The sequence below is a fragment of the Corvus moneduloides genome, chromosome 17 (genome assembly GCF_009650955.1).
Source record: "Corvus moneduloides isolate bCorMon1 chromosome 17, bCorMon1.pri, whole genome shotgun sequence".
NCBI lineage: Eukaryota > Metazoa > Chordata > Aves > Passeriformes > Corvidae > Corvus > Corvus moneduloides.
In genome coordinates this window covers 13,827,932-13,951,721 of record NC_045492.1, presented here as the reverse complement: position 1 = coordinate 13,951,721, position 123,790 = coordinate 13,827,932, and the positions used below count along the sequence as shown (strand labels likewise).

The following is a 123,790-nucleotide window of genomic DNA, read 5'->3' as shown; positions in this document are numbered from 1 at the left end:
CCTTTTTTGTAACCCGCTCAGGTCTTGGGCCACAAAGGGAGGAACAGCAGCCGAGGCAAGGACATTCTTCTCAAGGCCAGATCCTGCAAGAGGCTCATCACCTCTAACTTCAGTTACAGCAGCAAAATTCCAGAGATCCACCACGTAGCCTAGAGAGCCCCACAGCATCCAGAGAGTTTTAAGGCCAGCAAATGCTCATGGCCTAAGGAAGCCACAGCATCAGCTTTGAAACTGCCCTTGAACAGGTGCTGGAGCAGCACTGGTGCTGTTGGTAAGTGCTGGCACACTCCAGGTTTCCCCTGATTTCCTGTGCAGTTGCAGTGGTGCCTTTCCTGCTGCTCCCACTCGGAGTCTCACAGCTCCCACTGGCTCCCACGTGTAACATTTATCACAGATGTGATTGGGATCTGCAGTTCCAGGTGGGAGACAGAAGAATCCACTGGAATGTTTGGATTGGGGTTTATCAACTCCCAATCGGAAGGACAGGTTTTTAAAGCCTGCAATCACACTCCTCATTTAAAACCAGACATCTGAATACTCTGTGGAAGAAGGAACTTTCCTGTAGGATTGACTCCCATGTTTAAGGTGCTGAAAAAGTCTAATCATCAAAACAAAAATATTTTTCTGCTTTCTGTGCTCTGCCTGCAGGGCCAGCCCAGACCACTGGTTCACTCTGGCCCCATCTCCTACCTGGGAAAGAGGAACGGGAGCAGTTCCCTCCCTCTAGTGAAGATTTAAGACAAAATTTAATGCCACAGCAGTGCAGGGGAGAAGAGGCAGTGCAGGTGTCGTGACTTGAGCCATCAGAAGGTGAAGACAGAGCAGGTCTCCGAGGTTTTCCTCTCTCCAATGGTTTATGGTGCAGGGAAGCCTCCATAGCTCCGTCAGGCTCAGGGCCAGAGCGAGACACCCAATTACAGCCAGCACCTCCTCTTTCTTCTCATAAAAAAGGAAAAACAAAGACACACCAGTGCATGATACAACCACAATTTGAAAAACAAGGCCACTGGCATTCCTTGGTAAAGCCTAGGCTGAAAACTTACCCCAGGATGCATGATCTTCCAAAAATCTGCCAGCCCCTGCAGTGTTCAAACTTCTTGCATGACCACAGCCACATGAAGAATGAAATGAAACCCCATGGAAATCTTTGACATTTCTACTATTATGCAATGTTTGGGTTAAAAAAAAATTACTGAAATTCTCCTTCCCTTCCAGAGTGAGTTTAAAAAACTATTTCTAGCTTTTTTTAATTACACATTTCACCATTAAAAAGAAACTGTCCATAAATTAAAGGAACCACTAACCAGGGCTTATGTAACTCATTTAGAGTGGGAAATTGGTAACACTTGGGAGCAAAGTCTGTTCCTGTGATTTCTGGAGTCTACACCATTCATTTGATGTGTGCAAACATCACAAAAATGCTTTATTTAATATTTGCATAGACTATGCCAAAAAGAAGTCAAGTCATTGAAAAGGGCATCCGTGTCCTATAGAATCCAAAAGAAACTCCCATAGATGTTCACTGATCCGAGGGATAGTTTATCTCTGCTTTCATTAAACAGTCTCCCAAGTCAGAGATTTGCTTTATCCAACTGCATGTCAAATTTTTTTTCTTTTAGGAGTGTTTATGGCTCTATTACATTTTTGGTAGAAAATTGCTGTACTGTGTTTGTACTCAACATGATTGACGTTTCCCCTGTGGAGAATGCTCAGTGTTAGACCCTGCCTCTCCCCCCGTTTCTGCCCCCTGGCCCTGGGACTGCTCTCATGCCGAGCCACTCACTGAATCAAATGTCCAAGGGATGAGAACATTCCCAAAATAGCTGTTCCTAATGCTGTTGCATCACTGCTCATCCCAGGGCAGGATATATCTGTGTTCCAATGAAAGATCCCCTCCTCACTGCCAGCAGTGGCTGCCAGCAGCAGTGACCATCCCCGTTAACACCAAAACTGCTTCTACAAAGAATTTAGGGAAGCAGCTCTGATCCTTCCTTGGATGTGCATTTCCCATGCACAGGCTAAGGACCCACAGTACAGCTTCCCCACATCCTGGCAATTCCCAGCCCAGCTGGGACTGATCGTGCCTGCACTAACCAGGTGCATCATACAGGGATGAAGTAAAGAAGTTGCATAAAATTTATTTTTTCCACCTTGTTTTACAACATTCCCTTTTCAGTTCTTACACATCTGCGACATGTAACTCCACAGAACAATAAATAATTGGCATTCATGTTTCTTTTGACTCAGGAGTATTTACAGGTTGTTTAGCTGGATGACAGGTACAAAACATCAGCATCACAGTAAATACCTTTTTGACACCAGAATCCATTTGCCCATTAAAAATTAAATTAACTTAACATTGATTTAAAAAACAATTTTAACAATTAAAAATGTTCTCAAAGGCATATCAGTACACAAGTTGTCGTAGGCAGTAGTAATGGACCATATTGGCAAAGCTGTGAACCACAGGATTTCATGCAAATCATAGAGTTTAACACTTATGAAATAACTAATAATAAATAAGGAGCCCCTCCAGTGGGCACTGGACTGGCCCCAGACGCTCTGAGATGAGCCCAATGCCACCGAACAGCTCGGGACACTGAGCTGCACATGGTAGGGGTTCACATCCCTGGGTCAGAGCCCTGCTTGTGCAAGCCAGGGGGTTGTGGTGCAGCAGAGGCTGCAGCAGCTTTCTTACATATAAACCCCAAAGGGAAGCTTTAGGGATTCCCCCTCTGACCTGGGGCTCCCTGCCAAACCCAGCTCAACTCCAGCACAACTTCCCTCGGCAGCTCCAGAGGCCGAGGCTGTCCCGGGGTTTGGCTGGGACAGCTCAGGGAGCACAGAAAACACCTCTGGTGCTGCCCAGCCACAACTGCAGCTCCCAGCACAGAGCTCTCACCCCGAGGGGACACCAGGGATGTCCCTGACCACCCCTCAGCCAGGTCTGACCAGACCCTGCACAGACTGAAGCTGCTGCTGTTGAACACAACGTTGGGTTTCCACTGCACCACGAGCTGAGCAAAACAATTGTGTGCACAGATGAACAGGAAAAGCTCTGTGGAGGGGGCACATCCAGAGTTAAGGAGATAGAGAGGGCTGTGACACAGCTGGAGTTCCTGCAGAGGTGCAAGAAGAGAACAGTGTGTGCCACAGAACCTCGCCCTGAAGCAGCTCAGCACGGAGTGTTGGCAGCCACAGGAAGCAGGAGCACAGTGGGACTCACACTGGGACCCAGGAGCAGCACCTGGGGAAGCAGGAGCACAGTGGGACTCACACTGGTGCCCAGGAGCAGCACCTGGGGAAGCAGGAGCACAGTGGGACTCACACTGGGACCCAGGAGCAGCACCTGGGGAAGCAGGAGCACAGTGGGACTCACACTGGGACCCAGGAGCAGCACCTGGGGAAGCAGGAGCACAGTGGGACTCACACTGGTGCCCAGGAGCAGCACCTGGAGCAGTCCCAAAGCACACAAGTCACGCATGAACTGCTACAGCACAGAACCCACACACATAAAGGAACAGGAGGAACACTAAGGCCACAAACAAGATACAACACAGAAGAAGAAAACAATGCTTCACTCCCCAAAAGTACAAATTATGAGCATACTAGAGGAAAAGATGAAATTTCCAGCAGATAATCCATTTATTTTAATGTACAGTAAATATGAACACATTAATTAAATTTTGCTTTTAAAAACATTTTTAAATAACTTAAGAGAAATGGATTGCAAACATAAAGTGCTAAACTTGAACAACAGAAGTATTCCTCTTTCCTGCTGTTTGTTAGATGGCAGTTTTTTAGTCTCTGACTGCTTTGAAAAAATGTAGTGTATATCCAGGCAGAAATTACTTCCTGGATTTACTACCTTGTGCAAAAACACGAGCTGCAAAGAACATAATCCACACCCCAAAACACAGCTACAGATCACTATCAACTCTACTCAATATGTTACTAAACTTATGATTCAATAAATATAAATGAAATCATAGTTCACTCCCTTTCTTGGTGTGTGCTAATAGTTTGCAAATATGGTCCACTCAGTGTAAACTGTATTGACTTGAGGAAACAGTGAATTCTACCATATATATGTCTCAAATATTTACACACAGTAGCTTGGCACTGTTGCAGGACATTGAACTACCAACACACAGGAGAGAGGGACAGGGCTGGGCACCAGAGCCCAGAGGGACTGGGGGGCTCAGTCACCACCGGGGGCCAAAAGAATTCTTGGTTCTTGTACTTAAACCTACTGAAAGCAGATTAGACTGGATATTGGGATGAAATTCCTCCCTGGGAGGGTGGGCAGGCCCTGGCACAGGGTGCCCAGAGCAGCTGGGGCTGCCCCTGGATCCCTGGCAGTGCCCAAGGCCAGGCTGGACACTGGGGCTGGGAGCAGCCTGGGACAGTGGGAGGTGTCCCTGCCATGGCAGGGGTGGCACTGGGTGGCCTTTGAGGTTCCTCCCAACCCAAATCATTCCATGATCCTATGAAATGCTGCCTGGGGACTCCAGAACAGTGGCATGGCCGACACTCCAGTCATGATGAAGACAATATTAAGGATCTTTCTGGCAAAACAGCATAATTCACAAAAGGCTATGAGCCCCAGACAGGCTGTTCAGGGACTGCTTTTCCTCCACAAGACAAATCTCTGGACTTTCACAGCCTTGTTCAACATGTCAAATAAGTAGAAATGTATATTAATACTACTTTTAGGGGAAAAAAAAAAAAACATAAGGAAAGAACCAGATTTTCAAACCATTATGACAAGGTGAATATTAAGAATTAGCTTCCCTTAGCCAGCAGGGTGTTTCTGTAGGCAGTTGCTCCATACCAGGGCTTCAAACCCAAGCCTATCAGAAAACTGGCACAAAATAAAACCCGTGAGTAAAAGAGTGTTTGCTGCCCTTATTCCTGAAGGATTTTGAAACCTTATTTTCTAAATCAAGAGGGTTTCCACCACATGAAACAACAAGGTCACATGGCCTTGCACCTTCCTCTCACCCCGAGCCACAGGTGGTACAAAGCACATCCAATTTTTCTCTAAACTTCTGGAACTTGCTCCCCCATCCCTTTGATATTTATTCACGGGAACTGAGAGCAAGGAAGGCAGGTCAGGTTGTGCAAAACATTCCCTGGAGCAACTGCCACACACTGACCACACGAGGCACAGCCACCTTAGAGGTGAAAATTCAGGACACAGCACTGTGGGCCAACACAGGCTCTTTTAAAACGACTCTCCCATTTTCCATGGATTTTCACATCAGACCTTCTGTGCTGTTTGCCACAGGAACTCCTGCAGCAATGGCAGCAGGAGCTGGCAGCCCTTTCAAGAGCTTCAGCGTGGCACAGAGATGACCCAGGAGCTTCTGCACCTTGCCAATGTGGTGGACCTGACCTGGAAGGGCTTCCTTGAGATTGGAGAAGGGAGCTCAGGCTCTGCTTGGGGACAGCAGAAGTGAGCTCAGGCTCTGCTTTGGGACAGGGGCTCGGGCTCTGGGCTCTTTTCCTCCTGTGCAGCCAAGGAACAACGGCGCCAAGCAGTGCCAGCTCCGCCTGTGGTTTCTCTGATGTGGGAAGAAGACAGCAAGCAACTAATTTAGCACAGACTAAAGAGCCTTTAGACAAGGATGGCTGCCACTAAAAGCTCATCCGTGTTTGATGCATCAACCCAACTCTAAAAGATCCCTGTAAGTCTCTGTCCTTCTGCTGAGAAGCCCAAGCACATGTTGCTCTCCTCATGATATTATAATGTGGACCAAAGTTTACTATAACAACAGAACTCATTGAGTTTAATTTCTGAAAATTCAAACCGCATAAATTTGCTCTGCACACGAGCCTAGTGCCTTTGTACGAACCCATTCCTGGGATTCAGGCTTGGTTTTTAGAGCAGAGCAAGTGCAAGGTTCCAAAAACTGCCTCTCTGCAGGGAGCATGTCATTAAAACATCCACCTAGGAGTGCCTCTGCTTATTTGCAGCTCATCCTCACAGTTTCACACTAACAGGAAACAGATTTCATGGAGCTGTGAGGAGTAGCAGCTCTGTGACCTCTCCTTTCAGTCTCCAAGGATTCAAGACACGTCTGCCACATTGTCTGCAGAACAGTACGAGTCTCTTCTCACGTTGTTGACACATTTCAAGGATGATCAACTGCAAAGTTCTGTTCCAAAGAGGATTTGCTTTAGTTTAGATAATTTTCTCCTACCCAAATAAATACAGAGTAAAACTATTGTATCACAGGCTCCTTTTAACAGGAAGCACAACAGCTAAACAAAACCGAATTCTCTCGTTTAGAACTACCACTTCTCTGTCTTTATCAATGGCTGGATACCTCCAAAATCACTGGGGTGACCACATTTCAACGGAAGGGAAATCTCAGACACGCTCAGATTCTCCAGTGTGTGTAGATCCGACAGGCTGGAGCCCCATTATGGAAACAACATGCCATAAATCAGGAATCAGCTGTCAGCAGTGTAGTGCATCACCTACATTAAGGGATTTCCAAGATGTAAAAAGAATGTAACTACTTGAATCAAAAAGACAAATAACACAAAAAAAGGTAACACAATGCAAAGAACAGTGCAGACACTTAAAAAATTCACTTTAAATTGTCAAATGTAAATCCCAAGGTCAGGTAGCAGCTTCCAGAGGCTTTGAACCATGCAAGAGAAACCCATTGCCATCGCAGTTCCATGCATTTGACCCCAGTTAGTGGAACAAAAGTGACAAGAACCGGATGAGCTAAGAGCCTCCACCCTCCAAACGCTCCCTTTTCGTGTTAGGTTCCTGCTCAGGGCAGTTTGGAAGTCTCTCACTACAGCAGCAGGTAACAGAGACACCACGGGGTCCTGGCGCAGGTACGGGACGTGCTCGTTGTGGGGACAGCTGGGGGTTTGTCTCTGGGCCGGGGGCAATGTCTGTCTCTGTGTGCAAGGAGCAGCCCTAGGACGTGAGCTTCGAGTAGCTGGGGGGAGAAAACCTCCGTCTCAGGTACTTGAGGACGTAGAGGGGCAGGCAGCTCACCAGGGTGATGACAGTGACCTTCCACAGGAACGACAGGGTGGCAATGAAGTAAACATCTGTGTGGAGAAACGAGCACAGAGTCAAAAACATGGGGAGGACCTTCTGGGAAGGGGTGCAGAAAAGCAGCTCAATCTACCAGCGCTTCCTTCTGCCCATGGCGCGGGGTTGGAACTGGATCATCTTTAAGGTCCCTTCCAACCCAGGCCATTCTATGATTTTACAATTCTTAGAACTGCCCCACCTCCATATTCAAGTTCAAAGCTCATATGATACCTGGCTCCTCACTCCTCTGCCCCTCTCTTCGCCAGAAGATGCAGATGTGCCGTGCAGGGGGGTGTAAGGAATGTGACTGTCACAGGTAACTGCCCTCCCAAACCCCAGCTGACACAGGGATATCCTCCTGGCACTGCCAAGCACCGCGTGTCCTCCCACTCTGGGAGCTGCCTCTGCTGCTTGGCTGAGCCCAGCAAACACAGCTCTTGACTCAGAACACCTCAGAATCTTTACAAAAAGAGTAGAAGCATCGTTCAAAATGGATCTGGTATAACCACATGCAAGACAGATCGATCCAGCCATGGGGAAGTTATCCCTGTTGTCTTCAGTTAGGAAAGAGCTTTATGGAAGAAGTAGTGACATCTTGTGGTTCCTGCACGAACACTGGAGCAAGCCCATGGGTCTGATATTTGCAACGTGACAGTTACTGGGGGAATCTGGAATTCCTCACCCTTTTCCCTCTAGCCAGGGAGTAGGATTAGTTCTGCAACTAAAATACCACCACCAACCAAACCCATAAGAGAATGGTCCCAATGAACAGATAAAATACGGGAAGTTTTCGGAGGCAGCTCCTTCACCCAGTTTAAAAACAGTTCGCTGTTTTCAATCCAACAGCAGAGACTTCAGTCTTTAATCTCAAATTCCCATACGGAAATAAAGGCCACTGCTACATAAGAGAGCTGACACGTGCTGGAGCTCAAAGCATGGATGAGATTCCCAGCACAGTCTGCTGACCACCTTGACCTTCTCTAGCATTTTGCTATGGGAAGGAACCATAAAGTATCTTCCAAGTGCCTTCGAATCACACAGAGCTTACTCTGGTACCACTGTCACTGTGCCTGTTGCTGGCTCTACCAGCTGTCTTTTGCTCAATTCAGCTCTTTGCAGTTAGCATCCAGGCCATGAACTGACTGAGGAGAGCATCCACCCTTACCAATAAACTCGTGCAAGAAGACCAGGGAAGCGATGTAGCAGGAGAGGCTGAGCAGCTCAGCCACGATCATGAGCCAGTGCCACGTCTGGATTGTCAGTGCCACCATCAGCAACTCGGTGAGAATCAGCGACGTGAAGGAAATGGCAACAATGTGCACAAATTCGGATTCAAAGAGGAGGAGTGCTCCATACATGATGATGCTACCTGCAAGGGAATGGAACTATTTGAGTCAAGCACCAGGCTCAGCTCTAAAACCCACACTTAGGTCTTGGAAAGGCTGAAACAATCCTGTCTTGAGGCTGTTTTTCATGAAACCTGATGAATGTAACAACAACGAATCAGTTACTATTTAGGAGACAGAACTGATGAGAAGACAGGGAAAAGTTACAACAGAGGTACCCAAGGTTTTCTAACAGTCTATCATATTCATGGACACATGCAGATAGGAAATTAATACATGCTGTTTTGGCAACTGGAGATCTCTAACATCATGAAACTCTATCCTCCCAGAAAAGCACTTGGTCACTAGTCAGAAGCTAAAAGATATCAAATTCTTCTATATCCTACTGCACTGCCTTGGTGCCAAGACGCAGCAAAGTGTTGAAAAGCTCAGTGGATGCAAGTGAGCCTCAGTTTGCACTGCCTGGGCTGAGATCTCTCCCCTTCACACCTCCCCCTAAGAGAATCCCATTAAAGCTCTGCTAACGAGGCATTGTTTGTGCTCCTATCCTGGCTGGCCAGGGCTCGCTCCAGGCCACCTGCACAAATAACTCATGTGAGCAGCATGAGTAATCCACACCAACATCCATCACCCAGGCTGCCTCCGGAAGGGAAAACCTGCGAGGGAACAGAGCTCGAGCCACAGAGTTCAAACCCAGCTGTGAACTTTCCAAACTTTGGGACTGCTCAAGTTTTGGTCGGGCTCATCTCTGCTAGCAACTGGCCCCGTTGTTTGGCCGCTGTTTGCTGGTTATTGAGCACATCACTGGTGAAGTCACTTTAACCAAACCCTGTAACCAGAGAGTGCTCTTAGCTCAGGGAGGAATCTTTCCCCCCATGCATCACCCTCTGGCTGCAGCTTTCCACCACTTGGGAGTGTTCTACCCGTGCCTTGGCTTTGCCATTGTGATACACGGCATCCCAAGCCCTTGATCCCTATTGTAGGACTCCTGTGATAGATTTCAGAAAATGAAGGTAACAGAGATTTGTTACCTTCATTTGTAACACTCCTAGATTCACTCCCTGCTGAGGATGGCAACATCAATTAAATCCATAAGAATTACCTGCTTATTTTGACCCATTATTCTAACTTGTGTAGATAAGGGAGTTTTGGAAAACAAGAAATATTGCCACTTCAGCTTTTAGCTCCACATTATTGACCTGTTTTCCACAATTCCCTGATTAACACTCAGAGAGAGTATTTGAGTTTGAGGGTACTTGATTAAAAAAACGACAAAATGAAAGAAAAGACCTTCTTAGATACATACCCAAATTACTACATCCACTGTTGAAAATGCATTGTAATTGAGGCATTTACTTAATTGCTGAGCAGCCTAATTAGAGTGTATGGGATATGATCAAGAACCTGAGCTCGACTCCGACCCTGCATTACAGATGGCTGTGAAGCAACCAGAACTATTGCCACTTCCATTTCTGGATAAAATACAGAAGGCTACAGATGCTGCATTTTCCATGTTGACAAAAACTTGCAAAATCTCTAGATTGGAGAACTTTTTCCAAAAGAAGGGGAGAGTCATGAGCTCTGCTCTACAGATGGGGCAACTACAGCACTGCAAGGAACTTGCACTAAATTACAGTGCATGGCTCTGATGGGAAGAGGCACAATGGTTTGAATTCTACATCACAGGGTTGACCAATTACTGCCAATATTTGGTTTCAGATAATTTTTTCCTTTGGTAATGCTACTGACATTTTCCCAGACAAAAAATATATATATTCATCACCACAAGGATACTTTGGGAAATTCATTTCATGCCTTACTTAGCTTCCTGCAATACAGAAACTTAGACAGTCACACACACACAAACATCTAAAGGCACAAGCAGAAGTTCATTTCTTACCTTGATAAATGCTTATCAAGACCCAGATTAAAAATGTTTTGTATGACAATGGTCGTCCCTGGGTGGGGGGAAAAAAAAGACAAAGGGTTTTCTTTTATGAAAATTCACTTACTGATCAACTTAGAAATTAATAAGAGAATTGGAAAGTGCTTTGGAAAAATAATTAAATAAAACAAATCAAACAACCCTGAGGCAGTGCCCCTTTATTCTCATTTTTCCGGGTGCTCGAAGGGACTGTGGAAGCTCAGGGCTCCCACAGCACAGCCTGGTCCTCACTGCACACACAATTAATTCAGTGCAAAGATGTCTCAGGAGTTTAGTCACCAAACTGTGAAATATAAGATGTGTGTACACACATATATGTGAATACATTAATATTGTATTTCTAGACACACACAAATCACCTTCATATTGAAGGCAGATAGATTTTAAAAAACCATCTCCAGCCAACACAGCCATACCAGCACAAAACCCCCTATGTTTAGACCAGGCCTAAGGATGGTTGAAGAATTAGTGGTTTATGACATAAGAGACAACATACAAGTGAAACCAGATGGAGGCTTATTGAGGCTCTGGAAAAACAGGCTGTGCTTCTGAGAGTATCTGTTAAACAGGAATCCTTGAGGGAAAGAATCTGGTGAAGACTCAGTCCACCCTTTCCTTCAATTAAGAAAGATGTTCCCAGGCTGCATACCCCAGTTACTCAAAACATTTTCCAGGGAGGAAGAAAAAAAATTAGAAAGGAACCTAAGACAAGATTTACCTTCCTGGTATTTCTATGGTAAACATAAAATAAAGTTCTCTTTGTCTAAGGAGAAGGACCTGACTTAGATGCTAAAGCTACAAAAATGGCACAGCAAGCAAACCTTTAGATCATGCTCAAGTCAAATTTCTACTGAAGAAACTCTGGGATAACCTCCTGCCTCCATCAAATGAGCATATCCCTTCTCCTCTTCCCTTTTCTGGCGTCAGGACAGTGCCAAATCCCCAACAGTTTCTCTTTTCCCTTTATTATGGAACAAATTGGTAATATTAAATCCCTAGAATTTCCCACAGAATGGAACTTCTACTTCCCCAGCCGTTTCTAATAAATTGCAGTTCATGTAGAATTCAATAAGCAGCTCTCAGGAATTCTGCTTCTATCTGTTAATTCACATTTGACTTTAACAGAATTTTGCTTGAAAATGCCTGATAAAGTTCTGGATCTCCTGACAATGTATGTGACTTTACACATTTACAGTTTCAGATCAAGATGAGGATCTTGCCTTAAACCAAAACACACAAACAAAAGTCTCCCACACCTTAAGAAGATCTTTGTAGAGCTCTGGGTACAACATTGCAACTTCAGATTTCACATCCTTGTCCAGGACAAGAGAAAACACGGGGAACATGGTGTAAATTGTGGAGTACCTGGAAGGAAGGCAGAAGACCAGTAAATTATTTCAGGTGGAGATGAACAAACAAATGCCAGGCTCCAGAAATTTACGTGCTAAATAATGCACACATTATAAAAACTTGCAAAGGGAACACAGCAGAGTTTTGCAGGTAGGATAAAACCATCAGGCTGGCTTTTTGAGTGACTTTTGATCAGGAACACTCAAACACAGGTGACTGGTTCAAGTATTGCAGTGGGTTATTAATGGAGCCAAGGACTGACCTGTGCCCATCCCAAAGTCTGCTCTAGAGCTCAGGTTTGATTCTGTTTGCATCAGAAGGGAATGGAGATGAATTTGCTGGTTTTTTTAAATTATGTACTCAAAAGTGTAAGAAGTCATAGAGGGATTACAGATGCAATGCCCTGTTTTAGACAGGTTTTGGACAGGAACTGACTCCTCCTATTGTAGAGGTTGGGTTGTCTCTCTCCCTGACACTGCCAGGAGCAGGGCACTGCCTCTCACTGCTGTGCAGACACCAGCCCAGCACAACTGTCCCTCTGCTTTTACTGGGATCAAAGGAACATTCCTGGAGGATGGGCTGCTTCACAAATGTGACAAACCATCCTGCTGGAAAGGTTTCTAGACGTGTCTGCACTGAGTGCTCAGAGCAGAGGAGCACGAAGGGGACAAGGCTCACACCCATCCCCTGAAGCAGCCGTAACAGAGTGGGGATGTGCATGGCTTGCATGTTAATCAGCCCAGAAGTGTTCATTGTGCAGAGGCTTTCCTCATTACCAGTAAAAAGTGACCTCTTACCCAATGATGAGGAAGCCTTGGTAGAGAGGAACCGAAGCAAAGTAAAATACTGATGAGAAAACAGCCTAGAAAAGAAATGAGCTTTTTAGGCACTAAGAAACCGCAGTAAAAGTACAGCTTAAAAATACACTCTGCTCAAACTGCAACATTCTTGCAGTGGGTTCTCCAAATTCCTGAAATGAAGACAGACTAATGGAATATCAACCCTTTCTATTCCTTTGGAGCAGCTGCTGGTATTTGTCCAATACCATGAACTTTCTCGTGTGTTTTCATATAGAAGTAACATCCTCAAGTCCCAACCCATGAAAATTCTCAGGACAAGAAATGATGGCATCCAAAATGAGACACAGGACCTTTCCTTTAGGATTTGGCTTCTCCACCTCTCTTTGGAAACCCCCTCCTGGCAGCCCCTTTACCTGCATGGTGCTGATGCAGAGGCTCCTGTGGATCACAAACTGGCTGAGGGCTGCAGACCTCTTGTAGCTGTTCCTTCCATGGACCATGAGCAAACGACCCAGGTGCTTGAACTGAGTGATGGAGAAATCGGCTGCCAGCGATGCCTGCTTCCCTTCCTGGGAACAAGAGCAAGGAAGAGCACAGTGAGATCACTTCAGTACTGGAAACAAAGAATATCATGTTATTATTGAGTTATCACTGACAGAATTTCCAGGAATATTTGCAATATGTTAGGTGAGGGAGAGTATTGCCTCAGCACTTCTCCTTCCACTGTGGATTTTAAGCAAAGAGCAAAAATAAGAGGAGAATTTCCATTTGAACCTTGGCCTCCAATTCTAAGCAACCTCTGGATTCTGATTCACCACACACGTTAACATGACACTCCTATCAAAGTGCTGAACACAAATTCTGTGTCTCAAAAGTTCACTCAATTTTGGCTCACTGCAAGCACAGTCTGTCTGCTGCTGCCAATCCAGCCCTGCAGCTCCACACAGCTCTATGTGCAGGAATCAGAGTTCCAAATTTTGTTTTGCAAACTAACATGAACAGTATTTAATTGTGCATGTAGGGTATATCTTATCAGTGTAATTGTAACTCCAGCATTTGGAGCATCTAAAACCCCCCAAACTAACATGAGGGTCCAAATTCAGGGATTCTGCCAAGAACCAAATAACGAATTTGAACTCCCTTTAACAGTAGTCTCCTTTATAGCCAAATTATTTCTCACGATAGGGCTACCGGTCTGATGATGATTCTTGTGGGAGCTTGTTCCCTTTCTTGCACAAATTTCTGAGGATTCATTTAAGAGTTGCTTGAAAACTGGCCACAGAAATTCTCATGAAACATGAGGTAATCTCACCTTTCCTTCAACTCCAACACCACAGTCAGCCTCCTGAATCATGCTAACATCATTCCCTCCATCACCTGCAGGGCAGAGCACAAACAAAACTGGGAGTTAAGCAACAGGGGCAATCTGCAACCCCACCAAAGTCATCTGCACCACACGGTAATATTACAAGAAATGCTTAACCCAATCAACAAGAGCAAGAGTTTAAATAGAAATCATGAATTTAAGTTCTTAAGTTTGTTTCAATAGACAGGTCAGTGATTGATTTATCTCGCTTGTAGGTGGTACCATTATATCTACAATGCTGAAACAAAGCTCTCAGATTAACAGTGGCACTTCACCTGGTCAGGTTCAAGCTCTGTTTTGCAAAGATGCCACCTGAAAGGGTTATGAGGAGTTTGGCACTGAATTTCCACGTGCAAAATTTCATCTTCGCAATCGTCCCAAAAAACCACCACTCCCTAAATCAGCATTTCCAGGTGCTATGAGATGATGTGAGACTGTTCCTCTAAAAGAAGAAATTGCAGGTGCCATCCTGCGTGGTCACCTCTCCCCAGCTGGTCACTTACCCACGGCACAGGTGAGTTTGCCCGTCCTCTCCTGGAGCAGCCTCACGATCTGGGCTTTCTGGGTGGGGGCGCAGCGGCAGCACACGACAGCGGGGCACTGGCACGCCAGCTCCATGAACTCGTACTCGTAGTACTTCAGGCACACCTGATTGACACACAGCACACACCTGATTGACAGCCTGCTCTCTGGGCAGGAGGGTTTCTCCAGCCCAGGCTCTGGGGCTGTCCCTACCTCCAGCGAGTCCCCCGAGATGACCAGGGCGCAGTCGTGCTTGCGGCGGAAGGCGTTCAGCTCCAGGTGGGCTTCTCCTCGGTTTGTCACCTGGGGGAGGATGGAAGTGAGCAAGGTGTGCTTCACTGGGGTGACAGAACAACAGAGAGTCCCGGGGGAGCAAAGGTAACACGGCCAGGAAACTGAGTTAGGGCATGCAGTCACAGAAACAAAAACTTGGGGTAGGGTAGAAAGCTGGGTCAAAAGAATAAAAATATCCTGCTGGAAAACAGCTGTGATCTCACACCCCTCCTGTCCCAGAGTGTGGGCCCCCTGAGAGAGGGGTCTGTGGGTGTTACTCACTAGTCTGAATATATGGATGTCCTGTGTCCGTGTCACCAGATGCGCGTTCTTGGCTGTACACGTGGCTGTCTCCAGCTTATCCCCTGTCAGCATCCACACCTAAAATCCAAACACTTCACGTATTAAATACAGCTTAACAGCCACGTCTGCAGGACCTCTGCAAGTACCACCTGCCACTTCAGGCTTATAAAAGGACTGTTAAAACACACATACAAATTATTCTTCTAAAAAACCCCTACTTTAAAACACACAAGGAAATTCTCACATGTGAAAGAAAGCAAAGCTCTTAAAGAGGCTGAGACACAAAGGAAGTTACAAACACCGTGTAACATTTTTCCCACCTGCAATATTTCAAGATTCTGCTGATAAACCCACAAAATGCAAGCTAAAAAAATGTGTATTTGCGTGTTAACGTGTCCCTCCCCAGCCATTTCTCAACCGGGCCCTGCTGCAGAAAGATCCCTCCTGGCCCAGCCAGAAATGTGGATGATGCAACTGGGGTTAGCTCAGTGCTGATGTGTACGTCTGGAACACACTAACTTGGTTGAGGGGTTTTTTTAGATATTTTTTTTTTTTAAACCTACACTGCTCCTTTTATTTAGTGCTGGTGAGGGGAGGGAGTTGGAAAGCAATGTCAGCAGCAATGGCTGGGAATTCCTTCTCCAGTGTAAATATATCACAGTGAGTTTGGTTTTTTCCACTGGTGATTTTATTCTTTCAAGACACTGCCCAAGAATATTTAATGAAAAATACAAAAACCTCAAGAAAAATCCCAAAACATCAACAAAAAAAAAAACAACACATAAAGACTCAATTATTTGTTTGATATTCTGAGGTTGGAAAGAGATTTGATCTTAACAAGATGGTCCCTGTCATGAATTGTGAGACCCTTTTCACTCTGGATTTACTGCTCATGTGCAGTGCCCTGATGAACACTGCAGTGCAAGGAGTGCTCAGCACATCCCACACCAGCTCCAGCCAAGGTGGGGAAAAAGGAAAGAAGGAAACCCCTTTGGAGTGCTGGGCCAGGACTACAACATCACTAAGGAACTCTGATTCCCCTGGTCTTACTTCTCTGCTGTAGCCTTCCCTGCTGTTTACAGGGATGGCTCCAAACAAAAAGCACTTTTGGAAGTTTGTCCCAAGCCTTGAATTCCACTTCCTACCTAACCCCCAAACACACAGCCCTGATTTGTATTGACAGCAGGGCTTCAGATTTTTGCTCACTTTGCGACTTAAAGCAGAGAAACCACAACCAGGACCTTTCACCTACTTTTCTTACCCAAATCTGAATGTTTAATCCATTTTTTCCCTTTTGCAAGGCTGACAAAGTTTTCAGAGAGAGAACCTATGCAGGCACCACAGCAGCTCCCTCACTGCTGAGCACAGCTAAGGCTGTAGGTGTGGAGTCAGAGATGCCGGAGCCCAGAAAGCTGGAAAAAACCCATCCAGTCCCTGATTCTCTTGGCTCAGACTCCCCTCTAGTGGCTACTGAAAACGTGGATATCCATAGCTCCAAGCCCAGCACGGGGTTCAGGCACCACAAAGCAAACACATCCAAACCTGCCTTGTTTCATGCCAACTCCCCGAAAGAAGAATTGCCCCAAAGGCTCCTGTCGCACCCCCCTTGTGCCCCCAGAGAAAGATTCCTTTCTCTGCAGGAGGAGCCAGGGTGTGTGAGGGGATGAAAAGCACAAGAGGTGACTCATGTGTTACCATTTACTCCTTGCAGCATGTTCTGTTCCCAAAGCAATGGTTAAAGGCCCAACAGGGCCCCCAGCCCCCCTAATTTCCTGCCCGTGCGACAGTGCCACGCACTCCAGAGGGTCTCAGGGTTGCTGCTGGAGCACCCCTGGGCTAGGCAGACCTTGATGCCAGCGTTCCTCAGCGTCTCCAGCGTGGGCCTGACGTCTGTCTGCAGCTGATCCTCCACCCCAGTGAGACACAGCAGCTCCATCTCCATCTCCAGGCTCTCGATGACCGTGGCCACCTTGAGGGAGCGGTCGTGCACGCTCAGCTTGGCCTGGACGTAGCGTGCCTGGGGACAGACAGCACGGTCAGCCTGCCTTTGGGGCACACAGGGCTGACCAGCTCCAGGGTGAAGCAGTTAACCTCCCTCTGTGGCCTTCCACCTGGTCTAGGGAAAGGTGGCCTCTGTGCACAGCCTGGAAACACAGAGTCTTTAAGGTCCCTGCCAACCCAGGCCACTCTGTGATCCCATGATTAGAGATGGAACCTGTAAGGGCTGGTGAACACCAGGTGCCTGTCACAGAGTAAGGTGGAAAGTGCTTCAGGGGGTTGTTGCTGCTGCTGGTGGGCAGGACAGGGCACAGCATGACCTTGGGTACACAAAGGCAGCTGCTGGAGTGGCACCTGCAGAGAGCCTGCAAGCAGCTCCCTCCCACCACGGGCAACACTTCTAGAAACAATGGCACCAGAGAATCCTGATCAGCTCCACTACCACATCTCTGCATCAACTGAACAGTTCCCCTTCCCATTCTGCCTGCCTGGCTAAGCCAGTCAGTGCCCTGGGGAGAGACCCAAACCCCACACGTGGAGCCCGTGTTTCCAGGGAGCTGTCTGGGTTGTATTCTGGTTGTTTGCAGCTTCCCTGGATGTCAGAATGCAACAATGGAAATTAAAAGCCAACACATTTCCCAAACTTGTCTAACAAATGATGAGAATTTGCAGAATTTATAACCACAAGAGATTATAAGGCAGGATTCAGGAACTGCTTGGGAGGGTCTTGGCTGGGATACCCACTTCATACCTATCACTTGAAAGGAACTGATTAAGAATATCAAGACATTTTAGAACAACAATTCTAGCAGACAGTTGGGAGACAAGAGGCAGCATTATCACAAGAGCTTTGTGAGAATCACTTCAGTGATTGTTTGTTTAAAAACAAAGGAAAAAACCCAAATAAAAACTTACTTCAAAGTCTTGATACTGCTCTTCCGTCAGAGACTTCTTGGCCACAACAAGAACCCTCAGGCCTTCCCGAGCCATGTTACCACACTGCAAGGAAGGATCACATTGTAAACCATCAACTCCATCTCCACTGAAATGGTTTATGCACAGCAGGGTGGAGATGGCACTGTAAGATAGCAAGTTAAGAAAATAATCATCCCATTTGAGCAACCCCAGTGAGTCTATAAGATCTGATAAAGTGCATGATAAACCTTAAAGAGGGGATCTGCAATGGTTTGTGACCTATCCCACTGATCAGGAAGAAAAATGCCCTCTCTGCTATACCAGAGTGACAGAAACAATCCCATTGATTAAATTTTCTCTAAGTAAAAAAGGGCACAAGCCTGTGATTTGTAGACTTCACATCTTTGGCTCTTTAATGTAAGACCAAGTTATAATTATTTCTCTGAAGACCAGAGAACCAGCAACTGAAGCTACTGCTGTGGCTGCCCCTGGATCCCTGGCAGTGCCCAAGGCCAGGCTGGACGGGGCTTGGAGCAATCTGGGACAGTGGGAGGTGTCCCTGCCCATGGCAGGGGTGGCACTGGATGGGCTTTAAGGTCCTTCTCAACCCAAACCATTCTGGTATTTCATGAACTCTGTGCCGCCATTAATGCTAACCTGACAAACACACCCCAGTACAAAGCTGCCAAATATACTTTTGAAATTAGACCTTACAGGCTAAAATAGAGCCAAGCACAGAATCAATCCCAGGACAAATTTGGTGAGTGTCAATCAGTTTTGAGCAAAACCCATTTTATGTATAGGACTTATCCCGCATTAAATATGCTGAACTGCCACTGACTTCCTTGTTACTGTGGATATATTTGGCTGAGGACTAATCCAATGAATTGCCAAGATCAGTGACCTTCTGGCTTGCAGGTATTTTAGCAGTTAGGTCCCCCCTGCTGCAGAGAGAAGCAGGAGCAGCCCTCCCGTACCTCCTCCTCCAGCCAGTCGTTGTACTGCACGATGCCAGCCATCACCACATCTGCCCCCTTCATGTAGAACGTGATCTCTCCTGTGGATTCATCCTGCAGAGCAAACACAGCAGCCTAAGCTGGGACAACATCAACAGATTTGGAGGGCCCTCAGCAAACTGAGTGACGAATTCTCAGCACAGCAGCCACAGAACTGGCTGCTCTGGGTCAGGTGAAGGGCCACCAGCTCCACTTCCTGTCTCAGGGCCAGAAGGAGATGCCTATTCAATTGCAACTCAGGTCCTTGCAGCAGGAATTAATGCTTTAGACAAGGAGGATCAGCTTTTTAATCAGTATCTCCACACAGACAGACCCCTCCCAGACCTGACTGCCTGTGAGTCCAGAACAGCCTCAAGCCCTCACCTTGAAACTTGATTTTCACTTACCTGAAACAACAAAACAGATGCACAAAGCTGAAGAGAGTCAAAATCACTCTAATTTACCTGCTCTGTTACACTGTATGGAATAAGCAGAATTAAAACTCATGCTTGCCACAGAAAGCTTAAGTTGCTGCCTGCCTTACCTGATTCAAGGAGTTTATAGGCTGCAAGCAAAGCATATTTGCATTACTACAAATTTAAAAGTCTCTTCTAAGCAGCTAGATACCTAAGGAGGCCACAGCTATGAGAATTACAAGCTAATGGAAACGCTGGCAATTTCCTCAAAGGAGACAAAACAATGAGTAAGGAACAAACTGCTGTGTAAACCAAGACAGCCACCAGGGATAGGAGGAAAACAAACTTGAAATGCAAAACCAAAAAGCCCAGGAAGGCCTGAAACAAACAGCTGTGAATGAAGGGGGCAAAGTACTTTAGGGAAAAAAAAGAAATGAAAGAGTGGACACTTGTTCATTCTCTCACTAATATGTGGGTCAGTCTGTTCCACCATGACAGAAATTAGCAGTGGAGGTTCTCACACAGGAATACGTTAAAAGCCCCATGTCCCATGGCACTGGCAAAACAGAGTTTAAACCCATAGCAAAAAAGGGGCAAAAAGTAGCACCTGAAGTGGATACTGAAACTGCAAAGGAGGAAGTCTCTTGGATAAGGAAATTAATAATTAGCCAAGGATAACAAAGCTCCTTTACTGAATATTATTGCCAAGCTCACAGAGATATTCACAAGGAAGATGCTCATGATTAAGCCTAAGTGTCCTGGAACATCCAGCCCTCACACACTGATACACATCCCAGAGGAAAACGGGTGTCACTCCTCCAAAACAACTAGAATCTGCTTAAATAAAACACACCACTTCTGGCAGCAGCCAAAGGTAAAGGTTTATCTATGAAATTATTTGATTAAAGAGTGTCTAACAACATCTCTGTAGGAAACTGAATAAAGACTGCACTTCCCGTGCTGCAGAGCTGGCTTAAGATAGCTGATACAGTATTTATATTGGACAAAAAGTCTAAACTATCTCCTTGCATTAGTCATTTCCTCTGCCCGAGTTCAGGAGGAGGTTAGTGCGTTCTCAGATCATGGCAAGATCACTCTATAAATCTACACACAGATTTGCCAGTTATACTGTTTTGGAGAAGCATCTTTTTCCACAATGGTCTGCCTCTGGCCACGGTTCAAAGGCTCCTTTCAATTCCAGATATGACAATAGCACTATCTCTGCTCTACAACAAAGATCATTCCACATGGGTAAGGGGAAAAAAAACACTAAGAAAACGAAGAATGGAAAATATTGTGGTCAAACAAACAGGCCTTCTTCAAAGGGCAAGATAAGTCAGTGCACACTATGGTGAGGAGGCTGCTTGGGTAGAACAGGATTTCTTAGAACTGAAATAATCAGGTACAGAAATAACAGCTGAGTGCAAGGAAACACTCAGATATTGCAAAAATATCCCAAACCAGGCAACATCTGCGACTTGTTTTCGCTATTAACTATTGCTTTATTTACTAGAAGTTACGTGTTGAAGGAGATCTTTTCCTAGGGGCCAGAGCAGCCAGGATGTGCTGTGGAGATGGTGCCTGAAGGGACAGCCCTGCTGGGCTGGACACAGGAAGCACTGCTCACACTCTGTCCCCAGGCTGTGCAGGAAGCCTGCAAAATTCTCACAAGGGCTCCCAGCAGCCAGAAAACTGCAGCTTCTAAGGACAGGCAGCACCTGCACAGGTGAGCAGAAAGGTTCCCCTTTGGGGTCTGCTCACTGCAGTGCTGAGTGCAGCTGCATCTCCCTCCCTGTGTATTTTCTTCTGGACACTTCATGCCGCTCACCCTCCCCTATTTCTATTTTTTAAACAAGCAGCACAGTTTAGGAGATGCACTGGAAAGGTCAACTCCCTTCAAGTTGTGGATCAAACCAAATGGAGTGCCTACACATGCACTCACATGTTTAATTAAAGCACATTCTACTTGATGACTACCTATTTATAATTTTTTTAAAAATGGAAATTATAACCCTGCTTGAAGATGTTATTTTGGAGTATACAGAAACATGGCAAAGCAACACCCAGGCAGTCAACCTTTGCTACTCAACCCTAATTCTGCACAGGGCACACAGGGAGATGATTTTAGTGGCTTAGAGAAGCTGAATGGCTACAAAATAAAGACAATCAACAGAGAGGGACCAATGCTTCTTTAAAGGTATTTACAGTCAGGATCTAGGCCTGATGTTACTCCCACTGACCACAAGTGGGAGTTTTGCTGGTTTTGCCTAAAATACAAACAGCAAAATCTAAATAGAGAAATACAAACTAGAAACCTTTTTGTTCCTAGTGGGGGAGAAGATAAATAATAGGAAATTTAAAAGGAATAAGCTTCAAATCAAAGAGAGCACTGTTACACTCATGATACGAAAATTTCAGGGCATTCCCTTCTGTTGAGCATATAAAGACAATTTAATGAAGCTCACCCTGGCTTTGATGGTCCACCTCTTAAACCTTTGATAGAACAGCATTTCATCAAAAGCTTGCACTTGCAGTAAAAGCACTGGGGAGAGAGGTTCTTTAGTCCTCCCTCTTCTACTGATAATATTTTTATTCTAGCTCTTGAAAAGATTGCCTGAAGTCTCCACATAATTTTCATTATAGAAGTAAATAATTTGAAGAATTTACACTTGCTGTACTGAACTGGGTACACACTGCACTTGTTGCAGGTATCCTCTGCAGCACAAGATATTTGTGGGAACACTCAAAGTGTACGTTCAATGCATTCCACAGATCTCTAAATCCCCAGATTTAACACAGTGATTACTTTGTACCAGCTCAGCCTCTCAGCCCACTTCCCCTGGCATCCCTGCTCTTGGGCATGTTTTCATACTCCAAAGTCTTCCAAGTGTTTCACTTTGTGTGGTGCCCAGGGAGGATGTGGATCTCGCTGACTGCTGATACCCCAGCCCCACCTGGATGCCCTCCTGTGCCGTGGGCTCTGGGTGACACCTCTGAGCAGGGAGGCCGGCCCAGGTGAGCCCTGGCTCACTGCCAGGCTGCCCGAGGTGTGACTGCCCCACCCGCAGCCCTTACCCGCACGATGATGCCCATGCGCTTGCTCTCGTAGGTGAAGGGGAAGATCTGCAGGATGGTGAAGTTGAGGATGTGCCCCCCCGGGCTCCTCAGCTGCGCTGAGGACTGGTCTCTGCCCACCAGAGTCAAACCCACGCTCTCTGTCCACTGCACCAGGGCCACCTGAGAGGAGAAGGATACGGTGAGGGGTCCTGCCACACCTCCCGAGGGAAGGGGTAGCAGGGGGCTGCAGAGAATTCATTGGTCGTTAATTCATTAGTCATTAATTCATTAGTCATTAATGGTGCTATCAAACAGATCCACTGATAAACACAGGTGCTCTGCCATGGCTCTCCCTAGAGGTTTTTTTCCCCCGATTCAGACACTTCCTGTCAGTATTTTCAGGGTTTGGGCAGCCCAGCTCATGTCTGATGCATCTGTGGCACTGTCCCACACCCTCAGCAGGAGGTGGTCACCTCCCTGCCTTCAACTGCCCCATTGCACTGGACACCAGGAATTTCTCCATGGAAAGGGCGCTCAGGCCTTGGCAGGGGCTGCCCAGGGAGGTTTGGAGTGCCCATCCCTGGAGGTGCCCAAGGAAGGGCTGGAGGTGGCACTCAGTGCTCTGGGCTGGGGACAAGATGGGCATCAGGCACAGCTGGGACTTGATGGGCTGGGAGGGCTTTTCCTAAATGATTCCATGATTTTGTTCCAAAGGACAACCCTCAGCAAGGGCAGGCACAGGAATCCTCCACCCAGCCCTGGGGTGCCCAAACCTCCTCGGGCACATCAGGGAAATCCCTTTACAAACAGTTACTTTCGGAAAGTGCCACTTCTCAGCTCGCTGTCTATGACATTAAGAATTCAAAACGATGCATTCACCCCAGATTTACAGTTTCAAAGCCAGAAACACTAATGCAGCACATTAAAAATTCGTTTAAAAAAAACCCAAACAAAATGAGCTCTGTGTTGTTCTCTATGTGTTCAGTAGTAACAGCTCAACAACAAACTTGAACAATTTTGCAGTGATCAGCAAGAAAGCTGAGGGCTGGCTCAGACACTTCTTAGCAGAGAACCCTTCTTCCTAAAGATTAAAAAACCCCAAAAACCAAAACCCCCAAAACAGCCCCTAGATTGTTCAAGGTTTAACTGAACTGAGGTGGGCATCGTTTTGATTGCAGCCTCTACTATTTAGAGACCTACAAAACTGAGTTCTCTACAAGCTCCCACTCGACTGCAAGCAGAGCCATGCCAGAAGACCAAAGTCTGTATTTTGCTTTCCTGAGAATGCCCCGGAGTGCCCAGCTCAGCTGACACATCCATCTCAGGCTGAGCTTGCTGGGATTTAACTGCAGAAGCTGTCTGGGCAGTAACAGATGGAGCAGCAGCTGACATGAGCCCATCTATCACTGGCCTCCAGAAAAGATCAAGGGATACTTTCCCTAAACAGATTTGAAATACTGGAAGTGTTTTACAGTGACATTTTCAATGGCACAAGAGTGCTGGGCACAGGGTTGCTGTCGACTTGGAAGGTTAATTATCCCTTCTGCCTTTCAGGTTCTGCCTCTACTGTCTCAAGCAACCACAAATACCTCCGTTAAAAATGAAATTTATTTTGGAAAAATCACAAATAAAATTAGAACCTGTAAATACATGCACTGAGTCTAGATTTTACTAATGAATTGATACAATTGGGACTAACTGGAGAATCTTTAGTGAACTCAGCTCCTTTTCATCCCAAAATCAGGCTTAAAAGAGAACCTAAACCAAACTTTTCCTTTCATAAAGTAGTCTTAAATTGTCAGATTAAAAAAAAAAGTAATTGAGTTGGCTTTGCCTTGAAAGACCTTTAAATCAATTTGAATCAATATTTGGCTTAATATTAATAAGTTTGTGCAGGCTTACTCACAAAGATTACGACAAATCAAAGGCTCTTTCAAGCTTATCTTTCTCGAAAGTTTCCTCAAGCCATCCTCAGTGCATTAAAGTGTGCAGTTAGATAATCCTCCTAGCAGCCTCCCAGAGCAGAGATGGAGCTTGGCTTTCTGATACTCTGGTTAATAAATAATTATTGGGAATTATTCCCAGCATGATGCTACGTGATGTTCAGTGAGTGCAGCCCTGGCTGTTCTTCTGCCCGTGTTGGTGAGCTCCAAAGGCCTGGAGGTACAACTCTCTGCTCCCAGCTCAGCCTGTTAAAGCATCTCCTTTCACAGACACCTCGGGTGCTCTGAGCCACAGCCAAACGATGAGAAATATTCAGGATGCAAAAGTATATTTACAACTTAGAGGAAGGAGAATTAAAAGCAGGCTTGAAATGCCTCAAACACCTTCAAGGGAGCCCATGCTCACTGATGAGGGAAATCAATAAAGTCTCTGCCAGCATTTTGCAGCTCAGACCAGGCCAGGTCTGACACAGATCTGAGCATTTCAAAGCACAGCAGCCCCAGCAGCTCAGCACAGCATCCTCAAACTTTGCTCTCTCCGACAATTAAATTACCCAAGCCACCACTGAAGTGGATATCGACTAATAAATTTCATTCTAAAGAGACAAATTGATCCTTCTGTGCCATGAGCTGCTCTGCAGGGTCCCCTTTAGGTTGCCTAGGCAGGCAGACAGCAGGCAGAGACCAATTGATCCCGCACCCTTTCATGTCCTGGCAGCTGCCGCCGTTGTCAGGGTTAAAGACTGTTTGCCCAGGAATCCCAGGCACTCTTATCTCTGATCAGATTATATTTATTTCATTTCCCCTGTTAGTTACTGTATGGCTGCAACTGACAACTGGCTCGCAGAGCCCCAAGGCTGTAACTGATATCTGAATAAAGATACTTCAAGACTTCTAAATGGCAGCGTGCACAGGAAACAAATTTAGGAAATCCTGCTTTCTGTTACAGGAAATGAATCCTATGCCAACTGGTAGAAATTACCCTTGCTGTTAAAGTAAAGAGAATACAAGTTTTTGTACTCATTTCATAAACTGACCTTCCCTGCCACGGCAATATTTTATTGATATAGGATTTCAAAGGCTGGCTTTAACAGGAGTCCAAAGCCATTCCCCTACAGGGAATGTTATTTAACAGCATTACTCCCTTCTCAAGGACTCCACTTGTGTAGCTCCTGCATTTTGTACCATCTAGGATGACATACAGAGCACGGCTAAATAATATTTGTATATCTAAGACCTACAGACAAAATTTCTTCAGTGCAGCAAAGCATATCTGATTTCTGAACCTGCTGTAATTCTCTACTTAAGATATCACAAGAAAGGAAAAAATAATTTAAACAATAATCTTGGACAGATTAGTTATCATCCTATAGTAAAACAAATAAACAATATCCCCTGGGTATTTCAGGAAAATTGCTGTGTAAATATTTTAAAGACAAAACAGTATAAAGAGTAAAAGAAAAATCACTGACTTCACTATATACCACAGTATATATGTAAATAAACCAAGATCTGTGCAAAAACAGCCTGTAAATGCTTTAGGAGAAAAAAAACCCACCAACTTAGATGCTGATCACAAAAATGACCATCTGGAAATCATTCAGAACTCGTTTCAATGCAAAGGCACTTCTCTCTGTACGCCGCCTTTTCAGGGAGAGCAGCACATTCTAGAGGAGGGGAGCAGGGAAGCAAACCCTGCCCCAGCCCATGCCTGGGACAGGACACCCACACCCTGCCCAGGGAGGAGCTGCTGCTGGCACCTCACTGCAGCCACAGCCACGGAGGGGGGCACAGCAGAAATGCAGCTTTTGCATAATGCACAGAGGAGAACACTGTACCAAGTGAATGAACTGCCTACTTTGGGAGAAAAACACCCTAGGGAATATTTTGAATGTATGTAAGTGTGAAAAGCAGCTCTGTGCCAGTCTTTCAGTAGCACAACAGTCCCAAAATCCTCACACAGCTGGGCTTCCAATGAGTGCATTTAATTCCATGCAAAGCATTTCTCTGACAATGAGGCAAACCAGCTTCTTCTCTGATGGCAAAGGTGGAAAAGTGATTATCAGAGGCAAAGCTGGTTTGTTTAAGGCAATAAATGGAAGAACCCTTTGAATGTGGTCAAAAGGGTGATCTGATCTCATACTCTCTCAGTGGGATTCTCAGGGGAAGTTTCACACTTCAGTGTCTCACCAGCACAGAGCAAATGTAATTGTACAAATTAATAGAGAGCAAAGTCTGTTACTTCTGTTGCACTAAAAGATGTATCCAAGAAGCATAACCAGTACATGAAGCCACATTTTATTCCTCCCATCTTTGTCACAGAAGGAAACAACACTATAATTACATTTCCCAAATTTTTCAGGGGGTGGCAAACAGCACTTGAACTGTAAGTCCTGTATTGAACCTGATCTCTCATATGCTCAGTAAAAGTCTCCAGTGAGTCTCTGGAGAGCTCTAAAGCTTCTCCCCACTGTGCCACCTGCACAGCCCTGGCTGCACTGGGTGCTGGCAGAGAACTGGCAGCTTTGCTCTCAAACAAACCTGTGCACTTCACTCCCTGCCCAGAATTAACCTGGGCACTGGCTCTGTGCACCTGCATGTGGGATGTGCTGTGGTTACAGTGATTTACAGCTTTTCACTGGTCTGGAAGGTCAAACACCTCGCAGAGCTGAACTGTGTGAGCATTCCAACCCTCTTCCACAAGCTGTCCTCCCCCAGACAAGGTAAGATTGCTCAAAATTTACCAAACGTGGTCAAAGGGATTCACGGCATTGAAATGAAAAATATACCCTGGACAAAAGGTGAAGAAAACAGGAGCAAAATTCTGTGATGCAGAGGCTGGTACAGCAGCCAGATACCAGTCTGGAGCTTCAGGCAGAGAGGCTGAACAGCTGAGAGGGCACTTACGGTCTATTCATGGCTTATCAGAGCAACAAATGCATTAAAATATTATCCCCTTCACTAAACTGGAGCACTTTCCCCAAATAACTGTGGGGTTTTCCAGCAGCCAGCAAGGTCATATGGACGATTTGACGGCCCTGGACTGACCTCGTCGGGGCTGGAGGCCTGGTACACCCTGCAGGAGTCCTCGTAGTGGCGCTCGGCCTCGGCCTGGTCGGTGACGCCGTTGGACTCGTACACGGGGGTGACGTTGTGGCACAGCGCGATGGCCTTCACCGCCTCGTGCACGCGGCTGCTCATCGTGCGCCGCACCTTGGTGGCCAGCGACAGCCCCTTCACGGCCGGGGGGTCCTGCGGCTGCTGGGGGACAAAAGAAACCAGAATGCAGTGTTTTCTTGGGAAAAAGTAGTATTTAAAGCAAGTTTTTACTTCAGCGAAGACCGAAGCGGCTGTGCAGGCTCGTGTCCCCAGAAACGAGACAACACTCCAGTGCAACCCAGCTCCTTTAGCACTGCTCCCAAAGGGCCCCAAAAGATTTACCAAAGTTTTGGATGGCACACCAAGAAAAAGCCACTTTCTGCAGATCCACCAAAGGGTGACACACACACCTCAAAAAAGAGAAACCATTTTTTTACCCCACGAAAGACCAGTGGCTTGGAAAACTTAAGAGTCACTTGGATTTCTTATGCAAGAGAATATAACTGCTGAAAACACAAAACAGATGACTTGTATGGAGCTAGAAAATCTTAATTACATTCATTTAATTTTTAATACTATTTTTAGTATCAGAATGAGAGTCTTCAGATAATTGCACAATTACTAAATTATCCCAGTTGAAGAAGGGACACACAGTGATCCAGTTTCCTGCTCTGTTAACCTTTAGTGTCAAGAGGACAAAAGTTTCACTTCCAGGTCAAAGGCCACAAGATGGTAAAAATAAGAGCAAAGAATAAGAACTACAGTTCAAAATGAATCATTGCCAGCAAATGCTTCTCATTATAAGGAATCTCATGTGGTAATTATAAAAGTTTTATGAGACATATCCCTCACCAGGGTAATTCCATATGTTATTTTCCACACTAGTGATTAGGACCCATAAGATCTTCAAATTTAGTATCACTGCTCATCAGCACTGCTGCCAAAATCCAACAGCAAACCCTGAGCTGAAGTGCACTCAGTCACTGCTCACACACTGGACTAGTCAGTCACCCAAATGTTCCTGACAAATATTGGATTTGGCAAATAATTAACCAGTAGTCAAGTTTTGTCCAGAGACTGAGTATAAAATGAAGGCAAATAGATCTGAAGTTTGGGGGCTTGTGATTTGGGGGGTTTTTTGTTGGACTGTTTTTTTAATACAGTTCAGTAATTTAAGGGTCTTAACACCAAGAGAAGACTCAAATGCTAGGAAGGAGAAAGGAAAGACACAGCTGGATATCTAAATAAACATTATTTTAGACTCAGACCTCAGCAACAAGACACAGGTACACACTTACACTTGCATGTGATGTGAAACAACCCACAGAATGTAACAGGCAATTTATGCATTAAGCATCCAAAGACCTTCACACTTTGCCAAAAGTAGTTCATAAGCAGATCCCTACCATATTAATTCACCATTAGCCCAGTGATGTGGAAAACTTTTGGGAACAGAGAGTCAGTGAGTGCAGTTAACTGTACCTGTGTGTAAATGCTGAATATGTGGCTCTGCACCTCGTCCATGGAGTCCAGGCCGTACGCGACCGTTCCCAGGTGGAGTCTCTTGAAAACCATCTCATTCTGGGTGAGCGTCCCTGGGAAAAGGCAGCACCATGGAGTGGGAACGACACCCCCATTCCCCAGCACACCTCCTGTCCTTGCTGTGCCTCAAACACAGAGAAACCTGAATTTGGGCCTGAACTGGTCACTGCACTGCTCCCAGCACAGCCGAGGCCGGCAAAAAACCCCGGTATTAACAAACCTGGGGGATGATTCTCCTGGGAAGTGGGGGTGCATAAAGAAGCATGAGATTCACCCCACAGTCAACGCCAGCAGGAGCTGCAAGCATAGTTCTGGTCCCACTGGAACCACAAAAGAAATTGGACACTACTTCAGCGGGACCAGGATTTTATGTCAGACCAAGCTTTTCATTACAGCTCAGGCCTTCAATTCAAGCCCAGGCTCACAAGTGTAAGGACAGCAGCAGACAGTTTCTGCCCATATATGTAAGTTATCTTAACCTGGCTTTGAAAAACTAGCTCTAAAAAGTTGCTTTTAATTTTATTTTTACTCTCAGCTTTTGTTTTAATAGCTTTAAGTGTTCCTTCAAGTAGTATAATATTCCTGTCCTACCTTATTTACAGTGCATTCAGAACAAAAAAAAAAATGCAGAACTTTTGTTCAAAAATTAATTCAATCATATTGACAAAGTGACAGGAAATGTGTATTTCTTCCAGTCCAAAGAAATCTCACATTACCCTCTTCTCCTGGCCAAAAACATACCAAAATCCAAACAACAACATACCATGACTCAAAACTGTATTTTCTGCACCAGTACCTGTTTTGTCTGTAAGCAAATAGGATATCCTCCCCAGCTGCTCAGGGATAGTGCTGGACCGAACCACAGTGCCAGGGATTTTGGAATCTCTGCGGATCACCCAGCTGTACACAATCTTCCCCATGTCCAGATTCACACGTAAACTATGCAGGAGAAAAGGGAAAAAGGAAAATGAAAAGTATCACCAGGTAAACTTTGGAAAAAAATCCTTGTGAAGTGCCACAGTGCAATGGAAGGACACGAGTTCCACAGTGAATCTGAGATGCCAAAGGGGGGCTTCAGGAGAAGTTTACTCAAAGTTAGTGCTCCAGTGGCAAATGTAATTACACTGTAATGCAAAGACAGATGACAAAATTACCATGAAATAGGATGAGGGGAAGGTGGACACAGAGTAAGGACAGTGATGGATACCAGAGAGCAGATTAAAAATGGAACTGAAATGAATCCCAGTCCTGCACCCAAAGTAAGTTACTAATCTACTAATACAGTATAATTTTAATATTAAAGTTTCTTTCACCTCTAAATGTATTACACTACATGCTGTATAAATAACCCTCTTTTTCCATTTTTTGCTCTGTTCTAATCAAAGTAACCAGGCAGTCCAAACACTGAGAGAAGGGGCTTTAAATGCCTAATCCACAGCCTGAGCCAGTAAATGGGTTCATAAATTGAACAAATTCAGCAGAACAACAAAGCAATTCTTACATTTGAACAGTAACTTCATTTCCACTTCTAGACTTGCTTAGCCATGAAATGAGGAACGGGTAGGGAGGAACACACCGAGCAGGCAGCATTTTGCTGGGCAGCATTAACAGCTGTCCCCTTACCTAATGGGAATGATGTTTGAGAACAGCAGGAGGAATCTGATGATCTGGAGGTACCAACGGCCTGCAAAGTGCTGAAGGGCCACCATGACCAGGGACACCACCACGAGAGCCCCAAACAGGATCTTGGTGAGACAGTTCACCTCCAAATCAAAAAGGCCAATCTAGAACAGTAGGAGAGAAAGATTTCAAGCAGACAGATGAAGATGTCAGCTCAGGACAATATTCACAAAGGAAATGAACTGCCATTCTATCTAAAGAGCCATTCTCCACTAGTCAGCTTCTTCTAAAACACTACAAACATATTTAAATGTATAAACAATGCTCTTGCCAGCTTATTAAATGGTATTTCCATCCCTTAGAAGCACAGCAGAGCATGCAGAGGTGTGAGAGGACTCACGCTGCCAAAAGCTGCAGACTGTGTAAACACCCCTGCACCGTGTCTTAGCTTTGCCATAACAGAAGAATGCAGCAAAATAAGCTTTTCTATTCTAACTGGGACTGTCCCATTATGAACATGTAAAACAATGGTTTTGACAATCTTAAAAAAGTGAGAAGACACATGTATAATAGGATCAAAAAAAAAGGAGAAATAAGTTCTGTTATGGTAACTACCTTAAATCACAGGCTGGAAAATATTAATTATTCCTATGAGGTTGTCCCTATAGTGTGTACATAGAGCATTTGGAAGGATCTTCTTTAAAAAAATTATCCATTTCTGACCCTTATTATTTATGATAAGCCTGTTTCTTCACCGTACCTTACTTCTTGGGTTGGAAGTGTTCATCACACTGCGCAGTTCCCTTCCAGTGTAGAGGACAACTCCCACCACAGTGCCTGCACACACAAAGGTTTTTGCTATAAAAATACTTGTCAGGTAGAAAGGATTCTTAGCAGACTAATTTCAGAAGCAACAAGAAATTCAAAAAGCTGGTATCTGCAACACAACCCCTATGGAAACACAGACTGGAACAGGAAACATCCTCCAGTCAGTAATTCTTCAGTCACAGGGTTGGACTTGATGCAGCATCACAGACTCCATCAGCTCATGGGAAGAGCAGGCAGCTTTGCTCTACTTTCCCTGCCCCCCTTTTGATGCCACTTGTCTCTCCACACTATAAATGAAAGTTGGTAGGGAATGGAGGATTGGTTGGATGTCCTCCCACCCCTTGGAATCCCACTTTGGTGCTGCCTTCCACCAGACAGTGGTCCTTCATTGTGTCTCAAAATTAAACCAGCTCTGGGCTACGGTTATTCATTGGTAAAGGTTGATACAATCAGAGTAAATTCAATGAGTTTCAGGGCTCAAAGACAGAATTACCTTATTTTAAAATCTACAATTTACTTTAAGTGTTTATCTAAATACTGCTCCTACCAAAGTGAATCATAGCAACTCCTACCTTCCTGTAACAGATGGAGCTGCTGGGAGCCCATCCGTGGATCTTAATGCTCTGTCCGACAGTTGCTAAAGAGCTGAGAGCAACAAAGTTCTCCATTTTCTTCTTGCAGAAACATAATTCAGTTTAGCACCATAAACTACTGGGTTTCTATGGGTTTTCTCTTAAAGACTTTGCAAAATGCCATGAAGAAAAAGCCATCTACCATCAACAGTTTAAAAGCTGCTATTGCCAAGTGTTAGGAATCTGTAAAATGGAGAAAACTAACTCTAAAAAAAGCACTACTGCCAATACATTCCTACTTTATACTCTACTATTCCCCTGCTCTCATTAATGATCAAAGTTTTAACAAGCTGCAAGTGACTTATTTTTAAATAAGACTGATTCAAGAGAGGTGGTTTCTAAAAATATGCTGAGCAACATTCCTTTAAAAAAACACCCCCAAAAACAACAACAAATGCCTGGAGCCAGATGGCAGGTGGTGGTAAGATCATCACAATTCAAATCAGCAGATGGCAAAGCTACTCCAAATCCACTGCAAACAGTCAGAGTCAGACCCAGCCTTGCTACAGCAGATGGAGAAAGGCACATTGCTCTGCCTCATCTTACAAGGCCTGCCCCAGTGAGATGGCACCACAGCTCCCAGCAGAAGAAAAATAATATCCACATTTTCTTCTAACAGAAACAACCTATGACAGGCTATTTATTATTACCACAGGAGAAACAAAACTGGGTATTGTATTGATAGGTCAGTCAAAATGAGAGGAAGCACCTGCCAGGACTAGAAAAAGCTTGAAGACACATTGATCTGTAAAAAAAAGAGTGTTTCTAGTAGGTTTATGGCCATTTCAAACAGACTCAATTGCATAAATCCTTTGAAATTATATTTGCAAATGCACTGTCAAGTCTCTCTATTTGACAAGTTTAATTCCAGAACTGGACTCCAGAATTCCACTCTCTTCCAGCTACTGCCCAGCAAACTCGGCAAACACACTGGGCAGGAGAGGAACAAGGCTTTCACTTTGACAAGCCTCTACAAGGGGGCATTGATTAATCTCAGGCCTTGGGAGTTTATCGTATACAGGAGTCAAAATCTGTCAAAGACTTGATTTTTTTTCCTTTTTTAAGAGTATATTGGACAAACTCAATGGAAGCACTTACCTGGAAATCTTTCATCTTAGCTTCTGTTACCAGAATCCATTTGACACCATTTCTGTTACAGATTAGGATGTCAATGTGGAGAGCAATTAAGTGCTATTCTGGTCCTGGATGCTAAAGAAGGGCCCCAAAGGCCACTCCACTTCTTTCTCATCTAGGAATGTCCAAGAGGCAATTAGATGTCAGCTCAGCTCCCCAGAGGTGTTAGGACAAGGGGTAACCTCATTCCAACTGCTAATTTCTCCAACTGACAGAATTATTATTCCATCACAGAAATACCTTTAAAAATTGTTAACATACTCCCTTAAAAACAATTTTACATGGATCTCCACCTTACCTGATGCAATCACTGTGCTGGCCCACAGGGTGTTTTCTATGCTTAAACTTTCATTTACTGGAGGATCACTGTCCTCCTACAACAGGATAAAGAGAAAAATAAACACACTTGTCAGGAATGCAAAAGAGCAGAGGATGACAAGAGTCCCACAGAGGTGTTTGGAGAGGGCTGCTGGGAGAGTTGGCACAGGGATTTCTGATGGGGTGGAGAATTTTCATAAACCTTGGTGAATCTCTGGTTGATTTCAAGCACATGCCAGCAGACTCACCCTGGTGAAGGTCCCCACGAAGTTGTGTATGTCAATATTGGGTTCTTCTGCATAGACATAGGAGCGGATTTGCAGCAGGTCCTATCAAACAGATAGAGAAGTCAGCCACAGCTTAGCAATGTACTAAAGTTTTAACAGAATACTTGGGCAAGAGTTACTTATCAAGGGAAGGCAATTCTAAACCATGCTACCTACTGCAGCCCAAGAGTCCAACAGAAAACACACCTGGGCTAGCAGTTCACTGAGGGGGATTTCCTGGGGTGGCACCTGAGAGACTCCTGGGACTTATTAGGTGTCCGTGCCCCATAAAAGAAATTGCAGCCTGAAAACAGCCAGGGACTGCAGCACCCAGACATTTTCAGGTAAAACATGCCCAGAGTTCCCAAGCACAGAATTTGCAGGCAGGAGCTTACAGAAGCCGTGGGCAGGCGCTGGGTGCAGGTGACAGGCAGCCGCAGCTTCCAGTCCGTCTCCCCATCCAGCTGGTCCGTGCGAAGGAAGCAGGACCCTGGGGATGGGCAACAGCAGTCAGGGATCCTTCCACACCTGCCCTAGGCACATCTACAGATAACTCATGGGGTGGCTTCCCCTCTAGGATATGCATATCCTTCCTTCTCTGAAAACAGCGTCTGATTCACATTTATTAATAGCGAAAGGATGACATTCCTGCACCACATTCCTTTCCTTCCACTAGGCCAGAATTCTCTGGGCTATACTTTTTAAGACACTTGAAATGTTCCCATTTATCTGTTTTCTAATCCTTCTGATCAAACATTTCCTTATCCCACACTTAACAAAACAAACCCGAACAGCAAGTAAAATGATTTGTATCTAAAATGCAACCAGAGTCATTTACCCTGGACTCAACCCCCTACATCCTTTGATTAGCAAACAAAACGAGAGTATAACATCCTGAGAAGTGGTGGTCCATAAAACCACTTGAGTTCTCTCTCTCTCTCTAAAATTTTACTATTATCTATTTCTTTCACATTTCCAAAAGATAATTTTCTCTAAACAACCAGTGAAAGGTTAATGGCTATTTTGACAATTGGTTCCAGATGTTTACCATTCTTCTCCGACGTCCTCAGGAAGATCATGTCAGCAGGGACCCTCTGGTTCTGGGAGGAGAAGAAAGGCCATTATTGTGCACCCAGCCCTGCACGCGTGTGCAGCGCCTTCCCCAGCCCCACTGAGAGCAGCAAAGGCACAAAGAGGATTCCTTTGTCAGCCTGGAGCTTGGGATTTAGTTTGCTTTGAATCCTGAACTCGCTTCCCTGCAGAATTCCAAGTGCAGGATAATAACTGGTGCCAGCTCCCACTGACCAGACCCAAGGGTTAGGTTTACAAAAGGGCTGGAGAGTAATTCTAGAAGTATGAAGAAATCTTAAACTAATGCTGGTTTCCTTTCAAGGAGTCCCATGTTAGCACAAAGGTTGTATCTGTAATCTGCAGCTACCAATTTTCTCTTTTCGCACTATTTTCATACTAATGGCTTTAGAGGTCACAGCTGCTTGCAGAGAGTGTGTGGGAAAAACATAAACTCAGTGGATAAAGAAAACCACATAAAAATTTGTACAAAGGGGGAAATATACCTGTGTGTACCAGTGCCTACAAATGGATCACTGGGTCTCCCAAAACTGCAGTGTTTATACCCAAACAAACACCTGGATGCTGCATTCGTATCAGGTATTTAACCTGTGTCTAACAGTCAGAGAAAGGATAGGGAGGCTCTTTATCTTGCTGTAGTTTAAGTAGAAAAATGAGGTTATAGGTGCATGCCTACTGATTTGCCCTCATTTGTAAAGATAATGATGCCATTGGTGGTGTGGGGAACCCTGACAAGTGATAAAATACTTTAACTTGTGTTCAACACCTGACATTCTAAGCCTATTGTAAAATATGTATGAATTTAAAAGATCTCATTTCCAAGGTCTTGTAAAATAAAAGTACACAGGAAAGATGAATATAAAGACAAACCTTTTCAACAATGATGAGGTCACCGACTTGTATGTTAGAGCTCTTCACCTTCACAGTCCCTGCAAAGGAAAGGTGCCAGTGTGTTAGAGCAGAGCAGGACAGGGCTCAGGGGTGCTGTGGGGTGCTCCTTCCCTCCCTCCCACTGCACTATGGTGGGGGAAAATGGGAAATGTTTCCACCACAGGAATTGGGCAACGCTGCCCTGTAAAGACTTCCTGAGCCCACTACTCCCACTATGGCGTGGGTCCCCCAAAAAGGGCTGAAAGCCCCTCATGTAACACCTCCAGACCTCAACCCTGGATGCAGAAACCCCTGGCTGCCCCCTAATGATAACTCCGAAACAACAAATGATAACTCCTTAAACTCTTTTTTTTGTACTGCTTAACTCATGAATTCAAAAATACTTTCAGCATCAGGCAGATGACAGAGCAAGAACAGAAAGTTACAGCAGGGAACCATCAAATCCAACTCCTTTTCCTTAGGCACCTGAAAATGTAAAGCTTGACTCTCAAGCCAAGCCCTGGAAGCTGAAATTATAATGGGCCCATCTAAAATCCAGGCTCATTTCCTCCCCTGCCGCAGCTCCAGTGTCTGGCTCAGCTCTGCCACCTCTCCTTTGCCTCTTGCTGGACCTGGCCAAACGAGCCCTGCAGAGAACAGGTCCTACAGAAATCATGTAAATATTTATTCCTGTGCAGCTGTCAAACATTTCCCAGTTGCTCTAAAACAGGGGATTAATTTAACAATTGGCTAGTAATTTCAAATCATTAGCCAGCTCTAGATTTGGCTTCTCAGACTAACTAGTGATTTATAATCAGTTAATTTGAACCCTGCCTCTACATGTCTGTTGTATTTCAACAAAAGCCTCTTTAATCTGCTGTGATTTGAGTGGAAGTGGGGGAGGCACGTGGAGCTCCCCCTGGCACAGACAACACTCCTACTGTACCTCAAAATTCATGGGCTAACTGGCCAGATAGCAGCTCTGGGGGAAAGCAGAAGGGGGAAGGGAGGGGGAGTAGAAATTAGCACAAAGCACAAAGGTCACTGGGATTTTACTACTGGCAGTCCCTTCATTAGCATCCTTCTCAGGATATGCTTCAGAGTTTCTGCTCCAAATTAACAATGAAAGCCATTCTGGGCTGGGGGCAGCCTGCTGCTTTGGTGACACACTGTGTGCTTAACAACATGCTTCACCACTGCTGCTAATAAATGCAGACTTCCTTGCATGCTGTAATTATTCCTACAAATTATAAGCAGTCATGGCCCATTTCACAAATATCTCATAGGTCTTTCATGGATTCTGGAGTTTGCCTTGTGAGATTTTTTTTTGGGTTTTTTGTTAAAAAAAAAAAAAAAGGTAAACAAAACGAATGCTGGGCTAAAGACATCTCTGCTGGGGCAGGAAGCAAACCGGGGATTAAGAGTCCATTACGCTGAGGCTTGAAAAGAAAAGCTGCACTCCAAGAGGATCAAAAAAAGCATCCCTGGCAGTCTTGTGTATGGGCTATACAAAGTTAGGTACTATGACACTAAAAGGGTCTGACAGATAACATCTCTTCCTCCCCTTTTAATACGGTTATTCACAAAACAACAAAAAGTGCTTTTGAATATTCTCCTGTGCAAAGGAAGGGGGGGAAAAAAAAAGCCCGTGTGCTCTCCCCACACCGGCACAGCCATTCCTGGCCCAATGTGCAAAAAAGCTGTGGATTTGTTTAACCCCATTTTCTGTATTCTCCTAAGGATCACAAGGATTTATCTGGTGACTGTCAGTAGCAGCAGCACTACCTGCAGGGTTCAGGGAAACTTACTTTTGTAAGGTTTTCCTTAATGAGGTAAAAAATCATTGTGCAAAAGAAAAATTAATGCCTGGACAAAGCTGTAATGTGATGATTTCCTATCATTACGCACATAAAAGGCTTTTGGGATCATTATTCTGAAAACAGTATCATCTGCTTTAAAATCTTTCCAATATGAGAAAACCCAAAGCAGCTGGAGCAGATTTGTCTTGTTCACGAACCCTCCCAACCTCAGCTGTTTGAGGGTAAAACAAAGAGGGGAAAGAGGGGACCTTTCTAACCAACACACGTTTTTATAACTCCTGGATAAATGAGATGCCCTTTTTAGGTAGCTAATTCTGCTTTTCCAGCCTCCCTGGCCCCCGTGGGTGACATCTCTGCAGTGTGTACCACACGTCCTGCTAAGAAGGCCCAGGACCAGATGTTTCCTTTGACTCAGGACTCCCATAAAGAAACTTACTTGAATTAGTTTTATTTTGATCTTGGGAATTCTATAATTCCTTTTTCTTTCTGTGGGGAAACTGCCACCTAAACATTAGATGCTTTCTCATGCATGTTTAAAACCAGCTAATAGCACAACTGTTCCATTTCCCAGTACTGCTCTGCTATGAAAGTATCTTTGTAATTATAAACTCCTACTTTTCTAAGTGCAACTAGAAATGCTTCCTCTAAAAATAAATAGGTTTATTTAGCATTTATATCACTTTCAGTTGTACTTCCTTAAGTCAATCAGACTAGAAGTTGGTGTGCAACACTTTTTAAAAGGAACTAGTCTTGAGCTCTTGTTAAAAAAAATCTGTTGTTAAAATTTGTCTGGTATTTGTTTCATTCTTTGCTGTATCCTGATTTATCTTTTTCAAAGTCAAGAAAGTAAACATAATAAAATGCAAACAGTTTGTTCCAACTTAAGCTATGATCTTTGAAATTATCACCAAATCTGCAGTGTGATGGATGTACCAGAAAGCAGATTATTTAAATGAATAAATATATTAGCCAGAAGAGATGCCTTTTTCTACCATGCAAGCACTTAAGTCAAAATTTCAGAATAGATCTGCAAAGCTTCACTGAGGCACAGCTCCAAACACTTAATTTTGGAATTAAAGATGAAGCCAGAGGTTTACTAAAACAAGTTAAATGCATCTAAAAAATAGAAAAAAAAAAAAAAGGGGGGGGGGGTTGTTTGATGTGCTGCACCAGACTTTTGGCTTTTGTAGCCTTATGCTATGGAGCAGGACTTGCAGAGTTTGGGAAAATATTGTTTTTATATGGCTGGTAAATGCCAATGATCTGTATCTTAAGTAGCACCCCGCAGTAGGAGGTCCCTTCCCACTTTTCTCTGGAGTTTCTCTCTATTATGCAGCGCTACCCAGGCAGGGGGGGCTGCCAGAGAAGAAAAACAAGCCAGGAATTTGCAAGCACAGTTCTAGCTTTCCATCAAGCAGATCAGAACACAGACCCCTGAACACAGAGAGGCTTGTGGGTTTATGAATAGGGGATTGAAATTTGATTATTTTTTATAACAATCCAAACAGCTGTCCTTTAAATGGAGAGCTTTCCACTAAAAAATATGCTTTCCAGAAGTCTGCTGGTTTCATCATTTTGGAACAGAAATGGATCATCTGGGTAAAAAGATAAAAAAAGTTTAGGGTGGAGGGGTTTTTGTCATTAGGTCTCAGCACGGGGCTGTGCCAAAACCCCGCAGGCATGACCTGTGCTGTTCAACAGCAACAAAAAAAAGAAACAGTCTGTAAACAGCCCAAGTCAAGTCCTACTGTCAGCTACACTGAAAACTAATTGTTCACATCAGCTGTTCCCAACTTAGTTTGATACTGCTCCTACTTCTGAGCTGGTGATGGTCTCCCTTGAAAACCCAGCTCCTTTCTCTGACTGATAAATCAAACCCCAAATTTCCATCCCCAGCCAGCGTGGCCTCACCAGGCTCTTCCCTGCTCCCAGGTAATTCTCAGAGGTGCTGAGGCTTTAATCAGTGGAAAAGGAGATGATCAGCTCTCCCAAAAAATTCAGTACTGAGATCAGTGAGAGACAGAAAATTATTTTTCTCCCCAAACCATGTGACAATCAGAAATAATTTTCTACATTTTTTTCTACTCTAAACTATACTACAGAGTCTCATTCCTGTTTCTGCACAAAATTCATGCCAAATACAGTGGGGCTTAAGATTCTCAGCTAGTGCCCAGCTGCCAATCCTCCTTGCTTTCTTTCATAAAATTAGAAAAGTTAAAGGACTGGGGGGAGGGAAATCATTCATGGGAAACGTAATAGCAATATGAAAAGAACTAAAGGAGAGGTCAGGCCCCTTATAGATCATTGAATAGAATCCAGAAGGCAACTCTTTTATATCTTTAAATAGATGTAGTACACCCCTCTTGGATGAGGCTTTTGTTGGTTGCCAAGCATTTTAAGTGTTGTAGTAAGAACATGTTATTAAAAGGGGATTTAATATTCAGAAACTCAAACTCCCCAGTTTGGAGTTGCCTCATAACTCCTGGCATGTGAAATATATCCAGCCTTAAGCAACTGCTTTTAAAAAGCAGCCTTATTCCTACAAATGCAGCATATTTTGCTACACCTACATCACTGCATCTTAATTCAAGGGTGTAAACTTTTATAACTAAGAAATTGGAAATGGAAAAGAACCAAAACTTGCTCAGATTCTGTTCATTCCCTTTTTAAAACAAAACCCTGGCCTCACCATCTTTTTGTCATGGTATTAGGAGTAACTCCATAGTGAGGCAGCACTGGATTGTTCAAATGAGAATTTAAATGTCTTTGTTAGGTACAGCACAGCTGTGAACAATGGCCAGGGCAGGGTCAGGCTCAGCTGAGCCACAGCCTGGGCTCCCTCACAAATGAGGGCTCCAAACTCCTCATGGCTGGAGAGAGGCTGAAGGGGATGGACACAGAAAGTGCAAGAGCTGATCCTGCCAGTCCTGAGGAGCTACATCAGCTGCTGCTGACAAACACACACATCTCACAGTCTCTTTAGGCTCTTTAGGGTAGGGAGGCCCTGGCACAGGCTGCCCAGAGCAGCTGTGGCCATTCCTGGCAGTGTCCAAGGCCAGCTTGGACAGAGCTTGGAGCAGCCTGGGACAGTGGAAGGTGTCCCTGCCCATGGCAGGGGTGGAACTGGATGGGCTTTAGGGTCTCTTCCCACCCAGACCATTCCATTAATCTCTCAGCAAACCCCAGCCTCCCCCAGAGCCTGGTGAGGAGCCACCCACGAGCGGCCACCCGGACCCCGAGGGCTCGGCGGCGGCAGCGTGGCCACGGAAGCCACGTGCCTGGGAGCCCACAGCCCCCTCCCACTGCCTGAACTCTGGCTCTGGCTGTCAGCAGGGCTGGATTCCGGAGCCACAGAGCCGACCTCTGGCTGTGAGCTTGCTGTAGATCTGCGAGTTCACTTCCTTGTCCCGCATGTAGCATCGGATCTCCTCGGCCGCCTCGCGGATCACGGTGACAGCCAGCACAAACCCCTGCGAGGAGCATGGGGGGAAACAGGAGGGATGAAAAGGTCAGGAAAAAAATCACATCTGCCTCTAAGAAGAGCAATATTTATCAGTGCCACTGCCAACAATCTGCATTGCCTTATTCTATCTTATCTGCCTAAATCAGTACAGTGAGATGTGCTGCTGTGCAAACTCCCAGTACCAAACACACAGCAGCTGCTTTAAAAAAGAGTTGTTGCTTAAAAAATATTTCAGTTTTATCATGATGCTCTCCCCAAGCAAATCTTTGCGAAGTTTACCTGAAGAATGTAAGTACCATATTTCATTTCACCTCACAGGTGAGTAACTGAGACTGAGGGGTTACACAGAATTCCAGGGTAAGGCAGGATCCCACAAATCTCAGTGCTCCCACCACCACAGAGCCACTGAAGTCAGCACAACTCCTCCGGGAGATTTCTTTACATAGCAATTTATACAGGAATCTGTATAACCCCCTTTTTATATACATAGATAAATAGAGAATGCATGTGCCTTCGTGTGTGTGTGTGTACAGACACTCCACCTACACAAACAACACTCCAAAGATATTTATGTGCACCACTCATGGTATAATTACATGTTCGCCTGATTAGGGCTTCAGTCCTACTTTTTGTGCATATGAGCAGTCACTTAATTTCCTCTTGCCACAAGGAAATGCCCATATCACATCCTTCACTGTATAAAAAATAATTAATTAATGCAAACCGGTTCTTTATGGGCTTGGTATCACAAAGTCATGTTTCTCCTAGAGACTATTAGCTCAGCCTCACCAAACAGTTAAAACACTCCTCATGCATCACAGAAAATGAACTTTTTACAACCTGTATTGTGTTGAAAATTGCAACCATGTACTGATTACTTTTGTCAATAAGGAACTTTAAGAAGGGAGCAGGATGATTTTAGGAACTGAAGATTTCCAAAACATACATATATCTAAATGTGTGATCTAATTAATTTAGTAATGAAATGCATTTGTTCATTTACCTAGCAATTCCCACCTGCTTTCCAAAATAAAATTTAAAAAGCATCAGCTATTTTCAGCTTGGGTTTCAGCTGCTTGAAGAGTCCTCAAATAATCACCCCAAAACATTCCCACATGTTCCAACTGCCTGTGTCATCTCATGTGTCATTCCAGCCCCAACACTTGTAACAGCAGCAGTAATGAACAAAGAATTTTCTTATCCTGCTTTCTGGCAGCTCATGCGCAAGTTCTAATTGCTCACCTGGCACAGACGAGTCACAACTGCCTATACAACACAAAGAGAGCTCCTCCACGTGCACCTGTATTTAATTTATAGGACAGGATCCTACAAAACCAGCAGCAGATTCACACAGCAAATGCAATACAGCATTTGAGAGAGAATTCATGGAGATCCAGGCTTTAACACAAATTGAATTTTAGCAGCAATGTCCCAAAGCTGCCCCTTCACTTCTTGCTGGCTTTTACCAGGGATTTCACTGCACTGAAAGTCTACATTCTACAACATGCACTGCACAGGCCTCAGGAAGCAAGTTAAAAATGTGATTTAAGGTGCAAACTTACACCCCACAGAAAAGGCAGCACAAGAAATTTTGTCAAGCACTGAAACTTTCTTGGGTAAATAAACCTTGAATGACCTACCAGAGGAACCCAGTATGTGTAAAGGGCACCAAGCCTCATTTCAACCACGAACTGAGAGCAGGCCAAGAGCAAGAAATAAAGGTTGAAGAAGTATTTGAACTGGTTAAACAACACCTAAAAAAAAAGCAGAAAAAAAGAGGAGGGAGGATGTTATACGTGTTGAACTAACCACCAGAAACATTTCTGCATGCTCTCCTAGTGACTAAGTGCTGACTTGGGGCAGTTCTAAAGCAGTCCTGGACACTCAGGACAGATCAGCGTCTGGTTTGCTGCTGCCGTGAGGCAGTCTTGGCGTGAACTCTACCAAACACAACCCCACCATTTGCTCCAGCTCCTGATTCTGCACTTATCTACTGTAAAACCACCGAGAAATGGGGAAAGCAACTTCATTCATGCTCACCCCAGGGAGAAAGGTAAAGAAGTTGTATTTCTGATTGTTGATGACATTGCGAGGGTATCTCTGATCTCTCTTCTCCGGGTGGCCAAGCCAGACAGTCCGAGGCCTGGGGTCTCTCCTCCCACAGCATCTTAAGCACTCACAACACCTGCAGGGGGAACATTAATTAACCAATTAGTTAATTTTTAACACACTTCTCTGAGTCACACACACCCACTGCAGCCCCTGGCCCACCTGCACCAGCTCCAGGTGCCTCACGGGACCTTCAGCCTGGCACTGAGGCCACCAAGAACTCTCTGCTCACACAAATTTCAGTGAAGAAAAGCATGCCCTGCCCCACATTATAAATCCTGACTCGAGGCACAGAACCAAACCGAGGTCAGGTCCATCATGGCAGGTGCAAAGATGCACTGGCCATCCTTCCTATACCTTGGAAAAGCCTCTCTGCTCAAAATCACCAAACCCTCCCAGACCCCAAAAGGGCATTCTTCTGTTGTCATTGCTGCTTTCTGAAAGCCAATCTCTCCCCATGCCCTTGTTCCTTCAAGAACAGACCTATTGAATTTCACTGACACTTGGGAGAGCCAACATCAGCCAGACTGATAACCAAAAGCTTCAGGGCTCTTATAAAACATCTTTCCAGAATGTACCACAAAGATTTGTTCTTGAATCAAGCATTCTGCCCCAAAAGTTCTGTTCAGTGCACAGCTAACAAAGAAATAACGATTGCAGGAAGTGCACAAAGCACTCTGGAAGTCCCTGTCTTGCCAGAAGATACATGTGGCGCATTGAACAGAGCTCACAACTCTCCACACAGAAGGTGGTTACCTGTTGGGGTCCCTCCCCTGCCATGGAGCCCTGGGAGAGGGGCCCTGAGGGGACAGACACGGGGTTCCCCTTGGTTGGTTTGTGTTCCCTGCGCGGGCAGAAGGACCCTTGGTCCCGTGACTGGAACAGTTCCTCAGCAGAGCTCCGGCCATGTGGCTGGAGAAATAAACATCTCTGAAACAGCTATCAAGAATCTGTCTGTCCGTATATATTTCCTTTCCACGGGACTCCTGGTTTGATATATGTATATTGCAGGATCCCCACTGCAACAGTTACCTACAAAGAACTTAATTTTTAAGGTTTCAAGCCCTGCTGGCTGGAAATAGAAAGAAGTGTTATCAGTTAAGTCAGTTCCCTGAGTACAGAAGGGGACTAAAACTCGACTTTGCTTCCAGAAATAAAGAGGTGTCACCATGTGATCCAGTGCTCCCCGAGCAGGCACAGGTATTCACTTCACCAGCCTGACTTGCAAGGTGATTTCTCACAGGCTTTCAAAACTACATAAAAGGACTTTTGCTTAATCAAATTACTTGGACATTATTCTGTTTCATGAAGAGTCACAGAAAAGTCCTGAAAAGGTGGATTTTTTCTAGTCTGTACCAAGAACAATCTAAGCCCTAAGTACAGATGCCACCCAAGCACAGGGAAGGTGGTTGTCTTCTGAAAGAAGCTTTGAGACCAAAATGCTGATGAGACAGCAGAGCACTGCACAGCACCCACACAGCAGTGCTGCAGGAACATGCAATCACAGGTTTTGGATGATGCCCAAGAGACTCCTTCGGCTCCAGGTTACGTCACACCCTCCATTCCAACAGTTTGAACACCTAAATCAAATTACTGGAATGAAATTGATGCCATGAAGATTTTTTGCCTTTTCTTTTATACCCCTGTTATACCTTTTTACAGCTTCTGTATTCCTAGTGCTTTTCCCCTACATTCTTGGACTTGTTTGTCAAGCTGAGAGACTCAACATTTTAGAAGCTTCGTAGCCAGGGATCAGTGTGCCCCAGACCCCAAGGTGCTCTCCAGAACACATTCTGTAAACTGAGATAGAACTATCCAGGGGAAGGTTCCTTGGGGAGGGGGGCTCACTCGAGCCTCTCATTGGGGAATCTTTGATAGATCTGCTAATTAGTAACACCTATAATGTTATACCCGATCTTTTGGGGTGGGCAGTTGGCGGGGTGCATTTCGGTGCATTTGACCTGGACATGTGCACCTAAGGATCCTTAAAATAAATACCAAGATAAAATCCCTTTTCCCCTTCTAACCAGGTTTGACTCTTGATTTTAAGCCCAGGAAAAGGCATCAAAATAACTGGAGATGTTTTAATGTTCAGGTATACATAGAAGATATCTGATTCCCTACGGACTTGCAGCACCACTACTGCCATACCTGCTTGCCTCTGGATAGGGACAGTCCCTGTGATTCTGCATTTGTCACCTTTCTAAGCCAGTGGATTTCCTTCTTCGACTACTCCCTAGGTAGTGCCACACAACCATAATTAATATAAATACCCTAAATATAACCACTTCCAAAAGTTATGCTTGCCCCTGAAACTCTCAGTTTTTGTCAACTCTACAAACTATTTTTACTTGTTAAAAAAAAATCTAACTAGTAGATCCTTTTCCCCCACATTTGTGTATAACATCCAGATTGAAAGGCAGTTGGTTACCAAGACCAGACAAACAGCAAAGCTGGTGTTAAACACTCAAATTCACAAGCTCTACTATAGAAGTGCATTTTATTAGCTGGATACCTTTTAATTGCAGTTTGCTTTTGTGTTTGTGGGTGAAGACCTAAGACAAATAGCCACTTGCATCCCAAATATATTCTAATGGAAAGTAGTGGAAATGGTGGTAATTTGGATTCCAACAGAATATAGATATGCTCTGCAGGAAAAAAAGAGAGAAAAAAGTGGTTTTCCTTCTTTCACAAAGGAGAAAAGGCTCCAAAAAGAGGCTTTGCTCAAGGGAGCAAATCTGGTGTCCACACACCCTATTTCATCACAATGTGCTTTCCAGTCAGGAAAAATCAGTCAGTCCTTGCAATCAGACATCTGAAACCATTTACCTTTGTTTATTTTTTAGGTTGGGCCTCTTATAGGGATTGTACTCGACAGCAAAAATACCCACACACCTATATCATAATATTTACAATAGGGTGACCTCTTGTAGCATTTCCACCACGAACACACTCGTTGCTGTAAGAATGGTAGTTTACAAATGCTGTGCTGCTATAGGGTTTGACAAACAACCTAAAAATAATGCAGCTCCAAGTGTAAGCAAGAAAGGGCACGAGAGAATCTGCTGAGTAAAAACAACAGGTTTGTGAAATCCCTGCCTGGCTGAAGTCACAGTTTTTGCAACCTCCTGAATGACAGGCAAAGCAAACTGAAAACCTAATTAAACAAACAAAAGAAAAACTTCCTGCCTAGCAAGTTTTGAAGGCAAATATCAGGAGTATCAGTGCCCAAATAAAGAATATCCAGCATTTCTGCTGGAAATCTCCTACACAGCCTTTCAGCACGAGGTTTCTGTAAAGTATTTAATAAAAAAAAGCCCAGCCAATGAACAGAATACTACAACCATCGCTTGCAACACTTTAACTGGGGAGGTTCCTCAGCGCTCAGGAATCCCAGCTCAGGAATCCCATTACATCACAGCCCAGGGCTGCAGCCTCAGCCAGGAACTCGGGCACCAGTGGCTGAAAATCCGGACAGCAAATCCTGACTTTTGCCCCATAAACCCAGGATTTTTGTTCTGAAGGCACCTACTCAACCCCAGCGCTGGCATTTAACCCTCACCTGCTCTGTGATCGTGTTTTCCCCTCCTGTGCTTTGCTGGGTGGGCACAGAGCAATCCACCATCCGAACCCTGGGCTAGCAGGAATGTTATCTCACACAGTAATCCTTCAAGTGCCAGCCCATGGCTCGCCGAAATAAGTTAGAAAATGAACTTTTGGTAAGAACAGAGTAATTTCTCAAGCACAGAACCATGTGCTTATTCTTCCAGGCAGATGTTTGTCACTCCTCCCAAACATAGCCAATTGCCTTAATTTTTAATTATTTTTAAACTTTTCAGCGATGTCTTAAACTTCACTGGGGAAGAATCAATAAGATCATTAGTTCTCCTTTTCCCTTTCTCCTCTGGAAACTGAATAATCTTAATGTAAAAAAGAAAAATCCATTCATTTGGGCACCAGAAACAAAGTACTCTGAGCACATACAAATGTGTTTTCAGATTAGCTTTGGTGCCCATTAGATAAAAAGCCTTTGTGACTGGAGCTGTCAGCTTTTTCCAGTTACTTTACTTGTTCCTCCCTGGAAGAATTTTGCAGGCATTATGTAGTTCTGTGATTTGCTGTTTCTTTGGCTACCATCCCTACTTTTAAGCCTCAAGCTTAGGGACCCAGATGATGAGGAAAGGGGCTGCTTCATTTCTCCAAAATTCTCTGCTCAGAGCAAAGGCAGTGTCACAGGAGGAAGTTTCTGGCAGAGAAGTATTGGCATTATTGGAAGTTCTAAAATGTTTTCCGTCATGAAACCTGAAGACTGAATCTTGGAAAGGGAAAGATTGTCTACAAAAACAGCTGAAAGTTTACACTGCTGCTGAGAAACGCTGATAAAATTAATGTGCACTTTTCAAGAACAGGAATCACAAAGTTACAGACATGTAAACAGTTTTCTATAAAAGTTTAGGAACACATTCCTAAACATTTCTCCTTCTCCATTTTGGAACTGGAGCACTGAAGAACAATCCTGCAGTAACTCCTGAAGTATAGAAAACTAGCAAGTGAGGGTAAACCATGGACTTTTAAAAAATATCACCTTACAGAAAGAACATGAAAAATACATGAAGACATCTTATATGGGGAACCTGATACAGAACTGTGCATTTCATATTTTAAATCATAACCTGGCAAAAATAGTAACAGGAAACAAACCCACAAACAGACCCAAACAGAGTCACAACCACTCAAAAGAATCTCTCTGGATGCAAATTGTACCTGAAATTCTGAGTCCTGTAAGTGATGCTGCCCTTAATCAGCACAGGGATCCAAACGAACGGGAGGAACTGAAGAACAGGTCTGCTCTGCACTTCACCTGGGATTGTATTTGCTTACAACAACAACACATTCCCAGTGATGAGGTAAGAGGCAGTAACAGGGCAGACTGGCTGTCAGATGAACAGCCACTAGCAAGAAGCAGGTTTTATTTATAAATTCAGTGTGTTTGATGGAGAAGTATCTGAAGATCAAATGAAAAATGCTTCCATGCACATTTTCCAAGTAAAACAAACCCAATGGCAAAAAAGTGCCACTTTTGTGCAAACTGAGGTGGAATTTATCAAATTAGTGCTGAAGTTCATTGGCATAGTTAGTCACTTCTGAACCAAGCCCATTCCTCAGATGATGTTTCTATGACCCTTATGGGCTGCGCTTGGCATCTTTAATACACAAACCATGACATTACTCTAAAAGGAGGGAACAATTTTGCATGGCTAAAGAAAACCAGAGCCATGCACGACCACCTTGCCCTTTTATGCACCTCCACATGAGTCATTCCATGAGAAACATTCTGGAACATTCGTGTTGCAGGCCATGCAGCCAGGATGGCTCTGGAAGGGGCCAGGAGAGCTGCAGCTCCCGCAGCCCACAGCCCATGTGTGGGAAGGCAGCCCAGCCCCAGCCCTGCATGTGCCAAGGCACACCCACACAGGCACACCAGGGCAGGAGCTGCCGTCCCTCTCTGTTGACTCTGAGATGGAATTTGCCATTTTAAACAGAGCCAGAGTACACAGGCACGTACAATGGCATGGCCTGATGAAGTGTTCCTGTAAAGCTCCTCCTTCCCTCTCCTTCCCCCCGCAGCTCTGGATCAAGGCCTTTACATGGTGGCAGCAGCATGAGCACAGCAGCTGGCTGCTTTAAAAGAAGCCTTGCAGGATTGAGGACTGACACCACAAGCTATTTAGGGGAAAACTTGTGTCATGCGCTGAGCAGAGCACCTGAGGTACTCGAGGAACTTGCAGCTCCCTCCCCGGCACAGCGCGGCCCTGGGAAGCCCAGGCTCACTCCCATCTCACCACCAGTCTTGCTGCAATTAATGCCATCCTTCCTCCTACCTGGCACAGCGCTCACAGAGCTTTTCAGAGTGCTGCAAAGCACTGGGTGAACACGGCTGAATTCAAGGCACACAGCACGGGAATTCAGAGCTCAGCCTTTGATGGGAGCAAGGAGGAGCCACACTGAAGTTGTGCTCAGGAACAGATCCCTACTTCTCCCACTTGGTTCATTAGGCACACGGCTTCTCTCCGACACAGACCTGAGCTGTCTGAGCCATCACTCATCTCTGCAGGGCTACAGAGCCAAGCTCCTCCCTGGCTTCTCTTCAAAGCATGCCAGAGGCCGAGGGTAATGAAAGCCTTGCTGGATGGCACCTGCCCCACAGGTGAATTAGGCATTTCTCACTTTTATGTTAACTGAAACAAAGATTTCTATGAAGTCATTCAGTACAGGACCTGAAATCTGCTCCCCATTCCAGAAGACCACACTGACAAAAATCTGTCTGAAAACTCACCCTCACTGGTGGGGGAACCCCTGCAGTAGAAACCAGCTGGGGCTATGCTAACGTGAAGCCCATCAACACTTGCTTATCCTGGGTTTTCATATGCACCAAGGAACCTAACTTGGATAGGTTTTGCTTGGATTTTTCCTCAGAGGGAATAGAAGAGAGGAGGCCTTGATCATGGCTTAGGATTCCCAGGGCTCTGTTCTGGATGTGACACCAGGGACCTCCCAACCTGCTGGAAGATTTCTTCCGTGGTTTATAACACCGGTTTGGATTGGCTTGACCCTGATGCTTTGCTATCCATCACTTCATCAAATACCAAGAGATCACATCACTAAAAGCAGGGTTCCTCATATATGACAAATCCCATCCCCAAACAGTTACTTGCACCAAACAGAAACCCCAAATCCAATTTATTTCAACTGCTACTGAGTAAAAACCCTAGGCAATCTTCTTTCACATGCTGCTGGAATTTTTTGCTACTGCTGGAAACCCTCTCTGTGGCTGCTAATCAGGTAGAATCCACAGGCAATGAACTATAGCTTGGGTTAGCTGAGGGCAGGTTCTGCTAGGCAGCACTAACCACATCGGAACACCCAAGAGGCTCTTGGTGGAGATTAGAGAACTCCAGGAAAAGAAATCATTCAAGGAGCTTTGAGAAATTTCCCAGGCCGTCACCTCTCCCCGCTCCCTTCAATCACGCCACCAAATGCAGGGCCATGGTGGCTGCACCTTGTGGCACTTGCTCAGCGGTGCATGTGGCCCTGGCACGGGGGATTGCTGCTGCTGCATCACACACACCTCCCCGGCGAGGATACTGCCACAGCAGGTACCAGAAACAATGCTGGCAATAAGGAATAATTCTAACGCTGACTAAACTATGTACAACAATGTCAGTTACAGGAATCTGAATCCAAACTACTGCCCAAAAATATAAACGAGCGTGTATATTTCCCCTTGTTCTAACAGTGAAGATTTCCTTCAATATTTTGGTTTGTTTTGCTAATATCACTCGCCACATTTTAAAAACCCAAATTCTCCAGGGACAAATGAAATGCTGTGATAATTGACAGCCAGGTGACTTGGATACCACGTGCACCCTGCTGTGTGCAAACCAACCTGTCTGCACGGTGGTGCAATTTCATAATGGAAGAGTATTGGAAAACCATTTTTCTTATTAAACTTCCTGCATGGGAATACCGGTATAAATATATACACACGCCTCCTGTAGGGACGCATCACGCACTCAGGCTATTGCAACATGGCACACAAGGATATTGTGTTGCTGCGCTGATACAGTAAATGGGAGCCGGGGCCTTTGTTACACACACCATCGATGGTCCAGCGCTCTTCCCCAGCCAAGGCCGAGGGATTCTCCAGTCCCGGCCGTGCGCCACAGGGGGATGGATGATGACAAGCAGGAGCCGGGCCGGGCGGGTGGCGACGGCGGTGACACGGCCGCGGTGACACGGCCCCGGCCCGGCCCCGCCCCTCCGGGCGCTGCTGCCCCGCCCGGCCGCGACCCCCGGCCGAGGGGCCCCGCTGTGTCCGCGGCTCCGGCACCGAAGGCCGGCGGGGCCGGGCCGCCCCCTGCCAGGGCTGTCCCCGCTCCCGCACCCCGGCCGGATCCTGCCCTGCGCCCGGGCGTGCCACGGCAATGGCGTCAGGAGCAACCTGTCAGCGCCCGCCCGCCTGCCTCCCCCTCCTCCTCTTCCTCCTCCTCTCCTTCTCCTCCTGCCCGGGCTCGGGCCGCGGCCGCCCCCGCCCCGCGCATCCCGAGCGCGGCCCCGCCGCCGCCCCCGCCGCCTCCCTCACCCGCCGCGGTGCTTGCTGTCCATGCGCTTCTTCTGCCGGACCGGCTGCAGCGGGATGTTGTCGGTCATGGCCGCGGCCGCGGGGCGGAGCGGAGCGGAGGGAACGAGGGATGCGCTCCCGGCAGCGCCCAGCCCGGCCGCCGCCGTCTGGCGGCACCGCCGAGGGGCCGGCCCGGCGCCGCCGCCTCCCAGCACGCAGGTGCCGCGCCCGCCCCGCCCGCCGGCCCCGCCTCCGCACCGGGCACCGCCGCACCGGGCACCGCCGCACCGGGCACCGCCGCACCGGGCACCGCCGCACCGGCTCCGAGGGATGCTCCGCCGGCCCCAAGCGCCGGCACCCGGCGGGTCCTTGGGCTCGGGTGGGGTCGGGCCCGCTCCACCCCGGACCGGGCAGGGCAGGGTAGCCCCGCCCCAACCTGCCCTGTCCTGCCCCGCCCTGCCCTCGGCCGTCACCTGCTCTGTCCTTTACCCCATCCTGCCCCTTTCCCCCGGCGCCCCGTGTTCGTTTCCCGCTCTCTCTCGGCCTCAGCACCTCTGCAGCTGAGCCCTGCTGTCTGTCCTTCACACCCGCACCACGCCCCGCGTGTCCTCTGCCTTCTGCAGCCAGCGCGGAGCTGCGGGGCTGAGCTCCCCTCCTCGGTACCACTCCCCACCCGCGTTACAGGACTGTGATTTATGCTGCTGCTGCTGCTGCTTGCACCCTGCTTGCTCAGTGACCTTCACCCATTCCTCACAACGCCCATTTCTGGATAAAAATTCAGATGTCCTCTGCAAATTTAGGCACAAATTGCTCCAGCACTTCTGTTTATGATTTCAAGCATCTCGTTACACTGTGGATTACACCAGCCCAAAACCTGCAACTGTCATTTAATTTTTTTCCTTACAGTTGAAGCAGAGTCATCCAGACATTTTGCAATGAGAACATTTCAGCAACACAGTGAAGAGCTACACCAGTTTCAGGCAGCTGTACTGAGACTGTTTAGGCAGTTATTTCCAATGCCATCCTAACTTGGGCTGTCTTACTACAAAAACTGTTTGTAGGACTGACTTTTAGGCTGTACTTCAATTAAGTAATACCATGTTCTAATTTCTTATTTCTCAATCTACTGTTCTTACCTCCTCATGGAGACAATTGAAGTAGAAACAGAAATCCCCTCTCCCACAAACACTTCAGCTCATGAAACACATTTACTCTATTTTTCCTCACATTCTACATTTCAATTTTTTAATAAGAAAGGATATGATGCTAGAATTCACTGCAAATGATAATTTAATAAAAGGAGCAACTGAAGAAGCGAAACAGGACCTTGTACTTGACCAAAACTACTCACACCATTGCCTCACACCCGCTGCCCTAATGCTGTACAGGCTGAAATGCCAGTCTGGGCCTCCAGCCTCGATTAAAATAAAACTTACCACATGCCATTTGTTACTTGCTTTGATGGGAAAGTGGCACTGGGTTTGAAAACATCCAACATTCTTTCAAGCAACACATTTTGGCCCTGGATGTCTTTGTGATCAGACAGAAATTAGTGACATCCCTCCTTTACACGGAGCAGCTGAACATCCTCCCCATCATTCCTGCCCAATTCCACCGTCCAAGAGCATGGGAGAAGAAACCATTGACTGTTGTAAGGCGACTCAGTCCCAGTAATCCTAAAGGAGGAGCACAGGGATGCCCTGCAGCCTGCAGACTCACACAGCCTCTGAGGAGCCAAACAAACTTTCAAAGCCTCCCTCACGGGTGCTCTGATTTTTTACCTTGTATTGAGACACTTTTGATTTTTAGTTAGAAAATCACTCTGAAGGATCCAGACCCAGCTGTAGCCCAATGGGCTAAACCCACTCCCTGACATATTTCTGGCATAACATTTGCTTTGCTGGAAAGGCTTCACTTGGGATTTCAGCACTCACAGCAGGTACGAGCTCTCCTGGTTTCCAAGCCTTTGATTTTCATTCTCCTATTGAGAAGGAATGCCCAAGGGAAAACCTCCAGCCTCAGACTGAGAAGTTAGATTTGTTAAATCAAGTGAAATAAAACCTATTTTGTTTTTTTCTGATGCCACTGGCTTGCTTTGATGCTCTATTTTTTCAAGTACAGAACTTGAGGCTCACAAAGGAGCCCTGCAAGCTCCAGAATTCATACTGCACCACTACTAATTAAAAGGAGCTGAGTTATTTTCCATAATTTTAAATCATTATCTATGGGTTTTTTTCTCCCAGGACCTTTTTCCCCCAGAAGATTAAATTAACAGCAGAGCAAGCAGTTTTCTATCTCTCCTTGCTCTCCTCCCACCAAGTGATTTGTCTTAGAACCAGAGCTGGACCACTTGGCCCCCTCTGAGGCTGTGCTGTAGGGAGAGTTCATCAGATGCTGTCACTGTTCTCATCACTACACATCATAAATCCCATTTCAAACCCAGGAATGGTTTATTGGCAAGTCCAAGGCTGAGCCCCCATTTTGAACACAAAGAGTTGGACAAAAGTACCAGGTTGTTGATTAGGATGATTTAATACCTTTCCCCTGAGCAGGCAGCACAAGCACACCTGCTTTGCCTGTAGGATTTTGTTTTACAGACTGAGTCTCCCATGGCCTGATGATGTTCAGGCTCACAAAGACAAGTGGAAGCTGATCCTGGCAAAGCCCAGCCTACAGACAGGCTCCAGGTGTCCATCAGCCTCTCCCAGAGTTTCCCACTGGTTTTGGAAGCTTTTCCTGCCTTATCTCTTGCCTTTCTCCCCCACTGCTCCCCTACAGCTCTGTGGCACAGAGCACTGTCCCCTCCTTGTCCCCGTGGCTTTGCCCCCTGCTCTCTGCCCGTGACACCAACCCCTCACCCACACGTGAGGCCTTCCGGGGCCCCACTGAGCCTCAGACACAGCCAGGTCTCTCAGCTCCACTGATCAAAGAACACGGAAACAAACTGTGTTTGGGGGTGTGCCCGTATTCCTTCAAGGTGCAAGTCCTGGTGCCAGTTTCCCACTCAAACAATGGATCGGTGGTTCTGACAATGCATTTGCAAACTGTACCCATTAGCTTTTTAGCACAATATGCTATAAATTTTCTTCCATTATAGCTGTTCTACTAAATAAATAATTGAGCTTTTTATGCATAGGACTATTTTTTTTCCTGATGAACACAGAGGAAGGTCATAATAATAATAACAATAATAATAATAAATAATAATTAATGATAATGATAATGATAATAATCTGTTGACTTTTTATAAGATGAAAGATTAATTCAATTTTGGAACTACTTTTGGGTTTGTTTATTTTTTTTTTCGCTAAGCATGAGAATTCTGACAAATTAGAGAAAATATAGAGAATTCTGACATCTAAGGAGTTGGCTCAGACTAAAGGTGTATGACTGGTTGAACAAAATGTTTATGATTCCACAGACAGCCGGAGTTGTGCCATATTCTTTTTACCTGTTATTATCTGATTCCGTAAGTGCATGTTTTACAAACACCAGGGTGCACCTTCTTTGTCTGAAAGCAGAGCCTGTTGTACGTGGTATTTGCAGCTTTGTTTCAGGGCTGTGTTTGCAGCTGCCCCGTTTGTAAGGAAGGCAGGGGAAGGGATTTGGTTGCTAAGGGCAAACATGCAGCACTTGGCTCCTACACTGGGATAATTCCCTGTGCTCCTGACTCACTCCCACAGTGACGGGCAAAGAGGTGGGTTTGGTGCTGTGAAACATCACTCTTCCTCGAGGCAGCACTGAAACAGGCCTGGACTGTGGCATTCAATCCCTCAAAATCAGAGCAAACCTGCAGAAGCCGCCCATTCCCGGGCTCAGCTCTGCAGGCGCGGGGCCACCGCCGGGAAAGGAGCATCTGAGAGCCAGGGAAACACAACCCTGAGCTGGGACAGCCCAGCATGAACCATCAGCAGGGTGGGATCATTGTGCATGTGCCCTCAGCCTCCACGGGATGCATTCATCTTGGAAATTTATCTTTGAAAGGGCTGAACTCAGACAAGACTACTGCCATTAATTGGGGAGTTAAACACTCCCAGATTATCATGCACTGTTAACACCTGCAGCTCGGAGCTGCACGGATGGCTTTGATATTATTTTTGCTTTTGACAAGTGGGCGATAGCGGATATCCTTTAAGCCTATATTTAATGAAGCCCTCCATAAATCCATCAACACTTGCTAAGGGAAACTACAATAAAGCTCCTACTGCCATGGGCTCTGCTATGCAGAGAACATTTGGCATTCTCATAATGAAGTTTCAGAGCAGATACTGCTCACGCTGCTCTGAGGAAGCGCAGTCTTTGTGTTGGATCTTTTTCTCCCTCGCATAATTATATGTTGTGGATCAAGAAGAAAACAACCCTGTCGCACCTAATTTTTAAAACTGTAATAGTCAAACTGTCGTTCAGCTAGGACAGCTGTCAGCTTAAGAAATGAAGAAAGAAAAAGGCTTTCTAGACAAATAAACTCCCACTTGCATTTTATATTTGTATTTCGTTAGTTCTTGAAATGATCTGGCTATTAGCTGTAGCTGTTCTGTGAATTCTTGCCATACTGTTTTTGTGTTACACCTCCTGTGAGTGTGATAAAAAATGTAAAGCTATAAACTGAAAATACTTGTTACATGTTTTATATTTTTTTACATGTTTTATATTTGTGACTTTTATAAAAAAGAAAACCAAAAAACCCTACATAATGTAGTTATTTTGTCATTTAAGACTGGAAGAATTGAGGGGAAAACAGAAGAGTAAGTAGTGAAGGAATGTGATGTTTCTCAAATCTGGACTTTGTGAGTTGCAAGGGGTGGAGTACTTCTAATGCATACAGAAATTTAGGTACCCTGAGGCAGCAAATCACCTCAATGTGTGCTGAACTTTAAAGACCTAAGTAATCAAACTGGTTTCGTGGGAAAAAAACCCCAACCAGTGTATCAAAAAAGAAAAAAAGTTATGTTTGGTATTCTGAACATCTAGACTGCATGGAGACAGATTTTTCTAAAACAAACTTTGCCAAGTGGATCAACAGGACTGTGAAGGGCTGTAAGGCCAACCCAGGTAACTTGATTTAAAAACATCCTCGCATGCATAGGACTGCAAAGACACTGAGTATCTGGGAAGAGCATGTGAATAAAAGATTTCAGGACTGGTTCTGTATTACTACACTGAGAATACAGGTTATTTGTCATTCTTTTCCCCATACATTCCTCCTGCATCACCTCCTGTTTACAACACACCCTGGTTTGTGTACCTGGCCCTCAGATTCATAAACTGAGTGCTTGGACTTTTGGTCAGCTCAGCTTGCTCAGTTTTGTCCCCTTCCCGGAAAGGGTGGTGGGGCTGCCCAGGGAGGTTTGGAGTGCCCATCCCTGGAGGTGTCCAAGGAAGGCCTGGACATGGCACTCAGTGCTCTGGGCTGGGACAAGATAAATATACACATATATTTAATAGCACTAGATATTGTGAATTTCACTTGATTTGGGTTTTAGTTTTCTTTAGAGAGACGCTTACACAAACCTTTAGTTACATCTGGATTTTGCCTAAACCAAGCATGGAAAATAAGGCCCATGATGAGACCCACCTGTTCTCATTCTACCTTGAGACTTCATTTTCTGCACAAAGTAATTGGGTCAGAGAAGTGAATCTTTGACCTGTGAGATGTGACAACCAGAGATGGTAATAAAGAAGTTTAAAATGAGAGTGATGCTGCCAGAGAGTGGATGGGAAGTCCAGCACAAAATCGTTTATAACAGGCAATAACAAACAAGCTTCGCAATAAACCAGACAGCACCTACAGCAATCAAAATGTTGCAAAGAACACTGCCCTTCATATGCAATTAACTCAAAGTGCACAAACCAGAAGCTATGATAACAAAATAGCATGGTAATGGGCTCCAGGAGTGTGTAATTGCTGGTTCTTTCTCGGCCTCTGAGCTGTTTCCTGTCCTGCTGTGGCTGTGCAGTGCCAGGAGCTTTTCTAGGTCACTGGTGAATGTGAGCTGAAGTCAGACACGTGAGCCCAGCGCTCAGCACACACCGGCCAGTGGGGAGGCCAGGGAAGGGCAGGCAGACCCCTCTGGGCTGAGCACACAGCACAGAAAAGCACCAAGAAAGCCTCAGCTGTGAGCAGGAACCTCTTGGGATCACACAGACACCAGCGCAGCTTTCTGCCTACGCTGTTATTTTGCAGACAGAAACCATCACCTTCCCTGACTCCAGAGTGCAAACCCTGCAGGGAGCACCATGGCCTTTGACAGCAAAAAAATTAAAAATTCATGTCATACTCACCTCTTTTCCTTTGTTTCAGCCCCTCTCTGCCATCCCATCAGTTCAAGCACCTCAGCCAGGTCCTTTCCCCTGTGCTGATCCCAGCTCCATGGTCATTTACCCTTTGCTCCACGCTGTATTTACCAGCCCAGGCGGGCTCCCACCTCCCCGCTGCCAGCTGTGGAAAGGCAAATCCGCCTCACCGAGCTCAGCCCAGAGCTGCTTATCTACCACAGACAGACAAACTCCCTCCTCAAAGTTCCCATCGACTTTCTGGGAAGCTTTGAACAGAAAGGGCAGGTTGAAATAAATCTTTCTTTAGAGGAATACTAGGGGTAATACATTAAGGTAAAGCAAATGTTCTTAGTGTTTACTTTTTTTTTTTTTTTAGCAAGCCAGCCTTTACCTTAGCTCATGCAAGCACATAAAGCACATATGCTACTTACACAAAAGCAACAGCTTGCAAATCCCCTGTGTGATGAGCAAAGTAAGCAATAACAAACAAGAACAAGAAAGTCCTCTAGGCAAGAGGAGAGGCTAATGAGCAGAGACAGTGCACAGACCGAGCTCACTCTGCTCTCACACCACTGCAGCTGCATTGGCTCAGCAAACTCGCTCCTGATTCACATCAGCAAAGGCCAGAAGACAATCAGCTGTCTCTTTTAGTTGTTAAAATGCAATGTTACTGTAAACTGAGCACACTTGCCACTGTGGGGAGTTCCACCACACTGACTTTCAGAAGGTGTTGGTTCAGCTCTCACAGATGGGAGAGCAGGTAACTCCCAGCCCTGCTGGCTTTGGAAACACTCTCCCCTGCAGCAGAAACGTCCCTGTGGCCCAGCTCCGGCTGTGGGGACAGGGGCAGGTAAGTCCTACCTGTTACCCAGGTGTTGTGGGAAGATCCAGGACTTGCTGGCAGCGGCTTGGCCAGGGATCCTGCCACGCTCCAGCCTGGAGCTGCCTTATCAGCGAGCTGACACAGCTTTGGGCACAGCAGCGCGTGACACCGTGGCCTGGAGAGCGAAGCCCTGCAGTGCCTGTGGGTCACAGCGTTTGGGCTCTGCTGCCCACTCGGCCAAGGCAGGCACAGCCCAGACTGACCCGATTCCCCCGAGCAGCCCAGTGCTGCAGGGACATCCCACACCTGCCTGCCAAAGCCTCTGCTGGCCTGCTTTGCCAGCAGTTTCCTCACAGCTTATTTCCAGACCAGCACTCAGGCTTTATGAAACTCCTCCCCTCCTCCTCTCCCCTCAATTTCCAACCTGCTGCACAACACACCTAAAGGCAGCAGAGGTGTGAATATAGAATTATGTTATGGATGGTAATGAAGAGGCAGGCAGAGCCCCACAGCTTGGCCAGGAATCCAACCCACCATTGGAAGGGACAGAGATTCCTGGACCTCAGCCTTGTCCCGCTCTCCCTACACCTTTTTCCATTCCTTCAGAGCTTGGTGGCAGAGCTGAGAGAACAAGTGTTTGCTCTCTGCCTTCCTCCATCTCACAAGGATTGAGCAAGGAGCACCATGATCAGGCAGCTCTGATGTTGGGAAGGCGCAGCTTTAGGGCTCCCTGGTTCTACACTCCTTTTCCTCCTTTGTTACCTCCCCAAGGCCCAAATACAATTTGCTAGTTTAGGTTGCAAGAATCAGGATCCCAGCACTTTTCCATTTTATCAGGGCTGTTGTCAGAACTGTTTTTCTTTGCTCTTTAGGAGAAGTTATTTATCCCTTTTCTATGCAGCCAGCATCTTCAGGCACTGGCAATTTGACAACTTAATATTCTTTTTCCCTTTGTAGGATGATCACAGTACAAAAATGATTGCACATATTCCTGTCATTCTATTCTAGTGTGGAAATCAACATCCCTGGCACATCCCAACCCCTGTATCAAACACCAGCTGTTCCTAAGGAATGGATCTAGGACTCCTCCACAGCCTCCCAGTTCCTAAGTAATGAACTAAAGCCTAACTCTAGCTCATGGATTTCAGGTCCCTGGAGTGAAGCAGCATGCTGCCTCTTGAACTCTCTCTTCAGGAGACAAGAAGCCTTTTACCAGAAAAATTAAAGCACCAAGTGTGAAAAAGCCATCCCAAAATTTATTCTCAAAAAAGTCAACAGAAACGCATCAGTAGATACTCAAAAAACTACAGAGTTCTCAGGAATCATACATTCACAATGTAGAAACATGACAATTGGGATGCCTTTTGCGTGGTCTATGTAACAATAGCCATTTTACAGTGTAAACAGGTACTGGTATGTTCTTACTCACAAGTCCAGCAGGAAAGGCACAACTCGGCATACAGAGATCATAAGCAAGATTTAGGTGCAACAACATTACACAAACTTTTGGTAATCTGCATTTTTGTGGCCTTCCACAGCAGAGACTGGACTTGGAAGATTTCCTGCAGTCAACAGCCAGGTTTCTTTCCATCCTTCAGTCCTTCCACACCAAATGCTCACTTTGCAGCCTGGTTCAGATCCCATCACACATCCAGTTCCAGCAGGTGTTTGAGGAATAGTGAAAGGTCAGTCCAGCAACTCTTCAGGTGCTTCCACTAATAATACATCAGGGTTTGGTTTCACATAGTGCATGGAAGCATCTGCTTGAATCTCAGTCATTACAGTGGTCATTATTAGAAAAATAGACACTACAACTACAAAAGGACAAAATGAGGTAGATAACTTAGAATCCAGATGACTATCCCAGCAACCTTCATACAACACACATGGATCATTAATTATCATTTTGGTGGAATGCAAGCTCACAGACCGCCAAAAAACCCTTAATGACCAGAGTAGGAATGCCATCCAAAAACCCACAAAACATTTAACCTAAGCATGAATACTTCATATTTAAATACAGGTTTACACAGACTGATCTCCTAAATTACCCAAACAAAAAAAAAAATAAAAACAAAAAGTCTCTTGCTAAGGAAGCCGGTTCCCATGGCAAATTGCAACAGTCACCTGAGATTCCTTGCAGAGCTTTTAGACCTGACTTCCCAAGGCAAGTCTTCCCTTTGAAGAGGAAACAAAACAACAACAAAAAAAGTATATACATACCCACCCATGCTTGTTTGGGGCTCTTGGTATTGAAATAAAACATCTAGGAAAAACTGCACATCTTTGGAAGCAGGAATTTTGGCACTATACTTGAAGGACTGTCCTAGTAGTAGTATTAAATAAGCAGCAGTCAACAACACAAAGAATTAATTACTTAGGAGCAGTGACTAAAGAAAAACAGCAACTTGCTTTTCATAAAACTTCTGAGGCAAAAAAAAAAAAAGAATTTAAAAAAAACCCCCAACTTTGTTGTTTTTATAGCCATTAATAAGAAAAAGTACATTCAGAAACCACACAGAGCCAAAAATCCAAACAGAAAAATTCTTTCTAAGAGGGTGGCAGACATTCTAGGATATTTACCCGCATTAATAGTTTCCATTTCTCATCAGTAAATAGAAGCTCTTCCATCAACAGTAGGTTGTTTCCACTCTATTCAAAACCCCCATTATCACTCTAAACAAAGAGGTAAATATTCTAACCTTTGGAATTTCAAGTTGTAGAAACTTCTGTAAGGCTGTACACATTAAAGTCACATGTAAGAACTACTTTGCAAGACCCGCATCTTTCCAAATAGAAGGAAATCCTATTCTTTACTAATTACTATTTGCAAAGCAATATCATGATTGTACTCTGGGCAACTCTTACAAAGACAACCATAAAATCATTTGCACGTCAATAGGAAAATAGGAGGCTGAAGTGGAATCTCTTAAAAATATATGTTTGTGTCTATATATATTTGTTCTTTCTGTAGGTCAACTCCTCTCGAGTCTTTAGCTAACGGCGATTTTGTTCTCCTCCAGGAAGTGAGGGAACTGGTGTTTTGGCACATTGTCTGCAGCAGCAGCCGCGGCCTTCTCCGTGTCGGAGGCGGCGCCAGCCTGGGCCCCGTCCGCCTTGGAGGCCGCGGCAGAGTTCATGGATGAGCCCCCGGCCACAGGCACGGGCAGGGCCGGCAGGGCCCCGCTCTGGATCACCGAGATCTCGTTGGTCTTCACGGCCAGGCCGTTGCTGAGCACGGCCGCGTACTGGTTCCACACGGCGGGGTCGATGCTCACCGAGGGCGCCATGATGTCCTTGGGGAACATCTCCGACACCTTCTTGGGGTCGTTCCCCAGCAGGGCCATGGGGTTATCGATGGACAGCCGCCTTCCCCGCCTGGCTGAGTTATTCCACATGTGGGTTCCTACATGGACCTTCCGGAGAGGGGGGAAAGCAAAGAGAATCATTAATACTGCAGCTCTTTTGGGGTGTACCCAAATTCTACTTTGCTTGCAGCCAAGTTGCCCAAAGAAGTCAGGTTTGCTCCATTTGCATTCAGGTAAATATTTAAGCTGGGTAGTTCTCTTGTCAAAGTTCCCTTCCTGGCATGTGTAAGACACAGTCATTCCACTGCCTGACATCACCATGGCTCTCTGGACTTGGCTGCTGGAGGGCTTGGAGGACTGTGATTTACACTTAGAACAAACTGTGTTGGCGAAGACACCCCTCTCTCCCCCAAACAGAAGCCACGTCATCTGCTGCAAACAGACTACAGTGAGAAAAGTACTGGGTAATGCAAAAAACCACCAAGTAATTTGGCAGAGAGGTTCACCTAAGCTGGAATCTTCCACACCACATTCTGCCAGTGCTTCCAGGAAGGCACTGCTCACACACTGCAGAGGATTTTCTCTCCCCATCAGCATTTATGCAAGAGGACTGAAGAGCTTTAAGAGGTTCTCACAGGGAGGGAGAAGCCTCTGTGCAAGTGAGGGAGCTGAGTCCCTCACAGGGCAAATGGATTCATCTGGCAGAAGGACAGACTCACAGCACTTCTTCAGCATGTGCTTAGACACAATCCCCAAGCACTTTGTGCCATCTCAGGATTATCCTGGTTTATCCCTCCTCACCTCACTAAATTTCAAGCAGTGCAGTGTAATGCATTTACTCTGCAGGCAGCATTTCGTAGCACTCAGTCTATAAAATGCTTATGTCTTGACACATCCAAATCCAAGTTAAAAAAGAAAGCAATCTGCTTAGTGAGGGCTAAGCCTCCCCTTCCACCCCAAGAGGAAAGTCAAGGACAGTAGCAAAGACCTGTGGGTGATCTCAGTAACACACAAGAAATTGTGTGGAGAAACTCAGGAAGGAGACAAGAATCAACGATCTGAGGAACTAAAAGTAAGTCCTTTCCATCTCTAGTACGAGTTTCACAGATAAAGGAGAGGACAACAGACAGGACCCACCTTCAGGTTTCCTTTGGTGGTGAAGGCTCTCCCACAGATGGTGCAGGCAAAGGGCTTCTCCCCGGTGTGCGTCCGCTCGTGGATCTGCAGGGCGCTGGCAGAGGAGAAGTTCTTCCCACAGGTAGTGCAGATGTGCTGTTTGGCAGGACGGCAGAACTTGGGGCGTGGCACCAGGAGAGGGGCGACCCCAGGGGACAGAGCTGGAGGGCCAATGAAGTGGCCAGTGCTAAGGGGACGATCGCTAGGCAGCTCCATTTTTATCAGGGCCGGTGGGGCTCTGACAAAAGCAGCTGGAATACTGCTCCGACCTGGAAAGAAAGCAAAGGTGATGCTTATCCTAACCTCATTCTGCTCCCAAGCTTAAGCCTGGCTGACACTCCAGAGAACCTGCCTTTGAAGCTGCATGTGCCTGAGGGGCACATCTGCAGAGCCCACCACACTTCCTAGGATACCCCCAAAACAAATCAGTTTATCCCTGGGTTTGTTGGTGAGCTTATGAGACAAAGTCTTCTAGCTCAAATCTAACTTCAACAAGCCTGAAAACCTCACAAATGAATTCAGAGTTTCCACCTCATCCTCTTAGGATAAGCAGTTTTCCTGCAAAACACAAATGTGTATCTTTAAAGAGCTGTAAGGAGATACCAGGTGAGCCCATGAAAGATAGCAAGGGCACAGTCTCTATTAACTTCTAGGACCTTGCAGAAGATGACAGCATTTCAGCTTTTGAATTTTGGGCTTGACTTCATCAGGAACTTGACCGGGCCCATGCCCTTATCCAAACAGAGGAGCAGGAAAAGGGGAAAGCTGAGGAAGTTTTGTTTCCTGTTGGTCCTTCTAAAGACTGATTTCCTACTGCCCCACCCCAAATCACTGCCAGCATTTTGCATTACTCACCATATTCTCCATTTGCAAAGTGTAGCCCAGGCTCTTCTTTGATGACCTTCCGACCGATATTGCCGTATGTTAAATCCAAAGCTCCCACAACCCCTTCCATTTCCACAGGAGCATTCTCAGGACCCTCTGATTTATTCCCCGTGCCTGAATCCTCCTGGTTGTTGAAGGCAGGTGACTTTGACCTCACGCTCTCAGCCTGGCTGTTGGCTGGGGACAGGGCCTGCAGTGACGCCGACTCGGAGGCAGCGGGGCTCCGGCCGTTCTGATAGTCGGGATCTCCTGCCACAGAGGATGAATCGTTTGTCATGCCATCGCTTTCTGCTGAGCCGTTGTCACTGGACCTCAGACTGCTCTGCCGCTGCAGATTCAGAGAGGAGGTGACAATCTTCATCTGGTTCTCCAGTGCTGTAACCCCAGAGAAGGCGGCGGCCGCGGCGGGCGACTCTGATTGTGCATCATACGGAGTAGGAGGTTTGGAAGAACTCCTGGGGCCATCCTGAGAGTCCATGTCCTCTTCCATGTCTATGCTTTCCAGGATCTCCTCGGGGCGACCGATGTCTCCATTCTTCTCAGGCACAGCAGGATCCACCTCGGCGCTGTCGCAGGGGGGTTCTGGCATCGGGGTGTTGGGGATCTGCCCGCCCATGTGCATGCGGATGTGCTGCTGCAGCACCACGGCATTTGTAAACTTCTTCTGGCAAATTGGACAAGAATGCTGCATCTTCAAGGGAGTATTGGCCCGGTGGACACCATAGTGAGTTTTAAGGTTCCCTTTAGTGGAGAAGGCACGGCCACAGATCTTGCACTTGAACGGCCTCTCCCCGGTGTGGGTGCGGTAATGCATTTTGAGCGAGCTCTGGCAGCTCAGCACTCTGTGACAGATCAGGCACTCGTTAGGGTCAGCAGTGGATTTGTCGATATTTTCAACCAGCTGCTGGAGCTTTGATGTCTCTGAGCCTTGCTCATTTGACCCACTTACGTGGAAGATGCTCACACTGCAGGTAGCTTGTGGTGAGCTCAAGCTCTGCTCCGTTCCCGACTCGTGACCGACTGCCCCCGACGAGGAGGAGCCACCCTCGCTTTCTGGAGAGGGCCTGGACTGCAGCTCACTTGAGAATGTACCAGGCAGAGACTCCTTGATGCCTGCCAGGCTGGACATGGTCTGAGGTGCGCCAGTGGCCACAGAGGTAGGCAGGGTTGTTAGGAGAGGTTTGCTGTCCACAATCAGGTTAGACTCATCCAGTGGCACAGACATCCCATATGGGATTCCAGTGCTAGTGGGAACATTGTCCAGGTGCTCAGGAACCGGGTAAGGATTCATCTTTATATGGGGGTACTTGTCTTTGTGACGCTGAAAATGCACTTTAAGGTTTCCTTTGGTCGTGAAGCGGTTCCCACAGATGTTACATTTATAGGGTCTTTCCCCGGTGTGGGAGCGGAGGTGGATCTGCAGGGCACTGTCATTGCCAAAGACCTTCCCACAGAATTTACACTTGTGTTTGAAGAAGGGCTCCTCTGCAGTCGGTTTGCTTTCAGACACGCTGATGTTGGGGGGTTTCCCCTTCCCCTTCTTTGAGGAATCCATCACAGACGAAACGGCCGAAAGCGGGTTCTGGAAGATGACTGAGCCAGAGGACTGAGGTAGCAAAGGATTTGGGAACTGAGAGATGGAGCCGGGGAGGCCTCGGCTGCCCTCGGGCTTCAGGGGGAAGGAGGAGGAGAGCCCAGCAGCCAGCGAGCTGGTGGCTGCAATGCCAGTGTTAGAGTGAGGTAGTTTTCCTTGCTTCAAGGATTCCAGTGATAGGCTCTGGCTTCCAGCTTTCTGTCCGATCAAAGCCACAGCAGCCGAGAGCTGCTGGGACATGTGGGCACCCAGAGCTTTGAGCGGGTCAGTAGCAGCTGCTATGGAGGGGTGCAGGGCGTGGGGAGCCATCATGGCAATCTGGATGCGGATCTGCTCCGTCAGCTGGATCTGCTGGAGCTGCTGCTGCTGCAGACACACGAGCTGCTCCAGGATCATGGGGATGGCATTGAAACCGGCTGCCGAGGAAGAGATGGCGTCGGACGTCCGCTGGTTCACGGCCACTTTAGTGCCGCGGATCGTCTGCAATGTCACATTAGTGTTTGGTACTTTGGGTTTTGGTAGATAGCTTAGGCCGGGAGCCGCAGGCGCGAGGGGGGGTTCTATTTTAAGGTACATTCCTCCTACCGATTCAGCATCCATTTTTCCTTCTCTCTTTTCCACAGAGCCAATGCAGCCCTTTGCCTGAATGTCCTTGCGTGTCCTGCCATCCATTCGGTCGCCTGGGAAGGTCCCTAGAGAGGCCTCGGAGAAGCTCTCAGGGGGGACTGTTCCCTCACTGTCATTCATGATTAGAACAGGCGGATTTTTAGTGCAATTTTTCTTATGCTCAAGGAATTCAGAGAGAACAAAGAATTCTGCACAGCATTTCTCACAGATTTTGGTTTCCTCCGTGCGGCACCTTTTGGAACTCATTTCACCATCTCTATCACCTGGGACGTCTTGTGGACTCCCTTAAAATAAAAGAAAGTCACATTATTAATTGCTAGATTTAGACCAAGTATTCACTATTAAGATCACTGACTCCACCTGAATTGCAAATTAAAGATACAAGACTGGAAAAATCAAGTTTGCAGACCAATCTGAAGTCCTGCTCTTTGTTTTGATGCCAATTCCTTTGCATAATTCCATTCCAAAATAAATCTGCATCTCAGTTCAGTTTACAAGAAAAAACATAATATAAAAGGACTCTCAGGAAGCTCAATGAAAAGAGATTTATACCAAATCCCTTTATACAGGTAAAAAACCCCTGGGACAGTCCTGCAAGGCAGCACCTGCAACACAGATTAAAAGGAACACAAGGAAGACAGAGGAAGCATCGTAGCACTGAGCAAAACACCACACGAGTTATTCTATGTTTGCACTTCACTTTCTAATTCTTCGGTAACCATCTCTCAAATTTATACAAGATCATTAACACAGGAATTCTGAGCAATTCTTAATTGCACAGATCTAAGCAACTTTCACTCCACCGTTACAACAGTAATTTCAAACCAAGAGGACTGACAAAAGCAAAGCAACCAATATTAGTTAGTAAATCCTTCGAAAGCAAACACACCCCAAATAATCTCTAAATGGACACAGTAGCAAGGAAGACATGATTAAAGTGCAGGACCCTACACACTAGCAAGAGCCCACACTGACACTGATGATTATTAAAAAAATAATACAAGTAACAAGTCCTGCTTGCAAAACCACACCAAGGCATTTCCGACTCTCGCAGGAGGCCTTGTTCAGCTGCATCCACAACTCACCCACCTCGGGGAAAGGGCAGGGAAAGCCAAGCTGGGCTCCAAGTCCACTCCTGCCCTTCCACCACTGGCACCCCACAGCTTAGACTGAGCAGAATTTGCACGTAGACCAAAAAAAAATAATTCGGGGAAATATCTGAACTGGAAGAGGTTAAGAGAAATCATAACCAAAACAGGATGTTTTTGCTCAGCCTTGCCATCCTTCAAACAACAAACTCACACCCAGCTTGAGGCAGGGCAGTACTCAGGGCAGGAGTGCTGAGGAGGGAGAACTTCCCAGTGAGGGAGAAGCAGGGCGGGCTCCAGCCAGATTCCAGCTCCCATCAGCTGAAACATCCCAGACATCACAGAAATTGCTCCAATTTTGATGGGCGCCAAGGGTGCAGTAACTTCGCCTCCCACAGTCCCAGTGGAGCACACCTGGAATGGTGTCACACACTGTCCTGGCCAGAGCCCCAGCACACCTGGAATGGTGTCACACACTGTCCTGGCCAGAGCCCCAGCACACCTGGAATGGTGTCACACACTGTCCTGGCCAGCCCTCCTGGCTCCAGTCCCACGTCACCAGCCCACCCCCTTGGACCAGGTGAAGCCAGGACTCTGCAAGGTCAGGAGCTTCTTGAAGCTTTGGTTTGCAAGGTGTGGCCAAACCACACATCTGACACCTGGGAATGTCCTGTACATGGACAGCAGCCATGTCCAGGTGACAACTCGAGCACATGACCTTGCTGCTCCAGGGATGTAAAACCTCGCTGAGGGAGGATATTGCAAACCTTGCCATTTCTTAGCTCAACAAGGGCACTGTGTGGTATTCAACAAAGCAAACTTCAACCGTTTAATGTCGTGTGGCATGAAGTGCATGTGAAAGTTTACTTTTAAAAATAAACACTTGATCAATCACAAAAATTTGCAAGTATCAGAGGCCTGTTCTGCTATGATCTGCAGAGCAATAAATCCAAATCCACACAAGTCCTTGAACGGGGAAGAAAGGAGTTCTCAGCACTGCTATGATCAAAAATGTTTGGATGCCTCCTATTTAAACAGGGAGAATTAAACACTCCCCCTTCAGCCCAAACAACTCCCACAAGCGAAACGAACAAGAATAGCAGCACACAAAAATTTCCCATCCCAAATATCATTAACGTGATGTCTCTCAACCTGATTTAACCCTAAAAACATACACGGAAGTCCAGCCTGCAGACAAGTACAACTAGTACACAACTCAGAACTTGGTCAACAGAGTCCACCAGGATCAAGAACAGATTATTTTAAACTTGTTTTGCAGGAGTCTGAGCAGATATCATGGGAAAGAAAACTGCGTTGAAAAAAGACAAACTTCCAGAAGCACTCTACACTGACTTGAGAGGTCTTTACTTGACTACTTTCCTATTTCATAGAATACACTAAAGCATGAAAATCTCTTTTCCAAATCCTTTAGCGTTTGGGGCTTTCCCAGTCCCATCTCACACGTGGAACTACACTGTATGCACATCACAAAATATTTAAAAATAGCTTTTACATTTTCCAGTGGCACAGAAATGTCTGAACCAAACACTGCTGCCCACCCCCAAGGAGATATCCCGGGATAATGTCTAGACAAGTCCTCAAACTTTAACTACTTCAAAGCATCTGATCATTTATCTCCTTTCCCTTGATAGGTCTCCTTATTTTTTTACTTCTGTGCTGATAAGATCACACTAAATTCAGTGCCCCTTTCCTAATCTCCAGCACAGCCCACGCTCCTCATTCTCATAACTCTGAGGAGTTCTGGTAACTTTTCTGGTTCTGAGCAGCAGTTGCCATCTCAGAGCAAGAAACTCCAGTAAACTGAAGGTCCTTGTGCTGGGCAGCAGCGGGCAGAGGTTGGCAGCCCTGTCCCTGTCATGTATTTTAGTTTCCCTGACAGTAAAGCACTAGCTTAGGACTCTGAATAAATCTAATTCAGAGCTTGAAACAATTTGCTGCATGTCAAATAGGGAAGTGATGCATTATTTTCCTTTTTACCTTAAAGAAAGTGAATATAACATCTTGGCCTGTCTCAGAAAGGGTTTTAGATAAATTCACGAGCAGAATGCTGGGTTATTTTATAGTAGCTGGAATAACAAAGGAGAAATTGACTGATTCTGTAAAAAACCCAAGAACTTCTGCGAAAATCATCGTGATTTGTAACAACCTCCTGTCCCCGGCCCCCCAGTGCTGCTATCAGAGCACCTCAGCTCCCCGGAGCCCAGCAGTTATCAAAAATGAAATAATGGTCTGAACTCGGGGCTTTCCATGCCAGGAGGGCAGCTCTGCCCACCGACTGCACACGGATTTACCGAGGACAGCCCTGCCACAACAATTCCTTGTGCACTTCACTTAACCCTCTCCAAAGGCTTCCCAGGGATAGGACTTCTACTGTGGTTTTTTATCTCCCCACCCCCGAATTTCAGGAATGTTATCTCTCAGCATCTAGTTATCCAATAAGTTAGAAGAATGCAGTAAACCCAGCAGGGGGGTTAGACTGAATCACTGGCAAATGGATGGAAAAAATCCACTATTGTGTAGGACAAGGCGGCCATCGACAAGGAAGGCTGATAAAATCCACACCGCTTGAAATAATTTTTCTTTTTTTTTTTAAGGGAAACAGTAAAAGGAGTGAAGTGAATCTGGTTTGATGTGACTTCAAGAAGGGTGCTGCTGGTCTACCACTCATCTAAGCCATTAGGGACTTTTTTTTTTCAACTTTATTTTACTTGAATTGGGATGAAACAGAACTCAAGTTTTCCTACCCACTTTTTTATTCAGGAGTTTTAATACCTTCGGTGAGCTTAGTTTCCCCACAGCCCACACTCGGATCAACTACTTTTACTTTAAGGTTAACAAAGCCATGCACTTCCCTGGTTTAAATTAACTCATGGAGGATTGATTAGCAACCCTCCACTCTGGTCCTAGACATGAACCCTGTGCCATCAGCTCCCTGTTGCTCTAAGGATCGTGCTTCCCTGATGCTTTTCTCCTGCTCCCAGCTGCAAAGCAAGGACTTCCAAGAACTCTAAACTGCCCCAAGTCTCCCTCCTCCCACTATCTAACACCATTTAACGCATTTTAACTGTGACAAAATCGCTTCCTTGAGTGAGTAAAACGCACGACTGACAACTTACAGAGATGCTCCAAAGGCCTTGGTGTTTTCTACGCTAAATTCATCAGCTGCGTTTTTCTACCCAAGAACTAGGCACAAACGCATTACACCCACACTCAGCGTTTCACGTGCTTACAGGCCCTCTCTCAAGGCTTTAATTATTTGGTTATCTACTTACTGATTCACCCTTTAGCCTATCCACAACTTAAAGCGAGATATTCAGCCAAAGACGGAACAAACCATGGTGAATAAGCGCTTGTGAAGGACAGAATAAGCGCTAAAACACGCGGGGCGAGCGCGGACGCGGGACGCCGGCTCCCGCGGGCGCAGCCCCGCTCCGGCCGCCCCGGAGGGGCTCGGAGCCCCCGGGAAGCGCCGCGCTCGCTGCCCGGAGGTGCCGGGGCCGGTCGGTGGAGGGCACTCACGGCCCGCGCTCCGGCCCCGCCGGGCCACCGCCACCCCGGGCGGGGCCACCGCGACCCCGGCACCCACCTGAGCTGACAGCATCCCCCGCTGCACGATCTGTGGCCACGGCTGTCGCTCCAGCTGGCTCCGAGCCCGCGGTCCCCCGAGCCCACCGCCCTGCCCCGTCCCTACCTGCCCGGCGGCCGCTCCTCCCCGGCCGCAGCTGCGCCGGCCCGGACCACACTTAACACTCGTACAGTGTTTAAGAGCGAGCTAAACGGCACAAACCCCGCTGCCAAGGTCAATTGCATGAGAGTCCTAATTGTGAGCCTGACATCAACTTACCACCCACAGCAAGCAGGAGGAGGCAAAGGTTAGAGCAGCAGCTCTGTCAAAACGTCACATGCCGCCGAGCCCGGCGAAAGGGCTCCATCCGTGCTACGAATATAATGTTTCACTTACGTAAAAGGAAAAACAAGCCGGGCATCGCCCCCCCTCCGCCCCCCGGCACCCTCTCCCCCTTCGCAGGGCTGCGGCACCCGGGGCACGGCGGGGATGCTCCCGCACCCCGGGGCTCCCGGCCGGGCCAGCCCGTCCCCGACAGCAGCTTCGGGCAACCGAAATCAAACCTAAAATTAACCACCACAGAACTTGGGCTTTCCTTTTTCAGCCTTTCCTTATCCAACATCCCTCTCCAGTTCTACAGAGCTCAGCGCGCAATTCGGAGACTTAACTGAAAGAAATCTAGGCTAATTTTACCCTGAGGAAAAAAGCCCAGAAAGTTGCAGTTTGATACTGTATTTTTAAGAACGAATCCGATTTTTAATGGCAGCAATCCAGCACAATGGGCATTTTCAAGCCCTTTGTGGAAATGCTAATTTTCAGTATGTAGCATTATTCCCCTGTGACCACCTGCTGATTTTTTGACCTGTTAATGGATCCCCAGGTTCGCGGGACACTTTAACCCGCTGCATTGTTCACAGAGGTGGGTCCCAAATCGCTTTGCGAAGAAAGGGAACACTTGCAAAAACGGAGATAGGGGCTTGATTTTATTATTACGATTATGTGGATACCCTCGATAATACCCCAGACAAATCCCTGCGGAATTTCGTCTTTGATATGCAGCTTCATCACTTATTATTTACAGGCACACCTGGAGCGGGGAATATCAGGACTATTTGGGGGATTGGCGGGCGGTCCGAGCCGTCGGAGCCGCAGCCCCGGGCTGTATTTCGGAGAGCGGAGACCCCGCAGGACAGGGCTCAGTGCGGGATCTGACCCGATCCCCCAAACCCACAGCATCCCACGAGCGACAGGAGAATCCCCCCAGCCGGGGCCATAGCTTCCCCAGCTCCCCCGGCCTGTGCGGCCGGTGCCCGGCTCCCCGAGGGATTTCATCCCGGGTTTGGTTGTTAAAATTGAGAACGGGAGGGGGGAGAAGGGGGGGGGGGGGAAAGCCCCAACAACAATAACAAAAAAGCAGCTGGCCACTGCCCCGGAGAGCGCGGTGTGGAACGATCCTCCCTCCCTCCCTCCCGCACACCTCCCCCGCCCCAGCGGCCGCATCAGGAGTGATTAACCCTTTTGTTTCAGCGCGGGGCCGGAGGTGCCTTTCCAGCAGCGGGCAGAGATTTACATGTGGAAACATCACCTCCATCCCCCAACCTAACCATATGCACAAAGGAAAACAGTCATGCATTAAACATGGGATTTATTGCCTTCTGGCCAGCATGCTGTTTCTTAAGTCACCATTAACCGGACCCAACAATTGCACATTTCGACTCAAAGAAGAGAAGGGGGAGGAGGAAAAAAAAAAAATTAAAGAGCCCGAACCTCCTGCGGGCTGGGAATAAGCAGCTCCCGTAACGTGCAAGGGTTTTGATCAGTTCTAGGCATGGAAACAAAACCAGTCCCAAACGCAGGCAAAGAGCCCAAAGAAAGTTCTTGGGGGGCACACGGAAACATTTGGGCGCAACAAGCACAGCAACTCCAAACAAACGCTCCCCACCCGGGACGGGACGTGCCCTCGTCCCGCCGCATTCCGCCCGGGAGCAGGACGGCTACCGGAGAGCGGGGAGCGTCCCGAGCTCCGCACCGAGGGCGGCAATAGCGGGGGAAGAGCCCGCACCGGAGCCAGGGAGCCGCCGGCCCCCGCAGCCCGGCTCGGGGAGATGCTGCTCCCGTGGGGGTCACCAGCGAGCGCCCCCTCCGCCCTTCCCCTGCATGCCCACCCCACCGGGAGCTCACGGCTGGTTTTAGCACAAAATTTCTACTTTTCCCGTTGCATGGCCCAGGAATGCGAGCTCCCAAAAAATGGGGACAGTGATTCGCGGTGGCGAAGTCCCCCACGCCGCCCAAATACAAAGCGCTCACGCACACCCCACATTAGCTCACCGGAGTTATTTTAGGAAGTCGGAAATCAAAGATGGCTGGAGGTCAAGCTACAAAAGGTCCAGGGCGATTGTGATCTCCAACAAAAATAGTCCGAGTGTGGAGGTTTTTTTTCCCGTTTTTTTTAAAGCCCCACAAAAATACTCATCTAACTCCCGACAAAGTGCTAAATACACCGAGGAAACCCAGGCAGAGCCGTTTCCTACCCCTCCGAAGTTGTCTGTAATTTCTCCCTCTGCTCCCCCACCCCCTTACCCCCATCCCCCCAATTCCCTCCGCCTCGGGGAGGCTTTGGGGTTCCCCTCCCATGAGGCTGCGGCCCCACGCGGGACCCGGCGGAGGCTCCGCGGGCGCGGGGGGAGCGTGCGGGGCATTGCGGGGCCGCCGGCCGGGCAGGGCGAGGGGCAGCGCTGCGCTCCGCAGCCACCCAAAGCTGAACCCCCCCGAACGTAACGAGGAGCCGCTGCCTCGCTCAGCCTCGCGGGGAGTTCAGCCCCCCAAAAATCCTGGGGGGAGCCGAGGGTCGGCCCCTGGCAGAGCCCGCGGGGGGAAAGGAGCGGGGGGTGAAGCACGAGGGTGGAAAAAGCCCCGCGGGAAGCGCCCCTCGCTCCCCGCCGCCGCCTCCGCGCATCAGCCAAGTTGGGACCCGCGGCCGCTCCGCGCCCCCTCTGCGCTCACCACTTGCAGCATCTGGGGGCTGCTCCTCGGAGTTGATGTGCTGGGGCTTCGCCTGCTTCCGTCGCGACATGGTGCACCAGCATCGGGAGCATGCAATAGTAGCAATTATTTTCCTCTTCACAACAAATTCCTAGAGTTGGGAAATTTGGGCGGAATGCGCATGTCAGAGTAATTATGATTATCAATAATGCATTGCGATTTATCATGGGTCCCTGACGGCTGATTGGCCTGAGTCCAAGGGCTCACAGATTATTCAAATCAGCCCCATTGATCCGCGCAGCGGGGCACGCTGGGCCATGTAGTCCCCGCGCCCGGCCCGCCCCGGCGGGCGACAAAGGCGTGAGCCCCGCGGGGCTGGGGCCACCCCCCCCGAGTAAAAAAACAACCCGGCAGCGCGGCTCTCCAGCCTGCACACGGACAATACCTTTGTTGTCTCACCTGCGCTTTTTATATCGTGCTTTAAAGAGTTTTTTCCCCCCCTCTCCCCTAAAGCAAGCAGGAGCCCGGGACAATGCTCATTCTTCCCTTTGTCGCTCGATAAGGTGGCAAAGGGAAGAGCACTGATAGCTGGAAGGGGCAAGCCCGGGGTCTCGCGGTGGGGTGGGCAACTGGAGGGGCTTTAAAAGCGGATGCAGACGGCGCGTAATTAGGCTGGTTTGGTTCAGCTGTTTAAAGACTTTTAAAAAGTCTCGCGTTCTGGGAAGCAGGCGAAGTTGAGCCAGTAGTATTTTTAACAGCAAGTAAAAACGTGAGACACGTGAAGGCTCGTGTGGAAAAAGTTGGAGCAACAGCACTTTGAAAGTTGGAGCTGACTGCGTTAATACATAGTGGAATAATTTTTATCTTTACTCCCCATTTCGGCTCTTGGGTTCCATGGGAATATGAGCCACGCGTAAATCCCCCCCCCCCCCACGAGCCCCAGGCGGGTGGCCCCCGGCGCTGGGTGGCACATTGGGGACAGTCCGTGTGGCTGGAGGTGACCGCAGGACCCGGGTCAGCTGAGCCTGGGATTGAACTGTGCTGTGAAGCCCCCGAGTGTCACAGCAGAGTCACCCCCACCCCTCCGACTCCCACTGAAGCCAGACAGATCTTGCACAAGCAAAAATGTGAGGATCCTTGAATGCACGGAGATGTAGATTGCAAAATCTTTGTGGGACACGTGGTTGCTTTTTGATTTAATGTAGAACAACACACACGCCCCCCACATCTGTCTATGAAAAACGAAGTGGGTTGCTTGAAAACACTGGAGACAGATTTATTTGATGAAGAGATGATTTTGTTGATTTGGAGGAGGAGGACATAGGGTAAGGGTCCAGGGGAATTAGGTTCAGCTGAAGGCACACTCAATATGCACTTGCCATTGCATTCAGCAGCAAACAATCGAGCAGGGGCTGTGGCTCAGTTTCCTGCTTGTGCACTGAGGGTTCCCCAGCTGCAAAGCTGCTGTGCCGAGAAACATCCACCCGAGGTGATGGGGCGGTTCAGAAGGGTGATGCAGGGTGGAAAACCCAAATCTGACTCGCCAGCAGGAGGGAGGAAGCGATGGCACCTCAGGCAGCCACACAACTGCCACAGGACATTGCACAACACCACAGGCTCATTTCACCTGGTACTTTACTGCCACTTCTACCCTGCAAAGCACCCGGGGGCTGTACAGCATTTACTCGGTCCCAAAGTTTGTGCCTGTGCACACAGTCATGCCAAGCACTGGTCAGGATTATCTTTATTTTGGTGGTGCTTGAAGAGGGGGACCTGGACGGGATAGACATAAAATACCCTAATGTTGTAGATCAAGGTAAGCAGTGCATCCTGATCTAATTAGTTCTGTATCCTCTCAGGGACTGGTTTTGTTTTTATAGCGTCTCATAAGGGGGTTTTATTTAGCTAAGGATAACACAAATCTTGCAGAGCAGAAGGTGTCACCCTCCTCCTTGGACAACTACTGAACATGAAGGTGAGGGATCAAAGTTTGGTTTCCAGGCCACTTTCTTCTGCAAGCAAAAAATGGTTTAAAACCCCCACCCTTCCTGCACTTTAATGGGCACGTTACATGAAGAGAAACTCTGTGTTTACTAATATAAAATGGAAGAGATTAACAGGTATTTGAAATCGCTGACCATTTTTATCTGGTGTTTACTCCACCCTCATGTTGCTCAAAGAGCTTCTCTATATTTGTTTGTTTAACCAACAGTTTGAAATGCTCTTTGTTCCCAAAGTGTGTCCTGAGGAAATAGACTGTTAAACAAGATTGATACCAATTGATCCAGAGATAGATATTCACATTGATGAATCCTCTCCTTTTACACTTGATATGCTCAGTGTGACCAACAGATTTTCAGTTATTACACAGAAAGCTCCCAACCCACACCAATGAATTTATTAAACCACTCTGGTTTATGTATCCAGCTGAGAGACTGACAGCCCTGTACAGTAGATCCATACTGAAAACAGACAACTCCTGTGGAGCATATGTACTGAATTTAAAGGAATATATTATATGAAATCAATAGAAGTTTTGGTATTGATTTCACAGGACTGGGATTTCACTCAGCACAGCTCTAACACGCTGATAAAACAGAATACATGGGAAGCATTAGTTTAAGATAAAAATTTAAAAGTTGCTGTATTTAAGACTGGGAAGACAGCGAAAATAGGCAAAAGAGCACAAAGAAAGTGAAAAACACAGGGCGGAAGAGGAGGAATGTGAGCAAGGCAAAGCTGTCCTGATTCTGTTTTTCTGGGAAGGTGTTCCCAGCCAGTGGTGGTTATAAATAGGCTACCCTAGCTGATTACATCATATGCAGAAGGCATTTTGCTTGGCTTTAGCACGATCATATGGATTAGCATGATTACAGCTCCTGGATTTGAAAAATAGCAGGCTTCCTTTTCGGGCTTGACAGTTATTTATTTTTTTAAGAAAAGTCCAGAGGAACAATCTTCTACCACCAACAGAGCTGCGGCATCGTCCCTGATAGGCGAATTTCCAGGGGCAGCGGGCCCAGCTCGCAGTGATAACAGGAGCTGATTTAACGCCCTGCCTCAGCAGCACGTGGAACTCCTGCCACCAGAAACTGCTGCCAGCGGCTCTGCCCAGCCCGGGAAATTCCTGTCCTCGGGAATGTCACTGCAAAATGGTTACATCTGTGGAAAAATCTGATGGGCATATTTGTTGAAGATGTATATATTGTATATATCTCCGTATGCACACTCACTGACTCCCACCAAGGTAAAGGACATTGTCTTAAATCCTGCATTATCTCCTCTGATCAGCTCAGTTTATTGCTGGGAAGAACACACACGTTCAAAACTTGGGGGTTTTTTATGTATTCAGAATCCAAATATAACTAAAAATGCCTTTTCCTAGGTCGCACTATGTGTTACCTACATCTTTATAGCTTGGAGAGCCAAAAATGGAAAAGGTCCTTGAGGCACAGCAGTTCAGTTTGCTCTTGTATCCTCCCCTGTTCCTAACTGCAGCTCACTGCCAGATAAATCCCCCAGTGCAGACTCCCAGGGCTCTGTGAAAGTTCCCTGTTGGAACATGTTTAGGATGTTTCAAGTTTGCTGATATGAAGTCGACCATAGCTCTGTAGGCAATGTAAATCAGGGTGATTAACATTCATTGTTGGGCCAGTTAATCAAGATTGAGTGCAGAGACCCAGACATTCAAATTCAGAAGCAGTTTATAAGGATGTTAAATTGAATGTTGGTAAGGGCAGTGACTCCTCCAGACTAGACTCTATCCCAATCCAAATCCAGGAGACTTCTCTTTAAACACCTTTTATACCACTATAACTATGATAACGAAGGGATTTTTTTCTCCTGTATAGCAAAATAAAAGTTAAGTTTTCTCTCAGTCCATCCATCCATCTTCCTTTTTTGAAGCTGCTGAGTACCTCAGTCAAACCTGATCATAGGGGAGGAGTTTTGAAGACATGAGTTTGTGCTAATTGTGCGACAATCCTCACCCGGAGAGAGAAGAGAGATCCGAATTAACGTGGTCATTGGAGGAAGAATCAGGGTTCAAACCTTACCCACATGGCAGCCAACAAGCCAGAGGGCACCAAAGTGGGACTGAGCAGGGAAAACAGCGAGGAGTGGGAGAATGGTGGAGCACAATGCTTTAGCAACCTCAGCCCACGGCTCAGGGAACAGCTCCCTCCTGGACCTGGGTGCTTTTGGTGCAGCTGCAGAAAATGCAGCCACAACATTGCTGAAGTGCCTTCCATGTGGGAATTGTTCATGCAAACACAACTGAGCCATGCTCACCTGAGCCGTGGACCTGGTTTTTGTCTGTATTTTCACTGATATCATTACAGGGTACACCTGTTCATTACTAAGCTTTGGGCCAAAGTTAGGAACTTTCTTTCCAAGCTCAGGTCTCCCATGCAAGGGAAGGAATAACACAGGAATTGTAATTTTTTGAAAGACCCACCAAGGAGTTCCCAGCCAGGAGGAATGAGAGGCATGTGGGTCAGGCAGGTAAACGAACAAATCTCTGGGTGTTTGTTAAAATGCCTGAGAGTTTCACCTGTGCAGGAGTAAACTTTATCAGCTCTAATTTCTCACAGCATGAAAAGTGTCCTTGTGCAGTATCTTGTATTAGATGTCAGATGCAATCTGAGGATGAGAGATCCAGCTTTCCCCAAGAATACCAGTATTTTTCAGAATGGATTACCTGGGTGTTAAGTGAATAACATTCCCCCTCCTCTGCAATATTTGTTCAATTTCAAACACTTACTTGCTTCTGAATAAACCTGAGATCAGAGGTAGGTGTAACTTGGCTTTGTCTGCTGTCTTCTGTGAATTTCATGGCCCAGTGATACATCAGGGAGAGTAACAGGAATCCTGTGAGATCCTTTCCTCCTAGACAAGGTACACAAACCCTTTCTTTTAGCACTACTCTGTAATGGGGCCTTGGGGATGTCTCATTATTGTCCCTTTTTCAGGGGGGATGTCAGGCCTGCAGTGGTATGAGGGTGCACCAGGGCTGCCATAGCCCATGGTGAATCCCTACACAGTTTGGAATTGGATTATGAGGTATATTTTTTTTCAGGGAATACCAAACAATACCTGAATGTGACAGTGAAATATTGAATTAGATGGCAATAAAAATACAACTTAGTGGATAGCAAATGACACCCTCCCCCTGTATCCTTGTCTCAGACAATCCCGATGGAATTGCAGATAGTGTTCTCCATAATCCATGTGCTGTTACACTTTGTGTTATCCCAAAAAGCAGCTCGTGAAAAGCACATGGAATGCGCTGCCTGTCCTGGCACAGGACTGAGTTTGGTTCCAGGTCTGTGTTCCTGGTACTTGCAGAGAAAATCGTCTGCGTGGAGATAACTTGAAACAGCAGCTCGAGAGTGAATTATCAATTTCCTTGCTTATGTCAGTGGAGCACCAGGATCGAAACTGAATTATTTTCAGATGTCAAAATACCACTTAGCAGGGGGCTTTTACTTAGTAAAATTAGCTTTCATTTTCTGCTTTTATGACTATGATTAATAACATTTTTTTTAATGTGGTAGACCTAATTCCATTTCTTCTGCTACAGCAGTTTTTCCAATTACTTTTATCAGTTACATCCCAGTCCTAAATCTGGCTCCTTTCCATATGGGTGAATTTGGTTCATGCCACACTTCGTGAAGGACTGGCAACAAATTGTTAGTGGAGATTGAGAGCAGGCTTGGGAGGTGCCATCTGGTCTTTGATAACTCAGCTTTCAGTAAAGAAAGAATTGTCACCAGCTGAAAAATCCCCAAGTCCCCTGTCTTCAACTGTTACGGTTGCAAGTCAATAGGGAAAAAACCCAAACCAAAACATTAACACTTAAAACCATGAATAGAAATCAACACAAAATTATCCAAATAAAAGCTGATAGAAAAAAGGACACAAATGTATGAGTTGGTTTTTTAATGAAGTGTTAGCTTGGCATGATGACTCCAATATCTAAAATGATCAAAATTAGTGCTCTACTCTTTATGCTGGGGGGGGGGGGGAATACAGGGGATGAAATAGGATGATCACTCTTCAACATGTGCACAATTTACTCTGAGTGTTGTCCTCTTCTCACAATTTATACATCTTGTGCCAAGAGCAGTGTGGAAGAAGCTCATCCCTTCCTTCTCCTGGTTCCAACTTTCCTACAGGTCATTTCTTGTCCAAGACTCAAGGCTGATGATATGTTCTGTCTGCCATGAGTAATATTGTCTCAAGATCTTGACCCAGAGTGGTGTTTTCTAAAGTCACACGGATGCAGCACAACTCTGTGAACATCTGGAAAGCTCCCCAACATCTGCTTTACAATCTGCCTGCTTTCATACCTCCCAGAGCCTCAGCACTGTCTGATGATTGCCTTTGGTGGTGGAAATGATGCCCCAGTGCATCACCAGTGTGTGTCAGCTCCTCTGAGTGCCTTAGGAAGCTCTCGGGGTGACAGGTGAGGGTGGCTTTGTGCAACCCCTGGGTGCCAGCCTGGCTACCCCAGCTGTGCCAAGGCCACACGGTGAGCGGGGAAGGTGCCAGGCAGCTGCAAGGCTCCGAAGACTTTCAAGGTGATGCCCTTGGGGATGTGGCACACAGTGGACAGGGGAAGCTGGGATGAAGAAGTCAGGAGGAAGAAAACAACCAGTTAAAGCTAAACCTTGTCTTTGGTTCAGAATAAAAGTAGTTTTTAAGGCCTTTCATAATTAGAAGCTTGGCAGGGATTTGGCTGCAAGGAGACCTGGTGCAGGGTTTGGATTCAATGAGGATAAGCCCATTTCCAGTGCAAACCTCCCACTTTTCAGCTAGTTGTGTCTTGTAACTTGGTTATCCCTGGATCAACAGCTTAAATTTTAACGTAGTTGTGTTAGCTAAGGTACGGTCTACGCCACAGACTTTAACTAGATTAAGAGACAGATCAGCTATAATTGGAGTCCCTGATTGAATTAGATTGGGATTACAAATATAATTGGATACTACCCTATTTGAGACACTTCAAAGGAAATACATCTTTGGAGCATGAAAGCTGAAAAATCAGCAGACCCTTGGAAATCCTTGAGCCTGTTTCCTGTGTGAACACAGCCAGGCCCATGGAGCTCCAGAAGGATATTTTTAGGAGACAATTCACTTGTAAAAACGCTAAATCAGATCCCTGACGCACATTCAAGTCGAAGGCAAGGTAACCTTGCCACTTTTTAATCTTGCCTGTGGTAGTGGTACAGCCAGATTAGGCTAAAACTGTGCCTGAAAGAAGCTTTAAAACCTAGTAACAAGTCCTAAGTATGGACTAATAGGCCTCAGGTTTTATTGTGGGATATAAGCGAGGAGCCACAGTTTAAGCAAAGAATTCCTTTTGCTGACATGGCTTTTGCAGACATTTCCATTTGAAAGGGGCAGTTGGGTGAACAATGGTCCCGGCGCTGGTTCAGTGCTTGACACCTTGCAGCATGTAAAGGACAAAAGCCTGAAAACTTTTTTTTCGTATGATATCTTTTCCTGTTTGTGGCCTTTAGTCTTAGCACTCCTGTGAGCCTCCAGCCACCAGAGCTCTGGTTAAGTAGGTCACACCATAAACAGGCTTATCACAATAACAGCAGGCTCGTAGCCCGAGAGGAAAAAACGTCGTGAATACAGTTTGGGGAAGAAAAACAAAAACTAACTGCCTCGGAACTGACCAGCCACGTGGACAGAAGAAATTACAGCTGCACCCTCCGAGTATCCAGTCCTGGCTCGGTGTGAGCCCCCGTGAAGGTCCCAGCACTACTGAGAGGCTGCTCCAGCCTGGTCCAGGCACCCAATGACTTCAGCTCCCTTCAGCTCACGTCTTACCCTCCTTCAGCCTCCTCATCCAGGCTCCCCCAAAGCCCCCAAACATTGGATTTTATACGGAAATAGGTTATTAAGTGAGAGGTATTTTCAGGGCAAACGCCCAGCCCGGGGTGCTTTTTGTTCTTTTCTGGATATTGCCTTTCTTCTCCTTTGGACTGCACCACAAACTTGCCCCTCACAGAAAGAACTCTGCTGTGGTTGTGCACAGCTCAGCCCTGGAGTCTCAAAGTGCCTTCCACACATGAAATATGGTTTAGAAAATAAAAACTGGCCTCAGAAAACCACAATCCCCTGACCTCCTCCTCATGATACTCAATCCTGGCTCTCCACCAAAACTCAAGAGCAGCAAAGCACCTTCACAGGACACTGGAATAACAGTTAATAAATTGTAACCCACACATTTGTGTTTCCCCACACTCTTTTGCTGATTAGTTGTTAACAACATCCCTGCTTAAAGGTGTGCCAGGACAAACTGGGTCCTGGTTTACTTTTTTGACATCCCACAGTTAGGTATTTTTAGGCAAAAAGACAAATGCATTAGAGTAATTCTGTGTCCCGAAGTGAGACCTATAACCATGGAAAAAAAGGAGATATGGGGCTCTTGGCTCCTTTGCGTAACAGACCATGGGTATCCAGGAGAGGTTTTATTTATATGGCATTTGTATACACAAGATTTATGGTTGCAATTAAGTTTCAGTGTAAATTAGCCTGGCCTGGGTGTCTGTTTAATTGCAGGTGCAAATCAAGCTGGTAACACATCTCTTTTCTGCCGCCTCAGATTTGGAAGCAGCTCACATCTGAGCTCCCAAACTCTGAGTGGGGATCTTGCAAGTGACAAAAAAGCCTCACAAAAAGATCTGAGCTCTTAAAAACCCTCACCTGAAATGGTCCCTTATACATTTTAATTAAAGAGATTATTCCACAAGAAGCCCTTCTTGTTAGGTTTGGGTGCACAAACTCACTCAATTTTGCACATCAAGAGAATAAATCGTCTCCAAATATTGATATATGTTGAAACTGTTGATCCAGCAGAGCAGGTATCTTCCTTTTAGCTGAGATTTTCCAATTTCTAAGGCCGGTGTTATGTGACATCTTTAGCATGAGCAATCTTTATCTCGGTGCTGGTTAATTGAGAGGGCTCAGATTACCCTGAGGAGCCAGCCACTTCGGGTGGGGGTTGCTGTAATTTAGGACATCAGGAATTTTGGCTCCAAGAACAATTCTTTTCAAACTTTTCTTTTCATCTCCAAGAGTAACTTGAAAATTTTCAGGGAGGAAAGGGAGAATAGCTGGGGTGGGAAGCACCAGAGAGATTGACAGTCACCTTGCGTGTACTAAAGGGTGACCAAAGAGAGGGAAAAAATCGCAATTTCATTTATTTACTGAGCTTGCTCCGTTGCCGGTTGTGTACGACTTGGCAACAATGTATTGATTTTTCAGGAGTTTCTTTTTACAATTACAAAAGGAAACGAAATTACCGATTGGGAAGGAGAAGTTCTTTGTTCTGTTTTGTAAAAGAAACAGGAGTTTTTGTGTGTTCGGAAGAAATAGAAATGCATTAAAAGATGAAAAAAGGAAGGAAGAAGATGATGCCACAGAAATCAATACAGAGAATTAGGTGAAATAGAGCATCTTGTATGTTGTTCAGAAAATCCTTTTCCATACACTAAAAACATTTGCAGACTTGTTTCCTACAAACCTTTTCAAGTTGTTATTGGAGTCTGAAGCCACAAGTTTTGAAATGGCTGAGAAATATTTTTTTTTTTTTTTTTAATTTTGAGGGGGGAAAAGCAAAAGATCAGGAAGCACTTGGGCTTCCAGAGACCAGCTGAGATAATCCTAAGAAATGCACAATTATTTATCATCTGTAGAGCCGTGTCACAGGCAGCATAAAGTCATTGCTTGGGGCTGAAAGAGCTGAGCGAGGTGCAGGGGATGTCATGGAAGAGCTGGGGTGGAACATCCTCATCACCCCCTACAAAACACCCGCTGCTGGTTCTGGCTCTAAAGGGAGTCTTGTCCAAACCCAGAGTGAGAAATGGTGAACTCGAGGCTGAAGAGCCTGAATTTTGGGTGCTGATGCCTCTGGCAGAAATGGAATCACTGCTGCCAATGACCAGGGAGCAGCCCCTTGCCCTCAGTCTGCCCCTGCTTTTTATTCTGGGCCCTCAGTGTGCTCAGAGCTGTCAAACCAGAACATGGCAAAGCCCAAGGGGCTCAGCCAGGAGCCCTGATGTGAAGTTACAGGTTGGGATGAGGCAAAATTCCTGCTTCCAGCCAGCGATGGGGAGAGGAAGGATGGCCACAGCAAGGCTTTAGACAGGGGTTTGTGTCCACACAGCCAAAGCCTCCCAGTTTAGCTCAGAGACATTGGAGTATCAGCGCTAAACAGCATCATGGCCAAACCAGCCTGTGCTCCCACCTCTCTTTTTTTCTGTTTGTGCTGCACTGGCTGAAAAATAACCCAGTAAAAAAAAAAAAAAATTAAATTGCAGGCTCAGCTGGGTCATTTCCTCAGCCCACAGCCACAAAAAGTGTGTGTGGGTCCCTCCAGGGAGGAGAGGGGCCTGCACATGGGGCTGGAGCCCACCAGCCCCATACCTGCCCACCCAGGGCTCAGCCCAGCTCCCTCCAAGCCAGGATCAGCTCTTGTTCATGCAGGAGCATTTCTGCTTTTGAAAAGACTGTGCAGGTCTTTTTGCCACCAATGTAACTTCACCTCTAGGAAAGGGGAAATTAGTCTGCAATTATGTAATTATCAGCCACCCTGAAGCTCAATTAATGCATTTTGTAACTCTTCCGGAGAAGGGGGGGATGTCTGTTGGATGTGTGGTGTAAATCTGAACCACGGGGATTTCTCCCTCCAGCTTTGTCTGGCTCTAACAGCAGAAGCAGGGTGGTGCATGAAGCAAACTGAATTCAGAGCAGGCAGGGGTTGCCTCTGCAGCTCCAAGCTGCCCATGGCCTGGCTGGGCTTGTTCCAGACCCTGCCTGCATGGATGGAGCTGCTTCAGCACGAGGAATTCTGCTGCAGGAGCCCTGGGCAGCCGCACACAAACAAACAGCCCTGCAAGGAACCCTCGGGGTACCCCGGGGTGCATTTCCTGGGCTAGGCTGGATTTACCTCCCTCATGGATTGCACAGCAGAGCATAACTCTCTTAAAATCCTCTGCTCCCTGCTTTGCACTGAAGCACTGGGGGTGTTCCCCAGGGTTAAGCAGCTTTTCCAATATTGAGGTGTCTACAGAGTAAAGCAGGAGCAGTGACACCAAAATAAGGCTTGGCGTAGATAGAGAATTTAGTAAGACCTTGGAATTTCATGTAACAAGGCAAGGCTTGATCCTGTCATGGCACAACCTCTGGATTTCTTGTCCCAAGGGGGTGTTCCAGCCTCCCCTGCAGTGGATTTGCTCCCTGAAGGTGCTGCTTTACCAGCTCCCAGCCTGGCCAGGGAATGTCACTGCAATACAAGAGGGAAGGGGCAAAGGAATCCAGAAATTCACCTTTTCAGTCTTACTGAATCCTGAGGAGTGGGATGGCCAGCTCTTCCATTGTTCCACAGCTGGAGAGCAGCACCTGCTGCCAGCTCCATCCTCCAAAGCTGGGCTCGTTCCCCAGCAGAGCCCGAGCCCTGGTGGGTGGGGATGTGCTGGTCAGCAGTGGGTGATGGGGAACGCCTGAGGCTCCGGCCCCGGGACACTGCTGACCCCTCAGCTCCCTTCTGCTTTTAACATTTATTCAAGAAAAACTGATTTTATTTCATAGAGCCACAGAATCTCCTGGGTTGGAAGGGACCCACAAGGATCATCAAGTCCAGCTCCTGGCCCTGCACAGACATCCCAACAAACCCTCCTGAGAGTGTTGTCCAGGTGATCCTTGAACTCTGGCAGTCAAACCTCACATGTAAACCAAACCTCACATGTAATTTTGTTATCTGTGAAATGTGATGGAAGTTCCATCCACGTGTGCTCAAAAAACAAGGAAAAAAGGTTTAAATTCATTATGTGAGGGGATGTTTTTGCAAACTTCCATAACTTTGGGGATCTACTGTTACAGAGCCAGCTGATGGTAGTTCTGAAAATGAATGAGGACTATTCAGAGCCCTCACTGTTCATATCAAGCAGTTTCTTGATACAAACTGTTTGGTTTCGGGTTTCCAGCTCCCACGATATTTGAGGTTTCATTTAGAACCGAAGTTCCTAGAGAAACAAATGCATGTAAGAGAATCCTTTCTTCTGTAGATCTCTGAAGTAATGTTAAAATATGGGATAATAAAGAAAAGCTTGAAAACGCGGGGTCTTGGTGGGGTTCATCCTAAGGTCAAAAACCCTCAGAAAGTAAACAGAACATTTCCAGTATATATATCCTATATATATATATCTCCAGCATAGAGATATTTCCAGTCTTTATATATAAACTCAGTGTGTATATATATACATTTATTTATATATATTAAAGTCTCAGATGACTTTAAGGTAATTTTGGAGCTTTTGGGGTAATTGAAGCTAATGCCAGGCAGTGTGAGTGTGTATGTGTGTATTTTGTTGGGATTTTTTCCTCTGAATACCTATGGGGAAAAACGGTGTGTTTATCTCACTCTTATATGGAATTTATTCATCCAAACCCAGTGCATATTCAGTTTTCCAGATACTGTCAATGACAGGTGAATAAAACAGGCAGGAATTCAGATTTCAGCCTGCTGGGAATTTGAGCCCCAGTCTCTTTCTGGTTTTAGTCTGGTGATCGCAGCAGGTAAATGGATTGTGGAGCTGTAACTTGGGAAAGGTATCAAGAGTAAGGAAAAGAAACGTTGAGGGAGATGGATGGCAGGAAGTGAAGGAATGGGTGAATAAAGTGAAACGTTCTGGTGCTGTGGAAGGACGGGCTGTCCCCATGATCGATGGGCTCCCAGTGACAGATTCCTCGAGGTAGAAAGATGCCTCAGCAAGACTGAGTTTAACTAAGTGGGCAGACCCACAGTGGGCCTGCAGCCATAAAACAGATTTGCCAAATTGCCTTTGATTCATTATATCTATGAATTTAAAAAGCATGTTAAATATTTTTTCTTTTCTTCTTTTTTTCCCCCCCCTCAGGAAAGAATTAACATAAATAATGCAGGAGAAGGCTGAGTGCAGCAGTTCAGTGGTGCCCACCTGAATCCTGATGAATCTGAAATTGGGGCACGTGGGATCAGGTGTGTGTGGAGTCAGAGTGTGGGTACAAACCAGCACCCAGGGAGGGAAACTTATCTGAGCTGCTGGTTATTGCTGGGCTTTAGAGCTCATCACCTCTATCTTCTACAGGCAGAATCTCTCTGAGGGACATTTGCACCTCTCCTGCAGGGTCTGAGCACCACAGCTTGATCTTAGGACAACAGAAATGACCATGTGGGACAGAAATAACTAACCAGGAGGAGGGGAAGGTGCCTGTCCCATTCAGTAATGAGCTTTGATAATGGACACCATTTGATGCTCTGGGAAGGTGGTGTCAAAGACCAGCGAGATAATCAGCCACCACATCAGGTTCTGTCTTGAGCTGAAAATCAGAGTATAGATTAGACTCTGAAGCCCGAGGTTAAACAAGCCTTGCAGAAATGCCATTAGCAACACCAGTTATACAAAGGTAGTTCTGTCATCCAATCTGTGCATGAAACTTTTAAAATCCTTGTCTGGGTGGCCACGAGTCCCACAGTTCAACAAATCGCTTCCCTGAGAAAGCATTTCCTATGAATTTGCTGTCTAATAGAATAAAGTATCTTTTGAATGTCATGTCCCCTTTTTATGTGTTTCTCTGCAAATTTTAAATGATTTTACTTCCTGCTGGAGTCAGGCTCTTGTTTAATCTTTAAAAGCTTCTTGCCTGATTTTCAGAAGTGCTGAGCACCCACAAAGGGAGCCAGTGGGCTCTGTAAAAGCCCAAGATCTCTTTGAGATCAAGGCAGGTGTTGATGCTCAGGCAGATCAATGCTGCCATTGATTGGAGCCCATTGGATGGAACAGATTTCCCAATTAGCTGACAGAGGAGGATCACAGCTCAGGAATACACTTTGTAAAGGGATGTACTACCTGCTCTGAAGAACATTTAAAGAATTAAACCCCAAGCCCGAATCCAAATCCCAGCTGCTCTTCTCCAGCTGACAACTCACCTTTGCAGCTCCAAGGGGTGTTTAATCTTCTGATTAATAATGACTGCTTGCAAACATGTTAGCAAAACCAGCACAAGACTGGCCACGTGTTCCAGTTCTTGGGTCTTGCTGTGGTGATGTGGGTGGGCTGAAGGCTGAATTCTTAAATAAAAGATGCACGGGGAAGAGTGTTGAGCCAGCCTGTGGTGCTGAGGCTGTTCTGTATCTGAACTTGCTCAATGCAAGTAAAATATTTTGCTTATAAAGAATTTTCATAAACATGTCTTGGGCTGTGTGTGAGAGGTGGGCCCTAGGATGTGCATTAGGAGTAAGCTAAACAAGCTGGTATAAACACAGGCCTGGCTCTGCAGGAGGAGGATAAATGGCTTGGCTCTGCTCGTCCCACGGAGCCCCGGGACCCGCAGGATCAACCCAACCCCAGCCAGCTCCATCTGTGAGAGACACCTCAAAACAGGAGATCCTGGCTTCTCCACAACCCCATGGTTAAAATGTCTTCAAACTGCAACCACATCCGACTCACCTTCAGCTAAAACACAAAAGGGCAGATCTACCTCAAGGGGTGTCTCTGTGCTGAAAATATCTGAAAGTTTCTCAGACGTGGAAAGGACAAATCACAGAGAACGAGGAGATTTTATTGGGTTTGCTGGCAAACACTTCTCCAAAGTGTCCTGCTGGATTTTGAAAGGGATTTAGGCGCTGAGGGTATAGTCAGGCATGTAAGGGGGCTTTCAAAAGAGTCTGAGCAGTTCAGGTGCCCAGTTCCCACCGGAATTCAGACACACCTCAGAATTAGTTTCCCTTTACTTTCATCGTGCAGCCTTGATTCCCATTAAACCCCAACTTAGACAAACCTCAGCTAGAAAAATCAGATGTTCAGCATTTAAACTCTGGTAGTTGCCTAAATATAGACGTAAGTGCCTAATTTGAGACTTCCACTAAACCTGTGTTTAAAACTACCACCACATCTAACCCATACAAAGGCACAAATCCGCCCTGAATAATCAAACCAATAATTGAATTCAAATGCTTTCATCCAGATAAAGGGCAGCAATTGAATTAAAATCTGCAAGGATTTTTGGAGCCAGGGTGGACAGTGTAAGTTATAATCTAGTTTCTGGTATAAAGTACTAATTATATGTCCATGGTATTCATCAGACTAAAATGCTTCCTGTGTGAGGTAAAGAAAAGCATGGTAAAGATTAATTTAATTACACATTTTATAGATGAAACTATGTTTCTAATATTTTGTAGCTAACAATAACTTTAAAGGGCAGCTGTAAATATACAGTATTTTGGGACCTCAGGAGATTAAAATAAATAACATATGGAGCAAAATAACGTGTGAGGCCTGGATTACAGTTGTGCCAACATCACTTTTAGAAGCACAATACCTTCCTGAGAAGTGTGACCAGCAAAACACCCAGCTCAATATAAACTCTGAAATATTGCCCAGAAAAGGACTTTTTACTAGGGAAAGTTGGAAGGCATTTAAGCTAAATTGACAAAAAGTCAGGCTGGGGAGGTTCAGCAGGACTGAGGCAGCTCAGAGCGTGGCTGTGCTGTATTAGCAGAGCTGCCAGGATATCTGCATTTCCCAGCTGTCAGCACTATCCATTGAAAGGCCACAACATAAATTAGAATTCCCACCTCATTTATCTAACTTTCATGTTCCTGCTTGCACCTCTGTGGTGACATTTTGGAACGAGGTGGATCTCTGTGCCTTGGCAGTGTCTGGGTGCTGGAGCATCCTCTCCCCCTGGCAGGGTCTGCTCTGCACCCCTGGAGCTGCTCAGGAAGGTGAACTTCAGTGAAGTTATGGCTCAGATAAACATCACTCTGCTCCTCCTCATCTTCAGCTGGGAATTTATGTCCCTGCCCCGTCACAAGCAGCTTCTGGTGACACATGACAAACCCATTAGAGAAGGGCCCTGCTGACCAAACACCTCAAAGTTTGCTTTCTTGACGGAGTAATTAATTGTGATGATTATTTTTTTGAAACGGAGTTCTCTGCCTGGGGATAGGTGTTAAATTATTCTTGTGAGAAAGGAGGCTGAGGGCAGCAGCAGCTGTGGAAACCGTTGCTGCTCCAAAAGCCCCACCACGGAATGAGCAGAAGCAATTTCCCTGTGACAGCAAACAAGGAATATCTATGTGAAGATGTCTACGTGTGCTCACTCTTGTTCAAATGCTTCTTTCCCTTCTTTTTTTTTCCCATTCCCCTGTTTATTTTGTGGCCTCTGTCTGATTAAGGCCCCTTTTTGTGTTCTGCCCAGCCTCGTAGGCCGCATCAGTAACAACTTGGTGCTATTTAGTTTTATTTGCTCTTAAAATGAACAAGGCATTCTTAGGATGTGTTATGTGATACTCCTGTTTTGTTACTTCCCCTGGATAATAAACAGTCTGGAAATTAATGATTTATAGAGGGTTAGTGTTTGGGTGACAGAAACTAGGACAAGTGGCTTGACTCAGATCCCTTGTGCCTGTAACTCCAAATATTTCAGATGATTCTGAATAAATTTGCATTTATCCAGAATCCTGTCCAGTGCACCTCTTCTAACACACAGAAGTCAAACGAGCATTCAGCACTGATGTCGTGGCCTCTGATGAGGGAACCTGGTGCAAGCCATGGCTGTATTTTCTTTGCAATGAAATACACACACAGCTGAGTTATATTAGGGGGACGATTCTGCGTGGTAGACTCCAACTGGGCCTTGTTTGATGTACAAATAAGCTTCAGCCCTCCAGGAATTAGGAAGACAGAGTATCAACCCTGTGCACAGCCCTGCTGGGAAGGGATTCTCCCATGGGAACAGACATCAGCTGCAGGTTGGGGCCATAACCAACCTTAGATGCAGATTCCTGTTACCCTGGGGTTGGACACAACTGTGGTTTCCAAGAATCCAGGGTTCCCTCCACGTTGCCTCTTTCATGCACCAAAGTCCTTCCACCTTGTTCTGAAATCTGTCACCCAGTCCAGGGAACTGATCCAGCTTAAAAACACAAACAAAATCAAGGGAAGGAGGCTGGGAAAGGTGTGGTGGGGCAAGAATGCTCTGAGCCCCTGCTGCCATGAAGCCATGGCCACAGTCCACAGGTTTTGGGCCTTTTGAGCAGTTACCAGGATGGGGATTATGTTGCCTGGCACATAAGGCTTGATACTGCAATTAAACATAATTGGTTATTAACTAAGATAGCATTTGCACTGAGATGAACTTACTAATAGCTGCTCACATCCTCAGCTGCCTTGGAGTTGATTTAGCACTGGCTGGACTGCACAAACTGGCCCTCACCTAGAAAGCCTATTTAATAGAAAGATACTCAAACACACCATTATTAAATAAAACTGAGCAACACTTGGTGATGCAACAACATTTTGAGATCACTGTTAAAAATCAAACATTGCTGTGAACAGCTCTTGCTCCAGCTGAAATTTGGACCAACTCTGTAGACTGAGAAAAAAGCCCTTTTTAAAGCTGTGCACCTGCACAAATGCCATTAAAAACCCAAAGAGAAGCAGTAGAAAACAGCTCTCATGTGAACTCACTCCACTTTGATGCTCCAAGTGTAGGTCCTGGGCAGAGCACGTGGGGTGTATAACACCCTCAAACAATGGGCTTTTGTTTAGCGGCTCAGGAGAGGCTCCAATATAATTTACCATACAATGGGGCAGTGTGAGGGATGTGCAAATCCGCAAACACCCCCCCAGTGGTTTGTGGGTTTGAAACAGCACAGTGAGATCACATAACCTGAACTGCAGATGGAGGGGCAGAATGGACATTATCAGCCACCCCCAGCTCAATTACTGAGACTCTGGGTCAGTGTCTTTAAAATACTTCCAGTCGTGGATCAGTGGCTGCGGGGTGACACGAGGGGGTTGTAAGGCTTGGCAGCTTCTGGGGATTTCTGAGGACTGTGCCTGGACAGGAGTCCTCTGGCTCATGGCTGTTCTCTGCAGAGGAGCTGCCTCAGGAAGGGACACCTCACCCCCCAACTTGGGGCTTTTGGCAGCCGAGTGCATCAGCAGCCTGTGAATGAGGGATTGAAAGCTGCTGTGGACACTGTAAATTTTTGCTGTATTTTTCTAATAGATCTGTGCCAGCTTTCCAAGATAAGGGCCTGTCTACAGGCTGCTAATTTATTACCAGTAAAGCTTGGTTTAATAAACTTGTGGTAAATATTTTCTGCTTTTAAGACCCTTTCAGGCTTCAAAGGCCCCCATTTGCTTTTGGGTCCCCAGGGATGCTGGTGCCAATGAGACATGTTTCATTAATTATGTCGCACAAATAAGCCAAATATTGCACAAATGTGTGTAGCAACGTGGTGAGGAATGCACACCCAGCTGGGTGCTCTTTTGAAGGACACTTGGTGCCCAGAGCACACGCCTGGGACCTGTCCACACCCCAAAATTTTAGTGTTCCTATTTAGGGCAGCACAAAATTGCCAATAATTTTTGCTCTGGAATTCACAAACACCAGGCTGTCTTTCCCAGATAGAATTGGGATAGAAGGGAACAAGCAAACTTCAGAGATATCCCAGATCCCTCACATCTCCTTAGGCTGGGAATTATGCAAATACCATGAGATACCAGAGGATAACAAAGCCAGCCTGAGCTCGTGTTCCCATAAGTCTTCTTTGCCTGGCCAAGGTTCAAAGTGGGGCATCTCACTGAGAGGAGCCTGGGGTGGGATGTTTGTGGGTCAGGTTCAGAGCCAGGGTCCTTTGGTGCTGGAAAATGAAAACAGCAGAGCTGTGGGCAGGCACAGGGCAGTAACCCCAAAAGCACAGGGAAAGGGAATAACCAGGGAGATTTCACAGCCATCACTGAAAGGTCACTGAAGCCACACCTTTCAGAAGGACTGCTGGAAGAGCTACAGGCAAAGATGATTTTCCCACAGGAGCACAGAGGGATAAAAAACCTCATTTTGATCCTCACCTCACCTTTCTGCTTCTAACCCACACACAGGGCAGCAAAAAGCTCTGTGAAAGGCAGGTGAAAGCCCTGCTCTACAGGCAGTGCAGAAACTCAAAGGCTGCAGAAAAACTCTTGACCAGCCACTCTCTAAACCTGCCACTCTCACAATCTGGGTTTTCCTGGTAGCTGAGGAGGAAAATTAGCAAAAGCTCAGTGCTAACTGGAAATGTGAAGATGCTGTTTGGCTGGCTGGACAGGGGAGCAGGCACAGAGCTCACAGGAGCGCTCAGAGATGCTCAGAGCACCCCCTGACAGCGTGTGCCACACGTCAGGGCACGTGCTGCTGCCTTACACTGCCTGCTGCAGCCTGGCAGGGAGCTGTGCTTGCCTTGTATATGAATTTTAAATGAATTGTTAACACGTTTTATGAATCTGGTAAAGGGGTGCTGATGTGGGAGAGAGCACATGTCTGTTCTGCAAGACGGAGTAAATAAATCATGACTTCCACAAGATAAAACTTTATTGAGCAGCAATAAACGACAGAAATGCTTCTCACAGCGTTTAAAGCCACGTAAAAGAAAGCACCGAGGGCTGATTGGAGGTTGGAACAGTTTGTGCTGGGCTGATGGGGGAGAGGGTGCCCTCCCAGAGGGGCAGGGACTGTCACACGCTGGCTCTCACACCCCGGGCTGTCTTTAACGCCTTCCAGCACCTACATTTGTTGCTCACAGTCTCTACAACATTTTGGTGCCTTTTCCCAGACAGAATCCTTCCCTCACTCTCTTTCCCCACCATAAATTCCTGTGCTCTCTTGTCCCAAGGACAGCTTTGGAGCAGAGGACACGTTGTCTGTGCTACCCTCCTGCCCAGATTCACACTCTGAAGTCGCTCTCTGGAAGAATAGTAATAATAATAATAATAGTAATAATAATAATAATAATAACAACAACAACAACATCAACTCAAGGCCAACAGGGAGCAGTACATCAAAATTAGGCTGAAAAGTAGGCAAAACAAATTCCCATATTTTTCTCCTAAAATTCTTCACAAGAATACCCTGACTCTTGTCAGAGCCTTCTGGCCCTTCATAGTGGGGTGGGCAGGAGGTGGCCCAGGTTCTCTGCAGGAGAGGGGGGACTCTGGAGCATCCTGGGCATCCACACATGCAGGGATGGTGCCACCAGTTCTGCCCATCGTGCTGGTGACTGACATCCTGCTGCACAGCAGGTACTGCACGTCCTGAGCAGAAAATTGCCTGAATTTGTACCAAAAAGCTCTGGCAGCTGGAGCAATGTGGGCCAGTGTCCTGACACACAAAATCACACCTCCCTTTTGAAGAGATGTTTACTCCACCTGTGTAGAAGTTGGGCTCTAAACAGAGTATTTTGCTGCTATTTTTACCCCCAAATTTAGTGTCAAATCCTCCCAGGCAGCAACAGATTCTCCCTTTTGTTAGAAAGTAACCAAATAATTTGTCTGGACATTCAAAACTGTAAAACTACAGTTCTGCATTATCGACATTGATGTTATGGATTTACTTTACAGTTCTATTAATGAAAATCTCTAGGTCTAAATGACCAGCCAGTTCCTGGATTGCTGGCAAGATTGCTGAATTCTGTTTACATCTCAGGTTCTCTTTCCAGCATCCCTCTGGTCACAAGGCATCGATCTGTGCTGCTGGAAGCCTGTTTGCCTGTGGAGCCCTGTCCTGTCATGCTGGATTTAGTATCTGATTTTGTCTAGGATTGTTACTGCTTTTTAAAATAAACCAGCTCTTTCAAAAGGCACTTTATCGTTCTCTGCTTGGGTTCGTGTCTCTGTCACTTGGAGAGGAAAGAAGAGGTTCTGGGAGGGGGGATTCCAGGGAACATTGCATTTACCTGAGCGTCTTTCTCTTCTTCACTGGGTTGGGAGTCTGAGTTTGGGTTTTCAAGAACCTCTGGGGCTTTTTCAAAAGTTCATCAGCTTCCTCACCCAAGACTGCTGCTGTCCAGGAGCACAAACCTGCAGGATCGGCCATGAGACAGACACTGTCCACTCAGTGGGAGGAGAATGGCAGCCCAGCATTTGTCGGATTGGGATTCTCCAGATTTAGCTCTCTGGTTTGATTTTGCTCCAGAACTACAATCTCATCTGTTATTTCTTTGGTCTTCAGGGGTATTGGGATGATTATAAGTTGTCAAAACTAGGAAATGAAAATAATACGAAGATGTCTTATCCAAAACACTGCAACACCATGTGATGTTCCCAGGGAAAGCTGGCACTTTGCACAGACTCAATTCGTGCAATTATTCCCTTAGTCCAGCTCAGCGCTTAATAAAAAGGAATTTCCATCATCCCAAAAATTTCTTGGTTTCCAAAAAAGCTCCCCTTCACCCCAGAGATGCCCACAGAATCAGACAGATAAATCTTCCGTCTCAGTAAAGTTTTGTGGAGTAACAAAGTTTAAAAAAAAAAGGGAAAAGCCACTTGCCTGATTGATCCCTTTTGGCTGAAGGTGGAGAGGGTTGAAACCTCCTGCCATGGGCCAGCCTCACTTTCCCTGCAGTGCCCTCACCGGGACTGCAGCCCAATAAATCTGCTCAGTGTATCCCCAGTCCCACAGCTGATCCAGGGAGTGCTGGATGAGCAGGGGATGCCTGTGATGATACCACAGAGACCTGAGATAAGTAACTTTATATACACATGGCAGTAATCCCCTCTCCATCCAGACATTTTTAAAACATCTCGATATAGAATTAAAGCAGGGAGATGTGAAACGAGGTGAAATTATTCAGGATATACAATGGAGGAATTTTATTACCGAGCTGACTGCATTATAAATCAAGTGCTCTGTAAATGCAATAAAACAATTGTTTAGTCTGCATGATTCATACCACAAACCTCAGTATTCTGTGTTTTGATCTTATTGCAGCAATAAACTGTCTAGACAGCAATTAACAAACTGTTTTTTCTTCAGATGTTTGGAGTGCCTTTGCTGCCTGATCAGCACTCAGAAATACAGGGCTTTTTCTCTATTCCTATTAATTACCAGCTTGATCAAGAAGCAAGGTCGGCTGCAATTGTACAGCATTTCTCTTTCAATGAATTGCTACAGGAAAGGCACCAATAATATTGGGTTTTATTAGTACTAAGATAAAGATTTATTTTACCATGATGCTCCAAAATGAGCTTTAAAGTGTAATTTCTATGAGCAAAGGTGCCATTTTAGGTCCTGGTTCAACAAGCTGCTTATGCTTGAACCCAACTTTAGGCATTTCAATAATCCCAGGAGAATGTGTGCATTTAATTGATTTAAGTTTTGGTACGTGAGTTCATCCTTTGCTGAATGACAGCCAAAAAATGGATCCCTCATATGTGGTTATCCCTTCTTTTTACACAGCAAGTGCAGCAGATGTGCTGTGGTTCAGTCTTGAGTTTCATTGTGCAGCTCTGTACAATTCCCAGGAGGTGAAAACACCCAGCTCCCGGATTTTTTCCAAGTGCAAACCAGCAAAGGAGCATTTTGGGGGCTCTCAGAGCATCCCTGGATCTGCTGCTGGTGGGGCAGAAGCTGCTCCATGCAGCCCTTGCTGGACAGCTCCCACCAGGAACCGCAGCTCACCTGAGCACACATCAGGAGAAAGTGGTGATGGATTCTGCTGGAGCCAGCTCAGACCCTCACACACCGGAATTCCCGAGGAAAATCCACCAGCAGCTGTAAGGAACACAGAAAATCCAGCCCAGGCACTCCGTGCCCTGTGTTTCGCAGGAATAATTCCATGGGATTTGGCTGTACGTCTAAGTCGTGAGTAAATACGTGATGTCTTCAGAGCAGAGTGAAGAAAATAACTTTGAGGGTGCTTTTTAGAAGTTATTTGAATAATAAAAAGTGACAAATACTTGCTGTGTTGGTTTGGTTTTTAAATTCCAGTTTTGCTCGAAGTTGCACTTACAGAATCCTCCTCCTCAATCACCTTCTTTTCCTTTTTAAACTGAACTCATTCCTTTGGGAACCCTACAAAGGAAATTGTTTTTCATTCAAAAATGTTTTTCCTCTATTATGTACAAACACTGGGCAGATTTTGCAGGATTGCCCATGAAGTCACACCTGCAGCTTTGATATATTGCCCTGGAGGAATATTTTTTTTCCCTCCCTCAAGATAAAAAGATGTAGAACTATGCAGACTTTCCAAGCAGTTATTAGGGAACATGCACAGCCAGTCAAATCAAATTCTGAGCTTCTCACCTTGGCAGTGTCCCTTTAAATTAACTTTGCAGCCTGGAGATGCACAAACAAAAGGGTTTAAAGACTTTCTCTGAAGCATCAGCATAGAAGGGGGGAAAAAATCCCATCTCGAATTTTTCCTAATTTGTTAATTTTAATCTTGGGCATGAAAACTCATTTTCACTGTTCACTTGGAGATTTTTCTTTGACTTAAAAACAATGCAGAGGGTCAGGGCTGTGCTGATGAGTCTTAGGAAGGTGGGTGGAAGGGGGGGAAAAAAATCCAAAGTGTCTCTTTTGTACTGCTGCACAAAATCTGCTGCATGTAACACTGCAGCCGAGCAGCAAAACAGCTGCATTGTTAAGCTAAATGGCTGAATTTAATTAATTTCTTTATTTATGCCTTTCTTTTACACAGAGGTAAACCCCTGTTTTTACAGAAGATGGAAAAGGAGAATAGTTCAATTATTTTGAAAGAGTTTTTGGTAGAAGAACAAACCAGTTTCTGCAAGAGGGAGATGCTGCTGTAACTCTGCTGAACTAAATTCAGCTGTTGCAAGTTCTTTTTCTTTCACATTATTTTTTATTAATTAATGCTGCATCCTTCAAATAACAAAAACATTCCTGGCACCCATCTTGCAACCCACAAACTCTTTAGGAAAAAAAAATTAAGAAAGGAAACTATTAGGACCGGGGAATTGTTTAAAACAGAAACACAATATCCCATAAGGCTCACCTGCGTTATAGTTTTATTCCAAACTCTACTCCTGTCATTTTCCAAATCAAGACTGAATTCACTGAAAGGCAAAAGTTTTATAGGAGCAGAGTCCCCTCCGGCTCGGAGCTTTACTTACGTCCAAATAAAGGAAAAAGTAGCTTCACCTGGTTGTGCCTCAAAAAGTCGGGTGATATTCATCTATTTCAAAGAACTTTAGCTTTGAGAATGAGCTTTCCTTTAAATTTCGGGCATTTAAGTGGTTAAAACCCCATGCTCAACAGAAGCTGGCAGAATATTCTAATGACACCCCTTATCTGTCAACATCGAGTTTTACATCGCTCTCAGTGCAGCCTTAAAGACAAACCGAGCTTCAGATTTCAATATTCCGAATACACTTTGGTGCATTTGCTCCCAGTTCATGCTGGCGACCAGTGAATCTAATTAACTGGGCACAGGAGGGGCTTTATGAATGGAATGTAACATAACCATCCAAAGTAATCTCGTTACATTGGAACAAGAGGTTAAATACCACTTCCTGCTATGTAGTAGCTGTTAAGTATAGTATTGATGAAAAATATGCTAATAACAGCTCCTGAGAAGAATGGCTCGGTTCTTGTTAGCTAATCTCCGCAAGCTGTTCCGTAAGCGGCTTTTGTGCTCCGGTTATATCACATGCACATCAAGCACCGCGGTTCTGTTCCGTCTCTCACCCCGCTTCAAACCGAGGGGTTGAGGTTTTTCCTCCGCGGGGAATTTACATATCTATACAAATAAATACATGGGCGGCCAAAGGAGCGGGGCTGCTCCTCCGCACCCTGCTCTGCCTCCCTCCCGGGGAGCTGCCCGGCGTGGGCTGGGCACTGGGATGCTCTGCTGGGCCAGGCTGGAGGCAGAGCTGGAGCCGGGGGTCGGACCCCAGGCGATGCCAAGAGCCCCCAAAGTTTCAAACAGGACTTTTTCTACAGAAAAGGGAGAACCGGGCGGATCCGTTCGCTTGTAAAGCTGCTCATAAATCATTACGACTCTCATCTGGGGGATAATAATTACTCAGAGCTCGCAGTTAAAGCTGAAATTTTAACTTGAGAGCAAGGCTGGAAACGTCGTTAACTGTTGGAAATGGCAGCAGCTGGGCTGGATTTTCACAGTGGCTGATTTGCAGTTGTATTGGTCGATCAGCATCTCCCATTAAGCGTCCCCTCGGCGGGCAGGGACCCCGCGCTAAGACCCTGCGTTTCTTCTGTGCACGGCCCGGCTTCAGCTGGGGACAAGCGTTCTGTTTCCCTTTCTCCCTCTTCATTTCCATAAACAATATGCACAATTCTCCGAGCCATTCAGTCTGCAAATAAAGGCGGAGGGCTGAGTAAATTTGCTTCACACCAATTATTTTTGTGAGGTCACTGAGTTAAGCATTAAAGAGTACTGCTGGGGATGAGCACTGGGAGCAGTATGATTTGTGCTATGAACTGCACAAAAGCACTCGGTGCATGGCAGAACACGACATTTATTGGGAAGCTTTGTTCCCTGAGTTAACAGAAGAATAATCCTTTTCTTTTACCAGCTCTGAGTTCCTCGTTTTACTGCATAACCCAGCTGCACTGTAAGTCACTTTTGTAAGTCACAGCAGAGGAAAGAAAGTGAAAGAGGTGTGATTAGAGGGGGGAAAAAAAAAAATATATATATATATATAACTGATTGTTTAATTCTGCTGCTTTGTTTCTCTGCACATCATGAGGGTGACCAGTCGTCAAATTATTGTGCTTTGTCTTCATGCAAACAAAATTCCCGAAGGAAAGAACATTTCGAAGCTCAGAAGCCAAGTGAAGTGCCAAGAATCCGGCTGCTGTGGGCTTGCATCACTTTATTGTCACCCTTCTCACAGCCACTTCCACGAGCCCCACATGGGAGCGTTCTCCCGTGCAAGCTGTGAGGAACTGTGGCAAAATGCTGGGCACATGGGTAATTGCTGATGATTGCATTCCACACAAAGGGCTGGGGCTGGAGCTAAACAGCAACACAGAGTTTCCCCACTGCAAGACAAAATTATACAGCAGCTCTCTTGCTGTCCATGCAAGAAGGAATAATCTAAAGTCACTCAGCTCGTTTTGGGATGCGAGATCAGAGTCACACCCTGATATTTCAGGGCAATTTTAAAAAAATCAAACAGAAAAATTTGATTGTGCCTGAAAAATTAGAGATCAGTGAAAAAAGCGCTGCAGGTTAAGATCCTTAATCCAACTTCCTGGGAGACAGAACTAAAAAGTAGAGCCTGTGCTGGTATTTTAAGTGAGACTGAGCTCTTTGTTTTTGAACACTATTCTGTTACAGCAGATCATAAGTGACTACTACATGTAACAATAATAGGAAGATAATCAAGTGACACATTTGATTATTCAGTAAAAAGTAGGTTGTAAATTATACAGTTAGATCCAAATAAAGCCCAGGGTATGCCCTTGGAAACCAGATGAAAAGCCAAGTGTAACCATGGCCTGAGTTCTCCCTGCCCAGGACTGTTTGTACCCAAGTGGTACCCAAAGTCAGGGATTGCCCTCCTCATCCCTGCTGGAGATTCCCAGCACGCTTAAAGGACCAAGGGAAGGGAAGGAATGAGTCTTCTTTCCTTCTGCACCCCAAGTTCACCAAACTTTCCATTCATGCTCCCTGTATCAATGTCAGGCAAGGAGCCACCTCCTGCTCAGATCTGGGGCTTGGAGCTGGCCACAAACCCTCTTTTTTAACAGCTTTTGGGTTCTTCTGCTCTCTTTTTTAACTGGCACCCACTCAGCACTTGGGGGGTGCCACAGAGGTGTCCTGGAATTATGGATCCTAGCAGGGAGTTTCTCATCAGAGGCACTTGGAGCATTTGGAGTCGTTGGTTGGTTGGTTGTTGGGGTTTTTTGGTCAGTCACTATATCTACATTCCCCAGGTGCTTTAATTAAGGATTTGAAGGACTTTTCTCTCCTCTTAGAGATGCTCCAGTGCCTGGTGCAGGGTGGCCCTACAGGATGCTCATTGTACACCTGAGTTGTGCTGGGATTATCTGGCCAGGAATGGGAATGTCACAGTGGAGGTGGTGGTCTGGTTTTGTTAAAAGAGAAGATCTCCTGTTTAAAAAATGACATGTTAAGAGAGACTTTAAAATCTTGCATTATTTTAATTACCTTCCTTGTTTTGATTAAGAGTAGAAGTGGTTCCAGCTCCCAAACCAGGAGCAATCCCACTGGTGCAAGGCCTCATTGGGTCATCTCTGCTCAGCCAGCCAGAATAGCCCTTAATTCCCATCACAGAGACCAACCTGCCCTCAGCCATGGGCACTGTGGGAGTTCCTGAGCTGATCAAGAGGCATGAGCCTGGTAAGAGATGTCATTTTGTCATTTACAGTAGGGGACGATACAATGGTGGAATATTTGCTCTTTTCTTGAGCCGTCTGGGTGTCAATGGTAACACCAAGGTCTCTGCCTTTGTCACAAATCTGTGATTGTCCCCTCAGCACCCTCAGCCACTGCAAACACCTCCGACATTTACTGGCTGCTGCCCCTTTCCAAGGGACAACAATGCCCAGAACCTCACATCCTTCCGCTGCACAGCCTGAGAAACTCTTTGTTGGGGGTTTTTCCCCAGTGCTGAATAGCCTTGCTGTCCCACAGGTCAGTAAATTCGAGTTCCTTTACGCTTTCCACATCCCTTGGACCGGCTTAATGTGAGCAGTGCTGAGCACAGAAGCGCTGCCTCCAGCGAGCAAGCAGAAACGCAGGAGTTTCGTGAGCCGATTGGTGCCTGCTTGGAATTTGGTGCTATTTGTTCCATCCCGGCAATGAATGGGGAGCTTTCCCTGAGTCATCTCCCTATTCTCTAGCGCTGCACATCAGAAGGAGCACGGAGCACAGGCAGTGACATCGCTGCTCTCACAGGGAACACAGGGTGGGAGCAGCTCTGAAATGAAAATAGCGAATTCCACAGTTATGACTCCAGTAAAAGTTACTCAGGCATTTAAATAATGGGACTTCCTACTCCCCAGATATCTTCCTTTCTGTGGAATTGTCTCAGGAAGGGATAGCATCAGGGATCATAAATTGTCTTTTGGCTTTTCAGCACTTTACAGGCTCCCATGCATCGCCAACAATAGGACTGGGGAATGACTCTTAACAGCTCATTAAGGCTGTTTTTGCCAAATGCAAATAATAAAAAGGCCTCTTAAGAGGCTGTCTCATTTTTATTCAGAAAAGGCTACTGCAGAATATAAAAAGATGCCATAAAATGGAAATGCAATAGAAGACCCAGTGCAGTTATCTTTGGGGTCCTTTGAAAGATTTCCAGGCTAACTTCAAATCTCATGGGCATTTCTGGGAGGATTCTGTGTGGTTAATTCAGAAGGACACTTAAAAAAAAAAAATCAGATACTGGCGCTGTGCTGGCAACACACAAATATCTGGGGAGTAAGGGAGCAGAAATAAATAGGAATGAGATTTTCATGGACTTGCCTCACATTAGCCACAGTTTTTATACTCCCAATTCACTTCTCCTGCTTTGGTCTGTTGCTTTAGTGCTTTTGACCTTCCCACAGACAAAGAAAATACACTTTGGCCGTACATGAAGCACAGTTTGGTGTCTCCAGACAGGAAACACTCTCTCCACTCAGATGCCAGGTGTTGGACTCGAGTTTCCTGGAGCAGTGCAAGCCACGGAGGGGCTTCATGGTGGGGTTTGCTGGGGTTTCCCAGATACACCTCCCCCTCCCTCACCACTGCTGTGCTCCCACTTGACTCCAGCTGCTTGGGAGGCAAATTCCCAGCAAGTTCCATGGCCCTCAGCACCCCTGGGTCCCATCCCAGTGCTCGTGCCTGAGTGCTGGAGCTGGTACCCAAGTCACCTGTGAGACTTCTGGCAGTGATATTTCTTACTTTTCCTTCCCAGAAAGTTGCAGGATTTTGGCTTGATGATGTCATCACTCAATTTTTAGAGGTGTTTTTCTAGCTCCTCTAAATTTTCCTTCATTCCTTCATTCAAAGGACTTGAATATTTATTAATTTAAAGGCAGGTCTGCAGGCAGTCTGTGGTGACTGCGATATCTGAAGGCTGTTCTGGACACTGTGACAGCCTGGTTTGTATGGACCAGAGCTTTGGATCCATCTTCCCCTGTTGTTAATCCCAGTTCATACGGGCACCAAAGTCACTGCACAAAGACATGCACGGATTTCAACTGGAGGAGAGGATTCCTCCAGCACAACTTCAGAATTACTCCATGAAAAACCCAGAATGACGAAGCACTGATTGTCATTCTCATACACCCATTGAGTTACCCAAGTGGCCAGTGGTAATGTATTTATGAGAGATTTACTTCGTTCCTGTCCCAGAAAGACTTATATTGTCTGGAAAAAAGTATTTCCCAAAATCTGAACAATTGCTTAAATATCAATGGTTTGAATACTGGTAGATTTTCCTTATCTTTCCCATAAGAATTGTGATTTATTATGTAACAACACCAGAAATCCCCCTGCAAGAGTCAAGCTGTTCTTGTGGGAATTGACTCCGTTACCAGAATTCCCCAGAAAATCACTGACCACCCCTTGGGCAGCCTGCAGTCTGCAGAATTAAGACTCTCCATAAATGTACCCTTCTCTCTTAAATCAAGCTTAAGTCTTAACATGAAAATTGGATCTGGTAACTTCTCTTGAGCAAGCCTTGAAACAGAAATGAAACATCAGAGAGATCCACTTGTAGAATTGGGGCCAGGCATGATCCATCTCTGGGAATTATTCTTGGGCCAGTGCTGGCCCAGATTAACTCCTACAACACTTTCCTCAGGACTTACCTCTGTACAGCCTGAGCAAGTAGGGTCACACCTCGAAATCTGGGTTAGGTTCTCCTGAAACAGAAATAGGGAAGAAAAACCAACACAGAACAACCAACCGAACAAAACCTAAACAAACAAAACAACAAAAAGATGAGGAGAAACAATAGAAAACCTTTGGTTTGGGGGTTTTTTCTGGTGTAGGGCTCAGGGAAGGATCCCTGACTGATGCTGTGCCACACACAAGCTTAAACTGTGATTTATTGCACTTTTCACTTGGTCTTTCAGAGTGGAAGGAACGGGCAGACTTGACTTTTTAAAATGCAAATGAACCAGAACCTTGAAGGGCCTTGGAATAGTTTCTTAACTTCCTGAAGCCCATAAAAATGTGTCTCTGAGACTGTGTTATGATGGGAGACCCCCAAGAAGCAGCACAATGAAAAATGGCCCGGAGTTAAGGGCAGAAATGGAGCCCAGCTGAGATGGGCTCTGGCTGGGGAGTTCACTCCTCCCCAGCCTGCTGTCCCTGCAATCCCACAATTAAAGATCCCATCGATTCCATAGTGGCTCATTGGCACGGTGCCCTCTGAGGAAAAAGACAGGAGGGTTGAACTGTGAGGAGCCCTCAGCTCTGAAAACTGCTGAGCTCCACCATCTGGGCTGCTCTGTGGCAAGGAATATGCTTTACTGGCATTGCTTGGAGGTTTACAAGCAATCTTCTTGAAGTTTTAATGGTTGCTTGGGTGATTTATCCTGTCTTGAGAGTCAGTGCTGTTAGGAGGCACCCAGTTCTTGAGCTCTCGCTTTCCTTTACTATGAAAACCTTTAATCTTTCCTAGATGTACCATAAATAACCTCATTATGGCCACACAGAGAAAATGGAACAGTCCCCGTGTAAGTTCGGACTTTTTGCTTCACACTTTTATGAGCTACTCTTAACTTCACGAGGAGGATGCTTAATGTACAGCAGCAGGAATTTGGAGTCTGAGGAGCAGGAAAGTGTCATATTCAATTTTGTGTCTTTGCAGCCAGCAGGCCCAGCACCATTTTCCTGGCAGGACTGCTGGCACAGAGGCAGGCACTGCTTCCTTCAAATTCTCAAGGGCATCTTGTGCTGCTTGTCCCAGTGGCTGCACCAGAGCATTTGGTACCTCAGTATTTGGTACCTCAGCGTCTGGTACCTCAGCCTAATATTTCTCTCCCAGCATGTTGTTTGAATCTGTTCTGTGTGGAAGGCAAAGGGATACCTTGGGAGGCTGGGGTGCACTGATAGAGTTAAACTAAAGGCAGAAGAGTTGAGGTTCACAGCAGGAGAAACATTTCACTCAAGATATCCCCTGCATGTATTTCAGACAAATCCACAAACCCGAAGGACCTGCAGAGAAGGGAGGGTCGTGCTATCTCTTGCACATCAGCTATATCACCCCTTTATGTCATCCTCAGGAGCAACGGGGACTAATGTCTCAAGCATCAAATGCTCCAAACCTCTGCGGCTCCGTATCAGCCCTGCCTTTGTCCGGATCTATCAGATGTAACTTTCTGCCTCGCCTCAGCTCATCACCTCTAAAATGCAGATGACAGCGTTTAGTCCTCTTTGGGAAGCTCCGTCAGCCCTATGGAGAGAAAAAGGCTGCATTAATGGCCGGCTCTAATACTGCTAATTTTTTTCTTTAGCTTTACGGATTCTGCCCTGAGGGAGTTTCTTTAACAAAACCTCGACCCAGTTCGCCTTTGGGACTATGATTACCACACCCATGGGTGGAAAGCATGAGCCAAATCTCCGATAAGGAGGGAACAATTAAAGAATTCAGACTGATGCTTCATGCAAAAGGCCGTCTAAATTAACATAGAGCAGCGCTTGAGAGGAGGGATCTGTAATTGAAGCGAAGCTCTAAGTGCATCTCTTGGGCTAATTGCCATCTCAGAGACTGTAAAAAAGAGAGAGAGAGAGAAAGAAAAGGACTGGAGGGCAAATTACAACTTTGGAGTAGGGATGGACTAAAGTTAGAGGATGCATGTGAGAGTTATGCAGGGAATTTGCAAAGGGTTGGGCAGTGTTTTATGGAACATTTGCCCTTAAGTTTTAAATATGTCCTTGGCTGGGCAAGGGGGATGGGGAGTGCAGGCTCTGAAAGGCCTCTCTTTTTGGATAGAGGGCACTCGATTTGAAATGCGATAGAAGAAATAGATAAAGTATAATAACAATATATTCAATTAGGCCATCATTTCCTTACAGCAATCTTGATGCCACACTGTGAAGACCAAAGCCGAGTCCCCAGTCCCACTTACAATATTCCAGCTGTACCTGGGAGATTTTCCCTCTTGCCCAGAGCACAGACATTGTCCCCAGCCAGAAGCAGGAGCCCAGAGCTGACAGAGCAGTGGCAAAGTGGCAAAACCCCACAAATAACATTACAGATAATCCCAGCTGCCTTAATTACCAGCAGCTCTTATCTGTTGGAAGTGCATTGGCACAAGATGTAGATGGGGATGCCTTATCAATACGCCCAATAAGATGTCCAGTTAAAATCTAATCATAAACCTAGATTGCTGGAATTCCAGAGGTTCAGATTATTAGCCCAATCCATTTGCTTTCTGTCCCACTCTGTTATCTTTTCTCAGAAAGAGATTGAAGGGATTTGGAAAAGAAAGCACCTTTTTTTCTCCTAGAAGTATTTTCAGCACCTAATACATTCAAAATCTGGGATATTATACTGTACTCCTGCAGTATGGAATAAACACCTCAAATTAAATCAGGATTTTAGTTGTACATTACTATTGTTATCACGAAAATGTGGATAATTTTCCCCTTTGTGAAGCTCAGTAAGATCTGTGGATTGCAAAGGGACGTGATGTCAGTAGTAAACTTGTTATTTTTTTCTTCACATTAAGTGATTCTGGTAAAGGAAGTTCCTTTACTGACACACAGGCAGCAATCCTGTGTGCATTTTCAGGCTGGGAAGTTTGCCCTGGGAGCAGCAGGAGTGTGCCAGGCTGTGGGTACAGAATCCCCTCTGGTGAAGAGAAACCCAGCACAAAGGAAACACATCTGGCCTTGCTTCCTCCCCTCGAGTGTATCCACAGGGAAGGCATCAATAACCAATCCTGCAAAATGAATTAGCTTCATTTGCATTCGTGGAGAAATAGCCTCTTTTGGGGGAAAGCAAAGCAAACCCCAAAGCCAGCCTGATCCCCAGCACAGGAGAGCACCCAACGCTCTGCTCTGCTCTACCCCTGTTTGTGCTGCACTGATGGGTGATCAGAGAGGTTTCATTCTCCTGGCTCACGCTAAACTTCTTCCTCATCTGGGAGGATTTAGCCTTCAGAGGCAATTTGCTGGGATAAAGGCAGATTATACAAGTTAGCAATATATTAGCAGATGTTTTCAGATGCTCTTGCTATCAAGACAATCAGTTATCGAATTTAACAAGCTGATCCCACAGACAAACGTGCCATAATCTCCCCAAAAGTTAATGTTCCCTCTTTGGGGCTCCCACCAGGTCCACCTGTGGCTGTTGTTGGGGCCACACAGTCTGTGAGGAGTGTTTACTTTAAACCAGCAGCATATTCCCATAATTCTGGGGCTATTTCCCAATTTTGAAGATGGTGTGGGGAGGGGATTGGGAGCTGATGATAACGGGATGGAGGAGATTAGGCAGCTAAGCCATCCATTTTAGTTCCAGTGATCAAATTTCACAGTCTTTATCTGAAGCACTGCCTAGCTAACTCTTTGAGTGAGGATAAAATGAGGGAGTGCAGCTATAAACAATAACTTAATGCCTGTTGATCAGCACCACAAAATCACCATCTACCCAAAGGTGCTGGGTCTTCGTGCTTGAGCTGGAGAGTTTGATCTTATAATATTTATTCTTGTTCTCTGAAGAATTACTTATGGCAGAAAGCTCTGCTCCCAGTGGTGATTGCAATCTCAGTGCTCACAGAAAGCATCAGGCAGAGAGATGGGGTTTGTTAAGATCAGTGCAGATACCAGGACCAGATTCTGCTCTGAGGCAAACAAAATGCTCAAGGTCTGAATAGCAAATGCTGTACTGGACCATTAGGTAGAAATGTCTTATCAAGAAGAGGAAAAAAAAAACCAGCCCAGAAGAATTAAAAGTCAGCATTGCCCAGACATTTTACAAGGAACTGTAAATGCTTAATACTACGGGTGCAAAATGCTATGAAATACAATTAAATGTTATTAAGCTTTTTTATGGTAAGAGGGAACTTTTTCTTACCAATAGTTTTTAACTAGCAGCTTTGCTTGTTTATCCGCAAAAAGAAAGATCTCTACGTGTTGTATTTAAAACTAAAAATGCAGTGTTATACATATTAACATTCTTTGAAAGCTCCCAAGAGTTTACCAGACCTCCCATAGGTACCCTGAGGGGAAAATCAAAACCACATATGGGGAAGTGTGGGGGTGAGAAGAGAAAGAAAAGTTAGTTCCACGTGGATTTTAATGCATCTGATCTCAGGAGGCATTAAACAACAACAAAAAAAGTGCATTTTACAAGGTGAACACTGTATTGATTCGAGACTTTTATATCAGAAGGAGCTCAATTAATCTGATTCCAATTGACTGACAAAACATCCCCACCTTTCAAAACCAGAAGCAACTGCCATAGCAACAAAATATAAATAACTGTACCCAGCAAAGCCCCCCATGACAAAAGCTAATGATGCACATTGTTAAAAATGGAAAAGACTTTAGTTGAGGTCCCCAAAGCTTCCGAGGTGTTCACAGCAGTATTTCTGTCCCAGGAAAGACTTGAGGTCACTCTTAAATACAGATGGTGATTTGCTCTTTGTTGTTATTTTATTCTAATGATTACATGCTCTATAAACAGAACTAGACAAGTCATGTTTCTTGTGAACTGCTGAAGTAATAAACAGGTTATTTGAATTAACCCTGCAGGACTGACTGTAGGGAGGTGGAATGAAATGAAAAGGTGGGGAGGAAAGGGCAGACTTTGGTAACAAACACACAAAAACTCCACGTCTCTGTGCCTTTGCTGTGTGGCTCAGAAGCTCCCACATGTACAGTGTTAGGGCTCACAGAAGTGGCATTGATGGCACTTCTCCAAGGATTTCCATGGGCACTGGCATCACGTGTGCCCAGCTGGGATGCTGCCAGTGTTGCCATTGGCATTTGTAACCCAGAAACCTCCTTTTTGTTTGCACATGGAGGGAGAGATGTGTGAGCTGGAGCTCTTTTGGTTAGTTTGCCACAGCAGGTAAATAATGCATCTCTGTATCCGAGTGCCACCAGCTGCCACCCAAAAGGAACTGAGATACTCAGGGGGTGCTGCAGTAGCTAAAGTCAAGAACTTCTATGCATGTATAAACACATTAAAATCTGATTTTCAAATGAGGTTAGAATAACTGATTTCCATTATTTTGCTGTAAAGAAACACCACAAACTAAACCCATGAGAACAGTAACTTCTGCGCAGTTTGTTGAAAAGAGATGACCAACAATTTGGGCTCCAGGGCTACCTTGGCATTGCAGGTGGCAAGAGGTGCCTGCCAAAGGACTGTGCCCTTCTCCAGGGACCTTGATGCACATTTACAGAGACCCTCACCCACAGAGTGCCAGGACAGGGCGTGTGACCATGAATCTGCTGCTGCCCAGGTACCTGCTCAGCAGAACATGACTGAGACCTTCCTCACTCTTTCCTCAAAAAGGAATTTCTAGAGCAGGAATGTTTTCTTATCAAGAGCAGCAGCAACTGTCAGACAGGCAGACTCATGACTGCTGGATCAGATAAAGCAGCTATGGAATTTATATGGTCCCCATTAGGGAGTATCTGAATATGATATGTCACAATAGCATGCTGACTTTGGGAAACACTGAAATCTGCACATTTTCCTGCAGAGAGGGGGAAACTGAGGCAAAGAGAGCAGTGAGGTTGCTCCAGGTTGCCCGGGAAGTTCCCAGCTGAGGGAGGACATGACCGTGGGCTGTGAGCATCCCTGTCCCTCTGCACTGCTCCTCCTAAATGAGCACTGCGGGGCTTTCATCAATGCTGGTGTCTGGGGAGCTGTGCAAGGCACAGGGGTGTCAGAGGTCTGCAAGAGACCCCCTGTGCCCCTTTCATGCCCTGTACAGAACCTGTGCTGCCTCTGGTGCCACGGAGGACAAATCACGGATTCCAGCAGCCCATGGGCTGGGAGCTGGATTGTTCCTGCTCTGTTCGGTGCAGCTGCAGAGTGAGGCTGGGCTGGACACGAGAACTGTCCAGCTCCTCACCCCGGGAGGTTTGGGATCTCAAGGGTCAGTAAAGACACCAGAGGTGTGGGCTGGGGTAGAGGCAGCTGTCCTGACAGAAAACAGCGTTTCTGAGAAACCAAGAGCCCTTGGCCATCACCAGCCCGACCTCTCAGCTCCTCCCTTCTCTCACCCCACACATTGGGATGAGTTTCTACGCTGGAGGTTGAGCATTGGGATCTTTGTGTCCCCTCTGCAAAGAACTGAACACCAGAGCTCTCAGAGGGGCTGATGGAACTCCCAGGCACAATCTGGCGACACATCCTGGCCTAACCCCACTGCTCTGCTTTTGCCACCGGAGTCAGAAGGTTCCCCTCCCTTCTCTGGGCACCCCAGCCCCGCCTGCGCCGCTCTCTCTGTGGTTCACTGCAGAGAGGTCCCCGCGGTTCCCTGTCACGGTGAACCAAGCACTGTCTCCCCTTGGTTACTGCATGACCACAATAACGGCCCTGCGCTGCTCCCAGGAGCAGCTGAGCCTGAGAAGAGCGAGGAGCACTTTGAATTAACCCCGGAGCATTGTGCTTACACAGAGATCTTATCTGCGCTCAGCAAAAGTCATTTTTGTGCGAGAGGAAGAGATAAGAGCATATGAAAAACATTAGAGGTGTATTTCCACTGCTCATATTCGGATGTACAGGGCTTTGAAGTGTTACAGGGCACTTTCTTAACAGATACTACAAAAGATATTGCCAGTCTAATCAAAGTCTAAGTAACATGCTTGCTCCAACAGCAAATTAGAAGTTGATAGCTCCAACTAAGTTAAAATTATTCCGATTCTAACAAAAAATTGCCAATAAGTAATTGCTTGGGTTTGGGCATACTAAGAAACAAGGGCTATTGAATGGTCAAAGTGTAGCTATACAGAGAGTGAGAACTCACATGTAATGTGGATTATATCATCATATGGATGTTGTAAATCTAGAGATAAGTCCGGACCCTACATCTATAATCTCCCCTTTATTTATTTTTTTAAAGACAAATATCATGTTTATGTGATTTAAACCCCCCAGAATACTTCCCCTGAAAACTTATGAATCCTGTCTTTGTTCCAGGTGATTGTAACACTTCAGACTCAGGCAAACCATTTGGTGTGTGCCTGCGAGAGCGGCGAATGAATTTTATTACAGCTACAAAACAGATTTTCAGGAGTCGCTGAGTAACTGCGAGCAGATTAAAGGGAGGCAGCTGAGATCTGTGCACTGCAAATTGTTTCCCCATGATTAAACTATTTCATCCTCCGGGCTAACATCTCTGTACTTGTTTGGCAACAAGTGATAATGTTGGTGATGAAAGTCCCTCCTGGATGAGCAGGGAAGGATGATAACAGTTATTAGTACCTTTTTTTGTGGTTAGTAAACACTTCTTTTACAGGTATTTTGTAAAGTACAATGAAATACGATTAATTTAAATAATAAAAAAGAGATGAACATTGTCCCACTGCAGCATTGCAGAAGCTGGTGATGTTTTTCTAGAGTTCTGCCTAGGGAAAAATGCTGAAAGCACTCTGTTGGTATTTAAAAAATACAGTCAGTGGCTGTGTTCCAGTGTGGCGAATAATTTTTTCCTCATTAGTAATTTTTTGGGCTTAATTAGAAATAATTAATGCAGATTATTGCTTTGTACTCACAGCAAAACCTACAGCCAGCTACTAAACTTATAACTGACTTCTCTGCAGAGGGAAAGAAATATCACTTATTCCCCAGGATAAAAATTAATTAATGTGTTGAGCAAATGTTGTTCATTGCTTTGCTTATCTGCTGTAAATTTTTGACTCGTTTTACATTGCTACTTTTGGACAAAGCTGTGCATTTGTGTTTTGCTCAGGTCAGTGGGAATTTGAAGCATTCTGTAACTTTGCAAATCAAATCACAGTTGCAGGTGCTGTCAGCCTGAATTTTGACCAGTACTTAAAAATATAGTTTGAGCCATGTTTACAAGCATTCCTGAATAAAGGCTTAATTATCAATTCAAATGTTAGTTTTCAGCCATCCACATTTGCAGTTGAGGCTTCATTTGTGTGAGTGTGAAGACTTTGAAATCACCAGTTTCAAGAAGCACGGATAAGCACAAAGAAAGATCTTTTGAGGCATTTAAAATCAGATAGAGATTAAAAAAGGAAATAATCACAGGAAGCTGATAGCAATATAGAATCTCTGCTACAGGAATCTGAGCAGTTGGACCCCAAATGCTGCCTGGACATAAAGCCCCCCTCATCCCAGCATCCACGTGGGAGCGTGTGAGGCTCCCGGGAAGCTGCTGCCTCACCAGGGAAGGTTTCTGTGCAGCCTATTCAGCAGCAGAACTTCTGCTCCTAAATGGTTTTCAAATACAGTTCATTTTCATGGCATGATCTTTAATGAAAAGTGCCTGCTGAGTGCAGTACAAACCATTTGGTGCCCCAGTGTCAGGGGAGGAAAAGAACAACATTCAGTAAAGCTGAAGGTTTTTATTATCACGTCGTAAATGAACAAATGGCATCTGTCAATACAAAGGAACTCATAGGGGGTATAGAAAGGAAGCTTAGTTATTACACTCAGGGTGTGCTGCTGAAGTGACAAACTGGAGTTTTATTAACATGCCAGTTATAGATCTCCTCTTCCTCCCCCACCGCCCCAGCCCTTTCCTTTTACCTCCCTCAATTTGGTTCATACCAGGACTGCTGTAAAATGAGCTTTGCTCAGACAGTGCTCACCAGCTCGTGCTGGAAGTTGCCATCATCACTAGGGGCAATTAAAAAGTGGGGGGCCCCCGTAATCAGAATTAAAACCTGGCCCCACATTCAGCCTTTCTCTGGGGAGCGTCAGCACACGGGATCAGGGAGTCTCCAGGAGCACTGATCCCATCAGAGTTTTCTGTCTGGGCAATACACATCTCTCACTGCACTGATAAATGACAAAGGTGTTTATGAGCTCCAGGAAATGTTTATACCAAATGTATCAAACCCAGGGATGAGTTTGCTCCCAGCAGCAAGGAATTGGAGCTGCAGAGGGAACGGGAAGGGAGGCTCAGGGGGTGGCAGCCTCAGCCATGATTTTTACTGGAAGGTATTAAGGGTTTCCTCATAAAAGGGTTTAGTGGCCTGGAGCAGGTGTGACTGCAAGCTGGCAAACAGCAGCCAGGGAGGCAGTGCCCGGGGGAGCGGGGAAGCCCTGGGGACCCCGCTCCCCGCCTGGAGAAGGAAGTGGGACTGGAAGTGCCCCCCTGTGCCCTGCTGGGACGCCGAGCCTGGCTGCAGGTTCTCAGCAGGAGTGTTTCTGTGCCATGGAAAGGGGAAAATCTGGGGTTTCTCTTTGGAAAAATTGTACTATTAGACCTACAGTAGAGTGAAAAGAGCTTAGCAGGCCAGAGCGAAATCACACTGGCAACCGTGCAAATACAGGACGTTGAGCATTTTTAATGAGAACAGGAAAATACCAGAATCACTTGTGTGCTTTCCCAGCTTTTTCAAGTGCAGGGACCGGGCTGCATTTATGATCAGCAAGCATCAGAGCTGCATTAAAAGGCAGGCATGAAAGGAAGTGCCTTTCAGTTACGACGCTAACCAGCAATTTCAGCGAGACTTCCTTTACAAACTGCCCCGAGCACCAGAGCAAGCTGCCATGGCTGAGGAGCTGAATGCAAGCAGGACTTTCATACCATCCCCAAAAGAAAGGATTTCATTCAATAAGCCAAAGGACCAAAACAGTGAAGCCAGGAAGTTCAGAAGATGCACAAACAGGTCTAGATCAATTTGCAGCTCTGACTGACCTTGTGAATTCAAGGCTTGCTGGTGCCTGGCAATGCCTGGGAAGGCTGGGATGGTTGTGCCCAACCTGGACTGGCCTGGTGGATCTCCCTCTCCAAAGGAACACCTTTAGCTCTGCTTTCTAACACTAGTAGGGTCCTCCAGGTTTTCAGGGAACATTACAGTTCCCAAAGGATGTGTTGTCACCCACAGCTCCCACTGGGATGATGCACAAGCAGCCCCTGTGGAACCTCTGGGAATGAATTCCAGCCCTGAGTGTTGGAGCAAACTCGTCACAAATGGGAATTGTGCAGACACTGGCACAGACTGCTCATTATTTGTCACCTTCACCTCCCGATTCCACCTTGCTCTGACATTATTAACATGTCATGAAAAGAGAAGTGCATCTCTCAAATAGGCCATGATATTGAAGAAAAAAACCCCCAAAAGTTTGATCAAAGCCATTTGGAGGCTAAGCTACACTTTGTAGAGATCCTGCCCTCAGCTGACAGCTCTGGGTGGGTACAGAGCCCTTTCACACCTGCAGGGAATCTGTCCCCATGACTTGTCCACTGCCTCTTGTCATAAAGAGATTTATCAGAACCTCTGCACAAAAGCCACATTTCCTTTCACCCATGGACAAATTAAAAAGCCTCTTAAAACCAGAATAATCTCAGGGATGTCACCTTTTGTAGGGGATGGCTTTATGTGCCCATTTCCTTCTCATGCAGACTCCTGCTTTTACAGCTTAATGACAGCAACCCCCCAGCTCCAGCTCTGCCGCAAAGGGAGCAGACGCAAATCAGGGCACCTGGCTGGGTCTGTCCTCTCCTCTCCTCATCTCCAGGGTAACTTCCCTCAGACCTCTCCCACCCTCCCTGCTCTGGGAACACACACTTGGCTGACACTGAGGGAATAAACCTGATGTGTCCAAACCACCAGAGCACTTCTTCAGCCCTGGCTGAGCTCAGGACATTTCAGGGGTTCCCAGAATGTTAAGGCAGGGATCTTGCCTGAGTAGTCACCATCCTACAGCAGAGTTACGCTGGTTTCTGGAAAAAGCAGCTACCTGTGCACTGCCAGGGATGTGGTGACACTCTCAGAGGGAGGAACTTGCCTTTAGCAGAGTTTTAATTCAAAATTATCATAAAATGCTGATGGACAAGATAAAGATTGCCAGGCTGTCCCAGCAGCTTGCTTGGTTTTAGTTTTACATGGTGGGAGATGAAAGGGATTGTGTTTCTTTGGCACAGGGAGGGCTGGGAACAAACTACAAGGTTTAGTTTCAAATTAAAAAAAACCTGCCTTTTAGTAATTTTTCTTGGTTGTGCTCATGTCCTTTTGGTTTTGCCCACTGTAAGGGGTTTGCTTGCTGGGGGAAATCTTACAGAAAGAGCAGCTGCTGCACGAGCAATGAAATAATGATGGTTTCTTGTGTATTTTGCAGTTGGATACTTTGCAGTCCAATAAAGACTGAACACATCAGAGCCCTTTCTGCTGCCTGGAAATAAAAGCGCCCTTCTCTGATATCCAGCACTTCTCATGAAATGAATCATAATCTTTGAGACTTCTGCCTCCCCTTCAAATTCAGGTCAGACCAGGCAACAAATTCGAGAGTTGCTTGGGGTGAAATGTCTACAAAAAGAAACAGACACCACGTTATCACAGGGGTCTCCTTTCCTGCATAAATCAGGACAAGAGGTTTTAAATTAAAAAATTATGATTTATAAAGACTTACTTTATACCATGAGAACTAGAGGCTGTGATAAGAATACTGACTGTTCCTGCAGGTGCCACAACGTGACCAAAATGCTTCTTTTGCTGGTTGTTTTGCCCTTGCTGGTACAGCGGTTGGAGATGGTTAATGAGTTAATTATTGTGAATGAGATACCAGTCACGTAAAACTTGCCTATTTTCTCTCTTAATGGAGATTTATACATAACATGCCAAAGCTCCTTTTGTAGCTGATATGCATGTGACACAGTCACATGAGCAGTTTAAGCACAAAACTCTCCCCCCACAAATTGTCATGTACAAACAAAGGAAAAATCCATTCAGTAGAGAAGGGGGAAAAGCTTCAGCTAAGGGGTTTGGGGCTTTTTATTTTCACGAGAAAGTAATTTTTTGAATCATGTGAGGAAAGGGGGTTTTATGAAAGAAAGCCCAGAGAACACCATACTTATCTAAGGGCCCTAAAATAAATAGGGTGAGATCATCCAAAGAAGTTATTAACACATAAACTATGCTGACTACAAGCTCCGTGACGCACGGTCATCTTTAGAGCAGCATAGTGACTACAAAAGGGATATAAAATGTATGGAACTTTTTTCCCCTTTTAGCTCATGCAGTGGTAAATTGTCTCGTCCTGCTGATACATTACTGTTTGTCATGAGTGATCTAGAAATGAAAGGAACAAACACAAAACAAATCACTGAAACATTTCACACCTCATCATCAAACCCATGTTCAGAACTCTTTTGTTGTGCTCTACCAATAATCAGGAGGGGAGAATCAGCCCATATATTTTTTATGAGAGGCACTAAAAGTTCTGCTGTCACTGGATAAATCTATAGTATGGATTTTTGAAATCAGTAATTTTTTTAAGAAATAAAACCAATACAGATTTATTGCTGCTAACACTTGACATCTTTTTTAACAGTTTTCACCTAACTAACTTCTCAAACTATTCCAAATGAGGGAAAACATTCTTTTAGAATGAGTGTAACTAAACCTTGGCTTTCTTTTTTTCCCCCAAGAAAATTGAAGCACCCAGACAATTTCTGTACATTTTCCAGCACAACTGAGAGTACGTTGGGAATCCTCCCTCTCCTCTTTGCATCAGATAAATTGTTTATTTCACTGTCTGTTTAACCTGCTTTTCTTCTGCCATTCAGAGGCAGCACTGATGGCTTTCTGGGACAGGCTCACTGTACTTAGACCAGATCAGATAAGCCCCAGGCTCACTCTATGCACTCCAGAAGCCAGACTGACCACATTTAGAGTAAGAATTTCCCATAGTGCCACTATTCAGGTTCAGAATCAGAGAAATGAATTTGCCTAAATCTCTCCAAAAGTCTGGTGCCATTAAAATTGGCAGCACTTGCAAAGGTGCCATGAGGGATGAGCCCAGGCTGTTCCCAGGACTGTCACTGGCAGCACTGCCAGGGTGGCTTTAGAGGTCCAGGAGTTGATGGAGAGGAGGTGGCAGTTCAGGGCATCCCCTGGGGACCTGCTCCTGCCAGGCCCACTTGGAGACCTCAGGTTTTATCCCCCTTCACGGGGTTTGGGCCAGGCACAGCCTCCATGTCCTGAACTGAACAAATCAGCAAATAAAGTGATCATGCCGTGGTTTCTGTTGAAATTTAAGGGTTTTTTTCCCCTTTCCTGTCCCCACAAGAGCTGTGCTGGCACACAGAGGTGACAGTGCCTAAACCCAGCATTATTATATGCATATCATATAAATAACAAGTGAGTAAGGGCACCTTGGCCTAAATTTCCTGGCAGATCCTGTGCTGAAAGAAAAGAAACCTCTTGTGCTCAGGAGCAACGTAGCTCCTTTTTCAGAGGTGGGGAAACAGCCTCATTTCTCTTAGGTACAAAGAGGAAAAACTAACACATAGAATTTGAAGAAATGCATTTTGTGTGAGTATCTCTTACCCTCCCCTGCTCCTCCTGCCATAAATGATTGCATTCCTTTAAGATTTATGAAAGATGATTTGAGTGAGAAGCGAATGTCTCTGCAAATGACTAACTGACCTTCCAGCTATGATCATGACCCTAAACCAGATGAGTCTTTTGAAGAAATATTTTGGATGGAGTTAGGAAATGGCAGTCTAATTGAAACAAACTTGGTGGGGCTGTTCAGCCCTCTGAGAGGACAATGCCATGGTTGGGAAACCTTTGTCCACTGCTTTGTCTTCTGAAGTGAACTCAACAGTCGATTTTTCCACATGCAAGACAAGACATGAGGAACTTCTCAGACTGCAGTGGTAATAAAAAAAATGAGTCATTTAAAAAAAATTATTTCATGTCAAGAAAATAGCTTTCATCAGGTCTATAAATCAGCTGCAAATTGAAGTACTTGAAGGAGTTTTTTGATTTTTTAAAATTGGTTTACAGTGTCTGTCCATATTTCTGAACAGGGAACACTGGGCACCTAAGGGTTTATCTTTCAGTCTCGCAAAAGGTACCCAGACATCGAGACAATCAGTAATGCCTGGGTTAGGGACCTTCACAGAATAAAAAAGAAAGAGGTAGGAACACTAAAGCCATGAGAAACTGTGTGTGGAGACCATAAATGATGACACTTGAAAATTCTCACGAGTTGCTGAGCCAAAGGTCTCAGATACAGGTGGAGCTTCTGTGATCCCCGTGAACCAAAGCAGGTTTTGCTCAGGGTTTAGCCCTCCAGTGACACAGTGGGGTGGCACAGACACTCAGGGCTGTGCAGGGCTGAGCTCTGCCCCTCACTTTGGGAAGAGCCTCCAGGGGAAAAGGTTTGGATGCTGAACAGCTTCTTCCATTTAAAACAATGGTATTAACTGGGCAAAATAAAAACCTGGAAGAATCTCAGAGACTGATTTCATAAAGGGATTGACTTGGGCAAGAAAGCCTGACATGAAGTTTAAGCCACAATGAGTTTACAGACTATCACTAATTAACCCAATTTACAAACTGGAGCTGAGCCCAGTGCCCTGGGCAGGGGCAGCAGTTTGCATCATCTGAGTCTGGAAGAAATAAATTTCAAACCATGCAGTGGGGAGTGATGTGCACAGACCTCAGTGACACCAACACTCCTGACCTCCTTAGGCTTATTTCTTGCTTTCTTTTTTTTAAAATTTTACTTTAATTTTTGTTGTCCAAGTGCTTCAGTTCAGATTCATCTTCACTATTATTGCCTAAAATGGGCTAAAATTCCAGATTTACTCTCTTTTTGCATGTTTTAAACAAGGGGAGGGGGGAACCCAGTGATTTATCACAAACAGCAATAAGATACAGCCAGAGTGCAAGGTCTGCTTAGACATTTTAGTGATATGACCTTCATCTTTGCAAGGATCTATTGTTACATTCCATTTATTTTTGTCAATATTGACATCTGACCATGGACACAAAATGATCTTTTTTCCCTGCCTATACTCTCCTGTCCAACTTTGCATTAAGAAAGCAATTCAAAAGCCTAATGCATGGAAAGTGAATCTTTTGTATTCACTATAATGCCCAATTTTTCCTTTGGAGTTACCAAAGCTGTCCAAACAAGAGCTAGATTTTCCTTTTCAGGAGAGAATAATGGAAACTTTAAATGAAATCAGAAGGTTACTTGACCTGTTAGAAACTCTGAGGTAAAACTGATGTGAAATGATAACGTGAAGCCATGTGAGGCTGTTATATAAAACATAGGAGTGCATTATGCAATCTCATATTTTCAACAGAGCTAAAAATGAAAAGAGCTCAGAAACTTGCAGTGATTAAGCCAGCTGCCAAACTATCCTATGCTGTGTCGTTGCCAGGATGGGGACCTGAATATGATTTTATTTCAATTTACTCACAGTGAAAGATTGATTACAAATAATCAATCTGTCAAAAGGCCCTTCAAAGAACGAGGTAAAATCTTGCTGCCTGCAAGTGAATTTCCCTGATCACTTGCAGGATAAGTCCTGAGTACATCCTGCTCAGCCCATCAGATTCCGATCAGATTCCCAGTCTTACACTCCTGAACCTCAGCAGCACTTTTACATGCATCAACTCCTGACATGAGCTGTGATTTCAGGTATTCAGAGTCCAGCTCTTTCAAGGGCACTGGAGGGCTGTCAGAAAGCAGTGATTCCACCCAAAAGAAAATAAACTCTCCTTGGAGACGCCTTCCCAACCTTTGGTGGGAGAGGACAAGGAAACGGAGGGGCGAAAAGCTGATTTTCCTGCACTTCAGCAGATCTAAGCCACGGCTGCCCCACTGAATGTGCAATAGGCAGCAAGTTGGGATTTTTGCTCCAGGTTAGCTCGGGGTGTGTTAAAGCACCGGGGCAGGGATCAAATCCTGGAGCTGCTCAGAAAGAACAGCATTTACTGCACTCAGTTCTCTCCTGCCTCCCTGATATTTTGTGACAGGTATCCCTAAAGAGAGGAGGTTGTACTGTGTGGCAAAAAAGAGGAAAATTCTGTTTGCAGCCATTTCCCCAACAAAACCATTTAACAGCAGCCTGTCCCTGCTGTACTGGTTCAGCAGACAGAGCTGGGGATGCCCCAGGCACTGCTTACACTCCTCATGGGGAAGGAATCCCCCTGCCTTGGATCACTCCAAGTCCAGAGCCAGCTCTGAATTTCGCCATGGTTACAGTGATAGAGCCAGCAAAATACACTTTTCCTTTGGTTTTCAAGAATGAAGATGGTGGGTAACACATGAATATTTTGCCACACAGTCTTTGCAAGCTCAAGCATTTCCCAAATGGGATCACGGGTCTGGCTTCATCTGCCCTTTCCTGGGAACTTTTTGTTAAAAATATGTTACAGACAAAAAAAAAAAAAAAAAAAAAAAAAAAAGCAGCACTTTTCAACAACATAATTTTTTTTTTTTAATGTACAAAAATTGAAGGAATGGGTGATACTGTCACTGCTTAGAAGGGTGTTTGCCCTTTGAGTATCTTTTTGTCTTTCCACATGGATTTTACAACCATTTCTTTGGGATGAAACTGTTTTCTCCCCCATTCTGTGCATTAGGTTGACAATGCACAGAATTGCCAGACAGTTTTGTCGCTTATGCCTTAGACTTTACTCTTCCTTTGAACCCTGCTCCGTGTAAAAGGAGTTTTTCTTAATAAGTAGTTGTTCATCCTTTGATATGCACATCTGGATGTGCTTCTTATCTGCAGCATGGTAATGCTGCTTCCTGAAGATAGTGATAAAAGAACAACTGCAAATAACACACACATAAAAAAAAAAAAAAAAAAAAAAAGGAAAATAAAAAGAATGAGAAGAAGAGACCAAAATGCTTTCAAATTTCTTTCAAAAAAATATCTGTGGGGGAAAAAAAGGGAAAATTGCCTGCCCTTGCTGCTTTGGGATTTTATAGCAGCCAAACAAACACAGGGACCCACAAGGAAAATGGGTGAAAAATTTACATCTAGAAATCCATGGCATTATCAGTGTGATGATATAGATTTGAAAATCTTATACAGCTCAGATTAGGCCTTGGTTTGAACCCAATTTGCTACCTAGAATAAATAATGGTATAAATATGAATAATTCTAATTTAACCCATATTCCCAGTGCAGTTGATGAACTGATGAGGAGGAAAAGCCTCTGCATCTGGGGCTGACTTCTTCTGTGTCTGTGATATATTTTGTATCATGGCATTCCTTAACTTTTAGGATAAAACTGTTCAGCACCACTTTAATCACACCCCCACCATTCTGCAATCAGTTCCTAATCTCAGTTTCTTCGTCTATTTTCACCGCTGGATTTGAGGAAAATTCTTGGTGGGGGCAGGATCCCCCACCTCACACAATACCCTGCCAAAATGCCTCTGAAATCCCGGTGCTTCCTGCAGAAGGTGAGATCTGCCTTTTCCCTAACAGCCTAAAACAAAGTGCTCCAAAAAAAAAGTTTCCAGGGCCCGAAGTTCAGCCAAATTCACAGAAATCTCAGCTTTCCCCATGCAGCTGAAGCAATTCCTTATCTCTGTGAATATTTCCCAGCTGCTTTTCCCCAGCACAGATCAGGAAATAGCAAATGAAACTTTTTGGTGGCTGCACTGGGTCGTTAGCCCTGGCTGCCGCATATCCTCACCCTGCCACGGATTGAAGGTGAACAGCACAAAGTGCTCCCTATAAAACTCGGGATGGAGGTGCTGTCCCGAGCCCTGAGTGCTCCAGGGACTGTGGTGCTGGACCCTTCCCAGCCTTACAGATAACAGTCATGAATTGATCCCTCATTAGTATGCAGCAGGCATGGGAAAATGATAAACTCCTATTAACACTGTCATGGCAACTGAAAAAATGGCTGCTTTGGAAGAACAAGGTCCACAACAGAAGAAAAGCAAAGGCCTCTTTCCTTTCTTCTGTTTGACATCTGTTGTTTAACATACAAAATTGTATTATAGCGACACACACTAGCACAGGCATGGTTAAAGGTTTGGCAGTGATTGTTATCATTATCAGCTCCTATTTGCAGGGCTTACGTGGCTCATCTCTGAAATTCCGCTCTGGGCTGTGACCTGTCATACAGGATTTCAGCCCAGGGGCAGAATTTATTGTTCAGATTTCAGCTGGATTGTGGCTGAGCAGAGAAGAAAAAGAAAAGTTGTCATTAATTCATTCTCCTTTGGGACAAAACCTCAGCAAATATACTGTACATTTTCTTAAACCAAATTAGTTTAAGTACATCTCTCAAGAAACTTAGAAGTCCAAGATTTAAAAAATCTTGGGTGACATAATTATTTAAGTCTAGTATATTTGTTTGTTGCTAAGACATTGTTAATGTATAACTTACATATCTGATATTGATTACAGTTTTGTCATAATCTACTGAGTTTCTTTCCAGAATAACGAGTTTGTGCCATTTCCTACTGAGCTCCTTGTTCAGAAGGTGGATTTTTGCCTCCTGCTGTACCTGACTGTAGCTTTGGTGACCTTCAGGCTCAATTTTCTTGTTTTTAAACTGAGGACAATTACCTACAGTTATACAATATTTCATTTGTCACCCCATCAAGCAAAAGAAGTGAAGAATTGTCACGGAGTGGGAATTGATTGGTCAGAGATCCCCACGGCTGATAATTACTGTCCCTTCTCATTAGGGGAGTCAAACGGAGGGAGATCCATGGGCTGTGATGCTGGACTGGAGGGTCCTGCTCACCTACCCTGGCTCTGGAGCCCTCCAGGGGCAAATTTAGCTCCTTCAAGCTGGCCCAAGAGACACCTTTAAACATGTAACAGAAGGACAAAACCCAAACCAAACAACCCAACAAATCTGTCAGCACTGAGGATCTGGTTTAGGCTTTGTTCAGGTCTCATCTTCTTCATCTCCATGGATCTCGGGCAGAAAGTTCCTGTTGACACAAAGGCCCTTCTTCCCATGGCCTCTGGTCCTGCTTTCAGAAGATCCATTTTCTTTTAGCTACAGCCTTCTCTGCCCCAGCTAAGCACACACATTCATTTTACCCAGGCTGCCTCTCGTCACTCTTGGCTGCAGCAGGACCCCAGGATTTTTGGGCATTTTTGATCCCACATTCTGCTGTGGGACACAGCACCAGGCAAGACTGGGGTGTCTGTAACAGCTTTCTACATGAGCTGCAAATGATTTACATCCCCTACCTTAGACAACTGCATCTGTTACCTTTTGAAAGGAACCCTGGAAAAACAAGTACATTTTGCTAATTATGAAATTTGTGTGAAATAAATCACCCGGTATCTGTGAAATTTGGTGATTAGCATGTCAAAGAGCCCAAGTATCATCTGCATCCTTCAGAGATCTGTAAGAAATGCATTTTTTTTCCTGTGCACCTGCATCTATTAATTGCTTTCCCACAAGAACTCCCTCTCCTCGAGACTGAAGCTGTGCTGTGTGCAGATAAATGCACAGAGGTGATCTAATTTAATTTCCTCTCATTAATAGCCTTCCTCCATGGCAACATATCAACATTTCAGCTGTGACAATGAGGACACCTGAGTATACACATATTCTGTGCAGTCTCCTTATGGGCAAGAGCCTGTCAAGCTTATTAAACGAAATAAAAAGAAAATTTAAAAATGTGTTTCAAGCAGCTTACTGAGAGTTTCTTGATCAAGGTCGTATTTCGAGCAAGACGTGGGTTTACAGGCAGCTGGAGGCAAAAGCCAAAAGACAGGCCTAGGATTTTAGCTTTTTATAGCTGCTGCTGGATCTTCATTATCCCTGCAAAGATCTTTAACAAAGGGGGAGAAGCGCTGCCTCCTCCCTGCACAGCTGAGGGTAGGAAAGGGCCGGGGCCAGAAGTGTGAACCCAGCACTGCCACCCTCCCATTACTCTCACCCAGTTGTTAACTACAATGCTGGGCTATTTAAATGCAAATATTATTTAGCATGCAACAATCGTTCAGGTTGGAGTCCCGGATTTTCTGAGAGCAGAAAGAAAAAAAGAAACTTTGAAAACATTGCCTTGCTGTTCCCCAGGACAGCTCCTCGCTCATGGATTTTGGCAAGGACTAGCTGGCAGTGCCTCGCAGTTGATACACGGGGTGTGGTTTTTGAGTTGTTCACATTTTCAGCTAGGTCCTTGTTAAATATAGACAAGTTTTGCTTTCCCCTATTTTTCTGTCCTTTATCTGAGTGCAGTTTTGAAGATTTTCTTTGTGTCGGATCCCATAACACTCCTCCACTCTCTCTTATTTTTCAGGGGAAATTTGGAAATGGAAAACCTGCCACAAATGGAAAAAGTGCAAGGCCCAAGTTGAATCTCATCGTGTTACCCAATCTGTGAAGAGGAGAGGAAGAAGAAAGGTCGCAGACTTTGTGTCTGGGCAGTTCTTAGCCAGCAGCTTCCTCACAGGCTGTGTTGAATATCCCAGCACAGAACCTGTCCTTGTTCCCATCCCAGGGGCTGGGCCAGGCAGACAACCACCAACTAAAGGAAATCATCACTGATGTTACAGAATAGCAACTCT

At 45.8% G+C, this 123,790-nt stretch overlaps 2 protein-coding genes across 5 annotated transcripts; both read right to left on the bottom strand.

Moving 5' to 3' along the window:
- Positions 1-2,113: 2,113 nt before the first annotated feature.
- Positions 2,114-57,542, bottom strand: ATP9A (ATPase phospholipid transporting 9A (putative)). 4 transcript variants are annotated; one of them, XR_004243471.1, is made up of 29 exons: positions 51,229-51,398; positions 43,017-43,161; positions 42,617-42,730; positions 40,875-40,983; positions 35,694-35,752; positions 34,783-34,834; positions 34,130-34,224; positions 33,717-33,797; positions 33,449-33,524; positions 31,317-31,393; positions 30,560-30,720; positions 29,733-29,875; positions 28,877-28,989; positions 27,344-27,556; positions 22,371-22,532; positions 18,862-18,954; positions 17,885-17,968; positions 16,818-16,988; positions 14,951-15,049; positions 14,609-14,698; positions 14,377-14,521; positions 13,820-13,884; positions 12,921-13,076; positions 12,505-12,569; positions 11,614-11,722; positions 10,313-10,370; positions 8,232-8,435; positions 3,452-7,080; positions 2,114-3,400 (listed from the first exon to the last, which is right to left on the bottom strand). XR_004243471.1 is itself a non-coding variant. In XM_032126746.1 (28 exons), the coding sequence occupies exons 1-28, from the start codon at positions 57,525-57,527 to the stop codon at positions 6,944-6,946; spliced, it is 3,114 nt and encodes a 1,037-aa protein (XP_031982637.1). In that variant the 5' UTR covers positions 57,528-57,542; the 3' UTR covers positions 2,114-6,943. The 4 variants fall into 4 exon arrangements, 3 of the variants coding, with proteins under 3 accessions (XP_031982637.1, XP_031982635.1, XP_031982636.1); XM_032126746.1 differs by lacking the exon at positions 51,229-51,398 and adding an exon at positions 57,490-57,542 and having other exon boundaries at positions 2,114-7,080; XM_032126744.1 differs by having other exon boundaries at positions 2,114-7,080.
- A 1,998-nt stretch (positions 57,543-59,540) lies between these two features.
- Positions 59,541-73,775, bottom strand: SALL4 (spalt like transcription factor 4). The gene is made up of 4 exons (XM_032127276.1): positions 73,574-73,775; positions 63,646-66,180; positions 62,752-63,059; positions 59,541-61,722 (listed from the first exon to the last, which is right to left on the bottom strand). The coding sequence occupies exons 1-4, from the start codon at positions 73,641-73,643 to the stop codon at positions 61,300-61,302; spliced, it is 3,336 nt and encodes a 1,111-aa protein (XP_031983167.1). The 5' UTR covers positions 73,644-73,775; the 3' UTR covers positions 59,541-61,299.
- Positions 73,776-123,790: the final 50,015 nt, after the last annotated feature.

What these genes read in the sequence shown, in the direction of transcription:
- ATP9A (XM_032126744.1), bottom strand. Translation starts at nt 51,296, where the DNA reads ATGACCGACAACATCCCGCTGCAGCCGGTCCGGCAGAAGAAGCGCATG. An exon ending in TCAAACATCATTCCCATTAG is followed by an intron (nt 29,876 to 30,559) that starts GTAAGGGGACAG and finishes TCTCCTGCATAG; the next exon opens with TTTACGTGTGAATCTGGACA. An exon ending in GTGTTGGAGTTGAAGGAAAG is followed by an intron (nt 13,077 to 13,819) that starts GTGAGATTACCT and finishes TCTTGTTCCCAG; the next exon opens with GAAGGGAAGCAGGCATCGCT.
- SALL4 (XM_032127276.1), bottom strand. Translation starts at nt 73,643, where the DNA reads ATGTCGCGACGGAAGCAGGCGAAGCCCCAGCACATCAACTCCGAGGAG. An exon ending in GCCCCCAGATGCTGCAAGTG is followed by an intron (nt 66,181 to 73,573) that starts GTGAGCGCAGAG and finishes TTTTATTTTAAG; the next exon opens with GGAGTCCACAAGACGTCCCA. An exon ending in CTTTGCAAATGGAGAATATG is followed by an intron (nt 63,060 to 63,645) that starts GTGAGTAATGCA and finishes CTTTCTTTCCAG; the next exon opens with GTCGGAGCAGTATTCCAGCT.